This window comes from Rhinopithecus roxellana, chromosome 13, assembly GCF_007565055.1.
Source record: "Rhinopithecus roxellana isolate Shanxi Qingling chromosome 13, ASM756505v1, whole genome shotgun sequence".
Taxonomy (NCBI): domain Eukaryota; kingdom Metazoa; phylum Chordata; class Mammalia; order Primates; family Cercopithecidae; genus Rhinopithecus; species Rhinopithecus roxellana.
Window position 1 is genome coordinate 75,017,144 of NC_044561.1, and position 143,648 is coordinate 75,160,791.

Genomic DNA, 143,648 nt, shown 5'->3' on the forward strand with positions numbered 1-143,648 from the left:
GTAGGTGCTTTTTAAATATTCTGGATATAAGTTCTTTGTCAGACGTACATATTGCAAATATTTTCTCCCAATCTGTGGTTTGCCTCTTCATATTCTTAATGTTGACTTTTGATAAGCAGAAGTTTTTTATTTTGATGAGGCCAATTTGTTAGTATTTCTTTTTGTGATCAGTAATTTTGGGGTCCTCTCTAAGAAATCTTTGCCTACCTCACGTCCATGAAGATATTTTCCCATGTATTCTGTAAGGAGTTTTATAGTTCTAGCTCTTATGTTAGGTCTATGATCCATCCACCTCAAATTAATTTTTATTTTTCATGTGAAGTAGGAGTCAAGACTCTTTCTCCTCTCTATATATTCCTAGTTTTTCTAGCCCATTTGCTGAAAAGATGCTTTTTTCCCTCACTTGGCATGATACCTTTTTAAAAAATCAGTTAACTGAGTATGTCTAAGTCTATGTCTATTTTCTATTGTGATCCATTGATCTGTCTATGATTCCATCAGTACCACGCCATCTTGATTACTGTAGCTTCTGATATATTTTGAAACCAGTAAGTTCAAGTTCTCCAACTTGGTTGTTTATTTTAAAGATTGGGTTTTTTTCTTTTTAACTGTTCTAAGCCTTTCGCATTTCCATTTAAATCTTAGAAACAATTTGTCAATTTTATTTAAAAATTCTATTCATATTTGGATTCGAATTGTGTTGAAGTTAGAAAAATCTGTTCAGTCTGGGAAGAATTTGCATCTAAACAATACTGAGTCTGTAAGGTACACATGTGGTTTTTATCCATTTATTTAAATTTTTAATTTCTCTGAGAAATGTGTTCTACTTTTCTACATGTAAGGCTTGTACATATTTAAAGTTATTCCTAGAAAAATAAAGTTATTGTATGGGCCTTGATGCTACTATAAGTGGAATTGTTTTAAAATTTCATTTCTAATTACCTGTTGCTAAAATTAAAAATGTAATTAATTTTATATATGTGGTTTGTATTCTGTTACCTTGCCTAATGTGCTTATTAGTTCTAATGGTTATTGTGGTATATTCTTTAAATTTATTTTTCATGTAGACAGTCATGGCATTTTTAAGTATAGGGAGGATTATTCTTTTATCCCAGTCTATATGCTTTCTATTTTTCTTGCCTTATTGCACTAGCTAGACTTTCAGTGCATTGGTGAAGAGAAATGGTGAGTTCAGGCATCCTTACTGTGTTCCCAATCTTAGGAGAAAAGCCTTTAATGTTTCAGCAATAAATGTGATGTTTACTAGAATTTTCATAGATGTCCCTTATCATTTTGCAAAAGTTATCTTCTTGTCCTAGTTTGCTGAGAATTTGTGTCATAAGTGGGCACTGAATTTTGTCACTTTTTCTGTATTTTTTGAAATGGACATATTGTTTTGCCAGCTTATTTTGTTAATATGGTGAGTTGCATTGGTTGATTTTTAAATGTTCCTTGGAAAAAAACACTTAATAATGATGTATTATTATTTTGTATATCACTGAATTAAATTTCCTAATGTTATCTTAGGGATTTTTTTGTATCTGCTTCACGAGGCACGTTGGTCTATAATTTTCTTATAATGTCTTTTTCAGATTTTGGTATCTAGATTATACTAACTTTCTAAGATGATTTGATGACTATTTTCTTCTCCATTTTCTGAAAGAGTTTATGTAAAAGTTGTATTATTTTTTCTTTGAGTGTTTAATAGTATTTACCAGTAAATACTCTGGGCTGAAATTTCTCTGTGGAAAGGATTTAAAAACAAATTCAACTTTGATAGATATTGGAACAATCTGAGTATCTTTTTCAAGTTGTGCCAGTGTGGGTAAATTGTGTTTTCTAGGAATTTTCCCACTTCATATAAGTAGTTGAATTTATTGGCATAGAATCTCTCATAATATTTTCTTATGATCCCTTTGATGTCTGTAGGATCTATAAGGATACCCCTCCTTTATTTCTGATACAGGCAATTTGTGGGTTTTCCCCTTTTTTCCTGATCAATCCTTCTAGGAATTTTAAAAGAGATTTATCAAGATATACTTGGCATACAATAAACTGCACATGTGTAAAGTATATAATTTGATAAATGCTGACATACTGTGAATGCTGACATCTGTGAAACCATCACCATAATCAAGATAATGAATATTTTCATCACACATAAAAGTTGATTCATGTCTTACTGTAATTCCTTTCTCTCTCCACCCCCGTCCCCATGCAGCCATTTTCTCTCTGTAACTATAGATTCATTTGCATTTTCTAGAAATTTATATAGACAAATTTACATAGTCTGCACTGTATTATTTAATCTGGCTTCTTAAATACCAAAATTTTAGGTCATATTGCTTCATGAAAAAAATATATCAAAATTTGTTTTTTTATCACATGGTGATGGACATTGGCATTTCCAGTTTTTGTCCATGAAAATTAAAACTGATGTAAACGTTCAGGTGTAAGCCTTTGTATGGATAAGGCTTTCATTTCTCTTGCATAAATACCTAGAAGTAGAATGACTGGATTTTATGATAGGTCTTGGTTAACTTAAAAAAAAAAAAAAAAAGATTCAACTGTTTTCCAAAGCAGTTGTATAATTTTATATTCTTACAACAGTGTAGAAGAGTCCCGATTGCTCTACATCTTCTCCAGTATTTAATGGCCAGTTTAAAAATTTGTAGCTATTCTAATGGGTGTGAAATAGTATTAAGTTATAGTTTTAATTTGCAATTACCTACTGACAAATGATGCTGAGCATCTTTTTATGTGCTCATTTTGCCATCTACATATGTTTTTAGTGAAATGTCTTCTAAAATCTTTAGGACATTTTAAAGTTGGTTGTCTGTTTTCTTATTAATGAATTGTAAGAGGTCTTTATTATGAATAAAAGTGTTTGTCAATTATGTTTTGCAAATATTTTCTCCCAAATTGTGGACTGCCTTTGCCTTTTCTTAACAGTACTTTTTGGCGGGGAACAGGGTGCTATTCTTTCTCTTCTCTCTCTCTGTCTCTTTTTTTTTTTTTTTGAGACAGGGTCTTGTTCTGTTGCCCAGGCTGGAGTGCAGTGGCACAATCATGGCCCACTTCAGCCTTGACCTCCTAGCTACCCAAGGTGCTGTGATTACAGGTGTGAGCCACCATGCCCAGCCTTTGGTCTTTTTAAAAGAATTTAATTTAATTTTTAATTGACAAATAATAATTATATATATTTATAGGGTGAAATGTGATGTTTTGATACATCTATACATTGTGGAATGATTAAATCAGACTGATTAACATATCCAACAACTCCCATATTTACTACTTTGTGGTGAGAACATTTAAAATTTACTCTTTCAGTAATTTTGAAATATATCATAAATTATTAACTATAGTCACTGTGCTGTGCAATAGATCACTAGAACTTATTCCTCCCAAATGAAACTTTGTACGCTTTGACTAACATCTCTCCCTTCCCCAATGACGTCCTCTGCTCTGCTCTCTTGTATCCACCATTCTACTCTCTACTCGTATGAGTTCAACTTGTTTTGATTCCACATAAAAGTAAGTCCACGTGATATTTGTCTTTCTCTTAACAGTTTCTTCTGAAGAACAAAACTCTTTAATTTTGATGAAATCCACTCAGCATAATTATCTTGTGATCCATACGAGTTGTTGCATAAATCAGGGCTTCATTCCTTTTCATTGTTGAGAAGTATTCCATGTTATGGATGCACCACAGCTTGTCCAACCATTTACCCACTGAAGTTCATCTGGGTTGTTTCTTTTTTGGTTGTTACAAATAAAGCTGCTATGAACATTTGTGTACAGGTTTTTCCATGAACATACGTTTCCATTTGTGTTCAGCTGCTGGGTCATGTTGCGTGTTTAATCTCACAGGAAACCACCAAACTGTTTTCCAGATTGGCTGTGCCATTTGATAGTTCCACTATCAATACAGAGCGATCTATTTTCTCTGTAAATAGTGATAACAGTGTTATTGTTATTTTTTATTTTAGTCATTCTGCTAGTGATATCTCATTGTGGTTTGATTTGCATTTCCTTAATGGCTAATGATGTTATACAACTTTCCACGTGTTTATTTGTTTTCTGTATATCCTCTTCAGTGAAATCTCTATTCATGTCTTTGGCCCATATTTCTAATTGGGTTGTTCGCTTTTTACTGTTTAGTTTTGAGAATTCTTTATGTATTCCAGATACTAGTTTATTTTTTGTTGAACATATGGCTTGCAAATATTTTCTTACAATCCGTAGCTTATCTTTTCATCCTCTTAGCATGGTCTTTGGTAAAACAAATATTTTAAATTTTGATGAGGTTCAATTTATCCGTTTTTCTTTTTATGGACCACGCTTTTGGTATTAAGTCTAAGAATTCTTTGTCTAGCCCTAAATCCTGAAGATTCTCTCCATGTCTTTTCCTAAAAGTTTATAGTTCCATAGTAACTCCATAATCAATTTGAGTTAATTTTGCATAAAGTGTGGAATTTAGGTAGATGTTCATTTTCTTGCTTATGGATATCCAATTACTCCAATACCATTTGTTGAAAAGATTATCCTTCCTCTGTTGAATAGCCTTTGTGCCTTCGTTAAATATCAGTTTGGAGCATATTTGTGTGGGTCTCTTTCTGGGTTCTCTATTCTATTCCATTCATTGATGTGGTTCCCCTCTACCAGTACCATACTGTCTTGATTACTGTAGCCAAAGTGTAAACCTTAAATATCAGAGTGTGTCCTCTCATTTTTATTCTTCTTTGTTGTTTTAGCTATCCTAGGGTGGTGTCTTTCCATATATATTTTATTTTATTTTATTTATTTATTTATTTATTTATTTATTTATTTATTTATTTATTTTGAGATGGAGTCTTCCTCTGTTGCCCAGGCTGGAGTGCACTGTCATGATCTTAACTCACTGCAACCTCTGCCTCCCGGGTTCAAGTGATTCTTCTGCCTCAGCCTCCTGAGTAGCTGGGATTATAGGTGCCCACCACCATGCCTGGCTAATTATTTTGTATTTTTAGCAGATATGGGGTTTCCCCATGTTGGCCAGGCTGGTTTTGAACTCCTCACCTCCAGTGATCCACCCGCCTCAGTCTCCCAAAGTGCCATATAAATTTTAGAATAAGCTTGTCTATGTGTATTTTAAAACTTGGAATTTTGATAGAAATTATATTAAACCTAAAGACCTATTTGAGGTGAATTTGCATCTTTATTATATTGAATTTTCCAATCCATGAATATGGTATGTCTCTCCATTTAGTTAGCTCTTTTATTTCCTCAGCCTTTTATAATTTTCAGCATAGAGCTCATGCACATATTTTGTTAAGCTGATAATTATAGCATAGGCCTGTTTTTTGTTTGTTTTCTGGTGTTTTTTTTTTGTTTTTTGTTTTTTGTTTTTTGCTTTATTACAGTAGCTGGGACTTCTTGGACTCTGTTGAATAAGATGGTGAGAGTGTACATCTTTGCCTTGCTCTTAATCTTAAGAAAAAAGCATTCCATAATTTACCATAAACCATAATATTAGCTGAAGATTTTTGTAGTTGCTCATTATTGGGTTAAGGAAGTTTCTTTCTATTCCTAGTTTGCCAAGAATTTAAAAAATTGTGAATGAATGTTAAATTTTGTCAAAGGACTTTTTCACACATGTTGATGTGATTGTGTGTCATTGATATATGCATTTCACTGATTTTCCAACATTAAACCAGCCCTTTTGAATTCCCAGGATAAGCTTCACCTGGTCATGAGGTATCTCATGTATATATGTCTTTTATATATATACACACACATTACACATACATATTTCAATACACATATATATTTAATGTATATATAAATATATATTTATAAATATGTCTATATTATTTTTGTTTTTACAATTTGTAAGTATGTTGATAATTTTTGCACCTATATTTATGAGGGATATTGTTCTGTAGTTTTCTATTCTTGTGATGTGTATGTCTCAGAGCAATGCTAGCTTTATAAAATGAGTTTGAAAGTGGAACTTCCTCTTCTGTTTTCTGGAAGAATTAGCATGGAATTGATACTATCTCTTAAATATTTGGTAGAATTCACCAGCAAAGTCATCTGGGCCCGGGGTTGTCTCTGTGAGAAGGTTTTAAAGTACAAATCAGCTTCAATTCCTTCAAATTCAAATTTAAATTCAATTTATTTAGTAGTTATATTGTTATTCAGGTTATATATTTCATCCTGAGTGAGTTTTTATTCTTTGTGTCTTTTAAGATATTTGTTCATCTGACCTGTTGCTAAATTTATTGACAAAAATTGTTCATAATATTCACTTATTATCCTTTTCATTCCTATATGATCTGTAGTAATCATCTCTCTTTAATTCTATTATTGCTAATTTATATCTTTCTTGTTTCCTCCCTGATGAATCTGGTCAGAGGCTTGTCAATTTTATTGATATTCTCAAAAAACAAGCTTTTGCAGCCAGGCATGGTGGCCCATGCCTATAATCCCAGCAGTTTGGGAGGCCGAGGCGGGCAGATCACTTTGAGGTCAGGAGTTCAAAACCAGTCTGGCCAACATGGTGAAACCCCATCTCTACTAAAAATACAAAAACTAGCCAGGCGTGGTGGCAGGTGCCTGTAATCCCAGCTACACAGGAGGCTGAGACATGAGAATCACTTGAATCCAGGGGGCAGGGTTTGCAGTGAGCTGAGATCATGCCACTGCACTCTAGCTTGGGCAATACAGTGAGACTCTGTCTTAAAAAATAAAATAAGTTTTGTTTTGGTTGATTTCTCTGTATAATTTCTCTATTTTCTCTTGTACTTTGGGTTTGATTTATCCTTTTTTTCTAGTTTATTAAGGTAGAAATTTAGATCTTTGATTTGGGTTCTTGCTACTTTTCTAATGTAAGCATCTAATGTTTGACATTTTCTTCTAAGCTTTAGCTGCATCCCACTAATTTAAGTCCTGCTTTAATTTTTATTTAGTACAAATATTTTATACTTATTCTTGTAATTTCTTCCTTAACCCATGGCATTTTTTTTAAAAGAATGCTCTCTCATTTCTACACATTTAGGGAGTTTCCAGATATTGTTGCTATTAATTTTTAATTTCATTTCATTATGGTCAGAGAATATTATTTGTACAATTTCAGTTCTTTTAAATTTATTGAGAGGCTGGACATGGTGGCTCACACCTGTAATCCCAGCACTTGGGGAGGCTGAGGTGGGAGGATTAATTGAGGCCAGGAGTTTCAGACAAGCCTGGGCAACAGAGCAACACATCTCTACAAATAAAAGCAAACAAACAAATAAATAAATTTATTGAGAGTTGCTTTATGGTTCTGAATATGGTCTATCTTAATGAATGTTTTATGTGCCCTTGAAAATAATGTGTATGCTGCTGTCATTGTTCATGGCATTATTCAAGTCTTCCATATATTTACTGTCTACCTGTTTTATTGAAAGGTTTTGAGAACTCCAACTAACTATGAATTTGTCTGTTTCTCTTTTGAAATCTGCCAGTTTTTGCTTCGTGTATTTTGAAGCTCTATTATTTGGTGTATAAATATTTAGGATGATTTGGTCTTCTTCAGGAATTGTCCTTTTTATGATTCTAAAATGATCCTCCTTTTCCTTGTAATATTTCCTGCCCTTAAATTCACATTATCTTTATACTAACACAGCAACTCCAGATTTCTTTGGATACGTGTTAGTATATACCTTTTTCCATCCTTTTACTGTTTCTTACTTTCAGCTTTTGAAGTGGATTTCTAGTAAACAGCTTAGAGTTGGGTATTGTTTTTATATCCAAGCTTATTGTCTCTTATTTTTAACAGGTGTGTTTAGACTATTTACATTTATTGTAATATGGTTAAATTTAAATTCATTATCTTGTTGTATGTTTTTATATGTTTCATTTGCTTCTCATTTCCTTTTTCCTCTTTTTGTGCCTGAAAAGATTTTCTAGGCCACAGCACAGGGAGTGGGTATGCAAAGTTCAGTGGACTCTATGAGTTGAACAAGAGTCTAGAGTTTAGAGAAGCCAGGGTAGTGATAATTTGTGAATAAGAGTATTTGATACTGTACTTCATCTAATATATATAAACATTACAACAATATAGATCCACTTATCCACTCTCACATGATCCTTTGTTCTTTGTTGCTATATGCTTTACATATACACGTCATACACCTTGCCATATGATGCCATAATTTTTGGTTAAGCAGTCAGTTGTCTTCTAAGAAAATTCAAAAAAGAAAAAATTATTTGAAATAATCCATGTTTTTACCATTTTAGTTGCTTTTTATTTCTTCCTTTAGATCTGAATTCTATCTGCTGTCATTTACCTTCAGTCAGAACATCCTTTGGAATGAGCTTGTCCAACCCATGGCCCATGGACTGCATGCAGCCCAGGATGGCTTAGAGTGAGGCTCAACACAAAATCATAAACTTTCTTAAAACGTTATGAGTTTTTTTGTGATTTTTTTTTTATTTTTTATTTTTTTTAGCTCATCAGCTATCATTAATGTGAGTATATTTCATGCGTGGCCCAAGACAATTCTTCCATTGTGGCCCAGGGAAGCCAAAAGGTTGGACCGTCTGCTTTAGAAGATCTTGTGGGGCAAGTCTACTAGTAATAAATTCTCTGTTTTTTGTTGTTCCTATTGTTACTGTTTTCAACATTTGAAAATGTCACTATTGGCTGGGCATGGTGGCTTATGCCTGTAATCCCAGCACTTTGGGAGGCCAAGACAGGCAGATCACGAGGTCAGGAGATCAAGACCATCATGGCCAACATGGTGAAAACCCGTCTCTACCAAAAAAAATACAAAAATTAGCAGGGTGTGGTGGCACATGCCTATAGTCCCAGCTACTTGGGAGGCTGAGGCAGGAGAATTGCTTGAACCCGGGAGGCAGAGGTTGCAGTGAGCTGAGGTCACGCCACTGCACTCCAGCCTAGGTGACAGAGTGAGACTCCGTCTCAAAAAAAGAAAAAAAGAAAATGTGATGTGCGACTGTGATCCCAGCTACTCGGGAAGCCGAGGCAGGAGAATTGCTTGAACCTGGGAGGCAGAAGTTGCAGTGAGCCAAGATTACGCCACTGCACTCCAACCTGGGTGACAGAGCAAGACTCCATCTCAAAAAAAAGAAAAAAATAAAAGCAATGTCAATTTCATCCTCATTTTTAAAGATGTATTTTTTTGTTTGTTTGTTTCTTTGAGACAGAGTTTCACTCTTGTTGTCCAGGCTGGAGTGCAATGGTATGATCTTGACTCAAAGCAACCTTTGCCTCCTGGGTCCAAGTGATTCTCCTGCCTCAGCCTCCTGAGTAGCTGGGATTACAGGTGGCCACCACCATGCCCGGCTAATTTTGTATTTTTAGTAGAGATGGGGTTTCACCATGTTGGCCAGACTGGTCTTGAACTCCTGACCTCAGGTGATCCACCCGCCTCAACCTCCCAAAGTGCTGGAATTATGGGCATGAGCCACTGCGCCCAGCCAAGATATGTTTGCTGTCTATAGAATGCTGAGTTGAGAGGTTTGGAAATTTTTTTCCTAATGCAGAAATTTGAAGATGTTGTTCTCTTATCTCCTAATCTTCATTATTCCTGAGAAAAGTCGGTGTCAACTGTACTGCCACCCTTGATTGTAACATCTTTTATCTCTGACTGCTTTTGAAATTTTTTTTATCTTGGGTTTTCAGCAACATGATTATGACCTTCTTTTCATGATTTTCTTTACATTTATCTTGCTTGTGTTTTTGCTGGTCATTCTGGATCTTAGTTGATTTTTTTCCTACCAAATTTGGGGAATTTTTGGCTATTTTTCTTCAAATATTCTTTCAGTTCCATCTTTTCCCCCAAAATAAATAAATAAATAAATAAATAGCTGATTGATATTGTCTGAAAGGTCACTGGAACTTGATTCATTCTCCTTCACCTTTCTTTTCGGTGTTATGCTATTTACCTGTCTTTAAGTCTACTGATCCTCTCTTTTGCTGTCTCTGCTATGTTGTTAAGTACATTTAGTAAATTTTTCATGTGAGATATTGCAATTTTTTAGCTCTAGAGTTCCCATTTAAACCTGACTTTTAAAATTTTTCAAAATGATGGTAAAATGAACATACAAAATGTATCTTAATCATTTTTAACTGTACAGTTCAGTGGTAGTAAGTACATTCATATGGTGTGCTGCCATCACCACCATCCAACCACAGAACTCTTTTCTATGATGTAAAACTAAAACTGTCCTTGTTAAACATGAACTCTTTAGTGTCCCTTCCCCTAACCCTTGGAAATCCCATTCTGCTTTCCGTCTCTATGAATCTGACTAGGGAACTCATATACGTGGAATAATAATCGTATTTGTCCTTTTGTGACCATCTTATTTTACTTACGCATAATGTCTTCAAGGTTCATCCAAGTTGAACCATGAGTCAGAATTTCCTTCCTCTTTAATGCTGAATATACATACATTGTATGCATGTATCACATTTTATTTCTCCATTCATCCATTGATGGAGACGGGTTGCTTCTACCTTTTGGCTATTGAAAATAATGCTGCTATGAACATGGGTATGATGCTGATTTTTAAAATTCATATTTGAAATATTCATTGTTAATATATAGAAATACAACTGATTTTTGATATTGGCCTTGTATCCTCTAGCCTTACTAAAGTCACTAGTATTCTAGAGACTTTTCAGTAGAATCCAGTAGATTATAGCATTTTCTACCCAGATAGTCATGTTATCTGTCTTTATTTCCTCCTTGTCAGTTCTTTTTTTTTTTTTTTTACTTTTCATGCATTATTACACATTCTAGGGTTTTCAGTATGATGGTGAATAGATATCCTTGCCTTGGGAGAACTTTGAGTCTTTTGCCATTAAGTGTAATGTTAGGTGTAGTTCTTTTGTAGATACCCTTTACCAGGTTGAACACCTTTGTGTTCATAGTTTGCTGAGAGGTTTTTTTTTTTTTTTTTTGAGACAGAGTCATGCTCTGTTGCTCAGGCTGGAGCACAGTGGCATGATCTTGACTCACTGCAACCTCTGCCTCCCAGGTTCAAGCAATTATTCTGCCTCAGCCTCCCAAGTAGCTGGGATTACAGGTGCCTCCCACCATGCCCAGCTAATTTTTTATATTTTTGGTAGAGATGGGGTTTCACCATATTGGCCAAGCTGGTCTTGAACTCCAGGCTTCAAGTGATCTGCCTGCCTCGGCCTCCCAAAGTGCTGGGATTACAGGTGTGAGCTGCTGCACCCAGCCTGCTGAGAAGTTTTTAAAATCATAAATGGATGTTGAATTTTCTCAAGTACTGTTCCCTCATTTATTGAAATGATCACATGATTTTCCTTCTTTAGCATGCTAACATGATGAATTACATTAATTTAGTTTCCAGTGCTGAACCAGCTTTTCTTTCCCAGGATAAACCTCATTTGGTCATAATACATTGTCTTTTTGTATATTGCTGGGTTTAACTTACTACTACTTTGTTGAGGATTTCTGTACAGATATGAATGAGTTGTCAATCTTTAGTTTTCTTCTAATGTCTTTGTTTTTTGTATCAGGATAATGTTGGCCTCATTAAATAAGTTAGAAAGTGCTCTCTTATTTTCTGAAAGAGCTTGGATAATTGGCATTATTGCATCATTAAATTTTTTTTTTTTTTTTTTTTTTTTTTTTTTTTTTTTTTTTTTGAGACAGAGTCTCGCTCTTTCGCCCAGGCTGGAGTGCAGTGGCCGGATCTCAGCTCACTCACTGCAAGCTCCGCCTCCTGGGTTGATGCCATTCTCCTGCCTCAGCCTCCCTAGTAGCTGGGACTACAGGCGCCCACCACCTAGCCTGGCTAGTTTTTTGTGTTTTTTTAGTAGAGACGGGGTTTCACCGTGTTAGCCAGGATGGTCTCGATCTCCTGACCTTGTGATCCGCCCGTCTTGGCCTCCAAAGTGCTGGGATTACAGGCTTGAGCCACCGCGCCCGGCCTGCATCATTAAATATTTAGTAGGATTTGCCTATGAAATCATCTCAGTCTGGAGTTTTGTGAATTGGAAGGTCTTAAAATAAGAATGTAGTTTCTTTAGTAGAAAAGGCATATCAGGTTATCACTTTCTTCTTGGGTGAATGTTGGTGCTTTGTGTCTTTCAATGAATTAGATTGTTAATTTATGGGTAGAGTTCTTCATAGTATCACCTTGTTATTCTTTTAATATCTGTAGTGTCTGTAGTGGTATCTCCTTTTTTATTTCTGATATTTATAATTTGTGTTTTCTCTCTTTTTAGTGCAGTCAGTCTCCCTAGAGAGTTATCAAGTGGATTAAATATTTTCAAAAACCTAACATTGGGTTTCATTTATTTTTCTATTTTTCTGTTTTCAGTTATACTAATTTCTGCCCTTATTTCTTTTATTCTATTTTCTTTGGGTTTAATTTGTTCTTTTCCTAGTTTCTTAAAGTATAATCTTAGATCATTTGGCACTTTCTCTTTGACATACATATTATTTAGAGGTATGCTGTGTAATTTCCAAATGTTTGTGAATTTTCTAGATATCCTTCTGTTGTCAATTTCTAGTTTAAGTCCCTGATGGTCAGAGACTATACATCATATAATTTTTAATTCTTTTAAGGTTGTTAAGCTTTTAAGGGCCCAGAATATGATCTATTTAGGTGAATGTTCCATTTGTACTTGAAAAGAATACATGTTGCATTACTGTTGGCTGCAGTGACTGATAGACATCAATTAGGTCAAGCTGGTACTGTTATTCAGGCCTTCTATACATGTGTTGAATTTCCATCTATGAGAAATTTCCATCTATACTGAGAAAGAAGTGATGAAGTCTCCAAACATAACTGTGGATTTCTTCTTTTAGTTCTATCAGTTTTTGTCTTATATAGTTTGAAGCTCTGTCATTGGGGAATCTACTCTTTAGGACTGTTATGTCTTCTTGGTGAATTGGTTATTTTATTATTATGTAACACCCCTATTTGTACCTGGTAATTTTTGGTTGTTCTGAAGTCTTATTTATCTGACAGTAATATAGCCACTTCTACTTTGTTTTGATGAGTATTTGCTTGGTATATCATTTTTACCCTTTTACTTTTAATCTGTCAATTGAGGGGCCAGCAAACTTTTTTCTGCAAAGGGCCAGTTATTAATAGTAAATATTTTAGGTGGCAAGGCACAGTGGCTCACGCCTGTAATCCCAGCACTTTGGGAGGCTGAGGCAGGCTGATCATGAGGTCGAGAGATTGAGACCACGGTGAAACCCTGTCTCTACTAAACATACAAAAAAATTAGCTGGGTGCAGTGGCGGGCGCCTGTAGTCCCAGTTACTCAGGAGGATGAGGCAGGAGAATGGCATGAACCGAGGAGGTGGAGCTTGCAGTGAGCCGAGATTGTGCCACTGCACTCCAGCCTGGGTGTCAGAGTGAGACTCTTGTCTCAAAAAAAAAAAAACAAATTGTGTGTGTGTGTATATATATATATATATATATATATATATATATATATATATATTTATATTGTAGGTTTTGTGGCCACATATGGTTTCTATTACCTCTTTCTTCCCCTCCTTTTCTTCTTCACGACCCTTAAGAAATGTAAAAACCATTCTTAAAAACAGGCCGTGGGCTGTATTTGGCCTCTGAGCCATAGTTTACTAATTTCCAGTCTATACAATTGTATTTAAAGTGTATTTCTTATATATAGTATATTAGTCTGTTTTCATGCGGCTGATAAAGACATATCTGAGACTGGGCAATTTACAAAAGAAAGAAGTTTAATTGGACTTACAGTTCCATGTGGCTGGGAAAGCCTCACAGTCATAGCGCAAGGCAAAGAGAAGCAAATCATGTCTTACATGGATGGCAGCAGGCAAAGAGAGGGCTTGTGTAGGGAGACTCCTGTTTTTCAAAACCATCAGATCTCATGAGACTAATTCATTATCATGAGAATAGCACTGGAAAGGCCTTCCCCCATGATTCAATTACGTCCCACTTGGTCCCTCCCATAACATGTGGGAATTCAAGATGAGATTCTGGTGGGGACACAGCCAAACCATATCATTTAACATATGATTGGATTCTGGTTTTTTTTTTTTTTTCAATCCAATGTGACAATTTTTTTCATTGCTATATTTAAACTGTTTCAATTTAATGTCATTATTGATATAGTTAGATTTAGGTCTACCATTTTATTATTTTTCTATTTTCTCATTTTTTTCTATGTTCCTTTTTCTGTCTTCTTTTGAATTATGTGAATATTTTTAGCATTCTATTTATTTTATTTATTGGTTTTTGTTGTTATATCTCTTTGTGTTATTTTTTAGTTGCTGCTTTAGGGATTATATACATATTTAACCTTTCATAATCTATTTAGAGTTAGTATTTTATCATAACATGTAAAATATAGAAGGCTTATAACCACGTGGTTATCTTTACCTTCTCTGTGTCATACTTTACCCTCTTTATGTTATACTTTTAACTTCTCTGTTATAATTGTCATATGTATTAAATCTACATACATTGAATCCCCTTGATAATGTTATAATATTTGCTTTTTATGGCTTATATACATTTTAGGTACTTTGGAGAAGAAAAGTAGCCCATTATATTTACCAGATATTTACCTTCTCTGTTGTTCTTCCTTCATTCCTGAAGTTCCAAGTCTTATACTGGTGTAATTCCTTTGTCTGAAGAACATCCTTTCTTTTAGAGTAGGTCTACTGGTGTTGGATTCTTTAATTCTTTTCTTCTTCTTCCTCAGAGTGTGTCTTTTTTTTTTCTTTCATTCTTGACAATTTTTGCTCTATGTAGAATTCTGAGTTGACAGTTCTTTTGCTTCATGCTTTTAAAGATATGTTTCTGTGTCTTCTGGCAACCATTTTTTCTGGTTAATCTTCAGTCATTATTTATCACTCTGGTAGGCGTGCTTTTTCTCTGGCTGCTTTTTAGATATTTATCTTTGGTTTTCAGTAATCTGATTATGATGAGTTAGGGTGTGCATTTTTTTGAATTTATCCTGTTTGGAGTCCTCTAAACTTCTTGAACCTGTAAATTTATGGCTTTTCCCATATTTGGAAAGGTTCTGCTATCATTCTTTCAAAAAATATTTATCTGCACCAATCTGTCTTCTCTTAGGGATTTCAATTAAGAGTATTAGATGTTTTGATATTGTCTTTCTCTCCGTGCCACTCTCTTCTTCCGAGTTCTCTGTCCAGCAAACTCCAGCTGCCTTGGCCCTCCTGGATATTCAGCTCTGCTGCTCGAGCTCATGGAGGCCCCCTGCCTGGGCTTGGCTTGGTTTCTCCTCCCTGGGCCACACCTGGAAACTCTCCCCAGGCAGGGAGCTGGGCTGGTTGGAGGCTCATGCCACTTGTTCCATTTCTCGCAGGCATCATTCTGGTGCTGCATGTTTCTTGTGTCTGAAACACGGCTTTCTATATATTTGTCTGGCTTTCTAACTCATCTAAAGCAGTAGGTAAATGCAGCCCCTGCAGCTCTACCATGGCCAGAAACAGGAGTCAGACCAAGTTTCAAGGGGCTCTGCCTCTTGCCTTGCAGGACGTCCTCACTTCCCCCCATCCCTGGGACTTTCCTGGGCTCTGACAGCCCAAATTCCACTCCCTCACTCTGAAGTCGGTAAGACTGTGGCTTTCTGTGTGAATTCCAGTCACCCCGTGCTGAGGACTGGGGCATCCTCAGGGAAATGGTCATATTCACACGGCACTCTCTCATGACCTGCAAGGCCTGTGTCCACCTCTCCCACCCCATCTCACTTCCCCATCCCCGTGTCCCCCTCTCCTTTTCAGGAGCAGTGGCCTCCTTTGCGTTTCTGTAACTTGTCATGGCCCACTCCAGCCCTGGGCCTTGCACATGCTGCATCCTGTGCTGGAACTGATTTACCCCATCTTCTGCACCTTTGAGTACTCACATCCTTGCGCTCTCAGTTCAGATATCTATACCTCCAGGGAGGCGTTCCCTACCTGGTCCCCTCCCCAAGCAATGACAGGCCTCCCTTTAAAATGTCCTCATCGGGGCCGGGCGCGATGGCTCAAGCCTGTAATCCCAGCACTTTGGGAGGCCGAGACGGGCGGATCACGAGGTCAGGAGATCGAGACCATCCTGGCTAATACGGTGAAACCCTGTCTCTACTTAAAAAGACAAAAAACTAGCCGGGCGATGAGGCGGGCGCCTGTAGTCCCAGCTACTCGGGAGGCTGAGGCAGGAGAATGCCGTAAACCCGGGAGGCGGAGCTTGCAGTGAGCTGAGATCCGGCCACTGCACTCCAGCCTGGGTGGCAGAGCAAGACTCCGTCTCAAACAAAAAAATAAATAAATAAATAAATAAATAAAATGTCCTCATCATGCTACCTGCCTATACTTCACAGCAGTCATCCCAGTTTGTGGTGGATTTCTTTGGGCGATAATGTGATGAGCACCTGTCTCCCTGGTGGCTGTGAACCCTGGGAGGGCAGGGGCCATCTCTCCTCAACTTCGTCTGTCAGTACCTGACACAGAGCAGGAGCACAATGAATGTTGATTGAATGAATGAGTGGATGCAAAACTACACGCAGGGGGGGGGTGGGGGCCTGCAGTGTTCCCTGACACCATCCCCTCTGCCTAGAACTGCTGTCTGTGAGTCGTTTATTTATAGCATGGGGAGGAAATGGGACTGCGCCATCTCCCAGCCATAGGAAGATACCATGTCTTCCTTCAGGGGCCCACGAGTTTGCACAGGAGTGGGCAGGAGCCACGTCTGTCTACTCTGTTTGGAATTTTCAGGGCCAAGTGAGGACTGGATGGAGGAAGCAGAGCTGAGAGGGCAGAGGGTGCGGGGCGCACACTGGACGGGGAAGGAAGCTGGACCCGATCACCTGGGGCTACCTTTGTTTCTCCAGATCTGCACTTGGCTTTTCCTTCCCCAGTTCAGGAATTAGTCTCTGGCCATGAATGTGGAAGTGGCCAGCAAGCACGTGGTGTGCTACACGGATAAGGAAACTCGAGACCCACTGGCTGGCACGCTCCTGCACGCCCAAGAGCCTGTAGGAGCCCCTCCTTGCTCCAGCAGTGCCCTGGCACGGAGGGTTTTCTGCTGAGCACAACTGTTGCAGGGTGCGGTTTAGGACGTGACCAAAGGAGTCGTCTTTTGCCCATTTACATGGCACTTTCATGGACATATGTCCCCCTTGCATAGGTAAAGAATCTGGCTGACAGACGCCAGGTCTCAAAGCTACAAAAGTGGCAGAGTCAGGATTTGAGCCCAGTTCCGCTGACCTGGGCATGGCACATGGAGCCATCCTGCCTCCCGGGGCACAGGTGGCCAGAGGAGTCCAGGGCCCATCTATATTTTTTAAATGTATTATCTTTTTATTGTGGTAAAATACACATACCATAAAATCTGCCGTCTTGCCCATTTTTGAACGTACAGTCAAGTGGCATTAAGTGCATTCATAATGTACAACCCGCACCGCCATCATCTCCACAACCCCTTTCATCTCATAAAATGGAAACTCTGTGCCCGTTCAACACTAACTCCTCATTCTCTCCTCCCTTCAGCTCCTGGCAACCACCCTCCTACTTCCTGTCTCTATGATTTTGACTGCTCTAACTTACCTCGTAAAAGTGGAATCCAGTATTTGTCTTTTTTGACTGCCTTATTTGACTTAGCATAATTCCTCAAGGTTCATCCATGGTGTAGACTGTGTCGAAACTTCCTTTTTAAGGCTGAACATCCACACCTTGTATTTGTGACATTTGATTATTACTCGTTCATCCACTGATGAATATTTGGGTTGCATCTACATTTGAATGATTGTGAATAATGCTTCTGTGAACCTGAGTGTGCAAATATCTCTTTGAGGCCTTGCTTTCAATTCTTTGGGGTGTATACCCCGAAGTGGAGTTGCTGCATCATGTGGTCATTCTATTTGTAATCTTTTGAGGAACCACCACACTGTTTTTCACAGCACCTGCCCCATTTTCCATTCCCACTGAGCGTGCGCCAGGGTTGTGATTCCCCTACATTTTTACCAACACCTGTTATTTTGTTTTTGTGATAGTGGCCCTCCTAATGAATGCAAGGTGGTTTCTCACCGGGGTTTTAATTTCGATTTTTCGAATGACGGTGATGCTGAGCATCTTTTCCTGTGCTTATCTGCCATTTGTGTACTTTCTTATCTATGGAAGTCCTTTGAGTGTTTTTGGATCAGATTCTTTTATTGTTGTTGTTGCACTTTTGGAGTTTATATATTCTGAATATCAATTCCTTATCAGGTATATGATTTGCAAATTTTTTCCCATTGTGCGGGCTGCCTTTTTACTCTATGAATACTGTCTTTTGATGTGAAAAATCTCTTACTTTGCATGAAGTCCAATTTGTCTATTTTTTCTTTTGTTGCCTGTGCCTTTGGTGTCATAGCCAAGAAATCACTGACAAATCCCAAGTCATGAAGATGTTTGTTTTGCAAGGCCCTTCCATTTTACAGACGAGGAAACCGAGGCCCAGAGTCTGGGGTATTCAACAGTAACAAGTCCTCTTGGCCTGGCTGTATGTCTCTGTCCGGCCATCTATTTATTCACTTCCCTCCCTCCCTCCCACCTTCATCAGCCAGCACACGCGAATCTGCTGGGCCATCTGGATTTGGATGCCCCCTTCCCTTTCACAAACGACCTGTGCGACCTGGGGCTCCTGCACCTGCTGGAATCGGGGAGAAGATAACAGCACCTCCCAGGGGCTGCCTTGCATGTGGCAAATTGCTTATGATGCATTAGCTCTTCTGGTAATGGCTAATGACATCCCGATGGGGGGTAGTCCTCAGTCACCCCCGCCCCTGTGGGTGCCAGGGGCACAGCCCTCCTCCAGCCTCCTGCAGGACCATGCCGGCTCCTTCTTCCGGAAGCCGTTCCACTTGCAGGCTGGGAAGACACACCTGCAGGAGGGATTCGTTTTTCTGGGATTGCATGCCAGTAGTGCTTAACAAATATTATTGGACAAGGAAGTTGGCTCTGGGCTTTCACGCACTGGAACAAGCTGGATGATGGATGCCACAGAAACTTATCCAACTCGTTAGGAGAAAAGGGGTCTCAGGCTCAAAAGTACTTATGGTTGTGAAGTTGGGGTAACTGCCCTCATTACTGCTAAATTTATTTAAGGGAGGTGAAGGGGTCCATGACATCACTGAGGTTCTTACGCAGCCAATGGGAACAGATCGTTCAGATAGAGGCTGCCGTGGGTTCTAACTGCGCTATCAGTGAATGTAAACCAGGCTTCTAAGCTTTTTAATTGTGGGTTTTGGTTTTCAATGTTGTTTTCCTGACTGCAGAATCCTCCCTGGACTGATCCCCAAAGCCCCCAGGATTCCAGCGGGCACTGAAAGCAAAAATGGCCCATTGGCTGGATGTCAGGAAGGACTGTCACCTCCCTGAGGGTGTGTTAGCATCTCATCTGCTGCATCCCTGTCCCCTCAGCCCTGTGCAAGGCAAGAAAGCAAGCCCAGGCCGTGGGGAGGGGCACAGGTCTGGGCTTTGGGGACCAGCCTAGCAGCAGGGTTGCACGATGGCAGCCCCTTCCCTCCTGAGCCCTATCTGTGAGGCCGTGGGGAAGGACCCCCGCCTGGGCCATGTTCCCCAGGAGCTGAGCCTCATGTGGGTGGGATGGGAACTTTGTGCACTGCCGGGTTTGCCTCCGAGAGCTGCACGATGACAATGCCGTCCATGTGCGCGGGGCCTGGGCTGGACACGTGTGCAGGGCCTGGTACTTTTCCAAGGGCTTTTAAATGCATTATCTTGTTGAAGGCTCATTTGAGGCAAGGACTTGAAGCAGACGGGAAAACAACCAATTTACTGAATCCTGAATGGAGAGGAAGCTGAATGCAGTGTGTGTTTTTGCTGAATCTCAAACCAAAACAACCTTTTGTTAAAGAACAAACAAATAAACAAAAATGCTGAACACTAATTCGCCAGGGAACACGGTCTGAACCGAGGCTCCGGGCAGAGAATCAGGGCAGCGAATTCAACAGCCACTTGGGTTGTGGTGGGGGCTGTGGATGGCAGGCAAGCTCATGAACAAGAGCTTCTGGGGACCTGGCAGCGGGAGTGAGGCAGGAGATGCTGGTGGGAGTGGGTATTTCAGGTGGGGGACCTGGGCCTTGAGCGAGGCAGGAATGAGGAGCCTGTCGGGGCCTCGGGTCCTGGTGTGCCAGAGTGGAGGCCCCATGTTGGGAACAGCCTGGGACAGCTTCAGAGGTTTCCTGGGGAGTCACCAGCCCGACTGGAGTTGCACTTAGAGTAATTAATCTGCATTGGGAGGTGGGGTAGGATTTTCTGAGATGATTGAACATCCGAGCATTCCCCAACAGAAACAGTTTCATTCCATTTGAGTTGCCTCTTTTAAGTGTCTCTCTTCCATTTTTGCTGGCACAGAAGGGGAGGGCACAGATGGGTGTCTGTGTGGCACAGGGAGGGCCTGAATAGGAGGCGAGGTGGAAGACCCTCTACCTCACGTGGGTCCTAGTGGGACTCACGCGCCACAGGCCACAGACCAGTGCGCACGCACGCACGCACACGCACGCACGCACACACGCACGCACGTACACACGCACGCACGCAGACACGCACGCACGCACGCACGCACTGCCACGGTGATGCATGATCAGAGACGTGCACTTGGCCTGGAGTTCCTGCTGGAGACGAACGTCCCGGAACCCACCTCACAGGAGTCTGCTCCCTCAAGTAGCAGGGGCCAGAGGATGGGTGGTGAGAAATCCTCTTCCTCACCACCAGCCAGAGGCCGAGTCCACAGGGACCAACACCCAGTCCCTTCTGAATGGGCCTCAGTGGCCTCTCCTGCACTCCTGAGAGTCAGGTGACCATCGATCCCTTCCTTAAACATCCGTCACAGCCTGTCAGAGGCAGCTCCCCGATGTGGTCGCCCTGAGTGGCCCTGGGTCTTCTGAGGTCATTTCAAATGTCTCTGGGGCCTGGTGCCGCCACTCCCCTGGTTTCCCACCTTTGCTGACAAAGACCTGACCTCTGGGGAGAGACTTTTCCCTCAGTTCTGGGGACCTGCATCAGGGTCCCCTCCCAGGTTGGGGACTGTACCCCTCTCACCCAGCGCACCCTCGCAGGCTGCAGGATATGGACTGGCCTGCCTTCTTGCGCAACATCAGGGTCTGGCCGCAGCAACCGAGGCCGGCCAATGCCCTGAAGACGGCCTGGTGGCTAAGTGGTGGGTGGCGCAGGAGGATTGGTGGCCTGGCTGTGACCAGAACCGGGGCTGTGGCCACGACCTGGAAATGGTCATCTACAATGACACAGCCCCCAGAGCCCAGGCTTCCTGGCGGATGCCGGTAAAACGCTCTTCAGCCTGGAAGTACAGCCTTCAGCTGGGCTTTCCACAGCCCTCTGGCCCTGCTCACCTGTTCTCACAGTGGCCTTGAGTGTGTATGTGCCCTCAGCCCCAGGTGTGCACAAGCTGCTGGTGGCAGCCAGATCCAGGGCTCCCTTCTCTAACATGGAGGGAGGAGGGGGCCTCCCGTTCCTCTCACCTGCTCTGTTCATCACCTCCAGTTCCTGCAGCCTTTTTCCCAGAGCCATTTCCATCCTCTCATCTCCTGTCCCTGTCTTTGGGATAACATCACCCAGGTGGGCCAGGAGATTCCAGGGAGGGGGTGTGGGTGGGGTCCTAGCCCCGCCTGCTTTCCCCAGCATCACTGGGCTCCTCGTGGCCCTGGTGATGCTCTCGGCCAAGTTCATCTGGGAGCACTTCCTTGGAGCTTTGCGCTAGCCTGCCTGTGGGGTGTCTGCACCAAGCTCATCTTCCTGCACTGCTCCCCAGAAACCATGATCAAGTGGACCCAGAGCACCCACCTGCCCCCCAGCATCGCCGGCCGCCCCATGACCCTGTTGCCAGGGCTCTGGCGGGGCCTGGGGAAGCAGCCGTTGCCTCCTAGAGCCCTTTGGCCCCAGGGAAAGCCAGGCCTCTGGCTCACCCCCATGGGCCCCCTGACGCCGGCAGGCAGGCCAGGCCAGCCAGCAGCTGGTGCCCAGCTGGGTCCCTGGTCCTGAGGCCGCCTTTGTGCCTGCACAAGGGAGACTCAGTTCCTCCCCTGCTCCCTGACCCTGCATCCTGTGTCCACACGGGCGCACCCCTGGTAGGGGGAGCAGACGGTGCCAGCTGCCCCGGAGAAGGAGCCAGGCCACCTCGTGACCTCTGCCTCCTCTGAGTGTCTCAGGGGAGGCCGGCGAGCGGGGCCTATTGCAGCACCATTAAGCAAGCTAATGACCCGTGAAGGCTCCCAGCCCGGCTGCAGCCACCCCTGCTTGGAAGCTCCGGCTCCGTCTGCCCGGCTGCTGCCCACAATGGCTGTCATTGTGTTGGGTGGCAGTTTCCTCAGACAGGGCCAGGACCTTGGAGCCAGTTCTTGCCGTTTCAGGCCCAGCCAGGGCTGTGTACACAGCAGGCAGTTAATAAATATTTGCTTGGGATCAGGCCCAGAAAGAGTCACCTTGATTTCCAGGGCTGTGGGGGCACTTGGAGTCTGGGGACCCTTGGGGTGAGGTGGCCAGGGGCTCAGGACGCAGCCTGGGGCCACGTGTCCCGCAGAGCTGCAGCCAGGTCCTCACCCTTGGCCCCAGCTGAAGAGAGGTGAGCACTGTCCCCCTCCCTGTGGGGCCTCAGACCCTATCCCTTCCTGGGGGTCCCCAGGCAGCTCTGCTACAACTGAGGGCAAAGGGGATGCATGGCAGGGACGAGGTCCTGGCCTGCACTGTCACCCAAGCCAGTGGAAGGCGGGCTCCTGGGTGCCATGGACCCACTTCACCTGCTTTTCCTGGAGCCCAGGTTCAGGGGTTCCCTGAATCCTGGCGGGCTCCTGGGAAATCCGAATTGGCTTCGGGGCCCTGCCCTTTATCACCGGGACAGTGTGGCCAGGGGCGCGGAAGCACAGTCAGCCTCGCACAGCACAGGCTCCAGGACCCTCGAGAGACAGAACAGCCTCCGTGCAGGCTGCCGGGCTGTGGAGACTTCGAGAGCCCACAGCGCTTCCGCCTGGAGTCTGTGCTGTGCGCACCCAGAAAATCAGAATGATCAGGAGGGCCAGGCCGAGGCCCAGTGGCTCACTGTCCTCCTCACCGGGCTCCTGTCATCAACACTGGGTTGACCAGCTGGGGCTCAAAGCCAGAGCTGGTCTGGGAGAAGCAGGAGGCAGCCCTGCACTTCAGTCCCCAGACGTGCTCCAGGACCCGTTTCAAAAATGGAGGGTGGAGGGAAGAAGGAGGCCAGGTGAAGGGGTGGTGTGACCGTATTTAATTGAACCTCAAGTGAATTCTGAGAGGCCAGAGTGTGACTTCTCTTGCCCTATAAAATCGGGTCCCCTGCAGCAAGTCAGTTCCATCTTTCACAGGGCTGGGCTGGCTGGATGCCCTGGCAGCCCCGGCTGGAGTAAGAGCCTGGCTGTCAGCCACGCGCGTGCCCTGCACAGGACCTGGGGCTGGGACAGGGCACCAGGCAGGCAGGAGGCCTCACCCCGGGGTGCAGAAGGCCCCAAGGGTAGCAATTTACAGAAGCTGTCTCAGTCCCGTATGTCACTAACAGAAACAAGCCCCAGCGCTTGCTGGTCCCCTCACCGTGGCCTGCACCAAACCCTAAGCTGTCTCCTAAAACTTCAGCTGTTTCCACCACTATGGTGACGACCAGAAAGAAAAACCAAAACCCATCTGAAGGGTAATCTTTCAATTGCTTAAAATTAATCAGTGCAAAGTGAGGTAAAAGATCCCCGTTTGTCAGGGCCGAAGCAGGAGGCTCACACAAGCCTGCGTCTCTTGGAGTCCCTCCCCACGTCCCCCTCCTCGACATCCACCTCGCAGCCCAGCGGGGACACCAGGTTCAGCAGAGGGTCCTCAGAGGCACGGCCGAAGAGCGCCAGCAGGAGGGCCACACCAAAGCCCGTGGCTCGCTCACCCTGCAAGCAAAGGGCAGGACAGAGACTCTGGGCGTGGGGCTGCAGCACGGGAGGCGCTCCTGGGGACCCCTCACCTCCTGGGTCCCCTCCACGTGCCCCACAGTCCCCTTCTCAGGAAGGAGATCCTGAGCACCAGCTGGAGCCCAGGGCCTTCCATGCTGCTGGCTGGACACACTGACGGCCAGCAGGCCAGATACAGGCGGTAGGCAAGGCCCTGTGTGCTCTGCCTCAACCCCGGTAGCTCCTCAGGGTGGGGATGGGTGATACAGGAGGCCCAGGGCCCCCTGTGGAGGACAGGCTGGCTGGGGAAGGGTCACACACAGCAGCCACTCTGTTCCCAGGGAGGATGAGACCTGGGCAGAACAGCAGACTGGAAGCTGGGTCACGGACACAGCAGTTTCTGATGAGCTCGGCCAGCAGCTCCAGAGCCAGAGGGGGACTCTGTTTGGACAAGGGGGCAGGAGCAGCCCAGGCTGGTAGAGAGTGGGGACACTCACGGCATGCACCGGTGCAGCGATGTCCAGGTGGACCCAGACTCCGGGCCAGTCAAAGCCGATGTGGGAGGCAATGAAGAGGCCAGCACAGGAGCTGGGACTGTTGTCTCGGTCCTAGGGAGGCCAGGAGGACACAGTGCCTGTGGGTTGCTCTGGCCAGGCCCTCTCCACCCTGCCCCATCATCTCTCACTGTTGCCATCTGCAAGGAGCCCGGGGTGGCTGGGAGGGAGTCAGTGTGGGGAGGCAGCTGAAGCTGGGCTGGGAGGGCCTTGACCATGAGCCAAGGAGTCTGCCCCCACCATAGGCCAACGGGGAAGCCAGCAAGGGCCTGACGGGGCAACTGAGTCAGACCCAAGACTGGGGGAGAAACCCCTGGCTGTGTGGCAGGGAAGCCAGTGAGTAGCCCATGCTGTCTGGGATGGCTCCTGTGCCCTGACACCTGCCTCTCAGGCCCTCATCTGCTCTGTGGCTGCTTCTGGGGGCCTCTAGCTCCCTGGGTGCACCAGCACCCTGAAGGCAGGGCTCTGCCTGCCCGGCTCCACCCAAGTGGCAGGCTCTAGGCTCCAGGTTCTAAACCTACCGCTACCGAGTTCTTCATGTCAGCCACGGCCGAGGTGAACTCGCTGAAGTGCAGTTCGGGGCAGTAGACCAGCGGGTGCACCAGGTCCCCGCACTTCCTGCCCGCCTTCACGCAGGCGGCCTCCCACTCAGCGCTGTTGGTGAGCACCGCGGCGTGGTGCTTCCCTGTGGCGATGCCCTGGGTGGGCAGGAACCCGGGAAGCATGGGGACGGGACGGCAGGAGAGAAACACCCAAAAGAGGGATCGAGAGGCAGACAGAGAAATAAGGGAGCCAGAAGAGAGATGGTTGAGAAGAAAAGAAAAAACCACAGGCAGAAAGGACTGTGGCCATGAAGCACAGAGAAGCTGGTTCCCGGCTCTGCGTCCAGCCTGGGCCTCGGCGCTGCCCACACCAAGCTCAACAGGCAGCTCCTCCTCCCTCCTCGTGCCCAGTTCTGAAAACTTCCTGACGGTAGCCCCCCACCCGCTGCCTTCCCCACCTCAAGGTCAAGAGAGGGGTGGGGTTCCCTGGTGCCACAGCTGAGGGGCAGATCCAGGCAGCACTCACCTGAGCCCCCGTCAGGGTGGCCATGTCCAGGATGATGTCAGCCCCCAGGTCCTTGCAAGCATAGGACACGCCATCTGCCAGCACCAGCCTGCCCTCGGCGTCCGTGTTGTTGATTTCCACCGTCCTGGGGCATAGCAGAGATCCCCGCTCAGGGACGGCATTCCCTGGGACATTGGCGTGAGCCCCTTTGGAACTGGGAAGACCCCATTTGGAGCTGCCCATCCCTGTGGCTCCCGAACCCCGACACATTCCCCCACTGGGGAGGCTGGGATGGCCCCAGTCCCTACAGCAATGCAGTGCCTGGAGCAAAGGGCTTCCATGACATCCCTGCCCTGTTGCTCTTGAGTCGAGAGCCAGGGACCAGCCATTTGGCTCCCCCATGCCTCAGTTTCTTCATCTGTAAAGTGGGTGGCATGAACCAGCTGGGCTGGCCTTCAGCACACTATGCCTGGCACCCAGCAGATGAGGAGGAAGAGCAGGAGATGCGGGGAGGCGCCCACTCAGGCACCAGCTCATGGGGTTGGGGACGGCTCTTCTCTTCTGAATTCTAGAGCCACTTGCTCCTCAGCGGCCAGCTCAGCTTTGACTTTCCAGAGTTAATCTCAAGGGGGAAACACAGGGGGTGCCCCTGAGCAGGAAATCTGGGGGTCAGAGCTTCACACACCCAAATAATTCAGGCCTAAATTTTGGAAAGGCCTGTCCTGGTAATGCAGGGTAGACCATGAGCTCCTGGGCCAGGCACTGCAAGGCAGCCTAGCACCTCATCCAGGCGTCATGGGCCCCTCAATGTGAGGTGGCCCTGCTACCAAAGCTCCCCAGCACTCCGGGAAGCAAGGAGCCTGCTGCGGGGCGCCCTCCCAGTGTGCCTGGAGTGAAGTGGCATTGCAGGCCGGGGAGGGGTCATGAGTTCCAACAGTGGGCAGGAAGGAGCGGGAGGGTCAGACGTACTTCCCTGAGTACAACAGGTGGATGTCATCTGGCCTTGTCGCGTTGGGTCCCACCGAGTTCTCAGCCAAGCAGAACACAGCGTGAAGGTTGTCTTTGAAACCCTGGAGGGAGAAGTGGGCAGAGGCTCCAGTTGTAGGTCATAGGTTTGGGGAGGAGGGGAGGACGAGTTGGGGGTTCTCAGACTCACAGACAGCAGAAGAGAGACAGACAGATGGCTCCAAGTTGCAGGGACCAGAGCTCGCCCTCCCTGCCATCCTGGGCACAGTCCTGGCAGATCCCAAGACCAAGGTTCACCGCTGGGGTCTCCTAGCCTCCCCTGGCAGAGCCCACCCACCACAGTGGATGAGCCTGGGCACGGGCTGGGCTGTGGGACTCTTGGGCTGCATGGGCTGGGCAGTCATGAAGCCTCACCAACCTGTGCCAACGGAAGGTGGCCAGCAGCTGCGTCCCCTCAATACACACACACACACACACACACACACACACACACACGGGCAGGAAGAGCTCAGCCTCGTGGAAGTTTAGGTGTGAAGCTATAGTTTTCTGATGCCAAAATGAAAGTCATTTGTTCGCTGAGAAACGTATGGCCAGCAGGTGGTAGCGGTTCCTACCCTGCACAGGCTCTAAGGGTGCCTCCCGACCCTAAGCGGGCCATGCCCGGGCGGCAATGTCAAACGGAGTGGCGCTCTCAGACCCCTGTCCCTGCCCTTCCTCTGCTCCCGGAGCCGAATCTTTAACCAGGATACATCCTCCTAGCACGGAGCAGGCCTCGACGGTGCTCACACACAGTTCTACAGGATCCACCTCTTGGAACAGCCGACTCTTCCACCACGGGCGCAGAGCCCTCACCAAAGGCAAACGCTTGGGACGGTGGGCAGGGGCAGCCAGCAGTGCAAAGAGTGGCCAGTGGCAGGTGCTGCAGCAGTGGTGCTGGGCAGGCGGCAGCTGTGAGTCCCTGAGGCCTCCCTGGGCCCCTGCTCAGTCCTTGAGCCTCACAGATGGCCCCGCACCCCCACGCAGCACAGGGGAAAGAACTCCACCAGCCTCAGGGTGATGATCTAGGGGCCACCTGTCAGCTCCACAAGGGCTCTGAGTCCCCGGCTCCCACTCTCGCAGCCCAACTTGTGTCAGGGACATGGGGCAGGGGCTTCAGGACCCTCAGCCTCCTCCTGTCAGAGCTCCTCCCCAGATACCCCAGCACTGACATTCCATCTGTGTGTACAGTGAGCACAGCTTGTCCCTGTGCTGAGACCTCCTGCAGTCATTCCAGGGGGCAGTGGGGGTGTTTGGGAACAAATGAATAAATGACAGCATGACCCTGAGGTCACAGGATGAAGCCATGGGGCTCCAAGCCACAGACACCACAGAGATGAGCTCCACCAACAAAGGAGGGGAGCCCTGAAGTCCTCCCAGAAAGCAGGGTTCTGGATCTGTGGCCTGCCAGGGAAGACAGGTTTCCCAGAGCAAGTAGAGGCAGCACCTCCTGGGCAGGCACGTGGGACATGAGGAGAAGGAGGAGGGATTCGCAAATGGATGCTTTCCGCCTCCCAGGAAGGGCTGCTACCCACTGAAGGCTGGGCCCTGCCCCTAATTTCTGATCCAGCAGGTCTGGGGCAGAGCTGAGAACCCACATTACTAACAACATGGGGACCCCACTTGAGAAGTGCTGGCTTAGAGGACGAGCGAGCTGCAGCCCCGGTGCAAACAGTGCTGAGGTCTCCACGGCTAGATGATGTGACACAGAGACAGCACAGGCACGGCCCTGCCCTCGCGGCCCTCACAGCCAGTCTGGGGGGGTCTCCAATCACCAGGGGCGACGGAAAAAATCCAGGACTCAGCAGAGCTGGAGGTGAGCCCTGGAGCTGTCAATGTTCACACACTCCCTGGGTGTTCCCTGGTACAGTCAGGACTTGCTGGTCTAACAGAAGAGGGTGGCCAAAGATGGGCTGCACAGTGAGTGCTTTAGGGACAGCGTGGGAAGGCTCTCCAGTGCCACGCCGGGGCTTGGGCCTGGTCCCCCAGGGCAGCCAAGGGTTTGGGGTAGGTAAGTGGGGCAGGGGCTTGCTTTTTTTGGTGCCAGGGTTGGAGGGTCGCTGACACCCCCAGAGCCCAGGGCCACCGCGCTCCTGGCGTACCCGTCCATCTTTGACCGCTAGGGTAGGGAGGTAAAACCGTGGCTGATGAGTCCGTGCACACTCTCCATTGGCCTGTTTCTTTAGACAGGGTCTTGCTCTGTCTCCCAGGCTGCAGTGCAGCAGTGGGATCTTAGCTCACTGCAGCCTCAACCTCCCAGGCTCAATCAATCCTCCCCCACCTCAGCCTCCCAAGTAGCTGAGACTACAGGTGTGTGCCACCACGCCTGGCTAGTTTTTAAATTTTTTTTTGTAGAAACGGGGTCTCGCAAGGTTACTATGGGTAGTCTTGAATTTCTGGCCTTCAAGTCATCCTCCTGCCTCTGCCTCCCAAAGTACTGGGATTACAAGCATGAGTTGGCCGCTTCATTTGTTTAATAAGCACTTTTCATGACCCCAGGGACATCTGGGCTCCATGGGAAGGTCACTCAGGCAAGAGAGGAAGGGGGCCCGGCCAGGTTCAGGGGTGGTGACTTGGCAAGACCAGTCACCAGAGGCAGCTCTGCTGCAAAGAAGGGTTGTGGGAAAGGTACATAGAACAATACACGCCCCTGCCATGAGCTTCTGCCTGCCACATGCCACGCGGGTCTAGGTCAGGATTCCTCACTGAGCCAACCGCTCATGGGGCTCTGGAGCCAAGGCAGGCCCTGAGCAGAGAACATGGCTGGACCTTGTCCTCGGGGCCTCCCAGAGCAGCCCTGACGAAGGCAGGAAGCTCTGGGGGCCCAAGAGGAGCCTGAGGGCAGAGTGGGGACAGGCACCCACGGGGAGACTCGGGTAGGAACATGGTGGTGCCTGTGGCGGGGCAGACAAGGGAGAGCGGAGCACCCATGGGGCACACCCAGGACACCCCTGCAGAGGGTGGGCAGGGCCCCACTCACCTGCTTGATTGCAGCTCTGAAGGCCCCCAGGACGGCCGCGGCACCCCCGCAGTCTCGCTTCATCCCTGGCATGGTTGTCTGCAGGTGGTACAAAGAGACCCGGACAAAGGTGAGCCGTGAGGTCGAGGCCTGGCAGCAGCAGCCCCCCACCCCCACCCAGCCCCACGCTAGGCGCCCCCTTCCCCGGCTCCCAGGCCTGGGCAGCCCCCACACCAGGCCTCCTGGGCATCCACAGAATTCAATGAACCTCCTATTGGCCAAGCGGGGTGTTCTCCAGAAGCAACAGGGAGTCTTTGCTATAGATGGTGGGGCTCCCTTTTGTTTTGACAGAACTTTGGGGCTATCAAACAGTAACTGCATGGAAGGGGAACCCGAGGAGATGCCCGGAGTTGCAGAATTCACCGTGGCCGGGCTCTGACATAGCCACAGAGACCCCGTGCTTTAAGGCCGGGCACCCTGACCTCAGTCCTGGGCTGCCACACCACCTGGGGGTCTGTCTGCAGGGACCCTCTCTCTCCACTCCTCTGCACAGTGTGAGAAGGAAGCTGAGGTCCAGGGAGCCTCTGGGGCTTGCTTGAGGTCCCTGGCCAGCACCTCGGGGACCTGGGTGGGCTTGCTTGCTTCCTGCACTCATTGCAGATTCCTTTTGTGCTTATGGTGGGGAGGAAGCCTGAGGGGCTGCTGCCGCAATGCAAACCTGCCCTGGCCACCTGTCACCCCCAGAACAAGGCCTAGCTTCCTCTCCCTGGCATTTAGAGGCCTTTACCACCTAACGAGACTTAGGCTCAGCATTCTCTGCCCTTCATCACAACTTTGAACGATGGTGAGGGTTGATGTTCGCCAAAATCAGTCACATCCACCCCCACTGACACCCATCCACCCCCACTGACACCCATCCACCCCCACTGACACCACCAGCAGCGAGGACACTTGTCGCTCCCTCATGTCACTGCCAGGTCTACCGCCAGAAGAAGGGACCACCTTTCTACTGAAAATAAGTCATCTCTTCCTAGCTAATCTGCGAGAAAGTACAGGATTGTTTAAATGGAAAAACAGGGCCTCCGATCTGGAATCAAACCATGTGCAAAATGGGTCACACAGAAATGCCTGGAAACGGCTGCTCACTGTACACCATGTCTCCCCCATCACAGCTGCCAGCTCCTTCCCAACTGCAGGCAGAGCCAGGACCGGGCTTGCAAATACAGCTCAACTGATTGTGCAAAGTTTCACCAGCCCTCATACATTGTTTCTGTTTTTATAGAAGAAACCATTTTCGCCGTGATTTAAGATGGTCTCTGCCTTTCTCACTGGGCTGACACAGCCCCTGCGCTGGAGTATTAGGCCACAGTCCCAAAGAGGTCGGGGAGCCCCTGTATTCGTTTCCATGCCCTCTGGGAAAATGAACCAATGCCAATTTCACGTTAGAATTTCCTTGCTGAAGCAGTAAAATTAATTTTTAAAACTCTCAACCCTTGGGTACAATACATTTTCCATATTCTGTGTGACTCCTAATGCACTCCTGCTCTTGCTGATGGGCGGTGGTCGCTCAGAGCAGAAGCTCAGCTGTGATTGCTGGGGGCAGTTCTGAGCTCCATGAGCCACTTTGGCCACGACACCATTTTTACTTGAAAGAAAAACTGACAGACAAATGGCACTTAATTGGATTTAGGTATCTGGCAGATATTTCCCAGAAAAGGAACAAACTCAGCCTCTTACTTCCAGAAACAGCTGACATTATTTATTGCCAGTGGTATACATTTGAGCTTTAAAGCAAAAATCAGAATTTTGAAAAACTTTCTCCTGTCACCATGACAACTTCCTCATACTCAACCTGACTTTTCTGATGAGATGGATGGTGATATTAAGTGATTTTTTGATACTATATAACGTAATGTGTCAAAAATTTGGATTTCTGCAGAACTCTTGAACCAATATTATTCAAGTGAACATGCGTATTACAAAAACCACATGTTCAAAGTGAGACCGACAGTGGATTGAACTGCCACGGAGCGCCAAAGTCTACTCGTGAGGCTCTAGATTCCATGTTATAACCAGCCTTTAAGAAGCTACCACTTGTTGAGTTTTGGTGTAATAGCAAAGAATGTTCAGAGTGAGCTGAAAAAGGTACTAAAATCCTTTTCCCTGTTTCAACTATAGAATGTGAGAGGCCAGATTTTCTTGATAAAGTTGAACTGAAACAACACGTTTCCACAGACTAAATCGGAAGCAGATGCCAGGTCCCTAGCTGTCTTCTATTAAGTCACTGACAGGATTTGTGAAAATGTACAACAACGCTACTCTCTCAGTAAATTATCTTTTCATTTTGGAAAATGCTTATCTTCATAAAATTATATCATTTATGATAACATGCAATGGATTTATATGCTATTTTTAATGAATTATACATGTTATAAATTTCTCACTTTTAATTTCCAGTAAAGTAAATATCAATAGACAACATTCTTATACACAAAGCCTCTTTGGGGTTGGTACTTGTTAAGAGAGTAAAGGGGTCTCCAGTAATGCATTTGAGGCCTGCTAGTCCAGGCTGATCTTGATCTGCCCTTGAAATCTTTGAAAAGGGAGCTGTGATTTTTCTTGCAAAACTGGGAGCTGAGCTGGCTCCACCCAGCTTGCTTTTTGAGGAGTGACCATTTCTCCACCATTTGCTCTAGACGCAGCCACTGGGGAGAATGCCTGCTGCGTTCACGTTTCACACCAGGCCCTTGGGATGAGATTGTGAGTGCCTTCAGGTCAGGATTGGGGTCTCTCCTTCAATGGCTGGAGCCTCAGTGCCCACTCCACATAGTAACAGCTCAGGAAAGGCCTGCTGGTTGATCCCAAATCCACGTAGAACAGTTCCAAGTGCAGCGGCGAAGATGTGCTGGTTTAAAATAAAAAACCAGGTATTGTTTCACTGGTGCCAAAACACCCAGCTCTTCCTTGTATTATGGTGTCTGCAGACCAGTTGGACCCTGGGAATAGGCAGGGGCTATAGTCTCATTTTCAGAAGGTGATCTGCAGCCATGGAAAATGCCCTACTCTCTGGCAGTTCTACCAGCCACCCTCAGACCACAGCTTCCCCGGAGGCTGTGCGGCTGTGGCCTCTAGGAAAGGCCTATGTGGTCAGGTTTTCCCTTTGTGTTAATTTCGAAGCCAGGAGCTGACTTACTGCACAGGTGCAGCCACAGCCTCATGAGATGAAGGCAGGTGCAGTATTTTCCCTAAGTGACTAGAGTTAGCGCCACAAGCAAACAAATGAATTCCCAGGAAGCTCATCTTCTCACACTGGTCCACAACAAACCGACATCAAAAACAAGCATCTGATCCACAGAGAAGAGGGTCCACAACTCTACCAGCCAGAATGTAGCGGCTTCCAGGGTGACTGACCGCAGGTATTGAGGGTGCGAGGGTGGGGGCAGCCAGTACCAGGTGCAGGCAGTAAGGGGTGCACTATCTGTGGCGAATTTAGGAATCATAATAAACCAACTAAAAGTCAGTTTGCTTATTACCACCATGTGCTGGTATCTCTGAACAGTGTCAGCGATAACATATTCCTCCTCCAAAAATCTGTTGTTGGTTGAAGTTTAAAAAATTGCTGTGGCTACAGTTGCATTTTAATCTTACAAATAAAAGCTTCAAATTCTCCTATCTTTGTTACTTATCCTGAAAGTAACATTACATGGATGTTAACAGTGACCTGACACACAACTGGCCCTGACACTCGCGGAGTCTACTACCCACATTCCTTCTGAGAATTGCTCTGACAGTCAGATCCTGTGGCCTGGCTCTGGGCACAGTCGGGGCCTCCAGGGCCCATGATTTCCTACCTCCTGGTGTCGAAACAGAGGACCCAAAATAAAACCCAAGAGCACGGGATGGTCAAAACGAAGACGCGGAACCTGAGTTCCTTCAGTTCCCTCATTCCATGTGAACACTTGGAGTTACTGTGTCCAAAATGTTTTTGTTCCACAGACATCTGAAAGCCACAAGATTCCACCCTGAAGAACTGAACACATGGTGGGTGTTGTGATTGCTGGAATTTACTGTGAAATGGGATTTTTAGGAATCTCTGCCAAATGATACCGTATTAAAGACTTTTCCTAAGTATCTGTGTATCTGCTGCCTCACGTGATTGGAGCTCTTCAAAATCAAAATTAACAGAGAGTATTCTTGGACCAACTGTGAATGAAGATAGCTGACAAAGCTGATTCCTCCACCTACTGAACACACATTAGTAAAGAAGATCAATTTAAATGAAATCATTGTCAAATGTGTAGATGCTAAGACCCAAAGCCAGAAACATTCATTCCACCATCTATTACTCCAAGAAACCCATAGGGAGGCATGTTTTTTTCTATTAAAAAAAAAATACATGAATGCTACTTAAGTGTTAATCCATTTCTGTTGTCTTTGTAGTACAATATTTATTTTCTTTTTAATTTTTTTTTACTGGCACGATAATAGGTATGGAACTTAATAATAGAAAATGTTTTTTTTTTTTTTTAAAGAAAAAACCTTTTTATGATTAATTTCCTGCCTTGTTCTAAACAGTTTTGTGGTTTAGAGGAGGGATGGGAACTACTCATCCATTCCAGGTATGAAATAAACTAGGCATGCTGGAAAGCAGAGCACAGCGAGCTGCACCAGCGCCACCCTGAACAGCAGCTGACACCAGGGCTCAGTGTCAGCAAGGCAGCAGCAAGTGGTGGGGCCTGCCACGAACCAAACTGGAGAATGGGCAACACCAGGGGCAGGCCCGCTGGCTGCAGGGGAATGCTGCCAGGTGGGAAGAGAATGCCAGCACTGGCAGACCTGAATTCACAAAAGGCCGGAAATCCAGGCTTCGATGAGAGTCCTTCCTGGTTTCAAATATGGGTAGCTAATTCAAATTTTAAAAACGCCAGGCCTCTGTGAGCCTTGCGGGCTGCTAGTTTGCAGTGTCTGTTCCAGATGTACTCCCTGCTCCTTCCAGACCTCCTGAGGCACACACTTCCCAGTCTCCTCCCTCCCCGTCCTTCCCAGCCCAAGACCGAGCACAGCTGCTCACACGGTGTGTTCACACAGTGTGTGGGATGAATGGATGGAGATGGTGCGGAGGAGGGAAGGTCTTGCTGCGGCAGGCCGACTAGGCCACGACCGGGGCTCCACAAGCACCTGTCCTCCTGGGATGGCAGGACAGAAAGCCACACCACGGGACGGGCGTCTAGGGACACCTCACAGGGATGCTCCTGGGTGACTCGCTTCTGTGCTGCATCCAGATTCCCCTCGCTCTTGGGGGTCACGTGCCTTCAGAGGGTCTTGTGTGGCCACCCTGAGCGTTTTCTCAGTGGGGACCATGGCAGACTCAGAGACAGAGGCGTCCCCTCGCCCTTCCCTCCCTCGGACAACGCCCCGCAACTGCAAGCCCTGCCTCCCTGGCCCTGCGTGCCGTTCCTTCGGTCATTTCCGGGGCTGCTCTCGGGCCCTGGCCAGACTTTTGTTTCCAGACCCTTCTGAAGGGTGGGCGTGGAACCCAGGGGGCCACGTGAAGTTGTCGCCTCAGCATGGGAACCGGCCCTGTGGGCTCTCCCTGAACCCACCCCAACCCAGAACTCCCAGAAACTTTGCTGTCCCCCACCCCATGACACCTCTGAGAGGGCTGGCTGGAGCCAAACTGGGCCCCTCCCCACCCCCAGAGCCCTCTGGAGAGCTGGCCCTGCACCTCACCTTCCCTTTGATGCTGAGGCCCCCAGTGTCATAGACGATGCCTTTGCCCACCCAGGCGATGGTCTGCGTGGCTCCGTCTGGGGTGTGGCTGAGGACAGCCAGGGCTGGGGGATGCAGAGCAGCTTTGCCGACCCCATAGATTCCTATGGAAAGCGTGGGGAGAAGTGGGTTAGGCTCGGGCTGAGCTGAGTGGGGAACTCCCAGAGGTCCCTGGACACCCCCACTCTGGCCGCTGGTGTTTCTCCTGGAAAGCCGCCTGCCTGAGCCTGGGGCTCCCTGCCCCTTCTCCTGCTCCTGGCCAGTGTGGGATTGAGGAATGCAAATTACCTCCAATGCCTGAGACTGCAAACAAATTCTATGCAATGTATTGTTAGGCAAGAAAACCCACTGAGGGAAAAAATATTGTATCCTTTCCAGAAAGAAAAGAACAGGATTGCAGAATGAAATGACTTTTGGATAATGCCTCAAGGCTGCCCCAGCCCATGCTCGTCCCCACTTCCTGAATCCTTTGAGCACTCAGGGACTGCACCGCCCTTTCACAGTCGCTCCCACAGTCTCCGCACCACTGCCTCTTTGGTTTACATGACACATCTTATCAAGAAAGCTGTGGCCCGTGTGTGTGCAGTCTATGGCTCAAAGTCCTGCAATAATTGAGTCAAATAATCATAGCAACAATGGTGAGAGCTAATCATGGCCGCCCAACAAACTCCAACTCATCCTGTAAGATCCACAGCAAATGCCACCTCCTCTGTGGAGCTTTTCCTGACACAAGTGGCCTCTCCCTCCACTTGTAAATGGCTTCTGTCTAGGTAGACCCCACCAGGATGGCCCCTGTGACCCCCATGTCTGGGTATTCATGTCCTTGTGTAGTCCCTCCCCCTCATGTGGGCAGGTCCTAATGTCCCACCTCTAACCAAAAGAAAAAGGTAGAAGTGATGAGATACCACTCCTGGGATTAGGTTACAGAAAAAGATGGGAGTTTCCATCTTGTTTGCTCACTTTTCATCCCTATCTCTCACTCAAGAGACCTCGTTCGGAGGGCAGCTTATACCGCGAGGAACTGCTGTCTCCAGCTAATGGCCTGTGAGGCCCTAAGACCTGCAGCCTGTTGTGAGCCTGCCTGGAAGCACATCGCAGGCCCCAGGCAAGCCTTCAGATGACTGCAGCCCCAGCCACCAACCTGACAACAGCAGGCAGAGACCCTGCACCAGGGGAGGATTCCCCAACCCACAGCATGGTGAGGGGATAAGTGTTGTTGCTTTCAGCTGCTATCTTCTGAGTAATTTGTTTTGTAGCCTACGTAACAGAGACAGCCACCTTCCCCTCGCCAGTCTACAAGCACCATGGGGCAGCTGAGTCATACTTATCTGCCCCTCTGGCTCCTGGGCAATGGGGAAAGGTGGGTCTGGGGACTTGTGGAAGGCCTCTCTGAGGAAGGGGCATCTGAACTGAGATGCATTGGTTGAGATGACCTCCACCAAAAATATATCTTGGGGGAAAGTATTCCAGATGGGGAGAGCCATCCACACACAGGCCCTGCCTGCCATGATGTGAACTTGTGTATTCAAGGAACAGAAAGGCCCTGCTGAGCCAGTCCCAAGAGTAAGGGTGTGCAGCACGCGAGGACGCTGGAGAGGCTGCAGGCAGGGAAGGACTTGGATCTAGCAGCTTCCAGAATCCACATCAGAATTTGGATTGCCCCCACTTCTCCCCCAGGGATGGCTGCTTCCCAGGGTCTGGCACTGGGCTTGGACACAGGCTGATTCCTTTCAGGTCACAAGCAGGATGAAGTTTGGGACAATGTGCCATGTGGCCTGCCGACCCCCCTGTCACCCAAGTGCTCCTGGTCACTGCCTGAGGCCAAGACCTGCAGGGATGCAGCCCCCACCCACCTCCAAATCCTCTCGTCTTCAGTTCTTCATCCCGGATGATGGTTGGGATGATCCCCAGCTCCTTTCCAACTTTGTTAATCTCCTGGACGTGTTCATGGAAAAAACAACAACACAACGACACATGAAGATGGCTGGAAACAGGAGAGGCCGAGGCTGGGGCCAGGGATGAACTGCTGCCTGTGTGGAGTCGGGGAGCTGGGCTTGGGAGCCAGCTTCGCGTGTGATGAAACCCAGGAGAGGGGGCTCACCCTCCACACTCTCTCATTTCCTGCAGCTCTGGCTGCAGTCCTGCCAAGGGGCCTTGAAGAGGAGGCTCTGTCCTCCCCACACACACTTTCCTGAGGCTTCCTAGAGCTGGGCGGACAGCAGCACTCCATCGAGGGCAGCCCTGAGGCCACATCAGGGTGGGGACAGCCCCTGGTTTCCTCTGGCTCTCCTGGGGGTCTATGACACCCACCGCAGCCTGGTCCCGCCCCCGGCATGATGACCCACAAACCTCGAGGAAGGTGTCGGTGTTCATCTCATTGCAGGGTGTGTCCACGATGCGGGCTGCTAGCCGCACGCCGTCTGTGGCATTTGTTAAGCACTAGGAAAAAAAAGGCCATCACTGGGGTCCTGGGACCAGGTGGGAGGCAGATGTTCTCCACTTGTCCATCCCCCAGGAACACAAAGGCATCAGAGGCAAATGCCACCCACAAGGCCATTGACAGGGCAGCAAGGGGAGAGGAGAGAGAGAGCATGGCTCTCGCTGCCTGCCTCACCCCCAGCAACCCAGGCCACCTGTAGAAAGAACCTTCAGCACAGCCACCACCTTGTGCCTCCACAAGTATATAGGAGTCTCCAGCCTGGGGTCCTGCCCTTCCGTATCTGGATCCTTTCCAAGCCCTGTGTCCTGTTTCTCCCTTCATCCTAGCTACAGCTGAAGGTAGGTGGCCCGAGTATGCCCTGAGCTTCCCACCCCTCACCTCTGCAGATCCCATAACCCTTTCCCTCCCACCAAGATCCCCAGTCATCCTTCGAGGCACTTCTCATAGGCCATATCCACCAGCAGCTTTTCCAGATCCTCCCCACCAAGCGGAAGCACTCTACACCCTGAGCGCTTGAACCCGCTGGCCCTCCCGGACGCCCTCCCTCTGGGCCACTGCTTTCCTCATGAGTCCCACGCAAGTCCCTCATGAACCCTGCAAGACAGATGGGGGTCTGGCTGCCCTAGTGCTGTCACTTGACACAGCATGGTTCTGGGCATGAAGGGGAGGGACACAGAGGGAGGTCTCGCCTCATGGAACTGACGTGTCCACCCAGGAGCTGAAAACATGGGCCCTGCTTGCCTGGCAGGACTTCAGAGCCCACACTCGAAGGCAGGGCAGAGAGGGGCATGTGCACCAAAGCACACGTCACGTGGGTCCCAGAAATGTGTCCTTCAGCCCTGGCTTGGGCCATTCTTTGCCTTCTCATGTGTCTCACGTCTGCTCTGGGAGCCTCACTCTCAGCTGAATCTGTGGGCATCCTTGCCCCACCCTGTCCCCTACCGTGCACCCCCAGGCACAGAAGCTTCAGACAGCTGGCTGCTTGCGTGGCCTCCCTCGCTCACCAGAAAGACAATTATTAAGAGAAAAGCAGCGCCGTTTTGCGGGGGTGCAGGACAGCATCGAGTTTATCATCCCTGCCTCTAGTCTCATAATGTCAGAGCAGCAAGCGCCGGGTCGATACCGCAGCCCGGCCACCTCCCCCGCCCTGCCGAGGTAATTAAACCCCAAAGCCTCAAAGGTAGAGACCTGGAACTTGACAGCTCCGATATGAATGTGCCTGTGCCGTCCCTGCCGCCTGTCAGCGGGTTTTGTCTGTGAGGGCATGTGGGGACCAGACAAGGACTGTCTGAGAAGTGCGTCAATGCTGTGTGACTGGCCTCCAAGGAGGCCAAGTGTCACCTGGAAGACCCCAGGCCACGGCAAGCTCGGGGCTCTGACGCAAGAGCACGTCTGCGGGAGGCAGGGCAGGGCTGTGGGTCCCTCCACCAACACACAGCCATGCTGCCCTGGGGAGGGGTGTCTCTTCCCACAAGGGGAGGGCCACGCATTCTGTCCACGTGTGCCAAGCACCATGCAAGACTCTGATAATTCAGAGACGTCCAAGGGAGTCAAGCTCAGCAGAGACTCACAATGCACAGTCCCAGTCTCTGCTACAGAAGAGGATGAGGCCACAGGACGCAGAAGGGACAGGGTCCTGGGTGGGGACTGGAAGGTTCCCGCAGGGAAGAAAAGGGAGAAGCTGAGTACAGGCCACATGAGTGTCAGATGCTGGTGTGCTCAGGACCCAAGAGGGCTGAGTGGTGGCAGCTGGAGCTGAACACCTGGCTCTGCCCTTTGCTGGCATGGTCCCGGTGAGTCACTCAATGTCAGCAAGCAGTTTGCTCAGCCCTAACCTGGGGACAACAGGACGTATCTCACAGGACTGTAGAGTATACCAGCATGTGCTGTGTGCACACTCCTGCCTTGAGTGTAGGGTGTGACAGCTGACAGCACTCACAAGATGCCACCTTGCACACACTCAGATGCACCTTTGGAAGGTGAGCGAAGCAGGAGCTGGAAGGAGGCCATCTGTGGCAGGGTGACCAGGAGACTGCTGCCACAGCCCAGGAGAGCACCTCAAGGCATGGCACTGGGCAGAGCAAAGACAAGAAACAGGACACACTGGCTAGCTGGGACCAATGGGGTTGGGGGCCATGGGGACTCACTGCCCCACTGCTTCCATCACCAGATGTTTATTGGGCCTTTGTCATGTGTGGGGTCGCGTGCTGGGATCATTGTGCACAAGACCAGGTCCCTGCCCTCTGGGGACTCCCAACTTAGTGGGGGAGCACAGGAGATCAACAAAGATGTGACATGTCTTATAGTAATAGTTTAGCTGACAAATGCGAGGGTGGTGTTAGCCAAGAGGGCCAGGCCTCCCTGGGGAGGGAATGTGGGCAGAGGCCAGATGGAGACCATGCTGGGCTGGACAGGAAAGGACCCCCACGCAGGAGCATGAGCAGGAGTGGGTGTGGCCAGTCTAAGAGACAGCAGGAAGTCCACAGAAGGGGAAGGGACCGAGGGCAACAGAGGTCAGGGTGCCCTGCTATCCTTGGAAATAAGGGTGATGCTTGAGCCCCCAACCGGGCTCTGTGGGCACCCCTGCCCACCTGGATAGCAGGCCTGGAACTCAGAAGGAAATTCCTAAAGACAGAAGAAGCAGATGCTGGTGTCTGACCCTGAGAGGACTGAGCAGGTCAGAACACTGGAAAGGCCATGAAGAGGATGCCGAGAGGTGGCGACAGTCTGGGGAGCAGCAGGAGAGAGGGAGACCTCTGGATGGGGCAGATGCATTTCAAGGAGGGATGGCAATGCCCCATCCAGCAGTCCTTAGAAAACAATGTCAGGATGGGGGCAAAAACTATGTTTCCATGGGTTAAGAGGAAAAAGAGGATTAAGAAAGGCAAACCAGTTAGACTTTTTAAAAAATTCAGAGATGAAGGAAAAAAAGGGGAGCTATCTCATGCTGGTGAAGATGGAAAAATTGGGGTTGAGGGGCAGTGGTTGCAGGCCTCAGAGAGGACACAGTAAAAGAAATGAAGGCCGGGCGCGGTGGCTCAAGCCTGTAATCCCAGCACTTTGGGAGGCCGAGACGGGCGGATCACAAGGTCAGGAGATCAAGACCATCCTGGCTAACACGGTGAAACCCCGTCTCTACTAAAAAATACAAAAAACTAGCCGGGCGAGGTGGCAGGCGCCTGTAGTCCCAGCTACTCGGAGGCTGAGGCAGGAGAATGGCATAAACCCAAAAGGCGGAGCTTGCAGTGAGCCGAGATCCGGCCACTGCACTCCAGTTTGGGCGACAAAGCGAGACTCCGTCTCTAAAAAAAAAATTAAATAAAAAATAAAAAATAAAAAAAAGAAATGAGGTGTGGCCCAAGCGCCGTTGTGGGAGAGCTCGCCGCCTAGGGTGAAGGTGACAGCCTTCCAGAGCCAGAAGTGAAGAATGAGCTCTGACACATGAGAAAAGACAACCTGGGTGGCGCTGTGGGCTCGGGGACTGGAGGTGGCAGGCGCAGAGGCTGGGACCGCTGCCGTGAGGAAGGGAGCCTGATGTCACGCCCATCCAAGGATCTGGAGCTGGGAAATCACTTCCGGCCTTGCAGCCTCAAAAAGATCATTCTCAGCATCGAGTGAAATAACACATGTAGAAGTACTCCCTGTAAAGGGTGCAGCAACACACATGCACACACACCACACACACCACTCATGCACACACCAGCACTCACACACACAGCAACACACGCCCCATACACACCAGCACTCATACACAGCAACACACGCCACTCATGCACACACCACTACTCACACACACACAACACAGGCCACACACACACCACACACACATCACTCATGCACACACCAGCACTCACACAGTAACACATACCATAGACACACCACACACCACTCATGCACACACCAGCACTCATACACACACAGCAACACATGCCACACATGCACACACCAGTACTCAAACATAGCAACATACACACCACATACACCACACGCACACCACTCATGCACACATCAGCATTTATACACACACAGCAACACACACCACTCATGCACACACCAGCACTCAAACATAGCAACATACACACCACACACATCACTCATGCACACACCAGCACTCATATATACACACAGCAACACACACCACACACACCACTAATGCAAACACAAGTACTCAAAGACACACAGCAACACACACCACACACACCACTAATGCAAACACAAGTACTCAAAGACACACAGCAACACACACCACACATGCCACTCATGCACACAACAGCATTCATACCCACACAGCAACACACACCACACATAACACTACACACACACCACTCATGCACACACCAGCACTCAAACACAAACAGCAACACACACCACACATGCACACACACCCCACACATACAACACATGCACATACATACACACACAGCAACACACACCTGCATACATCACACATACACACACAGCTCACACAAGCGGGCAGCATTATTTGGAAAACAGCATGGACGTTCCTGGCACTGATTACGTGCTCAACAAACACTGCTTGTATACAACAGAATCCTGAAGTCACAGATCACGCTGAGGCAGAGGGAGGAGGCCTGGGTTTGGAAAAGCCTCTGCAGCTTTCCAGGAACCAAAGCAGCCAGCCCCGCTCCTGCCCCCGCAACAAGCTTTTCCCTCTCCCGACCTCCCTCCCACCTCCCCGATCTTGCCTGGGCCCAGGGGCAGGGTCTGCCCTTCCAGACACCCACCTGCAATGTGGACACCTCCACCGGCCCGTTGTCTTGTCCTACCAGGAAAAACTCCACGGTGACCGTCTTCTTCTCCAAGCGCCGAGAAGCACCTGAGCGGTGGGTGAACAGCGGGAAGGCCCGGGCCAGGGCACAGGCGGAAGCAAACACCTCCGGCTGCTCGCAGACCATCTGCCGCACAGGAGGAGACGGGATAAGGGGTGCAAGGGCCGCCACCAGGAAGTGCAGGGAGCTGCTCTTTGAACGCCTCCGGAACATCAGTTCCTTTGCAGATGACATCTAGACAGAGATGTCCCACAGCAGCCGCCACCCCATCCCTCAGGTCACCCCAGGAACCATGGAACCACCATTGGTCATGCTCCAAGAGAAATAACACATTGGCCACCAGATGTCAACAGCCTGACCAGCCAGGAAAATGAGGGACAGAGGGACAGACACTAGGTGGGCCTCAGGAAATCCAGGCTTGAGTCTCTGATTTGCCACCAAAATTAATCTGGGGCAAATCCCCGCGTCTCTCTGGACCTGTTTCCCCGTCTACAGGGCAGGGATTATAATGTCCACAGCCCTCCGGCGGCATGCGCTGCAGTCTGTGCAGGGCTGTGAGCTCCCCAGGCCCGAGTTCACCGCCGCCCGATTAGGAGCACCGCGGCTGCCTCCTCTCGAAGCACTCACCACAATGCAGCGATGTGCTCCGGGCGGCAGGCAGGTCCGCACCAGCCGCGTGATGAAGTGGGCGGCTGAGGGGCTGTTGTGCCGGCTCACCCTGCAGGGCAGGGCAGCCACAGTGGCGTAGTTCAGGTAGAGGGGACAGCTGTCCGTGGGGTTGGGGTTGAGCGTGCTCAGGGCAGCCTGCCAGAGCTAGATCAGAAGGGAGAGACAAGAGACGGAGGCTTCAAACAGCGGCCCACGTGCCAGGAGGCCCTGCCCTGCGGCCACGACCACGCCTGCAGTCCTGGAAGGGCACTGCGCTGCTCCCCGCCACCGTTTGTCCCATCCTTAGGGAGATGTGTCGCCTCTCTGCAGAGCTAACTGTCTCTAGGCTGGCTCGCATACCCCTGGTGGGATGAAGCCACCAAGACTGGAAGGGCCAGGCTGGGGGCTGCTTTGCTTCCAACACTCGGATAGGGCTTAGGCGGCTTCCACCAGAGAGGGGGCAGGGCCAGATGTCCCCAAGTAAAGGCAGCTGGGGACACTGCCATGGGAACTTCTGGAAGCCAGGGCCTGTGGCCAGGCAGGGCCGACGCGCGGCCCTGGAAGCGGCCGCGTCTCCCCGCCCAGTCCGCAGGTGTCGCGGCCTCGGGGGGCGCAGGGCTGGGCTGACAGGAGGACCACCGCGCCGCACCGGCGACGGGGCCTAGGGCTGGGCCTCCGCGGGCGAGGACTGGCCTGGCGGCTGAGCCCGTCAGGGAGGCGGCCCAGCCTCGTTGGGCCCGGCCCGGCGGCGGCGGGGGTGCGGCGGGCGAGGCGGGGCCTCCGCGGGCCGCCCGGGCCTGGGCTTCCGCGGCGCGGGGCGCATGGCGGCCGGCGGCCCGCTCACCTCCTCGGTGACCCGGGGCTGCAGCTTCCCGCGGACGTGGCTCCAGGGCACGCGGTGCAGGTGGTGCAGCTGCCCGAGCAGCAGCAGGGGCCGGCTCTGCGGGTCCGAGTCCCCCGCGCTCGCCTGGAACTGCAGCCCCACGTTCGCCATCTTCCCGCCGACCCGCGCCCCGGCCCTGCCCGGCCTGGCCCGGCCCGCCGCTCGGCCCCGTTCGCCCCGCTCCGGCCCGGGATCGGCGCCGCCCCGGCCCTGCCCGGCAGCCCGCGGGCCCCGCCTCCCCCGCCGCTCCGGGCTGCTCGCGAGACGTGCAGGGCCCGCCCGGGGCGCGAGGGGGCGCCGGCCAGGCCGGGCGGGAGGGTGCGGGCAGGCCCGGGCGGGCAGGCCCAAAGTCGGCCCCGAGCAGGCCCCGCCGAGCAGGGCGCTCGCGCCCGGCCTCCAGCGGCACCGCCCCTCGGCCCAGCAGGCCGGGCAGCCCTGCCCAACACGCGAGGCGACGTGGCCCGCCAGGCAGCGCCTCCCGGACAGGCCCGGCCTCCAGTGGGGCCTGGGCAGACGTAGGCCCAAGCCCACCCTACGCAGTTCCGGCCCGATCAGGCCTCAGGCCGGCCCCAAACAGGTCCCCCAAGGTCCCAGAGCAGCCGCTTTTGATCCCCGGGGACCCCGCACCCTGGCCACCCATCAGGCCGGAGGGGCCCAGTGACTCTTGGACTTGAGTCAGGTCCTTTTGTCCCACTGCCTGGCATGGTGGGCACAGCGTGGACCGTCACTTCCTCCTTACTTAATCGGAGGTTCCCTGGCGTTTATCAGACCCCGCTCTGCCAGGCACTGCCCTGGATGTGAGAGTGTGACAGGGACGTGGCTTTCCATCCAGGGCACTGCTGCTGGGATGGCCAGTTACAAATCCAGGCACTGCCTGGCCGCGTGGGGGGCCTTCCCGCCCACCCCTTTGCAAGAAGGGTCATCTGGCACAGTCTAAGCAGGAAAGAAGGGAAGAGATGAGACGAGGAAGGAGCAGGGTGACCTGAGTCACCTCAGTCGCCTTGCAGGGGAGGAAAGGCCATCAGAGGGTGTGGGGCAGGAGCCGGGTGGTGGAGGAGCCAGGGGTGAGTGGTGAGTGGATGGTGGAGGCAGAGGGTCCCACCCACAGGGTCAGATGCAAGGGTCAGGGAATGATGATGCATTGGGGAAGCTCCACGCAGGAGTCATTTAAAAGCAAAAATCTGTTACCCAAGATCCTGATTGCTCAAGGGCCTTTGGTTGGTACCTTTCTCTGTTTCCTCCATGTAGTTCCATAAGCCACTCCTCTTATTTTGGGTTTCTTCTTCATTACCAGCCTAAAAATGGAAAAAAAAAAAAAAAAAAAAAAAAGCAGTGTCAACTCCCTGGCGTGGTGTGGGAGGTTTTCCACCACTGACCTCCCAGCTGGCCCCCTAGCTCCCTAACTTATAGCCCAGCCACAAGCCATGCTTTCACCTTCCTTGTCCGTGGACTCCAGGTCTCCCTGCTCAGCTCTGAGCTGTGGTCCCTGGCCCCAGGGCAGGCCCTCGGAAACACCACATAGACTAGAGCATCAGCATCCTGAAGGCAGGTCTTTTTGCCTGTTTTCTGTTTTTTTGTTTTTTTCCTCCAGTGCCTGGCACAGAGCAGGCATTCCAAAAAAAAAAAAAAAAAAAAAAAAGCTGTTGAATGACTGAAAGGAATTCCTTTGAAACCCTCAGCTTTCCTGACATAAAAGTCAACGCTAATTGGATCTTATTTTCTTCAAAAGATTTTACAGCAGCTGAATGTTTTCACACGTTGGTAAAGGGTACTAAGAGTGTGTATAAAGATCTCTCACTCTTTTTTCTGTTTGCAAATATGTTGCAGACAGGCACACAGCACTCCAGAGGACTGAGACAGCTGGAGGATCTTCCTAGAGGGTGAGAGACTAAGGCCATGCCCTGACAGATGTAATAGGACTTCCACAGGCAAAGAGGTTGAGAAAGAAGGCATTCCACGTGGGAGAAATCCTGGGAGGAAACACAGACGCAGAATATGTCCAGCAGGCTCTGAAACCTGTGTGGTTAGAACAGAAGGTTCCTGGAAAATAGAAGAGTGGGTGAGGAGATCGACTGGGGAGCCTGGTTCACTCTATAGAATTTTACAAACTGAAGAGGGATCCAAGAAGCATTTCAGAAAGCCAGATCCAGCAGGTTTGTGTACAAGGAGTTGGAAATGAGATAAACTGTTGGTGGAGAGGTCATTTTAGAGATGTTTTTCTTTTAGAATTCTTTCATATTTAAGAATAGACTGAATAACCCTGACAGCCCCCAGAAAGGATGAACAAAATGATTCAGTTCAACCAACATTTTGTACACAAAGCAAGAGAAAACATTAGATGCTTGTTAAAAGCAAATATTGGTGATTCTGGTTTTAAGCCACGCCTGTATTGAAGAAATCCAAACTAAACAGAACGCTAAGGAATTATTCCACTTCAAATGCCTGCCAATTTCCTCAAGATGCAGCTTGTGGACAGATACAAATACATTCCAGGAAAGTACTTTCCCCTTTTCACTGCTGACTTTACAGACTTTAACATAAATAAGACAGGCAGCACTTTGTTTAGATAAATTTTGATGAAGGTATTAATCCATGGCTTAGTATATATTTCACTGTCAATGAAAAATTCACCTCTATTTAATTTTCCTTAAAAACTGAAAGTTTAAAACAAATTACCAGATCTTTAATGCAACCCAAAAATCAATTTATGTTTTTGATGACTTGAAAGCTATTCCACATTCAATTGGATGTTCAGACTTTGCTCAAAAGTTGAAGAAAAGATTAAAAACTTCTGGAACAAATCAGGATAAAGTTCCTAGAACTTATTAGGATGTTTTTTGGTCCAGTTCACATCCTAGGACACATTTCTGAAATCCTATCATGTAAGATGGCTCTAGGTGTTTGAAATGTGCATTTATATGTTAATTTCATGTCAGGCTTCACCCGTATAAAACCTAATGCCTGCTTAGACTCAGCTGATCCCCACGAGGCTCTCAGATTCCATTACATCCGATACTTCAAAGAAACACTCATTTCCTTGGTGCATCTGCTTGATGTTTTCTGGTGCTTTCATTCATTCATTCATTTGACGTACATTTGTTGAACATCAGTTCTGAAAAGCTCCAGGACCCGTCAGGCTTTGGGGATGCAGTAGCATGTGTGTGTGTGTGTGTGTGTGTGTGTGTGTGTGTGTGTGCATATGTGTGTGTGGCCAGGAAGAGGAAGGGGGAGCAAATAGAACAGTAAAATCCAGAGATCCAGTCACTGGGAGAAGACTGAGTTAGGGAAGGCCCCTTGGACTACAATGAGACTTTTGAGTTGGGTCTTGAGGGATGGGTTAAAGTCTGTCAGGCAGTCTGATCCCCGACCAAGAAATTGTTCATGCAAAGGCCTGAAGTAGTAAAGGACATTGTTCATTCTGGCACTGTCAAAAGCTCATGTGGAACCAGGCCCCGTGACTCAGGCCTGTAATCCCAACATTTTGGGAGGCTGAGGCAGGTGGATCACTTGAGGCCAGGAGTTTGAGACCAGCCTGGCCAACATGGTGAAACCCCATCTCTACTAAAAATACAAAAATTAGCTGGACATGGTGGTGCTGCCTGTAATCCCAGCTACTCGGGAGGCTGAGGCACGAGAATCACTTGAACCTGGGAAGCGGAGGTTGCAGTTAGCCGCGATCGTGCCACTGCACTCCAATCTGCACTACAGACGCTCTGTCTCAAAAAAAAAAAAAAAAAAAAAAAAAGAAAGAAAAAAAAGGAAAAGCTCGTGTAGCCAGACATAAAGTGTGCATAAAATATACACTGACCTTGCAGGTTGTACTTGACCTTGCAAGTAACTGGAAACCAGTGGAAGTGCCTCAGGCAGGCCTAAAGTGAAATCAAGAAAGGGCTCCTTCCTGCTTCAGAATGACCTGCTCATGAGCCCAGACAAAGCAGAAGCAGGTTCAGCTCCAAGGACCTCCCTCCACCACATGGTCCTGGAGCAGCTGGCTGAGAAGTGAGCCCACAACCAGTGAAAACTGTGACAGCCACACGACCGCCTCAAATACTGCCCTGCGTTGTGGATGTTTGTGCTGTCCCTCACCACAACCTGAGTGCCTGCACAGCAGGGAGGGCCTCCGTTCCCTTTTGCAACTGGCACCAGACACGCCACCTAGATTTGCACTAAATGTTCCCTGAAGGGAGGAAAAAGAACTTGTTGCCATGAAAACACATTTCTCTAGAAACTTTTTTGAAAAGTTGATTAACTTTTGGGAAAGATGAAAAACTAGTATAATGAACACTTGTATACCCTTCACCTAGATTCATATATATATATATATACAGATATATATACACACACACACAAATATACAAACACACACACACACACACACACACATGCACACAGATACATACAGGTACACCTTGGAGATATTCTGGGTTCAGTTCTGGACCACCACAATAAAGTGAGGTATGCCCGTATATATACAAACATGCATATATGTGTATGTGTGTTTATGTATATGTATGTATATGTGTATATGTATATGTATGTATGTGCACATATTTTTCCCTGTACCATTTAAGTTGTATACACCCCTACCTCACTGCGTATGTCTTAAGAACAAGGACACCAGCTGGGTGCGGTGGCCCATGCCTGTAATCCTAGCACTTTGGGAGGCCAAGACGGGCAGATCTCCTGAGGTCAGGAGTTCAAGACCAGCCCGGCCAACATGGCGAAAACCTGTCTCTGCTAAAAATACAAAAATCAGCCAGGTATGGTGGCAAGCGCCTGTAATCCCAGCTACTCGGGAGGCTGAGACAAGAGAATCGCTCAAACCTGGGAGGCGCAGTTTGCAGTGAGCCGAGATTGCGCCATTGCAATCCAGTCTGGGCAACAAGAGCAAGACTCTGTCTCAGGAAAAAAGAAAAAAAAGAACAAGGACACGAGCCCACATAATCATGATCATGTGCTGATGATACCCATGGAATTTAACATTAAAACAATACTATTATCCACTATACAGTTTGCAATGAAACTTCAATTGTCCCCTTGTCCTTCATGGCTTTTTCTTTTTAAATCCAGAATCCAAATAAGTCATTGCGTTTGGTTGCAAAGACTCTCTGGCCTCCTTTAATCCAGAACAGTCCTTACCGTTCTTTCATGCACTGGTATGTCCTACAGAAGCTCTCACCATCTGGGTTCGTTTGTTTCATTAGATTTGGGTTGAACGTTTTTGGCAAAAATACAGGTTATGGTTCCCATCGAACCTCATCAGGAGGCACATAATCTAAGTGTCCCCCATCATTGGGCAAGTGGGGTCTGCCAGATCTCTTCATGGTAAAAGTGTATTTCCCCCTTTTATAATTAATTGAATTAAAATAATTTCCTCTTTATAATCCATGGAGTGACACTTTGAGATTAAGAACTTTCTGGGTCCCAACCACCTTTTCCTGAATGTCTTTAGTATCCAGTGATGATTTCTGCCTGAATCAAGTATTGGTTGAGTGACTTTCCAGCTCTATCCTCCCTTCTACACTTATTACCTGGCGTTCTTCAGCAAAGACCTTCCCCCTCTCCCCAGGGCTGGCAGCGTGATTTGTGGAGTCCAGTGCAAAACGAAAATGCAGAGCCTCTCTTTCAAAAAACAATTTCAAGATGGCAACAGCTGAGCACTAAACCAGGCACAGGGCCCATGTGGCCATGGTGGCTGCACACCCATGAAGCCAGCCCTGCCACAGCCCATACGTGTGTGCATCTCACTGCTCCCAAGTGGGGACCCACTTAGGCCAATGAGAGCTGCATCAGGCAGGCTCCTTTCTGATGTGTTCTTATCCGTTTTCAAGGGCTTTGTCCTTTCTGGAACAGTAAGATGCTCACAGGCCAGGCGCAGTGGCTCACACCTGTGATCCCAGCACTTTGGGAGGCCGAGGCGGGTGGATCACGAGGTCAGGAGATCGAGACCATCCTGGCTAATGAAACCCCGTCTCTACTAAAAATACAAAACATTAGCAGGGCGTGGTGGCGGGCGCCTGTAGTCCCAGCTACTCCTGAGGCTGAGGCAGGAGAATGGCGGGAACCTGGAAGGCGGAGCTTGCAGTGAGCCAAGATGGTGCCACTGCACTCCAGCCTGGGCGACCGGTGAGACTCCGTCTCAAAAAAAAGAAAAAAAAAGATGATCACAGGCTCACTTTGTTCTTTCCTTGACCCAAATCCAGAGTCAGTCATTCCTCCAAGAAACCCTGGCTCCATTCAGTGAGGGGAAAGGTTGGTTAGAGCCAAGAGCTTCAGAGTTAGAGACCAAGCCCTTGTGCTGGGCATGCTTCCTGCCACTTGGGCATCAGTGCTCCTGGTCCTCTTGGATGTGGAAAGATCAGGTTTTCTTTAACATCATGAGTTGATACTGATTCCTCCCATTCAAATCCACATGACAGGGCTTTTCCTCACCTGCCCGTCTTCCATAATTGCATCTCCCTCTGCCACAGTGAGAACCCTGGTTCCCAGTCCCTCCTGGGATTTCTCACTCTCTGTTTCCCACAACACTCACCAATAGCCTCTGCTCCCGACAACAAACTCACAACACAGAGTTCAAGATGTTTTAACTTTTTGTTCCTAAGAGTATATCCCAGCGATATATTCCACATTTACTTGATTTTTGTGCAGCTTACTGATTTGATGTACATTTAGTTTCATAAACCTGTACTTCACAGAAGGGTTCACCATTTTCCTTTTTTCTACATTTTCTTTTTTGACTACGTATAACATTTTGTATCATTCAAATCACACCTGTAAAAAGGAAATGTTCAAAAGAGTCTCCCCATCCCTGCCCTTCCCCCCTTTTCTCAGTCATCCTTCATAGGTAGTATTTTTACCCCCACAGGTAACCTTTTTCACCCCCACAGGTAACCATTTTTATTAGCTTTTATCTTTCCTGATTCTCTCTGGAAAAAAAAAAAAAAAAGATTATTCATGGATCTTGAAAGGTAGCATACTACATGCCATCTTTTGCACTTTGCTTGAAAAGCACATTTGGTAGCCTCATTGCATGTACTGTGTCTTTACTTCCTGGTGTCAGTGGGATGAGAGAATGTGTTAATAAAAACGTACCAGCAGAATCATTTATTAACAACAAAAAACATCTCTTCTAGCATCAGTTTTTAGGACCTCTCGATAAGATGAGGGGGGCTGGGGCCACGCACGGTGGCTCACGCCTGTAATCCCAGCACTTTGGGAGGCTGAGGTGGGCAGATCACCTGAGGTCAGGAGTTCAAAACCAGCCTGACCAACACGGAGAAACCCTGTCTCTACTACAAATACAAAAAGCCAGGCATGGTGGCACATGCCTGTAGTCCCAGGTACTCCAGAGGTTGAGGCAAGAGAATCGCTTGAACCTGGGGGACGGAGGTTGCAGTGAGCTGAGATCACGCCATTTCACTCCAGCCTGGGCGACAGAGCAAGAATCCATTTCAAAAAAAAAAAAAAAAAAATGAGTGGGCTGAACTAGCTGCTCTCTCAGGTCCCTTGCCAATCTAGCAGCCTAAATTATCCTCCCAGGAAGGACACAATGTAAGACAGCAATAACCTTCATGTCTCAGGAACTAAACTCTATTTACTTCTGAACACCAGCAAAATTATGTTTGTAGTTGCAAAAGTTTTCAAGGGCATGTTGAAGACCTGGAGCCTTTGGACAGGGAGGCTGTGAGAAGGAAAAGAGAAATAATTAACAGACCAAATGTGGTTCCACGTTCCTTTAAGCAAACTCAATATAAGAAAATGGAGACTTATAGAAAAGCAAAATTAGGGGCTAAATGTTTTTTTTGATGGAATATTTTCTTTAGGAAAACCTTCACTTACAGGATCCTTTTAAACAGTATGTTTCTCTAGAGCATTGAAAATGATTCAATCTTCAAAACCTGAGTCACCTTTTTTTCCAGAAACACCCTGTGTTTATTATACATCTATCTGTAGTATCTGAATATACATCTTTTAAAAAGTAAAAAGAATTGACTGGGCATGGTAGCTCATGCCTATAATCCCAGCACTTTGGGAGGCCAAGGCAGGCGGGTCACCTGAGGTCAGGAGTTCGAAATCAGCCTGACCAACAGGGTGAAACCCCATCTCTACTGAAAATACAAAAATCAGCCAGGCGTGTATTTTTAGTAGAGACGGGGTTTCATCACGTTGGGCAGACTGGTCTCGAACTCCTGACCTCAGGTGATCTGCCCATCTCGGCCTCCCAAAGTGCTGGGATTGCAGACGTGAGCCACCATGCCCGGCCGAAGTCTTTTTCTTGACGCACTAGGAATACACAGTAAATACACACTATAAAGTACTGTTTTTAAAACACGATTTATTCGTTACATTATAAACTCGGCAGCACACGAAACCAAGTAGTGAATACATCTTTTTCCCCCCCTTTTGAATGAGAGGCAACTTTTCGTCTCCCAGTGCTCTTGGGACCACAGAAAAGGGGGCCAGGTAGATGGAAGGACTCAGCACTCTTGGGTGAGGGGTGCTTCGGGGATCTAAGTGGAAGAGGTGATAGGGTCGGTGGTCAGCTCAGGGACTGCCCCTGTTGGGGTCCAGGGCCTGCTGGTGTATCTGTACCACTGCTGGGACTTTGGTAGCTCAGTGTTGTGCAGATACAAAATGTATGCCTCCGTGAGGCACACGATGTAAGTGCTGAAGTTCTGTGTACATTTATTAGCACGAAGTGAAGGTACTGTCATTGTTTAACTCATCCGACCTTTTAAATGGATAACCAACCTTGAGGCTTAATTGGATTTAAAAAAAAAAAAATCAATTTCTAGCCATTGCATAGTGTTGAAATGAGGTGCTGCATTCTCAGGCAATTGTAAAATCAGTTTTGCTCAGGACTATTTTTTATTATTTACAACTTTAACATGACATTATCCATCTTGATAAGCGTTTTATGTACATACACATACCTTTCATAAACAACCACAAACATACACGTACATACACCGAGTCACGTCACAAAAGAATCATTATTTTCCGTTGAGCAGCAGGCTGATTCATCAGCAGCAATCTCTTCACACCAATTACACAAAAAACTGAGCTGAGGATAATGACATACCAGTGTTTGCAAATCTCTCTCAGCCTTAGCCGGTCTCATCTTTGTAATAAGAAAAAAATCCTTGAGGAAGCTTTTTACCAAATCGCATCTTGACCATTAAATCTTTCTTGAAGAAGGTCATTTAATTTTATGGAAAGAAATGAAAAATTAAAATGGCATAAGCAGAAATAGTCCTGGTCTGGAAATCAGAAAGCTGATGATTCTAGTTCTAGTCCTGTGGCCTTGGCAAGAGGGAATCCTGGGTCTCAGTTTCCCCCTCTGGAAAAGGGGGATGTTGGGATGGGGGGAGTTGTTCTCATTCCCCCACAGTTGACGAAAATGGAGGTCTATTATGGTGTCCTGGGTCAGAACACCAAGTTACACACACACACACACACACACACACACACACACACACACACACACACTTTAATCCCTCAGCACTTCCTCTGAGAAAGAGACCAAATGATGCATACGAGGATCTTCTGCCTCCACTACATGTAATCATTTGGATGATTAGCTAAAAGCAATTATAGAATTGTAGTTGACAAACAGAAAATGCTAAGCCCAGTGGTCTCTTGTCACTGAGCCTCATTTAAATGTGCATTGTGTTGAATGGAGCCTCATTTAAATGGTCCATCTTAGCCAGATTACGGAACTGAAGTGGAGAACCACACAGTTACCCTGAGCATTCAGGACAGTCCAGAGAGCTAATTTGGACAATTGGACAAATGATTATTTTCTTTTGCCTCAATTGACCAGATAATTGTACACAAATCTCTGCCATTTGACTCCATAGAATGTCCCTTGTGTAGTAAGAAAGCCTGGCCATAGACTGGTACCATGACGTCTGTCCGAGGGTGGCATGGAGCTGGGGACAAGACACGCAGTTGACACCCACCATCTAACTCTGAGTCCTAAATCAGAAGCACTTTCACACGTGCTAAAAGTCTCTGCTTGCACCCAGAGCTCTCATTAGTTCCTTCTAATACCCCTCACTTGGGAGGAGGTTGTTTTCAAAACAGAATTAAACAAAACCATCAGGCAACAATGTTAGAAGTGGAATCTGGGTGGCCAAGAAAATTAGGTTTTTTGTTTGCTTTCTGTTTTTGAGATGGAGTCTCACTCTGTCGCCCAGGCTGGAGTGCAGTGGCGAGATCTCGGCTCACTGCAAGCTCCGCCTCCCGGGTTCACCTCATTCTCCTGTCTCAGCCTGCCAAGTAACTGGGACTACAGGTGCCCACCACCATGCCCGGCTAATTTTTTGTATTTTTAGTAGAGATGGGGTTTCACCGTGTTAGCCAGGATGGTCTCAATCTCCTGACGTCATGATCCACCCGCCTCAGCCTCCCAAAGTGCTGGGATTACAATCATGAGCCCCTGTGCCCTGCTTTTTTCTTTTTTTTTTAAAGATGGAGTCTCGCTCTGTTGCCCAGGCTGGAGTGCAGTGGCACAATCTCAGCTCACCGCAACCTCTGCCTTCTGGGGTCAAGCAGTTCTCCTGCCTCAGCCTCCCTGGTAGCTGGGTTTACAGGCGCCTGCCACCACACCCAGCTTAGTTTTGTATTTTAGTAGAGACAGGATTTCACTATGTTGGCCAGGCTGGTCTTGAGCTCTTGACCTCAAGCGATCCACCTGCCTTGGCCTCCCAAAGCACTGGGATTATAGGTGTGAGCCTCTGCGCCCGGCCAAGAAAATTAGTTTTTGAGAGCTAATATACACCAAGATATACAATTCTAGGCATGCATTCATGTGCATGTACAGTGCTAAGTTCTGAAATGTAGCTCATGCTGGATGAACCATGTCTGCCTACCTAAATCTTAGAATGGAAACTTACCATAACCAATTGATGAATTAGAACCACAGAGAAGCAGGAAGTCTTTGTGATGAGCTGTCTTCCCTACACCCAACTAGGGATATCCCTTCTGTGAAAAGATCTCTCCACATGGTCCCATATGGCTTAACTAGAGTAAGGGATGCCGATGATCAAAATTAAGGCCGCACATAGAATGACATGCTATCCTATTAGATTTAGATAGAAATGGTGCTAGGAAAATAGGCTAGGTAAATTTTGTTGTGGCTACAGAACTATGGCAGACAGACCGGGAAGGATTCTAGATTGCTCAAACATTGGATCAGGATCACACTTCTTATAGGATGGTCGCTAAATTTCACAGAGGAAATCTATACTTAGCCTGTTTATCTGCTGTCAAAGTGAGCATTCAAAGGGGCACCCCAATGGTCCCTCACTTCCAGGCCTCCTGGCAAGTCATGCCTCCAAGTCATTGGTGGCATCTTGCAGCTCTCCACTGACAGCAATGCTTCTTCGGATTGTGTCTGCATACTCTTGTAGCGCTGGTTCAAGACTGGGCCACCAAAGACTTAGCTGAGAACGTAACCCAAGAGGTCACCAATTACATGGGTGTTGTACCTTTATGTGGTCCTCTTCGGGATGGAGGATTTCTTTAATGTTATTAAATATCATTGCCGCTCAGAATATTCTTGAACCCTATGGCAAATGTCTCTCCTTTGAGAGTGGATTTGATTCTTGGACAGAGCCAGTGGCCAACATGCGAGTTGGGGAAATGTAATTTCTAAACAAAAAACAAGGTGAGAGCGCAAGAGGAGGTTGTTTCTTTTGTGTGGTTTGTCAACAGGCTCTGAAGGGAACTGCTGTTGAGTCACCGCAGCACCTCAAAACCAAACGCCAAGTGCGCCAAGGAGACCTGGCATGACAGCTGCTATTTTTTGTATGCATAAGTTCTGGTGATGAAACCACATACCCCTACCATCACTCAGGTCCACATCTCCCAGCAGCAAAACATATGCATCAAAGTCAAGTTTCAGGACAAAGGTCCTCCTTGGAGGACCCCAGGACAGGCACAATCAAGGGGAAACATAGTCTTGGCTTTGAGTTCAACTGGCAGACACTGTCTCTGAAGTTTTTGGTGTAACAGAGTAGGAAACAATGTCATTTAGAAAGTTAAGTCTCCTAGAGCCTGTGTGTAAGAACTGCTTCTCAATAAGGCACATCACAGTTTTATTTGAAGATTTCCAAATGCTTCTTGGTATGTATATAGAGCATATATTTTCATAAGAAAAATAATGATCTGCCTTTTAGGCAGTTGTTCTTTTTGTATATTGGATAGCAAATAGATTGTCCCTTTGAAAGCATCCATTAGATAGATCAACTTTCAGACACTGAGGCAAAGGCCTCAGGCACAAAACAGAGTCAGGGGCCCAGAGGATCACAAAACTGGCGAGGCCCTCTCCTAACACAAATGCATTGGAAGAAACCATGAACCCATTGTTAAATTAATACTAGGATTACAGGATGTTCTTTAATCTGCATGATTGCTTTATTGTACAAAAAGTTTCCAGTAACAGTAAATTGGTTTTAAAAAAGGACAAAAAAGTCATTTTGGATAGAAGCGCTTCACTAATTGCTTTATTTAAGCATACAAGAAAAAAAGTCTTATCTGACCAATTAGGTTGGAAGGGTTTTATTACCTTTAAGAAGCTATTAGCTAGGATAAAACACTGAAAGCACTTGTGTCAAAACAAATAAATAATGTAAATAACGCTCTCTCAATTAGCAGAGAAAGCAGTGAATCCGTTAAATCAGAGACACACACCACTTCACAAGCATGGCTCAGCCAGCACCACACCCCCAAAAACCAACAAAACAAGAGACAGCAGTTTTCAGTTACAATCTTGGGAAAGATCAGGAGCTTTGGAAAATGGATGGTAAACATGTCTGTTTCTCCTTCTACCTCCACTCAACCTGAGCTACCCCTGGACACTTTAAAGGAGGCATGTGTCCAGAGGATGCGTCCAGCAATGCCCAAAGGGAGCCTGCCCTGCTAGGCCTCCTCTCAGAGGGTGCATCCCAGGCAGAGGAGACTGGCCTGGGTGATCATTACCTCCATGGCCCAACAGAGTGTGGAAAAGCAGGAGGTGCTCACAGACAACGGCTGTCAGCCAGTAAAGGGAAAGCAACCCTGGGGTACCATGATTCTTTTCCTCAAATGCTACTGATCTCTCCCCAAGTATAGGCTCAACAGAGAAATACAGTGGATCCCAAGAAGTCAGCACACAGGCCCGGGGCCAGCTGCAGGCTGGGTCTGTCTCTCTCCCACCTGGGGAAACCAGTTATAGCACCAGTGCCCTGGCTTCAGGTGGAGAGGGGCAGCTCTCCCACCCAGACGGGATCCTTAAAATAATTTTTTTTTTTTTTTTTTAGACGGAGTCTCACTCTGTCACCCAGGCTGGAGTGCAGTGGTATGATCTCGGCTCACCACAACCTCTGCCTCCCGCTTCAAGCGATTCTCCTGCCTCAGCCTCCCGCATAGCTGGGATTACAGGCGTGTCCCACCACGCCCAGCTAATTTTTGTATTTTTAGTAGAAATGGGGTTTCACCATGTTGGCTAGGCTGGTCTTGAACTCCTGACCTCATGATCCGCCTGCCTTGGTCTCCCAAAGGCTGGGATTACAGGCGTGAGCCACCGCGCCCAGCCCCTCCTTAAAACAATTTCTAATCAGATCCATTATTTTACCCAAATGGGTTGAGGGGACAAAAACCAACCCTCATCCCCCTATTTGGTGAAAATAAATATAAATAAATGATGATCCTCTCTTAAAGGGTCATTTTCCTTCACGGGTTTGTGAGACTCAGCACTTTAAAAAGCTTGAACAGGAATCCGGTGTTGCCACTGTGGGCTGTTTTTGAGGCAGGTTCCCTAATTTGGACAGCCCCACTCCTAAGAGCAGCAGATCTAATTTGGAACGTCTCAACCATGGGTTAAAATCAGCCGGGATGAAAGGACACCTGCAGTGACTTTGCAGGGCCGACTGATGAGGCGCTGGCTTCTTTTTCTCCAGCCCTCTTTCCTAAACAATGCTTGTCATGGAATACCAGGTCTGCTTCCTGAAATGCCAGGGTCCCTCTAGGTCCTTACCATTCCACAGCCACATCAGTAATAAGAAAACCAGTGGCTACCTGGAGGTGGCACCAACTTGGAAAGGGAAGGCTGGGCAGGGGTTTGGATGTTAAGCCCATGAACTGTTTGGACAACTTCAGTCTCTGGAATTGAGTTTAAATTTCTGTAAACAACTTCAAAGTCAATTCCAGAGAGACATTTTATGTGACTGGTCCAAATAAAACACATTTAATGAGGTCATATTCTTCTTAAACTTTTTAAGAGAAGCAAAAACAATGGAAAAGCCATTAAAACTCTACTGGTGTCAATTAAAACAAGGCCAATAAAACATTAACACCTTCAAAGTTACCATCACTTTCCACACTGTTCTACAGTTACAGGAATATATTCAAGCACCATATTGATAATAGGTAGGTAAACGACAAAGTCCTACTTTGGCGATCTAACCCACGCTCACACAAACGAGGAGCTTCCTAGATAAGATGCGCCCAGTCCTTGGCAATGTGCCTGCTTCCTGGGCATTGCTCAGCGGCAATGGAACAGCCGATAAATCAAATCGCTGGTGGAATATTTTACTTTGAAATGGAGTGATGTTTGGTTAATAATCTGAGATCCACTAATCCTAAATGGGGTGACCCATTTAAAATGGCCTCTGTGTAAATTCACAGTTCATTAAACAGAGTCTGGTTTGCACAGGGCATTATGTAGTTAGTATATAAGCCATGGATTGAGCAAGGATGGCTGGGGATACCCACGGGGACACACTAGCCGAGTCTGGTGGCTTTCATAACACTGTCAAGCTTTCTTTTAATGTGAGATTCATTTAAATCACTAACTTAAATGTAGGTGGTTTTGCTTAGTAACCCCTTTTGGTTTACAGTAGAAAATGCAGTGCAAACATTTTAAATGAGGAATATTCCATTTACAATTAATTTAAACTTATGAAGCTGTTTCAACTGGCCTATCTAAATGTGTTAATTAACATCAATGATGGTTTCTTATTTTTCACACTTTGTTACTCTGATCATTAACAGTGATGGAAAAGCTAAATTAAGTTAATGGGGAACGGATTATAAATTCTTAAAGGACTTCTTAGTTTGTTTTCAACTGGAAAATATATAGAGAAAGATGAAGAGACATCTTTGCCTCTACTCATCAATTTTTGGTAACAAATTTCTTAAAAACCAGATGGTTTAAAGAAAATTTTTCCAAAAATTATTTTAACATTCTGCTCAGACATGGCTGCTAAAAAAATAGCATATACACATATAATACTGAACAGCTTCTGCAGTGCCTGTAAACTCTCAGCTCATTTTCTCTTTCTAAAAAAAAATATATATTATAACTGATCACAGAACTCAATCTCTATTGTGCAGCAGTACCAAAGGTCCTTAAATTCTCAACAATGAAGGAAAAACAAAAACCCATTCCCCGGACCGCCTGAGCAGGACTAGGGGAGGAGGAGTCCGTGGATGGTAAGGTTCGCTGCCCGGACGCCCTCGGATTCCTCGAGGCTGCACCTCTGTGGGCAGCTGGCGGGGCGCAGGCCAAGCCCCTCACACCCGGGAGATCCACACGTGCGGCACACACGAAAACCCAATGCCACTTATCGAGACTTCACGCCAACGAGGACAACAATGAGTACAATGATGATGACAAATAATATTAAAATCACAAGCATCTTCCGATTCTTCTTTTGATACTGTTCTGCCTACAAAAAGAGGAGGGAAAAAAGGCCGTCATTTTCCCCAAAATCCCAGATCAGGTCCCACTTGTTTCCAGAATGAGGCTTCCAGATCTCTCTGCACAGTGACTGAGGTCTCTGCTACAGGCTACATGATTGTAATCCCTCCATCAATCCCAGGGAATTCAATCACCAGGAGTGGAAGAGCCCCATGATCCTGGAGCTGCTTATTTACCCTGGACGTGGAAATGGACTTGTTGGAAACCTACTACGAAGACAAAGGCTGACAGGGAAGTGAAAGCTCATGCTTCCAGGTACAGCTGGGCGTGCTTCTCCCTGCCTCTCCTCTTACAGGTCGTGGCAAGCGCCCCTGCAGCAAGGGCCGCCTGTTCCTGCTCCGTGTTCTTGAAGCGAAGGCACAGTTCCTTCACCGCGGAAGGAAACAACGGGCTGGAGGACCGTACCTGGCAGGTAGGCAACAGATGCCCCAAAGAGGCCCCATTTCAACCTCCCCTGAATTTGGAAACAAGAACTCATCGTTTGAAATAAAAACACACGTGTGCCCCATGGATGTCATATGCATAAAGATCCCTCTGAGGCGCATCCTCCCAGTGCCGCTAACAATACAGCGAAGGAGCTCTTCAAACTCCATCTGGGGACCAGGCCTCACCCTGCACATCTCTTCACCCGAACACCGCATCCTGGAAGCTCGGCAGGAGGGCGGGAACTCCACCATGCCCGGTGGAGAAATGCCAAAGGGCCCTGCCTGGCTGGCGAAAGACACACAGCACTGAGAAAGGAGAGCCAGAGGACAGCAGAGTTCAGAGGGCGCCGGGAGGCACGTCCAGAGAGAGCATGCGCTGCGTCTTCCAGACCTTGCTATGGCACAGGAGGGAGGAGGAGACAGTGGGAAGGCAGCCCTGGCGAGAATGGCAATCTCTCCTGCTCCCTCCCCTGTGGTGGGCTTGTTCCCTGAGCCTGCCCGCCCACCTGGAGGAGCCCCTCATCCACCAGGAGGAAACATCACGCAGGGAAGAGGACCGGAGAGTCCGGTCATGGGGAGCAGCTCCCGACGCTCAATCACCCTCAGACTAGCCAACTGCCGAGCACGCGGCCAGTCGCGCGTGCCTACAGCCTTGTGGCTGGAGGGAAGATGGAGCACGCTGACTTTTCTAATAAGTAACCCAGAACACCAGGGAAGCCAGTACTAAATAATATACTGTAAAACCTCTCAAAATGATTTATAAAGTAGAATCTAAAACAAAATTTTTAGTTCCCACTAGATTTGCTCACTCCCGCAGAGAAAGCTTTTCCTTTTATCTGTGTTATATTACAAAACATATTTCACTAGTTTTTATTTAAGAAACTTCAAAACCAATGCATAATTCAGCAGCACATCAGAACCTGGGTATTACAGAGTGAGAAACTAAAGTTAGTTTTCACTTTTAATAGACAGGGCTTGACAATCAAATTAATCTAAATGCTTAAAAAACCCCTGCATAGACGAGGTCAGACTTCTCTTCCCCACCATAGGCTAGAGTCTCATATCCACCCACACGTGGCAACAAGGCCCCTGATAAGACAGCTCAGGGCTTCTGGTTAGACTGGTAAAAGGGCTGACTTTTTGTAAACCCAATACTGCTGTTAGACGGGGTGATCTCTGGTATAGGAAGTGACTGATTTTAGAAAAATGGTAGCGTAGTCCAATAGTGAAATGGCAAAACACTCATTATATGGCTAGAAACTCCACTGAGTCCCAAAGATACAAGGAAACGGATATTACTTAATTTGTGAAGTATTGTTATATTCCTTTTAAAGAAAATATGTAACCAATTATATATGGGAGTCTCCAGCAGTTTATGCATGTTTCTCATAACTGATAAGATTCCTAAGATGCTTTCCATCTATTTTTTTAAAAGAAAGAATATCATAAAAAACATCCCTGAGGCCGGGCACGGTGGCTCACGCCAGTAATCCCAGCACTTTGGGAGGCTGAGGTGGGCGGACCATAAGGTCAAGAGATCGAGACCATCTTGGCTAACATGGTGAAACTCCATCTCTACTAAAAATACAAAAAACTAGCTGGGCGATGAGGCGGGTGCCTGTAGTCCCAGCTACTCGGGAGGCTGAGGCAGGAGAATGGCATGAACCCGGGAGGCGGAGCTTGCAGTGAGCCGAGATCGCGCCACTGCACTCCAGCCTGAGCGACAGAGCGAGACTCGTTCTCAAAAAAAAAAAAAAAAAAAAAAAAAAACACACACAAAAACATCCCTGGAACAGCTGCCTTATTAGCACATAATGAAAGAATTACTACTCTACTCTCACTTCAACAAACTTCTCTTTTCTCAAGGTAATATACAGATATGCTGTGATAATTAAAGAGAAAATTAGATTTTTATCTTCTCCAGAATGATTCTCCACGAGCAATTCATCTGAAATGTGTCACAACAAGAGAGGCCCAAGTCAGCGGCAACAAGCAGACAGATTTTCAACACATATTTTAGCAAATGCCCAACTGATTTCCTAAAACGAGAAGCATCAAAAAAGAATGAACTATTTTCTAAAAGGAAGAACTCCAATTCCTTTAGAATGTACTGTCACAAAAAGGAGTTCTTGGCAATTTGGATTTAAGTGTGAGATGCACCTGGAATCATTACCTACAATAAAACGGCAACAGACCCCACAACTGGCTTTAAATGCAATGGCGAATCCCTTTTTCCACGACTGTATTGAGAGTGAACAACACAAACAAGAATGCTGAAGATGGTTATGGCGGAAGAGAACCTTCTTACCAAGTCTTGATTCTTTGAAAATAGTTCCTACAAGTCCCAACTTTTGAAAGACATGTTATTACCTTGTGAAGCTGTTTTAAGCCATGTTCCGTTTTGATACAGGACTGTTCAACGTTATAGTCAATTCTATCAAGGACCGTGCCCTGGGTAATAAATAACAGTTACAGACAATCAACAATGGCAACTGTGAAGACTGAACGTCAAAAATAAGATATGCAAATGACAGACGTCAGCATCCATAAGATGCTATTTTCTTTCCCTGTGTGCTGCAGGTACACACGGAGGGCTCTGGAGTTCACCCTCAAGCAGTGTCAGGAGCTTGATGGCAGAGTGCTGGTTACTGCCATCACGTCTAGTTCACGAGAAAGAAGTACTGACAGACTGAGGTTTCCTTATTAGTTTCAGCTACCATAGAATATGCCATACTCAGACTTGCTGGGGCCTTAAAAAATACACGGTTCAGTGGACAGACACAGAAGCTCTGTGCCCCTTTGCTGTCTACATACTTGGATTCAAGCAAGCAGAGAACACCAGGTAAGCTCGACCATGTTATGAGTAGACCTGCAAATTGACTATCATGTCTATAAACGTGGATACATATCTCTATGGGTCAGAGCAGAAAATGGTAAACTCCAGTCTACCACCTAAAATTAAAAATTTGGACTCAAGGGGAAGATGTTTAATTGTTTAATCTTTTAATACAAATTAGAAGAAGTGGACACTGGGCTATGAGGAAGAACAGAGCTTTTATTGGAAACATGCTGGATTAGAAGAGATAGCAGTTCACTGGGAACCGCTGGAGTAATTAATGTAACTGGATCTTCCAGAGCCTGAACACTCCATTCTGCAGTTGGTTTCAGGGGGATCAGGACCCAAATCCCTGCTGGCAAGATAATAAAATTCCCTAATCAGATTTTAACAGTGAACAACAATTTAATTCTACTTGAAAGCTAGTGGTTCCAATCGCCATTACACAATAACCTGCCAAAATTAGAAGGGAAATCTTCTATATCATCAGAATCATTGCTGAGCTTGGTCAGAGTCAACACGGTCTCTACAGTAGGGTGCTCACATGAGTACCCTCGAGGCATGGGAAGAGAATATTAGAACTTCTATTTATTTTTTATCAAAAAAAGATTTATTAATATTCTTATAGGGAATGACAATAGCCTATGTATATAATTTGTAAATACACACATCTTCAGGCTGAGTATCCCTTATCTGAAACGCTTGAGACCAGAATTATTTTGGATTGGGGATTTTTTTTTAGATTTTGGAATATTTGCATACACATAATGAGATATTCTGGATGGGACCCAAGTCTAAACACAAAATTCATTAATATTTCATATACCTTATATACATGGCTTGAAAGTAATTTTATACTATATATATATGTGTGTGTGTGTGTGTGTGTGTGTGTGTGTGTGTGTATATATATTTTGAGACAGTTTCACTCTTATTGCCCAGGCTGGAGTGCAATGGTGCAATCTCGGCTCACTGCAACCTCCACCTCCCAGGTTCAAGCAATTGTCCTGCCTCAGCCTCCCGAGTAGCTGGGATTACAGGCACCTGCCACCATGCCCAGCTAATTTTTTCGTATTTTTAGCAGAGACAGGGTTTCACAATGTTGACTGGGCTGGTCTCAAACTGCTGACCTCAGGTGATCCACCTGCCTCAGCCTCCCAAAGTGCTGGGATTACAGGTGTGAGCCACCGCACTAGGCCACAATATTTTTACTAGTTTTGTGCATAAAACGAAGTTTTGACTGCAACCTGTCACATGAGGTCTTGTGTAGGAATTTTCCACTTGTGGCATCATATCAACACTCAAAAAGTTTCGAATTCTGGAGCATTCTGAACTTCATATTTTCTGATTAGGGATGCTATGTATATATTCATAAACATATAAAACGACAGGTGCACACACACATGTTGGGGGAATTGGCTCCAATTTTTTTCCCCTGAAAGGAGTACAGGAAAAAGAAGAAACAGATAGTATGGCAGGAAAACCTATTCACGAGGAAGGCCAGCTCACATACCTGTTCTACAATCATTGCTCCTAAGTCCCTGAATATTTCATTCAGGTCAGAAATGGATTGTACAATCTGGCGAATCTCTCGTTCCCGCTCTTCCACCATCAGTGTGTTCTGCTCCACCAGAACTAACTGGTCATCTGTAAAACCCTAGCAAAATAGTGCACAATTTGTTGGATAGATTGTTTTCCCCTCTCAGGAAAGCTATGGTGTACTTGTTTAGATATAATTTAAATATAAAGACAATAAAGAAAATGAATTCTGAAAATATTTCTACAAAGCACATAAATAATAAGCAAGCACTTATTTTTCCCTAACAGGAAAGACTCAAACTCCCTAAGCCAGCAGGATCTAAAGCTCTGAAGCCATAGCAGGGAAGACAGAAGCCCACGTCTGTAAACTCTGCAAGCGCAGATAAACAAAACCCCTGGGATAGCCCTCTACTTCTCTGGGCTCTTCCTAAGAAGGCAGGGTGTTGACCACTTTCCCAAAGGCTCTGGAAAGCAGAATACAAGGTCTCTCTGTGGCCTTTGGAAAGGAAGAAACAGTATGGCTGTTCTTCCACCTGCTGCAAAAACAACTTGATGAATATACAAGTCAATTGTACCAATCCATTGACACTGTGCAGAAGTTCGAGGTCTAGGAGGAGAGAGCAGCAGAATGGGGTGCACAGACACAGCAATCAGCTTTGCAGCCACTCACATACCCGATGGTAAAGAGTATGATCGTCTCCATCATCCATTAGTGGTACTGATGTGTCGAAAAAATGCTGGGATCTTTCCTCTCGATTCTTCATGCCTATCACAGATAGGAATTCATTTTACTTGAATATGTAGACCATCCTGGGTATTGCTCTACCATTAAAAGGGGGAATTCTAGAGTAAACTCCAACAGTCAAAATTGAGATATTCTTAGCCGCTTTAAAGACGCCTAACTCCAATGGGGGTGGAGGGAGAGTAAAGGATTACAAACATACAATAATATGCAGGCATTTGGGATTATTCAAGACAAAGTCACAGTGTAAATGTGCACAATTCACTTGATGCCAAGACAAAAATGACACAACCATCTGAGAATTTCTAAGTGAAACAGAAATATTTAACTGCTGTTACAAAACATTAAAAAAAATCAGTATTTCTCTCTAGAAGCATCTCTAATAAGAATTCCATATGGCCCTAATCAAATTCTGGAAGTAATAAAATTAAAATACAAATGTGCCAGTTGTCAGAGGGAGGGCAAACTGAAGTTTTTTTTTTGGAGTATGTGGGGACTTTATTGATTACAATGGCAATTTTTAAAAAAACCCAGTTTACAGGGTGATAAGAATAAGAAGAGAGCTGAAATCTGGCTTTGCACTATTTGGGAAGGAAAGGTCTGTTGGGTGAAACCCATGGTGCCAGCAGAGGAAGTGTTTCAAGAGCCCTGGGGAGGGTTTCTCAGGTGCTCTCCAACACTTTGGTTGTTATGCAAATATGTGGCTTTTGGTAATAACAACTGCTTTTTACCTATTGAAGAGCAGCTCTCCCAAACCCCAACATCTAGAAAACAACAGGTTTTTAAAATATGCTTGATTTTCAAATTCTTGCAGCTTGACACAAAACAAATTTTGTTTGCTAAGACGCTGAACTATCTTGGTGCCCTCCCCCAGCCTTGGTCAGTACCCCACGCTGTGCCTTCATTCCAAGCCAGGGTTTCACATGAGGAGGAGGCTTCCCTTTATTGCATAAGGCCTGAACGTGTTCAAAAGGTAACAATGAAAGGTGTTGGACTAAATGAAAACTTAGTCGCAAAAAAGAAAACATAAAGTGCTTTTCTTACTCAAAATCCCTTCACTAGGCCCGGGCAGCACTCACGTTTGAGGTAGCCCGACTGTGCGTGCCGGAAGCTGGTGGAGAGTTCCTGCAGGGCCTGCGCCAGCGAGGCCACCACGTTCCCAAGCAGCCGCCCCTCCTGCTCGGAGCAGGCCCGGGCCCGGCTCGGCAGGGCCTGCACGGCGCGCTGGCACCTGTGGAAGAGCTAAGAGAACAAGCCCGAGGCTCAGGATAAGCCTGGGAGAGAAGCCCCTCTGCTAACACCGCCGTCATCACAAGCCAGAGGGAGAGGTGAGAGGCTCTGTTCACTCAGGCTGGTTTAGAGAAAGGTGAACAGATACAAGGAATCTGCGGCTTAATTTATACACACAGAAAGATTTCACTAGATTTCAGCTCCTGCCGTGTAAGGCCTGCTATGTGCCCAGCTGCTCACATATCACGTTAGACAGGCTGAGTATCCGTCATCTGAAATGCTTGGGATCGACAATGTTTAGGATTTCAAATTTTGGGAGATTTTGGAATATTTGCAGAATACCTACTAGTTGAGTACCCCAATCTGAAAATTCAAAATCCAAAATGCTCCAATGAGCATTTCCTTTGAGTGTCATACTGGAACTCAAAAAAAGTTTCAAATTTTGGAGCATTTTGGATTTCAGATTTTCAGATTAGGAATGTTCAACCTGTATTATCATATATCGTATTATTATTGCATTCCTCTCATTTAATCCCTAACAAGCATCCTATGAGGATGGTACTATTATTATTAGTCCCATTTTACAGATGAGAACACTAGAGTCAGAGGGATTAAATGAGAATCATGTAACTGGTAAACTGATAAGAGTCAGGTTTCGAACATTCCAACACCCCAGGGCTTTTCTCAAAGCACCATACTCCTCTGATAATTACCACCCAGGAGACTTAAGTAAAAAACGGAAACACTGAAGTTTAAACACTAGTCCTATTATTTTAAAATTAATCAAATTTAGTATTTTATAAAATTTTTTTCTAGGATACTAAGTTGTTTTTTCAATTATGAGGACTATATTTTAGCATTAAAATTTCTTACCACTAGTATATGGTATTAGCTATACATTTTAAAATCAAAAGATTGAACTCGATAATGTTTGAAATTTCCTATTTACTTGATCAGTCCACAGCAGTATCTGCCAACAATTGAAAAACAGTCCCCACACCTCCAAGGCCTCACAGGTACCTACGCTGACAGTTGGAGGACTTCAGGGCCTATTGAGGTCCCTTTGAGACCTTCGGGTTAGGAAATGAACTCCAGGAGACTGATTCTGAGTAACACTCTAGTTTCTGAGATTGCCATGAGAAGGCTCACTGGTTTCCCCAGGACTCACTTGCACTCCTCACCTGAGTGATCTCTTGGGTAGTTATCTCAATGGCATGTTCCTCTTCACTGCTGTCATCCAGGGTGGGTCTGTTTAAATGCTTGTCATGAAGGCTGGCCAATTCTTTCATCTTCTGCTTAATCCGGCCAACATCATACTGAATCTAAGCAAATGAAGTCACAGAACTCCACTGATGCCAGGCAGGCTACTGGTCTGCCTCCGAGACAATCAGCTACACTCAGCATACAGAATTCGGTCTTCAGCAAACTTGTTGGCTTGCTGATGTGTGAGCAGCTTTAATTCAAATTACCAGAAAATCACATAGCATTCTCCCTTGTTGCATGGTTTTCAATTTATTCCTATAATTCAGGTAGTTACTACCAGTGTTAAAACTAAAGCTAAAATCATTAACACACACACAGACAACTTAACCTAAAGTATTTCTAGAAATATGGATTCAAGTGTGGCCAAATTCGTTTATGTGACAGATATCTTAAAATATGTTGTCATAATTACTTACAAAAACAAGATGGTATGAAACTAACATGCAACTTACTTCATCCACTCCATCCACCCATTTAGGAGGTGACCGTTTTCTCACACCAATTGCTGCTTCTGGATCTAAGCTGATGCCTGACACAAGTGCCATACGGTCATCAGCAAGCTACAGGAAAGTAAAGGGACAGGAAAAAATTATTCCAATCCAATTTAAATACAAATACTCTTACTCTCTCTTAAATGTTGCTCCCTGAAAAGATACAGAAAGGAGTGAATGTTTACTCTCTCTTAAATGTCGCTCCCTGAAAATATATAGAAAGGAGTGAATGCACTTGCCTGTATTATAAACTTGCTTTTGATAACTGCTAGGATTTGGATTGTTCTCCTATCTTTTCATGCACCAGCTGTTAATTTCCTTGGACATACTTGAGAACGTGAATTTGACTTGATCTGGCTATAGAAATGTAATGAAAAAGTCAACAATAGCTCCTTAAAATAAATACCTCTTAGTACTAGTACTGTGATAGAACAGCAAGAACCACAATGATTCGTGTGATCAGTTACAAGTGGAAAAAAAACAAAACTCTGTTAAATGAAACAACTGCAAAATGCTCAATAGTAGCAAGGTTTACTCAAATACGCTTAGCTGATTTTGGAAAGAGGGCTGGTCCAGTTATCTCAGTCACACAGTCATTAACCATGTGTTAAGATGTGTGAAACAACTGCCTAAAACTGCTAGCAAATTATCTACCATTTGGCAAAAGCAGTCCTTAAGATCTCAATGCAATCTTACACTGTCATTTCTTTTCTTCAGTTAAATGTCCACAGGCAACATTTCCCCTTATTTTGAAATGATATCGATGGTTCTTGTTTATTTTAACTATATAAGACACTGCCATAGAAAGCTTTTAAGAATGGGAGGGAAATCGTGTGGATGTGGTGGCTCACGCCTGTAATCCCAGCACTTTGGGAGGCCGAGGCGATCACCTGAGGTCAGCAGTTTAAGAGTAGCCTGGCCAAAATGGTGAAAACCATTCTCTACTAAAAATACAAAAATTAACTGGGCCTGGTGGCTTACACCTGTAATCCCAGCTACTTGGGAGGCCGAGCAGGAGAATTGCTTGAACCCAGGAGGTGAAGGTTGCAGTGAGCCATGATTGTACCATTGTACCATCGCACTCCAGCCTGGGCAACAAGAGCAAAACTGTCTTTAAGAAAAAAAAAAAGAAAAAGAAAAAGAAAAAAACGGGGAGGGAAATCATGGGTTTGGCATGGTTAAGCTGTTTTCTTGCCTGCAGGCAGTGAATCGGTTGAAACGCTCTTGAGATGCCCTCCAGAGCTCAGAATTTTTAAATGCCAATTTCAAAAGATCCAAATGATGATCAAAGTATAATGGAAAATAATCTATAAAAGTCCTTTATAGATAATACTTTGGAAATTTTCTAAATCACACTGTAGAGTTGGGTGAAAAATTCATACTGTTTTTCTTCCCTCTTCCTTGCATTTATCTAAATTTATTTTTTCATTCATTAAATACTTATTTGCTTTTCTAATAATAAAGGAACAAGACAAAATTTTAAAATCCACAGATGAAGGGGGAGAAATGTCATATAAAGAAAAACTTAAGATTAAAAGAACACTTCAAGTAATAGGCCCTAAATCCTAAAGAGTTCACAGTAAAATTCTTAAAAGCAAATTGGTATCTTCACCATCAACCTCCCTGCACACCCCGGGGTGGTTCTGCCACCATCTGCTTCAGGCTTTCTGGGTGCTCTGGGGCATGTGTCCACTCAGGGAGCACATCTTGGGCAATGACCATGCTGGACGGACCAGGCCCCATTCACTAATCCCAGTGCATCCAGGAGCCGTGATTAAGCCCACCAGTGCTCCAGCACGGCAGGGATGCTGCAGGGCCAGTGTCATTTCTTAAACAAATGGTGTGTCATCCAAACCCGCACTGTTTCGGGCTCCCAGGCCGTGAAGTGGTAATTCTTCACCACCACCACGTTGTTTGGTTTTAAGCGTTCACCAATAGGAATTTTACATTCTTGACATTATTTTAATCCTCACAAAAACTAGGTGAGCTAGAAACTATTATTCTAACCTATAAATATGGAAATTGAAACTCAGAAAAGTCGCTTGCCCAAGGTCACAGAGTTATTATGTGACTGAATGAAACCTGGGTCGGCTGACTCCAGAAACCCCTTCCACCCTCAAAGGTGCCAATCACTCCACAGGCCCATGAACTATAACTGCAATTTGCTAAGAAAATGAATCAAGACAAGCCATCAGATTAAAACAACAAAACACAGTAGTTTGATTCATTTCCCACCTGCTACACCAGGGACTATAGGATAGGCCCCCAGTGAGTGACGTTAAGTGTCAGTAAAGATCACCCTCTCTTCCTGACCATCCGTGGACAGAGAGGTGCAGACCTCACCCTCTACAGCGCAGGCACAGAGGAGGCCAGTGTCAAGCAATCAGAGGAAGACTTGTTTATTCCTCAACAACTCCTGCTCCAAAGTCACCAAGAGGTACACAACTCTGTGGAAGACACACTGACTAAAAAACAGGGGGACAAACCAGGCCCAGCTCCTAGCACCTGCCAGCCATACATCAGGTGCTGTCTACAGTACTGCTGGACTGGAACAGAACTTGAATTCCAGCTGTTTATACAAAGTAAAATCTAAAATTGCTAAAGTACCTCTTCATGGGTCCTAGGTTCTACCACACCAGTTTATTATCAAATCCACTATATTTTATTATTACCCATTTCAATACAGTAATTATTTACAGTGATTTTATAGTTTTCAAACTCATGATCTTACTTTGTACTGTTTTTACTGTTTACAAATACACATTACACTAAAGAAGACAGAGAGATGGTATCTATCTAAATTTACCTGCATTGGGATTAGCATCATTTTATCCAAAACAACAAATTATAAACCACATTATGAAAAGTCAGTTGAAGTGAATACAACTCTTTGAAGTAGTACTTGATTTTATGCATGTGTTCCCCCCAAATTAGATGTAAATCAAAAGTGGGGAGAACACACTCTTTGTTAAAGGTCCTAAGGAAGCTTGCTAATTAAGAGATCCCTACATGAAGGGCACGGATGCCAGCCCGCTCAGCTGGTACTAGCTTTCCCACACACTGTATCAGGGTTTTGCCAGTAAGATAGAACAGCTGATTCTTTGGGAGTGAAAACTTTAAATAGCGAATAATTTGTCTCTTTTATCACACAGTCTATAGCTATAGTTCATTATGATAAAGAAACACCGCCCTACTGAGAAGAAGTGTGTCATTTCGTTTATCAGTATGGATTTATAATGTGTATCACAGTATGTACTATTAAAAAACAAGACAGTATGTTTTAGGAAGGGAAAACAATTGTTGAAGATAAGCGTCAACTATTTGAAATGGGAACAAATATGGACATAAAAATTTTTATGTGCAAAATAAGCACCCTTTTAATTTCAGAAACCTTACTTCCCATTTAAAAACATGTCTTCTTATTTGTTGAAGATCTAGCACATATATCAATTTTCAAGCTATCATCCTATTTCATACAGATCTTAAAAAATGGCCAGATTTCTAATTCTCTTTACTTACCCCTGCTGAATTTCAACATGGTGGCCCCTCTAAATATATGATGTTGGTTACTAAAGCTTTTTTAAAAATAAATTTGTGCGGCCAGGCGTGGTGGCTCACGCCGGTAATCCCAGCACTTTGGGAGGCAGAGGCAGGCAGATCACCTGAGGTTGGGAGTTCGAGACCAGCCTGGCCAGCATGGTGAAACCCTGTCTCTATTGAAAATGCAAAAATTAGCCAGGCATGGTGACATGCACCTGTAATCCCAGCTACTCAGGAAGCTGAGGCAGGAGAATCACTTGAACCCGGAAGGCAGAGGTTGCAGTGAGCCGAGATCGCGGCAATGCACTGCAGCCTGGGTGACAGAGACTCTGTCTCAAAAAATAATTAATTAATTAATTAATTTGTGCTTCTGAAGTAAAAAAAACCTTTCCATATTTTTTAAATAAAAATTGTACTTAAGAGAATTAAGAATTCTTGTCTCTTTGATATGTAGTTCCTCTCTCCAAGAACTACTGGGGTCTGCTACCCTAACCTAGAGCCATCCTTCCTGAGAGACATGCAGAAAAAATCCAACAGATGTTCAAAACAGCACACCCAATGGCTTTCCTGCTAATCTCACCAAAGGTATCTTTTGCCTTTGATCCACTTTAGACGTTGACATTTGTCCCTTTAAAGAGTACCAGCCAGTGTGGACAAGTTGTCCATCTATGGAAGGAACATACACACACTCTCTTATAAATCTTGCTGTTCCAGATCTACAGCCCTCCTACTCTTGAAACCCCGCCTTTCCCTGAAGACTGATTTAGTGTAGCCTAAGATTACAGAAATAGCAAAGCCTCTGTGGAGATTGGAAAAGTCAGCTACACCTCTTCCCCATCTAAAAAAATCAACTAAGCTTAGCCATAACGCATTGGTAATGAGAACAATACTGATAATTCTGGACTGTCTATGGCAATGAACACTTAACAAGTCCAGAAAGGACACTGAAAATCAACAGACTGGCAACTCGTGCTTCCACATGAAACTCTGGGCGCCTGTATGATGAAGTCAGACCACTTTGCTAATAGACAATTAGGCTTAAGAAATCCGAGTTGTTGGAGAAGGGAATAAGCATGTAGATAAAAGTGATGTCAGCACTACATTTTTCTAAACCTGTGATAATTTTAAAATAATGCTTATCTTTTCTGATTATGAAATTAATAAATGGTCAAAATAAACACTTTTAAAATGGTATAGGATGGTGCAGTGGCTCACACCTATAATCCTAGCACTTGGGAGGCCGAGGCGGGTGGATGACTTGAGTTCAGGAGTTCGAGACCAGCCTGGGCAACATGGCAAAACTCCGTCTCTACTAAAAAATACAAAAAAAAAAAAAAAACCACAAAACCGAAAATAGCCAGGCATGGTGGCACGCACCTGTAGTCCCAGCTACTCAGGAGGCTGAGGCAGAAGAATCACTTAAAACGGGGAGGCAGAGGTTGCAGTGAGCCGAGATTGCGCCACTGCACTCTAGCCTGGGTGACAGAGTGAGACTCTGTCTCAAAAAAATAGATAAACAAAAATAAATAAAATGAGACAAAAAATATTGAGATAACACTTGAGAATCACATCATCCTGATACTGTTGTCAGTTTCACTGATTTTCCTTTTTTCTCAACTAACATACACACTCTGGGCGGGGAGAAAAAGGAAGAGAGCAATCCGTCCCTCTCTGCCTTCTGTGAGCACTGTCCTGAGCACTGCTACTGACCTGGCCCACGCCGGTCCCAACAACAATCTTTCAGAGGGGCGCCGCTCCCTATTTCACCAACATGGACACTGGGGCCCGGCCCAGGCACTCTCAGATGTGCACCAATCACCCATCCTCCAGGCAGTGTGGTTTGGGGGCTCGATATTTGTATCTTGTGACTTTTAAAATAATTCTTATCTTGAATTTAAAAACTCCCAAACTTGGGAGATTTCTTTGTCATAAGATGGGAAGTAGATTAAAGATAGAGAACAAAGGAGAGGGCCAGACACTTCCCTGGGTGAGAGAAGCAATGGTGGGCTCGGCTTCCTCCTCAGGAACACCTTACTTAGTGTTTTCTGAGAAGGAAAAGTGACATCTCCAGGGGACTCAGGCTAGAGGAGGAGAATGACAATCAAACATGAACAGACCGCAGGAAGCCCCTGAAGTGGGGCCGTCGATGCCTTCACCCTGGGAGATGCAGGTGATATGCACTCAGGGACATTTGTTCAGGCCTCACCTATAAGGGGTGGCTACCACCTAATCCACTCAGGAGCTGGGCGTTTACTATTTCCAGAGACGCCAATGTGAGGCCTTGCTTCAGCTTCAAAGAAGCCTCTGGACACTGTCCCCAACCACACCCCCAGCTCCTAGGCCAGTACCTGGCACTTCAGAGTCCTGAACGCACAATCACAGCCAGCTGAGTGAGCCGACCAGAAACGAGTGGAATAAATGAACGAGGTAAATAAAATGTACGTCACGGACAATTGTGGAAGACAATTGTGGAAGCCGCACTTCATGACAAAGATAATGGTGCTGGACAAAAGAGCAAAAGGGGCAAGTGAAACGCACAAGGAAATGAGGCGGCTGTGGGCACCCGCGATGAGGCAGCAACCTGCATTTCTAACAGCACTGGGGTGCACATGGAGGAGACGGTGCTCTCTACGCAGGGCCTCTGATCACGGGGCATGAAGACTCCCTTTTAAGCCCTTAGAGGTGAAGCATAAGGAAAGCAAAAGGGCCTGCCAAGTTCATGCAGTGAGTCGCCAGTTTCTGGAACTTGCTGCCTGAAAAAGGAAGCAGGAAAGACTGGAAATCGGTTCAGACAGCAGACCCCGAAGTAATTATGACCACTTAGGTGCCCCTCCTTGGAACATTATTCAAATGGTTCTTCAACCTAAGTGGTTCTATAATTTGTTACCCTCCCCTGCACCCTATACACTTCCTTTTGAGGTCAGAAGCTCCATATCTTCAAACTGCTCAGCCAATAGCAACATCTATTTTAACTCAGAATGCCTGCTCTCCAAGCCCCCAAGCCTTCACATGTTTAAAGATTGATCAGCAAATCCACCCACGTCCACTGTGCTCCAGAGAACCCTACCTTCATGTGTGTGAGCTGGGCCCTCTCCAGGGCCCAGTGCCCAAGCGGGGAGCTGGCGGTGAGGTTCCTGAATGGGAAAGGAAACCCCCACGCAGGTATGACCATGACACCTGGCTCAGTCAGCTACCAGTTAAGTGGGTTTTTTTTTTTTAACTAATTGTTTTTAGTGGCAAAGTATACATGCACATGGTTTAAAAATATATATGCACCCTAAGAAAAGGGTTTGTAATACAAAGGAAGTTTTTCTTCTATCTCAGATGTTTCTTGGGGTGTATCCACTGTTTCTTGTGTATCTTTTCAGGAATTTTTTAAGCACACATAAGCATAAATATGAGCTATTTTTCCTGAAAAAACAAAACAAAACAAAAAGGAGCAGGAATCACATTATCCATGCTACTCCGCATCTGGGTCTTTCCACTCCGCCATGTGTCTGGGGCTCATTCCACTGCAGTTCTCATGGATGGGCCTCACCATTTGCCTGGTACAGAGGGTCAGAGATGCTACACGATTTATTTAGCCAGCTCCCAACGACAGCTATTTAGGCTGTGCTCAGTCTGTTGTCATTATCAACTAGTTAAAGTTTTTAGAATATATAGGTAAATCTGAATCTACTAGTTAGGACCCCACTGGTTTTAAGGAGAGTGATCCTAATCCTACACTGTTGATACTTCTAAATGAAAACAAACAAGAACAACCCTCACTTCTCCATCATTCTATACTCAGGAAAAATATTCTTACCCCTTCAATGCTGAAACAGACAATAGACACAAACATTAACAACAGTTTTCATCTCATTTTTTCTGAACCCTTTTACTAGGGCTACTAAAATAAAGTGCTTTGAATATATACTCTCTCCACCTTCTGGGCAAGATGCTACTAGCTAATAAAAAGGCCAAAGGCATCCCCAGCTAGGAGATGCAGAACTGGGCCCAGGTGACAATAGCTTCAGGTGCATCCACTGGGTGTCAACTCATTCCAGACAGGAGTGACAAGGAAGACCCTCCCACAGTTGCTGTGGCTACAGTCCTCCTCACTTAGGGCCTTCACAGACACGCTGGTCTTCTATACTGTCTACCTGAGCAAATGCACCACTCACCTCTCAGAAATCAGGAAGTTACAGACATTAATTCCCAGAACATTCCGGCTTCCTTGAAGAAAGTGTTCAACCTTTCTATTGCTTCCAAAGTTGAGACACTTTCCCAAGAGTAGTCAACAATCTTCCCAAAGCCTTTTTCAAATCATCAGTTCACATGGTGTGAAAATATATTAAATTCTACATATTAAACTGTTAAAAAAATTAGTAATCAAAACAAATGCTAAATATTTATAAGCTGTTAGCATTTTATATATGAGCAAAGACTTCAGGAAAAGCAGATATTTTATAATCTCAAATTACCCAACATATAAAAATATTCAAAACACGATACCTCGTCCAGCTCCTGAAGAGACATGTTGTTCCCATCAGTCCCATCCAGTTAGGGAAAGCAAAAAGAAAGCAGCATGGGACAGACAGACAAGGCATGGTCAGTTGAGAAAACACTGAGATTTTAAGCTAACTAAATATAAAGATCCACTAAGCAAGGTATTTTAAAATCTCCTTTTGAGTCTTCTTTTTTTAAAATAAGCTACATCAATATATGCTTTTATTTTTATTTACTGCGGTTGTTTTGAAAATGAGCTAGGAAACAAGCAAAACATGATTGTAAATATTAAAATACACTGGAAACAGATAAAACACACTTGCTTTGGTTTCAATAAAATATGCTGTTAATCTGTTTCATAAACACCAAATATCCATACAATACCACATTCTAATTTCCCTTAGGAAAATATAATAAGAGAGCAGAGCTGCAATGTAATTTTATCATGTTAAATAAATGTATATTTTCACATGTAAATCAGACCTGCAAATGCAACAAAATTAAAAAATGAACGACCCACAGAAACTGTCTGTAGCCGTATTCAGATAACATGTGAGTGACCACATATGCAAGGTCTCTGCAAATTACATCCTGCAGACACGGCTTCATCCCTGGTAGTAAGAGAGCTGAGAAACCACTCTTTCCCGGAGAGAGACACAGGTGGCAAAATAAAAGAAAAACTCTTACCATCTCTTGGTATGTATTATCATTAGCTAGAAAGCGTACAGTTATTCATAAAGCTCTTATAAAAGCAAGCAAACGAGACAAAACAAAAGGTAAGAATACATTTTTTCTTTTAAGGGGAGTGGGGAGGGAGAAGCATGACACCAGAGGGTTAAGTTTCAATTGAAAACTGAAGGTTCTTTTTTAGATCAACATGGAACTCTATCTTCTGGACAGACATTTACTAATGACAGATAATCTAAACAACTAGGTCTTTTTTTGTACAGTATTGATCACTGAAATAATTTGTGGTGAAATTCAATAATCAATTGTGTTTTTTTATGTTTAGCAGTAAATTTAGAAAATAAAAAAACAACTTTCTTATTTAAAAATAGTGCAAATGAAGCTGCTGTATCAGGGCCAAAATATTATTAAACAATGATAGCAATAAAAATGTAATCAAACTTTACTCCATGTAAAAATTCAATTAGATGACATGGAAAGCTGCAAATCCTCTTCATTCCTTCCACAATTTTCTATGAGAGCAAGAGAGAACTCTAGACACACCCTGCCATAATAGTAGCACTAGACGATATTAATAAAGATAGTATCAAATGGAAATCTGATTTAATTATCTTTTACTTCACAAAGAAAAATGTTTTTATTTTTTAAAAGCTTAACATTAAGAGAACATTAAAATCTTTTATTAATAAAACATGATGCAAGACAAAACCCCTAACTTGAGTATCTCAGTCTTCTTCCTATTCTGCAGCGGCTCCCTGGCATTTAATCTTTGAACGATGTACTATTGCAAACCTCGGTTAAAATCTCTGCTGCACATGTGCCTATGCTCTCGGATTATTAACCGAGCACACACACCCTGATCTTCTGATTGCTACAATTATTAGCTGATAAGAGGTGAAATCTGAATCATGGGATTCTAGGGCTGGAATAACTCTTTTCTTACAAATAAGAAAACTAAGCTTCAAAATGTATAAATGCATTGCTCGAAGCCACAGACCTTGTTAATGGTCAGACCGGGGACAGACCCAGGTGTTCAGGTCTCTTTTCACCCCACCCTCCAGCCTCTCTAATTTTATTAACAATTCAGGGAATTACTTGTAATAGGCAGCTACCACCACATCAGGAATATTAAATTAAGGTCACCTTTTCAAAGACCCTCCCCACCATTCTGCTACTTAAAAATAGAAGGCTTTCGAAGCTCTGCCTGCCACCAAATTACCAGGAAATTTAGTCAAGACCTGAATTAAAACATTTAGAATTACCATCAGGAAAGACCAAAATAAAGCCAAATGAAAACACATTACTACACATCATCACCTTCTAAATCTTTATGTCTAAATCTAGGTTTTTGACCTGCCAATGGCATGCAATCAAGCAAATACTGAAAACTCCAAGTAGCATGTGGAATTTATAGTCTAAAGAACTTTCTACATAAAACTGAAAAATCAGTGGAAACCCATCTGTGTTTACTCAGGAAGTCTGGAAAAGTTGAGCAAAATGAGTTGGAAACACAGGTCTATACTATAGTGATATTTACTTTATTTCCGTTACTGCCAAAATAAAAGTTTGCTTCACTTTTATCCAACAAAGTACCCTTATTCTCAAAGTAAGCCTCACTGCTCCCATGGAATCTTTAAAAGCAGAAAAGCAAGTAGATCTAAAGAGAAATATATAATGATTTCATACTTGGATTCTAAAGACAGAGAACTAATTTTCCAACAGACTCAGCTTGTACTAAAACTTAGAACCTTCAATGTGCAAGTTAAAATTGACTGTGTAAGGTTTGTAAAAGTGATACAAAGAAAGATGCTAGCCTCTTGCAAGAAAAAAAAAAATTGTTTTTAAACAATAGGTCCTTCCATTTTCCAGGATCTGCAACACAAGTTCTGAAAATGCAGCCAACACCAGAGTGGCCCAGGAGGTGAGCACGGGGCTCTCAAGCCAGGTTTGCCAGAGTTCCAGTCACAGCCCCCAACCCATCAGGTGGGTGATGCTAGGCCAGTTTCCTACCTCCTCTAAAATCTGTTTCCTTATCTGTATCTGAGAAAAACAATAGTACTTATTTGATAGAGCACTGTGAAGATGAGCCGAGCTTACACATGGAAAGGGCTTAGCCCAGAGTCAGGCACAAAGTAAACTCTCCATAAATCTTAGCTAATACTGTAGTCAAGCCTGAATAAGAACCTCAGGTTTCTTATAGCCATAGTTAATCCTTAATTTCTTTTTTTTCCTAAAGCACACATTTTATTAAAAATAATGTGCTTAAGTTTCAAACTAATGTAAGACCAATTAACTCTAGCTTCCAATTATAGATTATGCATTATTTTAAAGCAGAGTATAGATTAGGCAGTAAACACTAAGAAAGTAGCTCCAACCCCTATATTAGATCCATTCCCAGGGATCGAAGGAAACCACACAAATCCATACAGAATTTCATCAGATCAGAAGAGCATCTCAATATCTACCTTTCATTCGTTTCTTTATGACTTTACAATTTTTTTTGAATGATTGTTTAGCTTCATAAATCCACTTCAGTTTCCTAAGGCCAAGCTGCTTGAATGAGTTGCTACCTTAAAACCTGCACTTGGCTGGCATAATAATGTGAAAGTTACTTTTGCACAGTACTGGTAGGCTACTTCTAAGGATTTCACCTTGGACTGACAGCCACAAAGCTGTTGACTATGAATTCCTCCTTTTCAAATTAAAGCTGAAGTCAGGAGAAACAATGTATTAAAACAGAACTTGAGAAAATACTGTTGAAGCCATAGGGCTGGAAATCACCTAACTCAAACCCCTCAGTTTACAAATGAGGCAAAAGATATCCAAAAAGATTAAAAGCTTGCCTAAGGACACACTCTGAGCCTGCAGCAGAACAGGATTTAGGCCTCAATTCTCAGATTCAATTCTCAGTGCTCTTTCCTTTATTTCATGCTGCCCTGAGGCATGAACGTGATGGGGCACTCAAAACTGAGGCCAGAGCAAAATGCATGGGAAATACAACTGCATTTTGTTAGGAGTGTATAAAGTCAAACCCATCTGTTTTTAACAATCAGTTTTACTAACATTAATACAACTAAGAACACAAAAAAAGTAGAATTTTGTTCAGTTCTGGGTGCTGAACTTTAAAAAGGATACAGAAAAACTAAACATCATTTACAGGAAAGAAACGTAACCACTCTGAGCCAGGACTGCTAAGCCTGGAAAGAACTCTGGGTAACAAGGCTGCAGGGTTACCAGACAGAAGGAAGACCCGAAGGAACAGAACTAAAAGCAGGACCCCAGGACACAAACAGTTGGGATTAACAGGCAAAGACTTTTTAGTGGTAAAATTCGTGGAGCTGCTGGCATTTTCCATCATAATCACAGAACATGGCCAAACAAGACAGGCATAAGGAGTTATCACAAACGGGTACACTAGGCCAAATGACCTTTAGGTCCCTTCTGGCTCTTAAGGCTTTGTGTTTATCTGGTCACTGCATCTCCTCCTTAAATTCCTGTTTATTTGGCGTATTTGCCTGAATGCTGCAAAACCCTGTATGCACGCACAGGTACATACAACAACCCCACGACAACAACCAAATTCTAGTTTTTTCCCTCCAACTAGGATGCAAAAAAATGCAAGTTTAAATCTTTTGAATGACACGGCTAAAGCCATGACATGGCTAAAGGTGTGCTTTGCTTTGAGGTGTAAGAGACATACTACTCTGCAATTAATTTCTGCAGCTTTTTCCTGAAATAAAGATGTCAAAATTCAGGATTATAATTTTTTTTTAAAAGTCTGTTATTTTAGGTGTATTTTTAGTTGGTATCAAATGCATCAAGATCAAAGTCTACAGCTTTTTCTTCTAATTAGAAACTTAAAATTCCAGGTTATTATTTTTTAAATTAAGTTAAACTCAGGTTTAATTTCTTCCTTTCAAATTGCCTGAGTGTTAGATATATATTTACAAATTGTCTCTTTTTAACTGTTTTACTTTACTATAACAAATATACTTATTGTAAGTTTCTATTTAAAAATTTTCAAACATGTAGAAAAGCCTACAAAATGGTAAAATGTCCCCCACATACTCATCACTAGACTCAACAATTTGGCTTATTTGCTTCCTCTGTTTTTGGAGGGGTTTAAGGATTTAGGTAAGACGCCTGGACATTTCACCACTAAACACTTTAGTAGGCGTCTCTAGTAAAATTATCAAATGTAATGTATTATAATTAATTAATTCCTTAATGTCACCTAATACCTAGTCCATATTCAAAATCTGACAGATATGGTATTGTTTGGTTTGCTACATGGCTTTGAAATTTACAAATCAGAAACAAGGCTTTAAATTTTTTATGAGCTAGATATGCAATGAAAAGCATTGCTAAGAGTTACTCAATACAGTTTTACAAATTGTGTTAGACATGCTTTCGCTTCAGAACGTTTATAGAGCTTTTCCAACTTCCAGAAAAGTTGAAAAAATCATAACCTCTAAGTAGTCTTGTTAGCATTTCGCCGTATTGTGTGCAGAAACAGATTTTGTAAGAATCACCTGTAAGCAAAGTGAAGATGTAACACTTCAACCCTAAATACTTCAGAAATTTATGATTTTTTTAAACACAATTAAAATATATAAATCTGTGTTTTCTTTTTAAATTTTAATTCAGGAAAACTATGTTTGTTAGACTGCAAAACCTATTTTTTAGACAGTATGAATTGACTATAAGGGTATTTTAAATGATATGGCTGCTTTCAATGATCTGAGAAAGATTTTAAATGGTCAGACTAATACAAATATTAACATTTTCAATGGCATGACATTTAGAAAACATTTTTTAACGTTCTGACTTAGAAATATATTTTTAGTTGGGTTTAGAAATCATTTTCAAAAAACTGTGAGTTGGCTAAATGTATCTGTATATACCCTGACGTATCTATTTTTCCAAACTGGATACTTTAGCTATCCATTTTTAATTATTTTGCTTAGCTTAAATATTTTTTTAAATTGCCTAACTTAGAAAATAATTTTCTAAAGTGGTCTGATTCAGAGAAGGACTTTTAAAAAGCTTCCTGTCTCAGATACTAGGTTTTTAAACCGTCTGACTAAATGAGGGGGGAAAAAAAAACCCTCATGTTACCCAAAGGTTCAGGGTATTTTGAACCTTAATGATTAAAAATTGAAAAATAAACAATATGTTTTTCAATCGATTAAAACTGATACCTTAGAAATCTTAATATCAGTTTCAGTTGTTTTTGAGGCAGCACAAAAATCAAGTCATTTAAGGTACATGTAGTTCTTATTTAACATTACTGAAGTTCCATTAAGGAACTGTATTCATCCAATTGCTACTCGATTTCTTATTTCTTCTTCAAAATTAGCGCTAGAATTAGCCCGTTTCTATGCTACCAGACATCTTTACATTTATTTCAATATAATGTCATTCCTTTCAATTTATAAATGTAAAACCCTTCAACTTCTTAATTGAAATCTCACACACACTCTGTCCCTGTTTCTAGGCTTTTTGACCTGAGTTTACATGCTTTTATTCCTGAAACCGCTCATATGGCTTAATATCACTTTTCTATCAGTTATATGGCCAAACACATTCTCCACTTGTGACTTACAAAAAGGAGAAACTGTCTTTGTAGACATGATAATCATGACATATGGCAAAATTTTCCTGAAGCATTTAGATAAAATCACAAAGAAAAAATGAACTGGCAATACAGTCCCTAAGAGGTGAAATAAATGCGGGGTTTCCAAAATTGCCTATCAAATATAATCCCCAAGAATGTGGTCCTGGGATGGCTATTCCCCGCCTGTTCCAACGCTGCTTCTATTCCAACCTAGCCTGCCTACAGCAGGTAGCCTGAACTACAGCCAGTTTCATAACTTCACTTTTCAATTGAAGACATTACCGAGCTAACGATCACTGTCTGGTATAGATCATCCAGACTCGCCCCTTATTTAACAAAGCAGTAAACTATGGCTCAGAAAGGGAAAAGTAGCCCCCATTAAAAACAAACCAGAAACAGTAATTTTTCCAGGACCACCCTTAAAAAACGCTCCTACTAGGCTAACTAAAGGTTCTGGCTAATTAAAAAAAAAAAAAAAATGCTACTTTAGAGGGTTAATTTTCACATATACCTCCTCAGGCTTTTTTAAGAAGTTCGAATGGAGAGGAAAGCGTAATTTCCCGTCTGGGAAATGGAAAATGAAGAGGCTAGCACCTTGAGTCTCACAAACCCAAGCCCCCAGGAAGAACAGTGACACAATTATTCATAGGGAACAAGGCCACACAGAGGGCTGCGGGACCGTTAAAACGGGCGGAAAAACAAAACAAAACAAAACAACAACACAACTGCTTCCTCTTTGGGGGAGGGAGTCGTTCATCTGCAAGGATTTGGGTCCACGGTCCCGCGATCCAGCCATCAGGACCGAACTGAGGCTCCCTATTGGGGGGAGGGGAGCTTCAAACAAAACGAAACAAAAAGCCTTCAGAAAGGCCCAATGCTTCCCAATGTTAGCGTTAAAACATATGTAAATTGCAGGCGGCCTGTAGCGCAGTGACGCCAAGGCGGGGGATGCGGGGGGGGTGCTGCGGAAGTGAGAAGAAGACAAGGCAGAGGTGGAGCTGCGGCCCCACAGCACCGCTTTTTCCCCATCCAGGGTTACAGATGCCCCCTGACTCTAGCCAAGAGATCTTATTATTCTTAGTCTTATTATTCTTATCTTCTTTTTTTAAACAGAGAGACAGACAGAGACAGACAAACAGGCAGAGCCGCAGTGCACACGGTCCGTGTGTCGGAGAGGCCGCCGGGAGACTCACCGCAGCAATGCTACGTGAATGCAGAGGGCTGGAGGTGGTGTGACTACTCACTTGCTCGGCTAACAGCTGCCGGTTTTGGATGGAATTATTCCGCAACAACAAGAAAGCGTCGGTTAAACGCCTGGTGGCCATGTCTCACCCTTTGTGACCCCCCTCTCAGGGGCCCCCCGCCCACTTATATTCCTGATTTATTCACTTTCTTTCTCTTGGCCCGGCCAGCCCACCCTTTCACTGAAGCTTCTCGACAAGGCCTCAGGCCTCAAGCCAAAAAGGCGCAGCTGTGCCCTTCGCCAAAGCGTAGAGACCCCTCCCCAAATAACTACCTAGGCTTTCCAATTGTCTGACTCCCCCTACCCAGGACCGACTTCGATCTCTAAGCACTTGAATCCCCCCAATCCTTGCGTAGCGATCCAACGTCCAGAGACCCCACCCCAATCCAACCTTGGATCTACAAGCGTCTAACTCGCCAATCCAGCTCTAGACTAGGAGGCCCTGAAGCCCCCTACTCCCTGAGACCCCCAAAGGTCTTTGCTCTCTACCCCTAACTTGGCTCGTAAGCGTCTAGGCCGTGCCCTGAGGTCTGGCTGTGACTCAGTTTCCCCACCAGAGGCCTGGCCTAGGCCCTCTTTGGACAACCAGAGCCAGGCCTGGGGCCTGGACTCCAGGGCGCCTGCAGCTCCCTTCTGGGGCCTTGTCTGAGCCTGCTGAGGCCCTGCCCGACCTCCTGACCCCTTCCTTTCCTGGGCGGCCTGGTCCTCCACTGCCAGCAGGCTGCCGGCCTGCAGGAGGACAGCAGGGCCTGCCTCCCCGGCCTTCTCACTCCTCTTCTCCGGCTCCCTCCATCCCCGGATCTGACTGCAGCTCAGCCCCGGGCCGTTTCCGTGCTGTGGTCCCGGGTTCTGGCGTCCCCCCTGGCCCTCTTCCTGTCCGTCCCTCGCGAGTGCCCCCCTGCGAATCTCGCAAGCCTTGCTTGCAACGTTCCGGGAGCGGGAGCTCCCTGCACTCCTGCCCCGGGGCACGAGAGTGCTCCGCCCTCTCCCGGGGCGCTCCTGGGGCGCCCCGTTTCGTCTTCCCCAACTGGGTCTAGGCACTAGGAGCAGGCCAGCGAGCAGGCCCGAGCCTGGGGAGCGTGACCCCCAGGCTGCAAACCGCTGCCAGGGCCCTTGGTCCCTGCATTAGAGTGGAAGTTGCGCGGCAGGCAAATTTGGGCTCCCCGAGAGCCGAAGTTTTGGGAGCGGGGAGTTGGAGCGGGAGAGGAAAAGTTGGAGACGACTGCCTCTGCAGGCCGAGCACGCTCTACTGCAGGCGCCGGCGCTCGCTTTTTTTTTTTTTTTTTTTTCACTCTGAAAAAAGATGTACCCGACAAACAACCAGGAGTAAAAAAAAAGGGGAAAAAAAAAAAAAAAAAAGCGAGAGCTCCAGGCAGCCTGGCCGCGCAGCCGCTGGCAGTCGGGGGTCGTTGGGGGCGCCCGCCCTCCCCAGCTGCCGCTTTCTGTAGGTGGCACTGCAGGGTCGTGGAATCTCAAGTGGAAAAGTTCCCCGAAAACTTTGACACCTCCTGCCCCCCCTCCCCGCGAAAAATATCTCTGTTCCCCGCCTGGGCCCTGGCCCGGAGCCCCCCGCGCCCCTGGCGTCCCGGGCCCGGTTTCTCGCCGCTGGCCGGGCCCGGGGCGTCCTAAGCACCCCGGCTTGCCGCCCCGGGCCGGGTCGGCGGGGTTCGTGCAGGGGCTCCTCGGGGCCGCGTCGGGCAGGAGCCGCCCGGGCCCGAGCACGGCGCCCAGAAACAGGCGGGCGCCCAGTGACGGAGACCCTGGTCCGGCCCGGAGCCGCCCGGGAGGCCTGAGGCCAAGGGCCTGGCCCAGCGCTCGGCGAGAGCGGGTCGAGGGCGCAGAGCTGTGTTGCTGCGCCTTCCGGGCCCCCGGCCTGTTTAGGGCCGGCTTCCCAGTGCAGGGCCGGCTTCCCCTTGCCGGGCGAGGCTGCGGGCCGGACTCCGGAGTGGGGTTCCAACAGAACACCTAGGCCCCAGAAGCGGCCCCCACGCGTCCTTTGTTTCTGCGTGCAACAAACTTTACACACGTGTGTGTTTTCCGAGGGTTTCCCGTGTGCTGAGCGCTTGCAAAGCGGAGTCGCGCCCCAGGAGACGCGAAGCCGGTGCCCGCGGCTCACCCAGGGACCCCGGCCGGACAGCGGCACCCGCGGGGCGCGTGCGGGACCCCCAGACGACCGGGGGAAACGCCGGTAACCGCCCCCCGCCGTGCTTTTTCTCTCACGGAGAATGTTCCCGCGCGTTCGTTGTGCAACTAAAAATTAATGTCAAACATATCCATTGAGGCAAATAACAAAATGCATACAACGAAACCCACATAAAATCGAGAGCACCGCGAGCGGGGCTGGGCGAGTTCACTGTAAGGACCCGCCAGCTTCCGCTCTGCGCGGAGAGCAGGGCACTCGCCCGGGGACGCTTCGCAGCGGTGGAAGATTCCGGCGACAGGGGACCGGGTCGCCTCGTGGGCCGGGCTGGGGGCTGCAGGGGCGCGCTGACAGGCCATCCAAAGACAGAGGCCCTGGGGAGGGAAATTCGGGGAGCCTGTGTGCTTAGCGCGGTGCCCCGGGAAATATTTGCCCAATAAGAGAGAGTTCTGTCCTCACACCGCGGCAGATCCCCCCCGCGAGCTCTGACCCCAGTAGCACGGCCAAGCCTCCCCCCTCGCCCCTTTAGGGGACAGTTATTTGTAAATAACTGAGCTGGTCGTCGGTAGGAGAATCAGATTAGAAACACGGTCCCCACTCCTTTCCTATCTCCCCAGCACTCATCACCTCGCAAAGCAGGGGGTCTTGTTTACTTTTCCTGGCGTTCTCCCCCAGGCTAGAACGTGATCTTCTTCCTACGTAGGGACTGTGTTTTATTCATCTTTGTACCCACTGCCGTCTCATCTGGCTTGGAACAGGCTCCGGATAAATATTTTTTAGATATGTGCATGAATGAATGAGAGACCTGAGATTTAGTCCCCAAACTCTCTGACCTCCCTTGAGTGACTTTAAGCCTTTAGAGCCCTTATCTGTTAAGAAAGAAAGAAAAAAATGTGGGTTTTTCGTAATCCGTGCCCTGTCTACTTCTCTGGGGTTATTGTGAGGATCAAATAAGATAAGTGAAAACTCTTTGTAAACTACCAGGTGCTGAGCAAATATTGTATAGGATGGTTATTCATTCATTCCTTCCGTTCAGGAAGCTTAACAGAATAATTCCTGGTCTTGTGTTTAAGCAGATGGTGGTCGCCTTTCCTGGTCAGTCTTATTTATTACAGGACAATCTTATTCTTATATTTAGGAAATCAATCAAGCTTCCATTTCTTTGAGCGAAATGAACACTGCTTGCACACATAAATAACGGAAGAAAAACCCTCGTATTCCCAAAACAGCCACCCCAAGCAACTCAAGAGCCCAACAGCAGGGAGGTCATGAAAATCCAAGAAATTGGCATAACAGCCCAAAGGTAGCACCGTGCAGCTCTAACCAGGCTGTGTTGAGGTATGGGATTGTGTGCCTGAAATAGTGTTAATGAAGAGGAAACCCAGAGAGGGCCTGCACTCCTGGCTCCAGTCACGTCCATGGTCCATGTTCGCACACTGGAAGGGAGTTGGGGAAGGATGTAAATCATTATGTTTGAATGTTCGTTGGCGGTTTTATTTTCCTGTCAAGTAACTTAAGCTTGATTTTTTTTTTTTTTTTTTTAAAGCGTTCCCCGATGGCCAAGTATGTGTTTCCTTGGAATTGAAATCTAGGTTGATGGTTTTACATTTTAAAAGCTTTCATTGTGACTCATTCTTGGCCTGGGTTCGGATTCCGTAATACTCCTTGGGCTTGGTGAGGCTCAGCGTCCTGTTTCTTGGGCTTCATACCCACTTTCTAACATTCTGCCAGCGAATCCAATAAGTCAGTTTTGGGGACAAGTATTTCATTGTTGTCATCTCATTCAGTACGGGAGGGAACCCCAGTGAAGCCAGGCCATGACTTGGGCAGGAGCAGGTTTTCAAGTACTGAGAGGGGATGGTTAGCACAACAGGTCAGCAGTGGGACACACACCTTTGGTGAAAACAATTTAAGTGAGAGGATTTGTGAAGCCCTTATACAACCTCAGCATAGAGTAAGTGCTCCACAAATGGGCAATGTGACTTATTACAACAGTAGTCTTGCTGCTGGAAAGCTCACGTGGGCTCTGCTCTCCCTGGAAGGCATCATAAACTCCAAAGAGAATGGCATGATACTGAGAACTGAACACTTGGAAATCTAAGCACATTTCTGAGCTTCTTGTTCTGGACCTTGGGAATCCAGATGTGTCTGCGGTTCACTCTCATGGGGAAGAGGGGGCTAAACAGTCTCAAAGATGCCTTTTAACATTGGCCTTTCTCCCACCTATAGAAAGACAGATGGTTGTTCGTTTATCAAGCAGCAAAAGCCCCCAAGCCTAACACATGTCTTGTCTGCACAGATCTAACAGACAGATATGGGCTAGGTTCAGGTAACAGGAGTTGTGTGTTCTACGTCTCCAAATAGTTCCTCAAAACCTTAAGTATTTCCAACAACAGAAAACTCCCTACCTAGGTCTGTCTTCAGCTATGATGCCTCTCCCAAGAAGGGGGACTCTGGAGAGAGGCAACAGTTTTGTTTTGTCTGGAGTCCCGTAGCTTTTAGTACCAGACAATTCAATACAGTAGGCATTTCTAAAAATCTACCAGTGGCTGTGCCTATCTCTTGCCGGGCACTGCTAAAATAATGAAACAGAGCAAAACTTTTGCTTTCAGGGAATTTGCATCTCCACTGTCTCTGCCCAAATTCTGGCTCTCATCATGTACATTTTTCCAGCAGCCTGCTAGCAGCCACCCGTCTCTTCCCTCCTCATCCTGCAGCCACAGTGACCTTTCCAAAGCACAAATCTGATCATGTCACTGCCTGATTGAGGCCCTGAAACAGCTCCCTCTGGCCTATGCCAGTCAATCCAAATGACACTCAGCAGAAAACAGGTGCTCTCTAAGTTGAACCAAGCTGGGCATCACTAATATTAACTAATGATGGTCTTTACTTGGTTGTCAGAAAAAAAAAAAGCAGCAGCAGCAGCAGCTAATTAATAGAATAGTCTCCATCTTAAGTGTTTCTCTTCTCACTTTCTCTTACACCTTCAGTTCCTGCTACCACTTGGCTGTATTAGAATATAGTATAAGACTAGATCTGACTTATTCCAGAATCATGGATTTCATTACAATTTTTTTTCCCCATATATCAGTATTTTCTGGAGTTCTGCATTTAGGTTTTGTATGCTCTCCACATGGTGGAGTGCCCCTGGGTATTCAAAGCCCTGCCCAACAGGCCTCACCCAAATGGTGAGCTTTTTTCTTTCCAGGACTTGGCTCCCAGACCTTTCTCTGCCTGGTGGGGGTAGTGGCGGGGGATGTGTCTTGCTGCTTGTGCTTGGTAAACCCTTCCTTCAAGACTTAGCGCCCCCATCACTGTCAGGTGTGATAAATGTTTTCGGAATGGATGAATGGATGGCTTGATGCACAAAAGGTGAGATTAAATATATTAAGTGCTAGAGAATACCAGACGGTCAAGACTCAAAATGGGTGGAGAGATTAGGGCAGTTCCCTGTCCCCCTCACTCACCCCTTTTCAGCCACACTAGCCTTCTCACTATTCCTCACTCCTCCTTAGCACCTGCTCTGCTCTCCTTACAGGCTTCTTCAAATAACTGGCTCCTTCCCACCACTCTTGTCTCAGACCACTCAATAGAAAGTAATCCTCCTACCCTGTCCACGGTGTGGGGAGAGGACTCTCCTCTCCCAGGGCCCCTGTGTCACCATCACACCAGGTGCCTGCCCACGCTTGGTCAAGTTCAAGACTGAAACAATGTCTAACATCATGGCTTTTGGTCTTTGAGGCCAAGAAGAGGCCTCTTGGGTCACAACACATGCCAGCAAAGCATATCTGCATTTTACTTCTTTTTTGTCCAGGATGATGTTGACACATGTGTACTCAAATAAATCAACCCTCCCATCTTAACCATCTCCCTTGGCAGGAACAATAAGTTAATGTGCCAAACCAGGACTGACCTGGATGACTCAACTCCTGAAAAACATAAAGGAAATCATTGTGTTTTTCCGCTAGCAGGTATTGAAACATAGCCAGCTCACTCGTTTCTAGTTTTTTTCCCATGGCCATGGCCACTGACCTGCTCATGGTCATCTGTGTGAGGTGCAAGTGCAGGGCTCGATTCCAGCCTTCCCCAGATGCTGCCTGTGCAACCAGCAGCTTCTTAGTAGCTACGTGGCCATACATGGCTCAAGACTCCTTTGGTCGCAAGGGATAGAACCCAAATCAACTGGACTTAAGCTTCAAAGCAAATGTGTTGGCCCAAACATCTATGCGTGGCTGGATCCAGAGGGGGAAAAATATCAACGAGGAGTTTCTATCTCTCAGCTCTTCCTTTGCTTGTGCTGGTTTCATTCTCAAGCCAGTGAACCCCAGGAGGTGGCAAATTGCTCTCTGGAAGCTCTGCCCTGTTATCTCACAGGATGGCAACCCAATAGATTGAGCATTTCTCTTTTCCAGTGGTTTCAAAAGTCCTAGAATTGACTCTCATTGGCCTGTCATGAGTTACATCCTTATCCCTGAATTTTTTTTTTTTTTTTTTTTTTTTTTTTTGAGCCAGGGTCTTACTCTGTCTCCCAAGCTAGAATGTAGTGACACAATCACAGCTCGCTGAAGCCTCAACCTCCCAGGCTCAGGTGATTCTCCCACCTTAGCCTCCCAAGTAGTTGGGACTACAGGCATGTACCACCATACCTGGCTAATTCTTATACTTTTTTTTTTTGAGACAGAGTCTCACTCTGCCACCCAGGCTAGAGTACTGTGGCACGATCATAGCTCACTGCAACCTCAAATGATTCTCCCACTTCAGCCTCCCAAGTAGCTGAGACCATGGACATGTGCCACTACACCCTGCTAAGTTTTATATTTTTAGTAGTGATGGGGTCCTGGCTGTTCTCAAATTCCTGGGCTCAAACAATCCACCCACCTCGGCCTCCCAAAGTGCTGGGATTACAGGTGTGAGCTACCACACCCAGCCATAATTTTTTAGACTTTTTGTAGAGATGGAGTTTCACCATGTTGCCCAGGCTGGTCTTGAACTCCTGGGCTCAAACTATTCATCTGCCTTGGGCCTTCCAAAGTGCTGGAATTGCAGGTGTGAGCTGGTATCCCGAAATTCTAAACTTAGCCAGAAAGTAGTGATCATCAGAGGGGTCAGACCAGGATCACGTGACCACTTCTGAACTCAGGGAGGGTGGCAGGGTCTGATCCACCCAAACACAATGGGCTACAAACTTGCCTCTTCTGAAATCAGTGTGTTGGAATGAAGGAAAGCGATGTTGGGTGCTCGCATGCAACAGATTTCTGCCTCAGGTCTGTTTTCAATCCACTTTGTGCCCTTTGCCCACTGCCATATGCCTCTCCTTCAAACCCACTCCTCTGGCTTCGGGAACTTTGGTCATGCCTGGTTCTTCTCCTTCGTAATCCCTCTGAGGCCCAGCCCCTAAATTTTGATTTTCCCATGTTAAGTCCTTGCTTTTCTGTTCCTTTCACCTAACCACAGTGGCAGGTCCCGCCTACCTATGGGCCTCCTGCACACACTCTGCCACTCATTCGGAGCATCCATGTGGATTTTCCATTGCACGGAGCTGCCTGGGTGTCTTACATGCTCAACAGTGAACCATTGGCTGCCCATCTGAGCATGCTCTTCCTTCTCCTCTATTCCTTATCTTTCAGTGGCACCCCTAAATAGAGCCTTTAGTATCATTCACCATCCTTGCTCCCACGTGCCCCCACCACCTGCCAATATACCACCCAGGACCACAGTGTGACAGATTCTGCGTCCTAAATATCAACAGTCTGCTCTCCTCTCCATCTTCACTGCTCTTATCACCTTTTTTGCCTGGAAAGTCACAACAGACTATCTAGCTGGCTGTCACACCTCCAGTGCTGGTCCCTGGTGTGGAATGCTCTCCAAACCATCACCTTTCTAAAAATATCAATCTGTTCATGTTCCTTTCCTGATTACAGGCGTGAGCCACTGTGCCCGGCCTTCATGTCTTTTTGATGGAAATCAAGGCTGATTGAGTCGGACCTGTGTCACATTATCTCTGGAAATATGACTGGACAGGGGGGTCTGGGTGAGTCTCATTTGATTCTCTCTGGGTGCTCCATTTCTCCTGAGGAGCTAGCTATTTCAGAATCTGGGGACCCAAGATATGTGTTATCTGTGTCTTCCAAAGGAGAGACTTCCATAGGATAGATATTTTTGGGGTCCATAAAGACGCTAGAGTGATAAAACGTGGTGTAACTGAGAGGTTCGTTCTTGCAGAAGTGCCAGTGTAGGTAGGGTGCAGTAGGAGGATAAGAGGAGCTGCACTCCAGTGGACTCCCCCATCTAAGCGTGCTTCCTACTGTGACAGTTACCAGCACGATGATTTCTGGTACCTCCGTGGTGCCCCAGGGACAAGGTTGTTAACAGTCGGTACCAGGATCTGACTCAATCCATGAAAGAACCAGTTGACTGACCAACACAGAAGTATGGAGTAGCTACCATGAGCCCAGCCTTGTGGGAGACGCAAGAGTTATATAAAGAAGTTCTGCTCTCAAAGAACTCACAGTCTAGCTGGGGACACAAAACCAACAGACGGGAAACAATTAGTGAGCAATGGAGCTTGAAAAAATATGCCAAAGTGACTGTAAAGGCAGCAGCAGTTCAGAAAGGGGAGAGATGATATTTCAATGAGAGCATCCTTCATGGAGGAGGTAGGGGAAGACCTGTGCCTTGAAGGATGGAAAGGGGCTTCAGAAAGGGAAGGGTGTTCCAGACAAGAGCAAACAGTAGGAGCACAGCTGAAGAAGCAGGGCTAAGAATAAGGTGGGCGAGAGAGCCTGGCTGATCTGTGCAAGCCTGGGCAAGGTGTGGACACATAAATTATAATGGAGCAGCCAGGCATGGTGGCTCATGCCCATAATCCCAGCACTTTGGGAGGCCGAGGCAGGCAGATCACCTGAGGTCAGAAGTTCGAGACCAGCCTGGCCAACATGGTGAAACCCTGTCTCTACTAAAAATACAAAAATTAGCCTGGTGTGGTGATGGGTGCCTGATATCCCAGCTACCCAGGAGGCTGAAGCAGGAGAATGGCTGGAACCCAGGAGGCAGAGTTTGTGGTGAGCTGAGATCGCACCACTGCACTCCAGCCTAGGGGACAGAACAAGACTCTGTCTAAAAAAAAAGAGCAAGATTTGGAGGCCCCAAAAGTCAGGGGTTTAAATTTGATGTGCATTGAATTCACAAACATTTATGGAGTATCTACTGTGTATCAGGTACTGTGAAACTGTGCAGGACATTAACAGATGAACAAGTCACAGGGTAAGTCAGACACATCAATATCTCATGGTAAGTGCTGCAGTGAAAGTAGCTGCCTAGCAGGCCAAGTGGGGCAACCAGCCAACCCAATTTAGGAAAGATTTAGGTGGGCTTCACGGAGGAGGTGATATTTATGTTAATCCTAGAGAGCACTGGAAGTAGAAGGGGCAGGAGCATGATCTAGGCACATGTAAGGATGTTCATTGTAGTGTTGTTTATCCTGGTGAAAAATGAGAAACAATTTAAACATCCAGCAAAAAGCAACAAGTTAAACAAATTTGGTCCACCCACATGAAACCCCAGGCAGCCTTTAAAAATAATAAAGAATTTCTGTATATTTTGATTTGGAAAGATCTTGGAGATACACTGTTAAGAGAAACAAATCACAAGATCCAGAAAAAATATATTGTGTGCTGTCTTACATGTGAGAAAAAAAGAAATATACATTTTGTGCGTAAATGACTAGGCCATCTCTGGAAAGAGACATGAGACGTGGATAATAGTTGTTTCCAGATAGGAGAATGAAGAGGGGAATACAGCTGAGGCTTTGACACAATCTTGATGTGAAATGACTCCAAAAGGAGGTACTGCTTAAAGCTTGAGTCTTAGAAGGTGCTGAGGGTTACCCAGGCAGATGGGCGAGGAATAGGGTTCTGGACATAGGGGACAGTCCAAATGAGCCCGGCTATTTAGAGACCCTAACAGGGCTTGGAGAGAAGGTAGACTTTGGATAGGTGGCTGATAGGCAGGCAGAGGCTGGACCCTGAGATTGGTGTGCCACATAAGGGGTTCACACTTCAGTCTAAAACCACGCCCTCTCTCCATCCATCAGCATTAATGTGGACCTGTGATGGATTCAGAGACTGTTAACTTGGCCAGGCTCAACTGCATTTCCTGGAACTATCTTTCCTGCATGTTTGCAGTTAAGATGGACCACAAAGAATATTCTTGGAAGATTCTTGCAAGCTACAGAAGGCAAGAGAGGCTGCAGCCATGTTTTGCAGTTGACATACCTTGCTGCTGATCTGCTGACTCACCTCACTGGAGTGAAGCAGCCTGCCACAACACCCGCAACCTTCTCCCACATCTTCTTGCTGCTTTTTGACTTCCGGCCATGTGTATGTGTTCAGCTCTGTGATGAAGGGCTAGGCTTCTGCAGGACAGCCTCATCACTGTGGTTAGAGGCAACAAGAACAGCCATGGGCTTCAGGCTGCAATCCTGGGACTCTAGCTTGTGCTCGTGGGTTCCCGCCCTCCCTACTTGACATCTGCCTTTCCTCTCGACTGCCTATTCTGTGGACCTAACACCAGCATCAGACTTGAGACGCAGCCTTGCAAAGACTGTTTACCTGGTTCCCACAAATGCATAAGCCAATTCTCTGTAACAAATCCCCTAAAATAATTTATATGTATATATGTCCTATTTCCACTTTTGCAGTTGAACTCTGGCAGATTCACCCATCCTGTGCTAGGCGCTGTTGTGGACTCTGAGGATACAATGATGAACAAAACCAGTGTAATTCCTGCCTTCCTCTCCCCCATGCCCTCCCCACCATTCACTTTCTAGGAGGAGGAATCAGAAAATAACAAATAAATAATGCAATCCCAGACAGTGATAAATGCCAGGAGAAAACCAAAAAGAGTGACCTACTTGGACCAGGGGTAGTTCAGGGATGCTTCTCAGAACAAATGGTATTTGAGCTGAGCCCTGAAGGGAAGGAGGGGACAGCTGTGCAGGAGCACTCTGGACAACAGGCACTTTGGGGCAATACTCCGAGGTGGCATGAGCCTGGAGTCTTTGAGGAACAGAAAGGAGACAGGCAGACCAAAGGGCTTGAGGAGAGAGCTCAGGGTAAGCTGGAACCCAAGGCTGGCTCCAACCTTGTTGGGCTTGGAAGACAAAGCAGGGAGTTTGGATTTTATTTTAAGAGCATCCTGGAGTTAAAGGATCTTTCAAAGTTGGCCGAGTGAATGCCCACACACAGCTTTGCCTTTGAAAAGCGGGGATAAAATGTGGTCTTGTTCTGTGTGTGTGGGTGGGGGGAGGTGATTTGTGTCTTGGTTTTTGCCTCGGCGTGGCTTACAGACCTTTCCATCCTACACCGGTGCCAGGAGAACCCAGCTCCCTGCTGCTCTCACCAGAATTCCATCTTCCCAAGGAAATCAGGTTTCCTCCTGCTAAGGAGTTCTGTCCAGGCCTCTGATAAAAGCATTATGTGAAGCTGAGTAACTCGTGTGATTTTACGCTTCATTTCCTTGGGATGCCACTAGGAACATCAAGCACTTCTGTCTTTATTCGACACAATTTCCTACCCTGTTCTACCTTGGAACAGAAGAAAAATGGAAAGAGGGAAATGGTATTGGGAAGTTGGGTTGGGAGTGGTAGGGCAGCCATTTGAGAGCAGGGCTTTTGGAGCCCACCAGAGGGAGAGGCTCTGGAAACAGGACCGATGGCAGCCACCTTCCCAAGGAGTCACTGGTCAGCCTCACGTTCTCTGGCTCCTGTTCTAAGCCTCAGCATTTCTGTCTAATTGATTTTAAAATGATGTATTTATTGGACAGATGCCTGGAGATCAGGTAGCCCAGAGAAGGGAAGCTATTTGCCCAAGGTCACGCAGCAGCTCTGTAGCATAGTTTGGCCTTGGAGATAGCTCTTTCGACTGCCAGAGCAGCCCTGAGCACCCCTCAGAGAAGAGTTCGTTTCTTCTCCAAGTCTCCTACAAAGACCAGTACCTCCTGTATTTGGTTCTCTGGGACAATTGGTGTCTTTTCTCACCGTGGAGATATGATCACTTAGATCTTGATTTAGTTCACAAGCAGGAGTGGAGCAGGGTGGGGTGCACAGGCTGGAGGCAACCAACACAGGAAGCATATGGCAGGGTAAAAACGCAGCCCACCCGGCATGCAGTGCCGTGTGCCGTCACTGCATTGGATGAATGGGTCAGTAGGTGGATGGTGGTCACACGTGAGTGCTGGCTTCACTCTCTTCTCTCTCATAATTTAAAGACCTGAAGTTCCACCTCCAGGAAGCCTTCCTGTACTAGTGGAAGATCAGTCTTTGGCCTGAACCAGTTACCTAGGCAACTTCTACTGTTTCTGGACTCATGAGTCCTTCTGGTAAGGGTCCCAGGACTGAGTCTCAATGGCCTGAAGCGGGTCACATGCCCATACCTGTGACCACTTAGTGGCTATCACCAGGGGTGTGAGGCTCATCTGGTCCAGCCTGGTCACCTGCTCACGACAGAGCTAGAGCTGGACCAGGCCCTCCCGATGTGTGGACTGAAGCACCGGGGTGCTGTCCTGAGGAAAATCAGGGTGCTGTTAACAGAACACCCTGGCAAGCAAGAAAGAACAGCGAGCCCTACAGATGGCAAACAAGGATTTCCTTATCTCCTGGTCGGAACCACTAAGAACCGTGGAACCACGTGTACTTAATTCATGTCTGCACTATCCTCACGCAGAGTGAGGGCTTTGTAAATATTTGCTAAGTGAATGAATAAATGAATAGTAAATGAATGAATGAACCTCCCGAGTGATAGAGGCAGTCTTTACAGTGGGCACGAGGCAGGGACTACTGTGTGCAGGGAGCGGCTGCGGGCTCCACACTCGGTGTGATTGGCCAGTGAGACAATCTCTGGTGCCCAGGCTGTTTGGACAGTGTGGAGGGCCACAGCAGGCAGGATAGCGTCCCTGCCAAGGGCACTTGGGCTTGGAGTTAGAGCAGGGAGGCTGGCATGCTGGTGGCAGGGTTGAGGCTCAGGGTGCATGCAGCTCAGTGTGAAATGAGGGCTGCTCTTTTCAGACATGTCAGCCTTGGCCAGCGGCCCTCGTCCTAGAGAAACTTTGGAGGCAACAGATGGATCTGGAGTGATAGGCATGCTAATTTCTCTCACTCCATGGAGGCTGAGCTGTCGCAGATCAGAATGGAGAATGGATAGGCATTTCTGCTGAGATGGGGTGGTTGTAGAAGGCCCATAGAACATCCGGGAGCAAGGATGGGACAGCATCTCTATCTACCCTGGAGGCGGACCTCAGCCTGGCTGGTGTCCCCTTGCTGTCCTTAGTCCAGCCCTCCGGGTCCCAACCAGCAGAGCTGAGCCAATGACAATGTCAATGGAACTGAAGATTTTTGTTTTCAATGCAGGAAGTTCCAAAAGGCAATCTTCAGCCTTGGGAAGGGGTGGGCAGAAGGGGCCACCCATGTCCGAAGGCAAAACAAGGCTGCTTTGGGATGTGTCTCATGCAAGTCCTGTAATTGAGTTTCCCATGCGCAGGGAGCAGCTTTTTCACAGATTTTTGATCTTTTAAAATGAGAGGCACATGGAGGGTGGAAGAATTTGGTGGTCCCCAAGGACCTGCTGGGGAAGAAGCATCCCCAGGCTCTTGGCGCAGGCTGATGAAGCATCCAGGTTTTCAAGACCTCGCCTAACTGGGCTTCCCCTAGTGGGAAGGCAGGATGCCACAGTTTCTTCTGTGCTCAGCACCGAAAATGGTCTGTCTCACTGAGCTCTCTTTTACAGACAAAGAAGCCATTTCAGAGAGCTCGGGTGACCTGAGGTCATGGAGAGGCAGAGTCAAGATAGAACTCAGGTATGTCTGGCTCCAGTTCCCACCTCCTGACCACTCAATCATGTTGATTTGGGGGAAACCTACCAGCATCACCCATGATAATCTTAGTTAAGGCCACTCAGCTGAGAGCACCTTGTAACCAAGTCCTTGGGGACCTCACAGAGCCGCCAGGAATAGGAGCTGGACTCAACCACAGCCAGATATTGACAGAGCAGCTACTATGTGCCAGGCAAGGATCTGGCTGCTGGGGATGCCACTGGCAGCCAGACACAAGCTCCCTGCCCTCTGACAGACAGGAGACACACAAAAAGGATGGTCAGGGAAGGCTTTCAGGAGGAGGTGACATTGATTCAGAGACCAGTAGTAAGCCACGAAGCTGTCGCAGGGAAGAGTATCACAGGGAGTGGGAAAAGCAGGGAGCGAAGGGGAAGCTGTGAGGCTGGAGGAGCATGGCAGGGGCCAGAGGTGAAGAGCCTGCCAGGCCGTGAGGACTTCGGGTTTGTTGAGTGTAGTCAGGTATTGCTGTTTCCTGGAACATCTACATGTGGGCATCTCAGGGGCTACCTCTTCCGCTCTGAAAAGCTTCAGGCCCTTGAAGGGCTACAGTTCCTGAGGGGAGCAGTTCCTCCAGGCCAGACACAGCCATTCAGGCCTTCCCAGCTACTGCTCTGGAGAAGGTTTGGGGTGGCCTTTCCTTTTAATGTTGGTCTGGTGAGCTCCCACCAACTGGGCAGTCTCATCCCCACATCCTGATGGTCACCTGCGCTTGATATCACTTGGGATGAAAGGATTCCAAAGCCCTTCTCCTGAAATTTCTACAGAACATCTCTACATGACACGTGCACAGAGGGCAGTCAGGGAGATTTACCGGTGAGAACCAACCCTCCCTTCCTTCCTTCCTTCCTTTCTTGCTTCCTTCTTCCCTCCCTCTCTCCATGCTCCCTCTCTCCCTCCCTCCTCCCTCCCTCCTTCCTTCCTCCATTTCTTCTTCCCTCCCCCCTTCCCTCCTTCCTTGCTCCCTCCCCTCCCTCCCTGCTTTCCTTCCTTCCCTCCCTCCTTTCCTTCCTTCCTCCTGCCCTTCCTTCCGCCCTCCCTCTCGTTCTTTCATTCTTTCTTTCTCCTTCTTTCCTTCCTTTTCTCCCTCTCTTCTTCCCCTCCCTCCATCCTTTCTTTCTTCCTCTTTGATCTTTTTTGTCTCTCAGCAACAACGAACCTCCAGCTGGCCCTGCTTTTCTTCCAGGAATGTTTATGGCACTCTTTCCCACTTGTTTTTATTTCCAAACATGTGACAGGCCACCTATCAAAGGATGGAATAGGGAGGAAAGTGAGAAGAGAGAGGTCGAGGGAGCAGCCGTGGGGTAGCTGCTTCTGGCCTTTGAGTAAGTCCTTTGCCCACTCGATTTGTCAGTTTATTTGGCTCTCGATGGGGAGGCATCCATCCTTGACCCTCGGAGAGTCCTGAGAGACAGGAGGAGAGGGGTTCTCCATGGCAGTGAGGAGTTCCCCAGCAGGGAGCCTGGAGAGAAACGGCTCCAGACCAGGCTTTCCTGGCTCGATGAGGCTGACAGTGGGGCTGGTCTGCTGTGGGCTGTCCTGTGCATTGGAGGATGTCTAGTAGCACCTCAACCTTAAATTCTGACAACCAAAAATGAACCCAGACATTGCCAGGTGTTCCCTGGACACAAAATCACCATCGGCTGAGAACCACAGGTCTCCGTGTCCAGAGGACCTGCAGGGTGCCCCATGGCCAGTGGCCGTCTGGACTTGGTGACCCACAAGAGGCTCTTGGTGACGCAGGGCTGCAGCACATCACACGACATGGAGCAAATCTGCCAGCAAGGCCTCGATCCAGGAGAGACTCTGCCCCACAGCAGCAGGTGTGAGGCAGCCCCCTACTCCCAGGCCACAAGCGTCATTGCCCAGGAGGCCAGTCTGGGTGTCCTGGAGTGGGTGTGGCCTCCTCTGATTACTCAGAAAGGCAGCAGAGGTGCAGAGAAGCCTCCAGAAGCCTCTGGGGCCTGCTGCTCTGTGTCCTGTGGCAGTACCAGCCCCTGCGGTGGAGGGAGAGATGCCGGGACAGGCAGGAGTGTGAGTGTTTCCAGCCATCAGGTTCCGTAGGGGAGCACGCCGTCCCAGGGGAGGCCCAGATGGGGCCCAGCAGACTGTTAAGAAAGCTCTCCTCTTTGGCTCCCCGAACTGTGGTGGGTATGGCCTGACCTTGACTTCCCGTACATTTTCATTTTTCTTTTTTTTTCCCCTGGTTCTTGGCTCCGGAAAAAGTAGGGAAACATATACAGTGACCATACTGTTGACGTCTCAGTCAGAGAAGAGGAACGATTTCACAGTAGCTGGGGGAAAGCGCCGGATACCGTGTGCACTCATAAATCACGCCCACGTTTATGCATCTGCGGGTGTGGGGCCGCAGATATTTTCCCTTTCTCAAGAAAAGAATTTAAACTCTAGAAACTCTGACAAGGCCCCAGTAAATGGAGCTTTTCTCCTGCCTGCTAAGGGTGGCTTTCAGAAGAGCATTTGTCAAATGGAAACTGAGTCACCTTTTCCTGCTCTGCTGGATGGGCAGGAGCCGGGCACACCAGGGCAGGGGTCTCCCCTCTGAAGACCTGACCCCTGGGGAAGGCAAGCAAGATTTTCTTGCAGAAAGTTCATGGAATTAGAGACAAGGAAGGTGTCTTCCTGGTGGCGTTCATGGCACCCTGGTGTCAAGGGCAGTGGCAGGCACAGCAGAGGGACTTAACAGGCATTGAACGAGTGACTTCTTGTTCCCAAATTGGCAGGAGGGTTGACTTCTGTGTGCAGAACATTTCCCATTGCCCATCTGGCAGCCGCGTGCTTCTACCCCGTCACTGTCACTCCCTCTCTGAGTCGAGTTCACAGTCACTAGGCTGCGAAATGACTGCTGAATGCACTATCGATCAAACAGCACATGTTTTGAACATCTATCATGTATATGCCACTAGGTTAAGACCTAGAAAGTATATGGGGCTTTGGGGAGGGGAAGGAGGTTCTGTTAGGAAGGAGGGCAAATGCATGGCACACCTAACCCCACCCTCCCCTCCCACACTCCCAGCAGACACTGCTAAACCATCACCACATTGGAGCTTCAGAATGCTGGTTGACAGAGAGCTCTGGGCTGCTGCTTCTTGGGAAGGGCTTTCCGTGCATGGCTGTGGGAGGTAAGGGGCCACCCACTTGACCAGCCGGAGATGTGCCACACGAATCCTGGTGATCAGTGGTGTAACAGACATCACAGACCAATCACCCGCACGTCACCCTATGCTGAGTATTAGATACCTTTAGGAGGTCATTCCAGCAGTGGCGGTGGGAGAATTAGAGGCCTTTGGGAAGACACCCAACCCTCATAATACAAAGAATCTTAAGAGACAAAGTCACAGATGATGATGGCCAGTTGAGACCATGACAGTAGGCCCAAGCTTTCTGTGATATTGCGGCTCACCTCCACAAAGGCAACCCTGAAAGACTTCCTGGAGGTAGTGATGTGCCATTGTGTTAGCAGTTTCACCTCTCCTAGGTGAGATGGTGCCAAACTCCTCCTCCTTATCGGAGCCTTCCAGACCTTACTGTTTTCTAGCCAAAGTGGCCTTGGGCACATGCCTAGAACGGGCCAAGCCCTTCCCCACCTCAAGGACTCTGTTCTCTGGCTGCCTCGGCCAGGAATGGTCTTGCCCTAGCTCATTTGATGGCTGACTCCTTCCTGTCCTTCAGGTCCCCAAGTCCCTTCCTCGGAGAAGCCTTCCAGACACACTCTCTCCTGTAAGTCTCTGTCCTGGTTCCTTGTTCATTTCCTTCATGTGTCTCTCCTACTAGGATGTGAGCCGGCCTGGCCTGCTCACCACGGTGGGCCTAACGCCTAGTGCGAGGCGTATTTAGCTCCCCCATAAGTATTTGTCCAAAGAATGAAGAACAAATGCACCTGCAGTGGTCTCCCTGGGAAGTACTGGCCACAAGGCCAGGGCTGTCAGGTTGCTATAGAGCAGTACTTTGCATTAAGTATTTCACCGAATCCTGGTTGCTACTCTGAAGTTGTCCATAACTCTGCCCCTGTGGAAAGCCGCAGAGCAACTTATGTCCCTTGCATGAGCTCATTGGTCCTCTGCGAAGTTACTTCTGCATCTCTCCCGACCCGATCAGTGGGGGCTCTGCTTTCCCTAGGTAAGCACAGGAGGCAACGACTGGTGTGGTCAACCCACTGGCTGGTGGATAGAAAATCATCCATAAATCATGTAACCTTGACATGGAAAAACATAAACATCAATGTATTCACTTGGCCAAGGTCCGGTTCCAGAAACCAGAAGTCTGAAATCAAGGTGTGACCACGCTCCCTCCAAAGGCTCTAGCTGAGGATCCTTCTGGCCTTTTCTGGATTCTGCTGATTCTTGGTATTCCTCCGTTTGTGGCCGCATCACTCCTGTCGCTGCTGTGTCCTCACATGGCCCCTCTTCCCTATGTGTCTTGTGTCCTCCTCTGTTCTCAGAGGGACACCATCATTGCATTTAGGGCCCACCCTAAAACCAGGATGATTGCGCCTCAAGATCCTTTACTAATGACATTGGCAAAGAACTTATTTCCAAATAAGCTCACTCTGAGGTTCCAGTGGACATGGAATTTGTAGGGATTCCCAGGGTCATCAGGGTGTTGGCTGGCTATGGGCAGATGTCCCTGGGTACCCAGGACTTCCCACAGGCCCAAAGGACCCCAGAAGAGAGGCCAACATGGGCAGCCAGACTGCTGCTGTTCACGTCCTCCTGGTGATCCTCACACCTCCAGCCCTGCTCCTCTTTGGCATGGAGCTCCTTCTCAGTAGGGTCTGCTTCTGCCCCCTCACTTTCCGGAGTCGTTTTAGAGATGCCACACATCGCATTTCTTTTCTTTTGGGGCCTGGTGAAGGTAAGTTCACCTTGGATTCTATCATCTTCATCAGCATCATCAATTTTCACTTTGTGTTTTGTTGGGTATGTGTATTTTAAAAATTTGTTTTGTTTCTTAAAAGGCTCACTAGGGCCAGAGAGTGTTTTTAGGGCCTTGTAACATTTGCTGCAGGCTGACAGAGGATCCACTGTCCACGGGGCTGGGGTACTCTGGGAAGATGTAGGTCTCCTTCCTCCTGGGGCCTGGGGCTGGTCTCAGCTGCCCTCAAAGCAGGCTTTGCTGGGAAGTGGCCTGCAGAGTGGACTCACAGAGAGTCATAAACCCCAGGCGGGAGTGCGGCATGGGTCAGAATGCTTGGGTTAGAATGAAACAATTGACAGCCTGGGAGATCAGACTTCTCCTCTCATTCCAGGCCTGGCCGTTACAGGCTGCAGATGCAGGGACTGTGAGGAGCTCAGCCGGGAGGGTGCGCAAGACTGGGCCTCCTTTTCTTCCTGCTGGGGTCAGTGAGCAGGGACAAGTAAACCAGGGCTCTGCCCTCATGGAACCCCCCATCCGTGAGGCCAAACATGCAAACAAGAAGCCCTGATACAGGGCAAGGAGGGCTGGGGACAAGGGGATTGGAGGAAGTGGAGGGACCCTGAGCTGGGGTCCAGGTGGCCAGGAGGAAGGCTTCAGAAGGTCCTGGCTTTTCTCGCTCTCCTTTGCCCTGCCCACCCCCACCTCCCTGGTCTAATCCAGGTCATCTGGGCCACTGTGAAAGTCCCCCATGGGACTCCTGGGTTCCCTCCTGTACCCCTAAACATTCTCCACACAGGAACCAGAGGGAGCTTTTATAAAGAAGGTGGAGGCTGGCGTGGATGAAGTTACATCAGATGGTCTGACTTGACGTGGCTACAGCAAAGTTTCCAACTCTGTATCTTCCTAAATCTACCCAGCTCTCCAACTTCAACCTTTTGTACTGTCTCACCTTATTCCTTGGCCAGTGAGAGGAGTAGCTGGGACACAAGTGAGTTCCAGCCACGGTGGGCATGGTTTGTTCCGAGCTCCCCCAGCCCAGCCCACCCCTCTTTGGAGAGCTCCTTCTCTTCTGGCATTTCTCTGACTTCTTTGGGGGAGAGGTTGACAAGGATCTCCACCTACAAATCCTCTGTTCTGTGACAGTCACACACCACTCTGGAGACCAAAACAACCAAGTTCACCTAGATCTGCAGGGTCCTTGACGTTGACCAAGGGCCTTTGAGGAAAGACTTCTCACTGAGGGGTACGTGTCTCCCTTCAGTAGGAAACAGCTAGAGTTTTCACCTGGATTCCAGACGGCTTTAGGGAAATTCACGGGTACCATTTTCGAGTGGCTTCAGCAGCACCAGGCATGGAGGGTGCTCAGTAGCTATTCTTGTAAACCAGATAATAATATGAATAACAAGGTAAACACGAGGGTTTCTTTCTTGGGCCCTTGTGAGATGCCAGTGTCTGTGCTAAGCATTTTGCATGCTAAACACTTTACCTGTAATGGCAGGACACAGTCCTACCCTCTGATGGTGATGACCAGATGTGTTTGGACCATGGGCACAGGAGACAGACATGGGTGGACATTTGCACAGCCCTCTGGAAGCTCACATCGAGTTAGAAAGACAAGATATAGAAAACTGCACTGCTGATAAGGGTTAAACAGCCGTTTGATACAACAATAGAAGAGATATTCAAGGCAGGGCTTGATTAATTACCTGGCAAATCGTAGGGATGATAAATGTTTTAGGAACTCAGAGGAGGAAGCTGTTTCTCCAAGCAGGGCAGAACAGACAGACACCAGGGGGTAACTGTGCCTTTTCAAAGGGGGGCCATGAGGCTGCTCCCTGAGGAGGTCATTGTCACACAGTGGCGGTTGGAAGGGTGCCCTTTGACCTTTTTTTTCTTTTCAAGGACTAGGTCAGTATTCGGTCGCCCACTTGCCACAGTCTAGCTGCGCTGGAGTCTTTAGGAAATCAGCTAGTTCAGGGAATTGGAGAAAAAGTGAGAGCATGCTTTTTATTCCCTTTCCCACCATTTCAACTTCTCCAGGACAAGCCGTCCATCTGCAGTCTCCCCTCTAGAAAGTGGTACTGGAATTTGGTGTTCACATTATGTGAGAAAAGGCTGAAGGTGCTGGCTTGGAGCCCCCAAAGCATCTGGGGCATCTCTCCCTTGGCAGGTGGGTCCCACATAATTTTACAAAAACATATCATTTTCATGGTAGTGGTAAGACTGGTAAGTGTTCGGATTTTGCCCAAAATTTCAAGAGGCTAGAGCTGAGAAGTTCCTTTGAAGCTCTCAGAGCCCTGAACTGTGTTCCGTTTGGGTATCTATTAAGAAAACAGCCATTTCATCATGGCTCGTAACATAAATTGGTTCATGGATGCCCAAGGCTTTATCTCATTAAATCCTGTCGCTCTCTGTAAATGGTGTTCAGGCTGTTTCTCTGCGAGCAAGGTTATCTGACTGTTTAGAAACTCCAACCCTGGATAGTGAGATGCTGCTCTCTGCAGATTTAGGAGAGACAACCGGCATTTCCCAAAATGCCTACAATCTCAAAAAGCTCACAGGTCTGGAAGGGCGGCAGTGAGGCAGGGGGCAATTGCTGCCCAGACCAGTGGGCCTGCTCTGGGCTCTGGCTGTCCCCAGCAGTGAGAAAGCAGGTGGCTGATGATAAATCACAGGGCTGTCATCTGCAGAGGCTGGCTGGTGACATCACAGCTGGGGAGGGGGCTTCAGGAGCCAGAAGAGGCCCACAGAGAAATGTGTTGGTACCTGAATTAGACATAATGGCTCTACACACATTCTCTCTCTTTTCCTCTTTCCCCCTCAAATCTGATTCGAATTTCTCATGAACAAACCAACATCTGCAAGAGCACATCCTTGTAGCCAATGTTAAGAGCAAGTAAGTGGTCCTAGGGCCCCTCCCCGAGCTGTGATGCCGTCTTAGAAGGTGGCCACCATGGAACCCTAGCCAGTGCAGTTCTAGGGGGCAGTCAAGGGCCAGGCTTTGGGGTCAGAATTCAGGTCAAGTCCTGCCTATACCACTGGACTTTGAATGAGTTACTCAGCCCCTTTGTCTCAGTTTCTCCACCTGTAAAATGGGTGTGTGAGGAGGACAAAATCAATCAGTGCACCTCAGGAGTTAGAAAGCGCAGGGTCTGGGCAGGAGCAGCCATGAGCGGAGTGTTGTCTGTAGGAGGAGACCCTCACGCTCAGGGAGGCGTCAGCCTTGCTGGGACAGTAGGTACAGTTTGACTGAACCCATCTAATTTTTGTCCAATCCATCTAAAGATTTGGGTCATGGTGCTCTTTCCCGTAGCCCTGCCAAGGACAGGCAGAGGGCGGCTGCTAGAGAAGGGAGTGCATGGGTCAGCTTGCCTAGAAGTCAGAGGGATGCAGGGGGCAGAGATGGGGAAGGCTGAGGTGCTTATGGGCTTCCTTGGTCTGGCCAGGGCCTTGGCTTGGTCCCTGAAGATAGCCCAGCAAGAACTTCCAGGCTGGACAAGATGGCAAAGCCAAGAGGTAGCAACAGCCTGGTGTTCACCACATAGCCAGGAGCAGCGGCAGGAGGCAGGGGAGGGACGGGAAAGGAGATGGGGAGTCTGTTGTTCTTTTAAAATTAGAAATAAGTTCCACATGGGGATGGTCCCCACGGAAAGCAGCCTCGGCACTGAAGGCCCTGGCAGCCATGTGAAGGCAGGCTCTCCAGGGGACAGGTCTTAGGCAGAACAAGGCACCAAGTATTTCATCAGTTGTCTGAGTTGTTAGAGGAAAACAATATTCCGTGAGCCCCCTGGCACACAACACCATCAGGACATGAAGCTGGAAGGAAGTAAGAAGACAGCCTTCCAGAAACCCTAGACAGGATGCTCCCCAGTGATGAGTCTGGGGAGAGAGAGAGAAGCTCCTAGAAACAGGAGCAATAGTGGCTGCTCCACAGCCCCCAAGGCCCTTTGCCCCACTGGCCACCAGTAATAAGACTGGGCCTGGTCTGCACAGACACTTTCAGAGGCTGCCACCCCTTCTCCCCTCCTGCCAGGATAGAGCCCAAACCCCTCATCTGGCCCCCGAAGCCCTTCAATAGGGGGGCAAGAACGACGGTGAGAGGAGCATGGCTCCAGAGCTGACATGCCCAGGAGGACGCCGGCTTCAGGAGCTGCTGGGCAGCCGCGTCCCCTCCAGGGGACCCACTTTTTCAGCCATGTGGGCATCGTGGTGGTGAATCCTTCCCATTGAGTCCTTGTCATGAGCACTGAGTGGCAGGACACACACAGCTTGCAGAATGCTGCCTGGCACATATAAGTGCTCATTAGCACACAGTGAGTGCTCATTAGCAAGGGCTTCTAGGATTACCTTTCTAGGCTTTTCCGCACGCCCAGCAATGTCGCATGCACAGCTTGCCTCTGTTGTCAAGTTCATCAAGATATCACGAGCCACATTCTGAGGATATGCCAGGCAGGGGGCAAACACACAACAAACGTCATCTTGTGTCATTCCTTTGCAAGGTAGGCCCCCTTTCACGTGTCAGAAAAGAGGATCCAGAAGTGGAAGCGGTTTCAGCAAGGTCACATGGCCAGAAAGCTGTGAAACCAAGATCTGAACCCAAGACTAAATCTTCTTATCCACTTCCCTTTTTTACCTCCTCCTGAAATGCCTTTCTCTGCCCCCTCACCACTGCCATACCCATGAGCACCTCCCCACTCAATTGTCCTGGCCCGCTCCAAGGCCAACCCCACCTGGCACCATCTTGGTTCACTCAGTGGGGCCTGCATGTCATTCCTCAGCTCCTCCACTGGCCTTGCCCTCCTCCGTCTTGCACTGTGGTCTCCTGGGGCTGCGTCTGGCTTCCTTCCAAGAAAGGGATCCCCTGGCAGGTAGCAGGCATCCAACCCGTAGTGTTTAGTGGAATTAGGAATCACATGAGCCTCATGGTCTCAATGGGCCTCACTCTGCTGTTGTCCATGGGTGCCATGGACTCTTCCAGAAGAGCCACTTCCACAGATGCAATAGGCCTTTTGAAGGAACCTAGTTCTCAGCAGGAGCCCAGGTGGTCAAGGTGAGAAACCCTACGAACCCACACCTCTCATTTCAATAGAATTCCTTGGACTCTGTGAAGAGGAAGGAAAGGAAGAAAAAGAGAGGCAAGGAGGAGAAGAAAGAGCAAAAGAAAGAGAAAGAAGATGAGGGAGGGCAGACACAAGGGCAAAGACATAGCAGGAGGGAGTGAGAACAAGAGAGTCAAGAGGAAAAGAGACAGCAAGAGAGACAAAGCAGCCTCCGACTGCGGGAGCGCCATCAGCTCACGGCACCCCCAAGAAACCCAGACCTAACACCAAGCTTTGGTTAGGCTTGAGTTGGAAGCTTGGGGGCCCTGGCCTGGCTACCAAGGAGAAAATCACCCCAAGTTCTCAGTCAAGAGGGTTATCAAGCCAAGGGGTGTGTGCATGGCAGGGAGGCTCAAGCCAACATGTGACCTCCTCACACAGCACTGTGAGGATGCATGAAGCATTGATTCCCAGCACGGCATTCCTGATCAGAAATAGCCAATAACCAAACCTCTTAAAGCTCCTGCGTCTAATAGCAGCATTTCCTCCACTGTCGTCAGTGGTAACACACTGATCTATAAAAGGTTTTAAAAGTGCTACAAAGAGCTCCTCCGGTCCCCTAAAGTCAAGCTCACTGGGGGAAATGGCTGACTTGATTGCTCCCTGCACAGTTGGGTATCTGGACGCGATGAACAGAGTGAGCTCACCTCAGGACTTTTAGGGCAGCCTAGATACTTCCGGAGTGGGATGGAGAGCCCCCTGGGCTAGGGGCTGTCTGGCCACTGTCCCTCTGCCCTTCACCTCCTTTCTCTCTGGGATGGGACAAGGGCGAGGCAAGCAAGGCATTATACTTAAGGTGGTACTCACTCACAAGGGGTGCAAGTACAGGATTGGACTCTGAAGGTGAGCGCCCCCTTAAATTAGTACCCTGGGCATCTCACTTGAGTGGGAGAGAAGGAACACAGGGTTCTGCCACGTGGCCTCACTTTCCTCATCCATAAAATGGGATCACCTATCCCCGTCTTGGCAGCTATTTATTGACCTCGTACATTGCACCAGACACTGTTCCAGGTGCTGGGTTTCCAGAAACAGGAAGTACATCTGCACTCAGAGCTCACAGCCTGGTGGAGTAGGCAGGGGGAGGGAGGGACCCTAGCCAAGCACCACTGTGTTGCGTGTGAACTCCAGTTTAATAGGTCCAATGACTGCCAGGTGGCCAGGGATACAGGCTGGTGCCAGCATCTGCAAAGCATGTGGCAAGGGTGGGGAAACTGTGTCCCAGCAGTGATAGAAAAATGCAGGGACACGGGCTGAGGGGAAGCCAGTGAAGCCAGCTGCAGAGCGGAAGGGCAGGGCAGGTCACGCCACCCAGGAAGGTTGGCCTGCCTTGGGTCACACTGAGACATGCAATTTAGGGGCCCCTCTCCGCTGTCACCCTTAAGGCTCACAGCCACTAGGCCACTTCCCAAACTCTCTGTGATCTGGACAATTCTGAGCTGTGTCTCATCCAAACCTACCTCTCCCATGTCACTGGGTGCCTAGTCTCTTGCTAAGTGTCAGCAACACATTTTTACCTACACTAAAGAGTCATTATGCTGCTACTATTTATTCTAGAAAACATAGGTCCATTTTCAACAGGGCAGGCTTTCTGCCTGCTCTCTCGTCTCCAAAGGAGGCCCCTAATGATGGAGATGTGAGTCTGGTCTGGGCTCAGCCAAGAGCAGAGGGCTCATGTTTACCATGCTCTTTCCAGTTCCCTGGCCCTCACGGATGTTTCCAAATTTGCTCTTCTTTTCTGAGCCGGCCTCTGTCCTGCTGGTGGGCATGTTAACACCAGCTGACAGATAACAGGCATGCATGTGGAATCACACCTTCCTGCTTTCTGAGGAGGGACAAGAGTCTGGAGCTGGTGCTCCATGACATCTTCCTCTAGAAGCTTCTGGGCTGCATCTAGAAGAACAACCCATCAGGAGGAGAGAATCAAGATCCACCCTCCTGATCACAGCCCACAGGTTCATCTCTGCAAGCGCACCTCTCGCCGCCTCCCCCTGCTCTCCAGCCCTGCTGACCTCCCTGGAATATGGAAGCATGCTCCTGCCCCAGGGCCTCGGCACGAGCTGCTCCCTCTGCTCAGACACCCTCTTTTAGCAGCTCTCCCAGTTGCTCTTTCTTGCATCATTGCACCTACTTTTCTGCCTTGCTGTTCACACGAGCCTTCACTTAGCATGCATCTGCTGAGCGCCTACTGTATGCAAGCCCTGTACTCAACACAAAGATGCACCAAGATCAGCATGGCTCCGACCATATGGGGTTTGGATTCAGTACACAAACAAGTGTGGATTCCAGGCAGTCCTAGTAGCTCTGAAAACACATGGAGCACGGCCCCTTGATATTGGCTCTGTTTCTTATTATTTATCTGTTTCTGTTTGCTGTCTGCCCTCCCCCTGGACTGTCAGCTTCATGAGGTTGGGGGTTGGTGCTGACATTTTCTCTCTAGAAGCTTCTGGACCATACTCAGAAGAGGAACCCATTGTGGAGGGGGTTTGCCCCTGGTGGGGATGGGGGCAACTCTTCCCATGAAGAGCCTCCCAGAGGCTCAGGCCTCAAGCAAGACTCGAGAGGCCCCACTGCCCGCATCTGGGGGACACCCCAGAGACATGGGCTGGAAATGGCTGGAGCCTGGCCCTCAGCTCATGGAGCTTCTGAGAAGAGCAGTGCTGGGAGCACATCTCTCTGCCCTCAGACCTCCAGGTTCCAGCTGGGAACAGCGTCCACGGGCTCTTCAATCCCTTTCCCATCCTCCGCAAGGAAAGGAGAGTTTAATTCCACAACGGCCCTAAGCATAGGTGTGGGTGACTCAGAGCAGGCGGATGAGAACAGGAGGCCAGCAGGGATTCCGGCTGAGTGCGGCCCCCGCAGCCTGCAGCTCAGCCAGTGACTCACTCCAGACGCTGCGTGAGTCAGCGGCTCTGCGGCTCTGGCCAGCTCTGACGCCCTCAGCACACTAATGAGACCCCAGCAGGACAGAGCACATGGAGGATGGGGTGCTCAGGCAGAGGGCACAGGAGGGCACATACACCCCCTCCGATGGACACACGTGTGTGCACACAGGTCACACACACTGTCACAAGCACTTGTACACAGGTGCACACACACACCTTCCAATGCACACATGCATGTGCACACGGTATACACACACATCACACACTATCACCACACTCGTGCACTGCACACACCCTCCAATGCACACACTCATGCACATGGTTCACACACAATTCACACACCATCACACTCACTTGTACACAGGTGCACACACACACCCTCCAATGCACACACTCATGCACACAGTTCACACACACTTCACACACCATCACACACTTGTACATTCACACATGCACACACACCCTCCAATACACACACACACATGCACACGGTATACACACATCACACACTATCTCACACACTCATACACATGTGCACACACCCCCTCCAATGCACACACATTGAACACGGTTCACACACACATCACACACACGCCCACCCATATACACACATCACACACCCTCATACACACGTTCACATCCACATTCACACACACACCCTTGAATGCACACACTCGTATGCACAGGGTTCACACCCACCTCCACACACCCTCATACACACTCATGTTCACATCCACATTCACACACACGTGCATACACACCCACATCCACATCCACACTTACTATACACACATTCTCATATGCCTACACAGCCCCCTCCCTCTTTCCTTCCTTCCGTACTTCCTTCCTTCTTTTCTTCTCTCCCTTTCCCCATGCCTTCCTCCTTTCCTTCCTGGTTAAGCACATGGGCTTTGGGACCAAGGTCATCCTACCCCAGCCCCGCCAACCAGTGGTGTGACCATGGATGCATGGCTGTGCAGATCTGTCCACCTTGACTCCTCATCTGTGAGATGTGGAGACTATGAATGTCACTTCCTAGGATGAGCCTCCATGTAAAGTGCTGATCGCAGCTGGACACACCACAGCACACAGTGTTGGCTCCGGCCCCTGTGGTCAGGATCAGTCACTGAGCTGTGCATCTGACGAGCATCTGCTGGATGTGCAGTCTGAGCTGCATATCCTCCTCTTCGTAGACCCGGAGTCTGGGAATAGAGACCACAGGTACACATATGAGTTATCCTCCAGACAGCAAGTGAGCCACCGAGCTGGCACCAAGTGGGGTAGGTGTAGGAGGCACAGAAGGCTTGGGTTTTGGGGAAGAAAACCATAGGGGTAATGTGGAGGGAGGGTTGACGATGATAAACAGCCGTTCAGCTTTCTAGTTACTGCTGCCAACAGTTCAGGAAGGGTGGTCAGCAGGAATCTGAGAGCTGGGGAGTGGCCTTCAGCCAGAGGTGACCAGCGCTGAGCAGGAAGAACCACTCAGAGGTTTTTTGTTAACCTCTAGGTGGAGGAGAAGGATGTCTTCTTGTATTGACAATGCTCTTTTGGTTGTCAAGAGCAGAAACCCACTTCAGTGTAGCCCCAGGAAAAACTGGGACTTTATTGGCTCATGAAAGTGCATATCTGGTGATAGGGTGGATTTCAGGCATGGTGAGACCCAGGAACATCTGAGCTGCCACCAGGAATCTAGGTCTTGCTCTACTCTGAGATTTGGACTTCACATTGGCTTCATTCCTAGGCAGGCTACCCCTATATGGGGGCTCATGATGGGTCCCAACTTGCAGCCACCCAGTCAGCCTTCCCACAGAAAAAGCTTGTTTCCCTATAGTCCTTCCCAAAACCATGATCTCATCTTCTTAACTCGCTGGCTCATGTGTCCATCTCTAAGTCAGCCCTAGTGGCCAGAGGATAGAATGCTCTAATCAGCTCTGGGTCATGGGCTTCACACAGACATCATGGGTTGAAAGCTGGGGAAGGGTGGTCCCTAAAGAAAAACCAGTGCACTGCCACCGGAAGGGGAAATCGAGGCAGAGCTGTTGGAACAACACAGTCCATCTTCTTTAGCATCAGGGCCTGGGAGGCCTGCTTGCTAAGAGACAGAGAGATGGTGACTGATGGATTGGGGGAAGATAGGCTGAATTTGTGAGTGGAGAGCAATGGGGAGATGGGGACAGGCTACGTCCCCATTTAGAGACTAGAATTCATCCTGACAGATTTCAAGATGTGGGTATGAAGCATTGAGGTCTGCAGTTGGTGGATGGAGCTCCTTGGGGTGGGGGTACTAGACTCCATAAGGAGAGTGTGCTAATTTTCTAGGATTACCACACCAAATTGTTACAAATTGGGTAATTTCAAACCACAGAAATTTACTGAAGTCCAAAATGAAGGTGCCGTCCAGACCATACTGCCTCTGAAGGCGGTGTGGAAGGACCTGTCCCTCCAGCTCTCTCCCAGCGTCTGGTGGCTGCGGGGATCCTGGCATTCCTTGGCTTGTAGACATATCACCCCCAGTCTCTGCCTCAGTCTTCACACGGCCTTCTCCTCATGTCTCCTCCTTTTCAGCTTCTCAAAAGGACACTGACCATTGGATTGAGGGCCGTCCTCAGTGCAGGATGATGTCATTTCCAGATCCTTACCTTAATGACATCTGCAATAACGCTTATTCCAAATTAGGTCACAATCCAGGTAGACCTATCTTTTGGGGAGAAACAATTCAGTGCACTCCAGGGGGGCTTGATTTTTTGAGGTGCATCTACAAAATGCTGTTAGCAAGAGATGAGAGTTCCCATGGTGAGGACAAATGAACACACCCCCTTATTTACTGATTGATTCTAAATGTTTATTAAGCATCTACCAAGTGCCAAATGTTCAGTTTTGTGACACTTTCCTGCCCTCACACTGCTTACTGTCCAGCTAAGACATCAATGACACAGAAACTGGCAACGACATGGCTGAGTGGACGCCATACACAGATGACACCTCCTCCAGTGAGGTGGGAGGTTGGTACAGAGGCCAGTGAAGAGTTCCTGGAGGAGGAGATGTGGACCATGGCCGCATGGTGAGGGACTGGATGGGAAGGGATGAAGAGGAGAGCATTTGGGGAAGCCAAGCCCAGGGGTTAAGGTCAGGCTGCACCCACCAGATGCAAGCAGCAGCTGCCTGTGCGGCTCCCCAAGGACCGCAGCTCTTATTTGATCACGGCTGTAAAGCACACACTGATACCTGCACGGCCATCCCTTTCCACCACCGAGGGATGCCTGCGTGTGTGTGCTCATGTGCACGTGTATCTCTGTGTATGCGTGTATGTGTACGTGTGTGCGTGTGCATGTATATGTGTGGGCACGTGTGTGCATGTGTGCGCGCATGTGTGTGCGTGCATGTGTGTGCTTTGTGCACGCACATGTGTGTGTGTGAATGTGTGCGCACGTGTGTGCGTGTGTATGTGTGTGTATATATGTGTGTGTGCATGTGTGTGTGTGTATGCAATGCTCTGGCTCAGGGGCAGGGTTTCTGTGTGGGTTGGGGTTCCTGGGGCTTCTGGCCCAGACTCCAGGATTTAGGCATTCCCATTTGCTTGCTGACATATTTCATTGTCCCCAACCAAAGGAACACATGCACAGAGGCCTTGTCATTCCATTGCTATCCAAATGGTTTGGGAGCACAGTTGTCCTCAGTGGCCCCTGTGAATGTCTTGGCTTCAATAAGGACCCTGAAGGATGTTGGGGCGGCCAGCTCTGCCAGCTAGACCAGGCTCTGTGCCACTGTCCTCAAGGCAGGAGTCCTGGGCCCTCAATGGGGACTTGCTTGGGAAGCTCGGCTTCTTCCACCCCAGCCTCATCCTGGGCAGCTTGGAGGGCACACACAGGACTGCAGAAGGCCCCTTTGCAGGGTCCCACCAGCTGGGGCTTGAGGGGCCCTGAGGGTTGGTTTCTGTCCCTGGAGGAGGCTTGACATCTCTGTGCCTTCATTTCCCCAGCTGCAAAGCATCATGCAGGGCATGGCCCCTGCTTCAGAAAATGCTTAATGCTACTCTCACCACTAGCTCGGCTCTCCCAACCAGACTTAAGACCTTGGGCAAGTCCCTGAGCCGCTCTGTGCCTCAGTTTCCTCATCTGTAAAATGGAGATAATGACAACAGTTACTCATACAGTTCTTCTCAGCATTAAATAAGCCAGTCCATACAAAGTCAATGTATATTAAGTGCTTACCACGCCATCAATGAAACGCTCAAAAAATTACTATGATGATGATGATGATGATGATGATTTTTACTGTTGCCCATACTTTAGGTCTTGGCAAAAATGTGGCTGTCTCCAACCACTTTGTCTAAAATAAGTGGACTTTGTGATTACCTCCCATCATGTTCTTTTTTTTCCTTCATGGCTCTTGGCACATTTGTAATGAGATATTTACATGTGCAATTCTTTTATTTCTTGTGCTTCCTCCACCAGACTGTGAGCCTGGAGGGGGTGGGGGCTAAAATGTGCTCCTCACGGCAAGCTCAGGGCCCTGTACAGCCCCAGTGAGCGGCAGGAATCAATAAATATCGAATGAAAATAGTCCTTGGATGATCGAATGGCTTTTGATCTGGTTTGATCAGGCAACTGTGCCTTGCTGCACCGTGGCTGCGCCTGGCCCCTGTAGTGCTCCGCTAGCTCCTCCTTGGCTAAGGAATGGGGGCTGTTGGAGGAGCGGAGAGCTACAGGAAGGCCCTTGCTGAGAGGCTGAGAGGCTCTGGCCCACCACTGACCACACATGCTTCTGGCCTGCAGGAGCGGGGACAGACTCTGACCCCAGAAAGCAGTTGCTACTCCATCTTCCTGTCTGAGCTTCACGGGGAAAGTCGGCAATTTAAGCCTGTCTGTCAGCAAGGGGTTGGGTCAGGCGAGTCCAAAGCTGCTTCTTCCCTGGGGGTCTGCTGGGACACACCCCAGTCCCTTGTCCTGGGACTCGACACCCTTCAGGGCTTCCCACCCCAGTTCCTTCTGCCCCTGCCTCTTTCTCAGTGATGCCTCCGAGCCTGGGCAGAGTGGCCCTGGGCTGCTCTTGCTGTTGGCTCCAGCCCTGGCAGGGGCTACTCTTGAAGAAGCTTGTGTGAAGTCCAGGGTAGGCACCCCAGGTACAGTCCATAGAGAGCAAATTGCCCAGCAACCAAGGGCCGGGGCAGCACGTGGCTCAGCACGGGAACACCAACCGCCAATCGTCTCAGTGACGCAGTCCACGTTGTGACAAGCCGGGATAGATCTTGAAATATGAGTGAGGCAGGCCTGCCGCGTTTCTCCTCCCAGTGCCTCTGGAGCCAGCTCTGCAGCTGAAGACCTCCTGCAACGGCCTTCATTCTCATACATCCCAAAGGGCAGAACTGTTTTTCTTTGCTGACTTGTTCAAGGCACCATTTTCTAAAACATCTAGATTAAAAAAAAAAAAAAACCTCTTCACATCCCCAACACAAAACCAACAAACTCACTGTTTTCTCAAGAGTCCGAACAGAAACAAGTATGTAAGTATCCAGAAAGACAGAAAGCAGATGACAGGGTAGGGGGCAAGGGAGGAGGGGAGATACTTGTGTGGCTATTACAGTGACACTTTATGTAAAGCTGGGCACTTGGCAGGAACCCAAATGGTGACCATGGATGAGGGCATATGCTTTGACCAAACCCCTGCGTCTCCCAGGGGCAGGAGTTGTGCTTCAAAGGAGAGCTTAAGACATTGAACAAAATAATTGCCACATACAAGAGTGTTTGTTGTAAAGAATCTAGAAGCCCCACTGAACAAAAATCTAATCATGAGGGTGGGGGTAGGGGGGCGGGCAGTCATCTACATGGAACCGTTCTCTCAACAGTGGAGAAGCTTCTGTTACCAAGATGGAAAATATCAAGATCTTAACACATGACAGAGCCTGGTGCTGTTTGGACAGACCTGACTGAGCCCCGAAGGGGATTTTCCACACAAATGAGACGCAGGAGCAGTTAGAAGCCCACTGCATGGTCCACAAAGGTGCTGCTGACTGCTTCTGTGAGTCCAGTCAGTGGCAGATATCAGCTGTTCTCATCTCCATGATTTGTATGGAATTGTTGCAGACACAAGCTGTCCTGCAATTTAGGGGCTGCTCACACAGCTAGAGGGACCCCATCAAAATAGAAAATAAGATTACCTTCACCAAGTCCCACCTACCTAAAGGGAGGACAGAGAGTGCATACAATCCCACCTCTGGGCCTCCTGCTGATGGGCGTGGTGCCTAGCACACAATCGGTGACCAACACACACTTATGAAGTGAAGGAAGGAAAACTTGCTGAGCCTCTTATCCTTCCCTGTCTTTCTACACAATTCTTTTTGTCCTTCAGAGCCCTCCTAAAAGGACACTGACTCCATGGTGTGTTTCCACCTCTTCCAGTACGTGCCCTGTGTCAGTGTTGGCTTCTGTGTGTTCGGTGAGGGTGAGGGCCTCTCCTGGCTCTCACCTTCAACCCTCACCTCCCGAGGAAGGAACAGATACTCCGTAGGTACTTATGAGTGTAAGTGTTGAGTGACTGTTGACAAGAAAAGAGGGTATACGATCTGATACACTTAAACTTCAAATCCAAACCTTGAAAGTCCCACCCAGTGGGGGACTCTTGCCACCTTGAGAGAAACACAGCTGATGTAGGGAAAGCAATATGATAAAAGTAACAGATAAATACAAACCAAAACCACAAGAGACCACGTCATACCCACTAGGATGGCTGAAATAAAAAAGACAGACTATAACAAGTGTTGACAAGGAGACAGAGCAATTGGAACCTTTATTCACTGCTGATGGCAACATAAAAGGTACAGCTGCTTTGGAAAACGATCCGGCAGCTCCTCAAGAAGTTAAACACAGAGCTACCACATGACACACTATTCCACTTCTAGGTGCATTCCCAGGAGAAATGGAAACATAGGTTCACACAGAAACTTGCACACGAATGTCCATAGCAGCAGTATTCGTCATAGCCGAAATGTGGAAACAGTCCAAGTGTGTGTCAACTGATAATGCATCGCATCAGCTAACATGGTTCATCTAGACAGCAGGGTATCATTCAGCCACAAAAAGGAGGGAAGCGCTGATCCAGGCCACAGCTTGGAGGAACCCCAGAAATGTTACACTAAGTGAAAGAAGCCAGACACAAAGGAGCACATATTGTATAAATCCATTTCCATGAAATGTCCAGAATAGGGAAGTCCATAGGGACAGAAAACAGATTTGTGTTGGCTTCAAGCTGGAGAGGAGGGCTGAGGCAGATTGGGCTGACTGCTAATGCAGTGGGCTTTCTTTTGGGGGTGAATGCTCTAAAATATAGTCTGGTTATGGCTACACAGCTCTGTAAATGTACCAAAAGCCATCAAAATGGGTGAATTGCATGGTCTATGAATTAGATCTCAATGCAGCTGTTAGAAACAAGGGCTGTGGGTTCAGGTTTGGACTCAGCCACTTTCTTGTCTCATGACCTCAATGCTCCTCTCTGAGCCCTGAGTCCGTCATGGCACAGCCACGAGATCTGTCTCGAGGTGGTCGTGAGAGATGAAATGAGATACTGTACAGAAAGGACTTGGCTCCCAGCTGGGCAGAGAGTGAACCCTCGGTCCACTTACACGGCACCTATTCAGGGAGTGCTTCCTGACATGCCCGGGGACTGGAGGGGGACGAGATAGGGTCTTCCCTGTCACACTGATCTGCACGGCTGGCCCACGCCTCTCAGTTCCTCAAACCTTTCCAAAGAACACCAGCAACGAGAGAGGCCGGGTTACTCCATCACTGTTGGCCAAATGACCTCAGGAGAGGAGAAGCAAAGCAGGGTTTGGGGAGCAGACTCCCACATCTGACAGTATACCAGCTCAGAGTATGGCAAAAATTCCAGCACAAGGCACAGACATTTTTTTGCCCATGGCTGTGGTGACCCTGCTGTGTGCCAGCCTCGGTCCTACAAAAACACCTGAGCATGTTCCTGGTCCCAGCTCACCCAGGATCTCCAAGGAAGCCATCACCTGCACCATTTGATGGGTTAGGGCCCCTGAACCCAAACACAGCCCCTTGATCTGCCTCCACCCCACTTTCCTTGCCAGGTCTCTAAGAGCCAGCATTCCATGGGCCCCTGCCCTGCCTCTGCGGCCCCAGAAGTGCCAACCATGCTGCTGCCATGCTGCCTCCAGCTCTGAGCTGGGGTATCCTATACTCAGCCAGCGGCTTCTGCCTCTCCCTAGTCCTTCCCTCTTTCTCCCTCCAGCTCTGAGCTGAGGTGTACTATACTCAGCCAGCGGCTTCTGCCTCTTCCCTCATCCTTCCCTCTTTCTCCCTCCCTTTTGCATGGAAAGCATTTCACACCCATTCCTCTAAAAACAGCATCACGGTTGGGCCCAGGCACCAACCTGAGTTCTCCTTGCCCACCTGCCTCTCTGCTCTTGTTCAGAGGAAATGCATTAAGGAGAGGAAGAGTGTGTGGACAGCTGTCTTGGCTACTCTTTCCTGTACTTCCCTCGAAGCAGCCCAGCGCTGGCCTGTGGGGCACAGGAACTGTTTGCACCCTGCAGACAGAGGGGATCCCAGGGGTAGGTTCGTGCTGCCTGCGTTCTCAGAGTCCACAGGCCCAGTGGAAACACACACAGTGTCCATGATGACCAGGAAAGCACACCATGGTCCACTGTGGGGCTATGGGTGGTGATAGTGGGGAGGGAGGTACACTCTGGGATCAGCTTGACTGTGGGACCCTTGCACAAAGGCCGTGAGATGCTGGGTAAATGGCTGGGCCACTAAAACCTGTTTCTTCATTGGTGAAATGAGGATGGCTGTTGTGAGGTCACAGTGAACAAAGGCAAGCAAAATGGCTTCGCCTTGCACCCAGAGGACGCTCCCGTGATTGGCAGCACATTGTTGATTGACACATATATTGCTGAGGTGGCCTACACAACCACATGGTCTGTGTCTCTCATTTCTAAACAAACATGAGCTCACGCAAGGACCTGGTGCCAGGCAACTTGGATCTAGGCACACAGTGAAGAGGATCCTGGGGCCAGAGGGGAAATGCGAGGACGAGGTAGGGGCTCACCTGCGCCAAGCACAGTTATGAATGCCTTACGTATACCAATCACCCCTTACTCCCCACTGCGACTCTACAGGGGAGGCACTGCCATTAGCCTTATTTGACAGACAAGCATGGTGAGGCTCAGAGAGCTGAAGTCATCTGCCCCAAGGCACACAGTGAGCTAGTGGCAGAGACTCAGGGAAGTTGTCCTCCAACAGAAGTCCCAAACAACATGGGCTCAGGTCCCAGGTGTATTGCTTAGGAGCTTGGTGGTTTTGGGGGTGCCCCTTGCTCTCCTGTGCCTCAGCTTCCTCACCTTGGGAGTGACGTGTATGTGCCCACTTCTGATGGAGCCTCCAGGGAGGAGGAGGATGAAGAGCTGCAGGGCTGCATGTTGCATATGACCCCAGAGTGACAGAGCATCCCTACTGCCTTCGGTGCCATTGGAGCACCCAGGGACGCACGGGTGAGGCAGTGAGCCGCCTGTGTAGCCTCATCTGCTAGAGGTGGAGCACATGAAGGCCCTGGTGTGGCCCTGAGCAGTCGGGTGGGTCACTCTCTGAAGAAAGGGCAAGCAGCCTTGCTGGTGACCCTGGGTCCCGGGGAGGCTCCGTGCACAGGCTGCCAGGGCTACTGCTGCTGCTGGAGCCCCTCTCCCAGGCCAGGCCCCTGCCTGCTCCAGTGCGGATGTATAGGCAGATGTGCGTGGGTTGGGCTGCTGAAGTCAGATCTCTCTGAGACCCTTGTCATGTCGGGGCGGCACCCGAGCAGCCTGTTCTCCGCTGCCAGCAGCATCTCCCACTCTGAGACTGCAGCTCCCTCCTCTCATCCCCCTAAGGAGACAGGCACCCTCCAATCCTGTTCTTTGCCTGCGCTAAAGCACCGCACCCTTATTTTTGCCTAGCTCACTCCTGCTTATCTTTCTTCTAGCCCCAGAAGGGCCCTGTTGACCCCCAGCCCTGTTCTTTGCTCCCAAGACACTCTGTCCTTTCTTCCCTAGCTCGGGGCTGCTGGGAGAGCCTGATTCCTCGTCTGCCTACCCACTAGACTGCAAGCTCTGAGGGACTTGTTGTCAGGGTCTCTGGGCCCCCAGCATCCAGTGCTCCAGGAAGAATTGTGGAAGGACAGGAGGCAGTGGGGAAGGAAGGTTTCCTCTCATACCAGTCAAAGCCAGAAGGGCCCAGTGAGTGTTAATCAAAGAGTCCTCCCTGGAGGAGGTGGCTGATGGGGCCTGAGAGGTCTGGGCCCAGCCTCAGGACCCATTGCCTGCTGCTGTTGCCTGGCTTCAAGTCTGATCCCCATGCAAAGTCTCCTGCCATCGACCTCTCCTGGGGCGGGGGCTTGCACAGCCTTGGGCCACTGTGTCCCAGGAGAACAGGGCTGGTGTCAGGACTTTCCACCGGCCTCATCAGGGCATTTTTGGAAAAACAAATTCCTGGTGTTGCAGGTCTATGGGCTCCTGGCAGCCTGCTTCCTGGTTTGCCCAATACTAAAGCAGGCCCAGGGGCCTGGCATCTAATCTGGGGACCCTGATGGTGGTGGCCAGCCATGTAATTGGCATGAGGTGGCAGCGGCAGCCGCTGTGCCAGGGACAAGTCCATCAGGATCCTGAGTACCTGAAGTCCGGGCCTTATTTAATTTTATCCTTTTCAATTAAAATCACCCCTCTCTCCCTTCTGCAGAAACAGACAGGCTGAGACTAACATGGAGTGAATTTCATTCCAAGATGGTTCCCCCACCACCTTTTTTTCCTTTTCTTTTTTTTTTTTTTTGGCAGGATGTTGATCTGTAGCCCAGGCTGGAATGCAGTGGCACAGTCTCAGCTAGCTGCAGCCTCAACCTCCTGGGCTCAAGCAATCTTTTCGCCTTAGCCTCCCAAGTAGCTAGGACCACAGGCATCTGCCACCACACCTGGAGAATTTTCGTATTTTTTGTACAGACAGGGTCTCACTATGTTGCCCAGGCTGGTCTCAAACTCCTGGGCTCAAGTGATCCTCCCACCTTGGCCTCCCAAAGTGCTGGGATTACAGGCATGAGCCACCACACCTGGCCTTTTTCCCATTTTCTTTCCTGACTACGTATCTCTAACCTTTCTCCCTGGAACATTAATCAGGGTCTGTGCTCCGGGAAGCTCCCACCTCTTCTTCCCTCTGTCCCTCTCCTCCTTTTTCCTTTTTAGTTTTTTCTAGGGAATGGCCAGTGGCTGTGTCCTCAGAGGGTGGGGAGGGAGAAGCAAGCACCACACGCGGTGAATACAACTTCAAATATCTGCAGCTTCGGGAAGCCAATGCCATCCAAATGGTGTCTTATGTTAAAGCAATAGAGGAAAAGTGAGAAAACTTTTCTACCTCCACCTCCCACCCAGTCCCCTCCTTAAAAGGAAAAAGAAAAAAAGGTTTCTGTACACTCAAGTTCCCACAGTGATATAATGTAAGTTTTTAAAACAACACAAACATTGACCTTGGCAGATGGCCCCGTGGAAAGAACAGGCATTATCGACACAACAGAATGGCTTAAAAAGACAAGGTGCCTCCCCAAGGAAGCAGAGAACGTGGCGGCTTTGCAAGAGTCTATTCACAGGACGCCAGAGTCAACAGGCCCTGGCCCCTGCGGGCCTGAGGGGGCCCCAGACAGCTCCTCCCGCAGCCGCCTCCTGGACCTGTCTGTCCTTGGGTCCTCAGGCTGCCTTCACTTGTTGATTGTGATCTTACAGATTTGAGAACCCAGCCGGGGTGTGCTTTCCGCCAGGCACAGGGGGGCCACAGTGGCACCCTCTGCCCCTCAACCTGGCAGGGGACACAGGAACACTTGGTGGCTGAGACTTCTGTCCCATTTAGGATTGAGGAGCAGACCCTGGGGAGCTAGCCAAAAACTGTTAGCTGATCAGTGAAAGCTCTAGTCACTAGAAAAGAGACAGGGAGGGAAAGGGAGAAAGAGAGAGGGAGGGAAAGGGAGAAAGAGAGAGGGAGGGAAAGGGAGAAAGAGAGAGGGAGGGAAAGGGAGAAAGAGAGAGGGAGGGAAAGGGAGAAAGAGAGAGGGAGGGAGGAAAGAGGGGAAAGGAGGAAGAGAGAGAGGGAGGGAGGGAGAGAAGCTTCCTCTCAAGCCAGCATGGGTCTGAAATCCAGCTCTGCCCTTTCTAACCACGACACCTTGTAGGTGTTCCCCAAACCACATTTGCGACGCGAGAGCCAGTGACAGTTCCTGGCCTGCAGGTTGTTGGAAGGCAAAAAGGAAGCTACTGCTTTATAAACACACACTTAGGTCAGCGTTTGGCCCAAGGCTGGCACAGTGACTGTTTTACCACGGGGGAATGAAGCCAGGAAGGCATGGCAGGCAGGTGGCTCCAGGTGGGACCTGAGGGAGGCCTGGTGGGGGCTGTTGGCAAGAGTCCTGCTCCAGGCTCCAGCTCTCTGGAAGGGAATGCGTGTTCCCTCCACGCCCTAGGAGACACTAGGCTGGGCCAGAGCCAGTCCTGGCCTCATGGCCTGTCTGCAGCACAGAGCATTTCCTAGGACCTCAGGGCCAGAAGCCCAGGCCTGTACTCATCTCCTCTAGAGAGGGGGAAACTGAGGCTCGGAGAAGTCGTCACCTGCCCAGTTCAAGCTCAGTGTCCCCCACTGGCTGGAGACAGCCAAGAAACCCTGTGCAGCCCCGCCTCCCTCCCTTGGCACCTCCGCCTGGGGGCTCAATGGCAGGGTGCATGCCACATGGTCTCTGGGCCTGTGCCCCATCCAGCCATGTCCCAGCCAGGCAGAATGCTGCTGTGGCCATCCTCTCTGGGGCCCAGGTAGAAGGAAGTTTCTACAGAGGTGCTCTGAGCTCACGGAGCCCGAGGGCCTCCCAGGCCTTGTCTAGTCGTCAGCTCTGATTAGTGCCACCTGTCCTGTTTATCTGGCTCTTGCTGCCTAATCGAATCCTGAGTTCCTTAGTCACCCTGCTTACACATCCAGAGGCAACAGACAAATTTTAGGAAAATGCTCTTGCAGAGAAATATAAGTGCCAGGGCCTGGGCAGCGTTGCATTACTGTGCCCTCTGAAACCTCCCAGGCAGAGTCCTTTCCCTGGGTCCTGGGTGGGGGTTCCAGAAGCTTCCCTGAGATATTGACACAAAAGGAATCTCTGCTGTCAGTGTCTACAGCTATAAAACGGGATGGCAACCGCAGCTAATGACAAGAGCAGCCAAGGTGTCAGTGGGCTTCATCCCCACGACAAGCAGGTACTGAGGGCTGGCGGGGCCCCGGACTGGGAGGTGGTGGGCAGGAAGCAGGCAAGACAAAGCCCCCAGCCCACAGAGCCTGTCATGTTTCACAGGGAGAAGGACAAGAAACACACACACACAGAGAATGGTTGTTCGTGATTAGAGCGACACAAAAATGAAACAGGGATATGATGATGAGAAGACCTGGGGAGGGGAGGGCGTGGGACGTCCACTTCAGCCTGGGTCATCTGGGAAGGCCTGTCAGGGGAGGGGACGGTTGACTGGGGGACGTGGAGGTTGAGAAGGCCCCAGCCATGGGGAGAGAGTTCCAGGCAGTGGAATGGCCTGGGCAAAGGTCTTGAGGTGGATCAGGCTTGCTGTGTTCTGGAACAGCGGGTGGCCAGTGGGCTGACGACGGGGGAGAGGCAGACAGCGTGGACCATATGGGGCCTCATAGGGTCTCCGTGGGATTCCGGGAGAGTGAGTCTGCACTGTGGATCTGGACCAGGAAAGCGAGGGGCTCACCATCTGTCAGGGAAGTCATGGGAAGGGGACAGACTCCTCCCTCTCCACCTCAGCCAGGTCAGGCATGGAGAGGGCAAGGGGGCAGCTGGCCGCAGTGGGCCAGGCTCCCTGCATGTGGAGCTGGGTTATGCATGGAGGACACGTTGCTCTGAAGCCAGTGCTCAGACAGGGGTGTTCCATGGAGACCTGAGCGCCCTGCCACTGTGCAAAGTGCTTCACGTGCTTGGTTGGTGCTCCTGCCCTAGGCTGCCACTCGGCCCCTCCTCTGGAGCCCAGGACAGCCCTTAGTGGTTGAGGCTAGAACCAGACCAGATGTGCAGGAGAAGCAGTTAGGGGTCAACCTTGAACCTTACTATTCCTTACAGTTTCCCCCCACTTAGCATCATTGACCCCCACGGTCCTGTGCGTGTAATAATTAACAATCTTAATCAATAATAATCATAGCTTTTGATAAGCAAGCACTCAAAGCATTTATTGAGTGCTTACTGTGTGCCAGGCATTGAACTACACATCCCACACAAATCAACCCATCTAATCTACACAAAGCTGCACGAGACAGGTGCTCTAATCAGCTCTGCTTCCAGATGAGAGAAACAGAGGCACAGAAAAGTCAAGCAACTTGCCCAAGGTCACACAGCTGGCAAGTGGCAGAGCCAGGAAGGGACCTCCAACAGTATGGCTCCCAAACCCAAGCTCATAACCAATCCTTCCTCTGCGACACCTGCTGTGCGTAATCATAACAGCAAAGCAGCTGAAGTTTGTTGGACACCTGCTATGTTCCAGGAACCATCTTCGTAAGCTTTTGCCATTCTTGACCCCTGCGAGGAGCCTTTTAAGGCATTTTTTCCTAATAGCTCTCTCCGATGAAATTTTAATGCCACAGGTACACTGGGTATCTGTTTAGGTACTGTTCATGTATCCATGCTTTAAACGTAAAGAATAAAATATGTTTTCCCCCTTGGGAAGCAAATTCCGTCCTGTTGGGATTGCACGCTCCGCCCAGATGAGCTCATTCATTCCTCGACAACTCCACAGGTGAGGAGGAGGAGGATGCCTGTTTTGTGACGAGCCTGAGGTTCAGAGAGGTTCAGGGCTTGTCCCGGGTTGCATGGCTCAGCAGTGGTGAAGGGGCCCCCACCGAGTCCACCTGTCCTGGGTAATGCTGAAGTCAGTCCTCCAGCTTAGGCAGGCCACAAACCTACACCAGAATCATGTGATCTGGGGCCTCTGGCCTTTCTGAAACCAAATGCCTCCATGCCCACGTGTGTGCACGCTCCTGGAAGCAGGTGACTTCGGGAGCCCCTGACCCAAAGAGTGGTCTGGAATGGCTGTGACACTCGTACGGGCTTCGGAAAGAGAGCTTGATCCCGGTTGTGGACTGAACCTAGGATGCATGTGCTCTATTACCGGGCTCCATGTGCCAGGCGCGGCACCAGCCCAGGAGTTCCTAATCAGGGTTTTTGGAACAGCGGGGGTCTGCAGGTGGGCTCCCTGAAATGGAAGGGGTTCCTTGGAGGTGGTGGGTGCTTCTGAGAATAGCCCTGGGCTTCTGGGAGGCCCAGTGTGGCCTCTGCAGTTGGAAAACACAGTCACTACCACCCAACCACACCCCCAGACCCCCCGGCTGGCATTGCACAGACACCCTGGCCCCTGTCTTTTGCAGAGAGGCAGTTGAGAGCACGGGGAGAATCAGAGCCAAGTGGGACTGGTTGACTTCCCAGGCTGGGCCCACTGACCTTCCTTCTGAGAAAAACTCTTATGGCGAGTAAATCCAGGCCTTCTTCCAGCACCCAAAATAGCTGGTATCTCTGGCCTGGGCCTCCACGTCCTGATGAACAATGGGGAATTGTGTGGTCCCAGGCCTTCCAGACAGCAAGCTAAGTCCTGCGGAGCCCATCCCGACAGTGACCCCGGGCCCCAGGCCCACACGTGTGACCCGTGTGGGCAGGTGTGGGCTGCCTGGTTTCCTTCAGCTGGGGCAGGAAGCACCAAGCAGCAGTCTCAGCCCATGAGGCAGGGCCTGGGGCAGAAGCTAGGAGGGAGTGAAGAATGAACAGACAGACAGACAGTGAATGAGGCCAGACCCTTAATGGACCCTGGCTGGGACATCCCCCAGGAAGCTTCCCTATGACGATAGGGACAGTACTGTGTCGTAAAGCCTCCGGGTGCTGCCTCTGTGCCAAGGACCACATCTCCCATGGGAGATTTTTAACGTAGCTCAGGCACCTCTCGATCCTCACCCCTATCCTCTCAAGCACCTGCTCTGGGGCCTGTGGACCCTTGTAGTTCCACCAGCTCAAGGTGCAGGTTCATGCCCCAGGACCTCGGCACTCACTGCTCCCATCCCCTGAAATGTTCGTCTTCTGGATGTGTTTCTGCTGTGCTCCAATGTCACCTCCCCAGAGAGGCTTCCCTGACCAGCTCTTCCCTCTCTGCCTTCACTCTACTTTCCTGGCGTGGCAACTGTGTGGATGTGACACGGTGGGGTTTGTTGACCGGGTGATCACCTCCCACGCTCGCACAGTTTGGGAAGGACCCGGCTTTGCTGATTTGCTCCTTGTCTATCCCGGTGCCTGCACAGAGGAGGTGCTCAGCTGGCATTTTCTGAGCCAATGGCTTAGGCTACTGGTGCAGTTTGTACAGTTGTCCCTGTCATCCCACTTGAAAGGTGAGCCAGTCCATGCCCTTGCAGAGAAACTCAAAAGAAATCCAGCATGGCCTGAGTGGAGCACGCATCGGGCAAGGAGGGGGACCCTGTGAGCCAGGGTCTGAGCCACGCTTTTCCCTCAGGCCCTCAGAGGCCCTCAGGAGACTTTTAAGCAGTGGGTGTCTTCGCTGCAGAGTGGAGAAGCAACCAGAGGAACCAAGACCAGCCAGGAAGCTGTTGAGACACAACAGGCAAGAGACAAAGGTGACCTGGCTGGGGAAGCAGCAGGGCCACAGAGTGACGTGGACAGATGTGGTCCAGTGTGACCCAGGGCCTCCCTGGAGCCCTCCGGGTGAAAATGATGATTCCTGTATTTGTTGCTGTGTGACCTTGAGTGAGATGTTCAACCTCTCTGAAACTCACAGGGACGATGACAACAATAATGCCAATGATACTACTAGGGGCCTGCCTGTGTGATCAGAGCCCTAGAAATGGTAGTTGTTATTGGCTGAACCATAGGAAACTGCTGTTTTATGTAGATCGAACAAGTCCAGTAGTGACAATTTCCTAGGGCTCAACCTAATAGTATTAACTGTTCAAGACATTTGCTATAGTTGCAAGCAAGGTAGGCTTCTATACAAAAATGTCAACAGAGTACACAGAAGGACATGCAGAATCATGTATGAAAGTCATTAGCAAACTCTTAGCATGATGCAAATGTTATTTACAAAGATACATGCAGAATTTTCTTTGAAATAAAGCCAAAAGCTTGGTGCCTAAAGTCAAGAGGGGTGAGAGTTTGGCCACCCAAAGAAAGCCCTCAAAGGAGGACCACATCTTTTCAGGTGTAAAAAAATAAGGTCTTACAGGTGCTCCAGAATTTACTGGTCTTTTTTGGGGAGATGGACTCACATCAACCAAATTCACAAGAAACTGATGTATAACACCCTCCATGCCTGCTTAACTGTTTGAAAGGGCAAATGTGACTCTCCATCAGATTGGAATCTTTGGTTCTGCTCCCCATGACTTGTACTTGTAGCTGTGAAGGACTCCAGGGTTGTACTTGTAGTTGTGAAGGACTCTGGGGTGTCAATAGGCCTTCAAAAGGCTGAAATGAGAGCAGGAGTCAGAGAACTACCACCCAGGAGATGGAAACATTAAGTGACAATCTACCAGGCCCTAAAGGAGTCTGACAAAAGAACTGATTCACAACAGAACCCACCAGAATCATGGCCTGAGACTTAGCACCTCTCTTTCAGATGGTGTTGGCTAAGTGTCCACAAATCCTTGTCCCCTGACCCCCTCCTCCTCTTCTGGGCTCTTCATGAACCCTTCCCCTATCCTCCTGGTAAGGACCCTCTCCCCGCTGCACGGGAGCTCCCATAGCCCATGGCAGGAGGGGTGATCATAGACCAGGCCAGAGTGAAGGGAGACAGGACAGAACGGAGGGCTCAGAATTCGCAGGTGGTGCCCACAATGCTCTGTCTCCTGCTCCTTCCACAGTGGCCCATGTCCCCGCTCAGACCCATTTATTTTCATGTGACATGAGCACGCCAAACCTGCTGCCAGCTAGTTGAGGGTTGTCCTTTAACATCCTTGAAAGCCCTTGTTTGGCTCAAATGTGGGGCGGGGATGGAGAGATGTGGGAGGTGAAGGGTGGAGAGTGTGGGTGTCCGCTGCAGGCTTGGGATCTTGTTTTCCCTTTGGCCTTTGTTCTGCCACCTGGTGATATCCCTGTGTCCTCTGGGCCTGGGATATGAGCCCGGAAGCAGGATGTGGCAGAGAGGTGGGTGGTGGGATAGGGAAACCCCTCTCTTCCCTGCCACTGATCAGGTTTCATCCCAGGTCTGCAGGGTGCCTTGGGTCAGGCCCACATGCTCAGCCCATCCTGGTAAGCAGGCAGCTTTTGTCGGCAAGAATGCTGTCATTGCCGTGTGGCCTGAGCACCCCATGCTAGGGGCCGAGGGAAGCCAGAGTGAGCCTGGTCAGGATGAGGACTCCAAGCATAGGCAAGCAGAGAGCTCACTGAGCGAATGCAGTGTTTGTGACAGCGCCAGACACAGGGATGCTCCACGTGTCGCAGCAAGGGCTGCTGTTGTCACTGTCTTTCCAGGGTTCATCATGATTACGGAAGCGCTGTGCTCAGCACTCCCCAGCTGTGGCCTCTATCCAGCCTTGTGGCAGCCTGGGAAATGCTCCTGTTTCCATCTCTCTACAGGAAACTGAAGGTCAGAGAGGCTCAGGGACTTGCTCAAATCTGAGTAGAGAAGATGGGATGTGAATCCAGGACTGCCTGACTCTGTGCCCCAGGGCTTTAAATCGTGTCTCTGAGCAGCCCCACTGTGCCACCCATCCTGGCCCTGACAGGGAGGGCGGGCAACGTGTTGTGTTAACTGGGGAGACGAAGGGAAACCCTACTTCTCCATTCATCCTCAACTCCTGAGCTTGGCCCCAAGGAGACACTGATGTGTCTGCAAGTGTAGATGAATGACCCTGGGCATCAGGATGTCCAGGAAACAAGATAAAAATGCACATTCCTGGGCCTCATCTCACCTCCACTGACCCTGAATCTCTGGGTGGCTGATACCTTCCCCAGGTAGGGAGTTAGCAAATGAAAACACAGGACATCCAGTGAAATTTGAATTCTGAGTGAACAACGAATAACTTTTTAGCATTAGTATGTTCCAAATATTTCCTGGGATATACTTACATTAGGGGATTACTCATTATTTACCTGCAATTAGAATTTAACTGGGTGTCCTGTATTTATTCTGGCCACTCTTTTTCCAGGTAGCACAGATGCCTGAAGAACAAGAGCTCTCCCATGGACTCATGCCCTTTAGGAGCCCAAATTGAGCAGGTCCTTGTGAGTCCACTGCACACTGACCCTATTCCAAGTTCATGGCTCCAGCATGAGAAACACAGGTGAGGCCCCTCCCCTCAGGAAACTCACATTCCAGCTGCACCTCCCAGGGTCCCTGCCGGCTTTCACAGGTGGGAAGACTGAGGCCCAGAGAGGGCAGGCTGGTGGAGGAGGCCCACAGGCAGGTTGGACCCCCGGGGGGAGCCCCTGCCCCAGGCAGGCCTTCCTGGTAGACCAGGGCCATCTGGGTTCAGACTCCAACACCTGGCATCTGCCGAGCGGGAAGTGGCTCACTCTGCTCCACTGGGACCGCTTCCCGCCCGCGTTGGCCAGATGGCTGGGCAGAGCTGGGGAGTAGGGGGACTGGGGGCTGCACCGGAGCCAGTCCGGATGCCTTCGCAGAGCATGGAGCAGCAGTCAGCTCTGTTTTCATTCCAGCCTTGGAGAGCAGCGTTTCTGGGCAGGGGAATACATAAAAAGGCATAACGCTCACAGCCCTGGGGCTGTTTCATTTCAAAGAAACCTAAGGTTTGGAAAGAATCGAATTAAGCGTCTCCTCTGCAGTTTAATCTTGCATGAAATGTAATTGCTTGTGAAACTTGGCTCATCCCGACCTGGAGCCAAGGGGTCAGTGGCTCTGCCGGGACTTGTGTGCATGTGGGTGGAGGAGGCCATGGGGGTCCCGAGGGGCTTTTCCGGAGCAATGCCAGAGCTCATGAGCTGATCCTCTCTCCTCTTCAATCCAGCACCCACCCCACCTCATCCAAAACCCTCTCACTGGTGCTTAGGAATTGTAGGAGTTGACTTTCTTCCCCCAGGTTCTAGAGGCAGACAGTGCAGAGTCCCAGTCCCTGGACTAATTCTATGACCCTGGTACATCACTTCATCTTTCTGGACATTTGTAAAATCCATAAAAAGGAGCTGATCATTGCTTCACTGTAGGATTGTCATAGGATTACATGAAACCCAGTGCTCCACGGATGCTGTCCGAGCTATGGTGCTGCTTTGATCAACTCTCATTTTTGTGTTGGCCCAGTGCCATTGTCCTCACAAGAAGCCCCATGAAGGCAGGAATTTTCTTTTGTCTGCTATGGAATCACCAGCATTTAGCATCTGGAATAGCTCAGGCTCCAGGAGTGTTTTCAGTAAATGAATTCATGAGAAAATGGATGTCTTAGAGTCTGGGAGAAGCTGGAGTATAGTTTCAAGGAGCTGATGACAACCTGGAAGGAGAAGGGGGATGAGGGAGTGTGTGGTCCACAAAGTGCTTTGAAAAATATTCCTGCCTGAAGATGGGATCATCATCCCTATTTCAAGGTAAGGAAACTGAGGCTGAGAAGGGAGAATCAAATTCACTCAGGAGCCTCTCTGAAAAACACTGTTGAAAAAATGAAAATACAAACACGGTTTCCAGTTACCAAGAGGGTCTCCAAATATTCTCACATCTTGTTGTTCATCCATACTCTTGTGCAATGTCCTCCTAGATCGAATAGGGCTAACCTGTGTTAACCTAAACAGGTTTTTCTAGAAATGACCATGTGAGACTTCTGAGGCTAGGTCATGGCTAGGCCTGGCTTTCTCTGAGGTGCTCACTCAGGGGGAAGCCAGTAGCCATGTTGTAAGGACGCTCAAGCAGCGCTCTGGAGAGGCCCGTGTGGAAAGGAGCAGAAGCCTCCTGCCAGTGACCAGCACCACATGAATGAGCCACTTTGAAGGCAGATCCTCTGGACCTAGTCAAGCCCTCAGAGGACGGCAGCCCTGGCTGGTACCTTAACTGCAAACTCATGAGAGACCCCAAGCCAGGACCACCCAGCTGAGCTGCTTCTGAATTCATGGTCCGCAGAAACTGTGTGAGATAAATAAATGTATATCATTTTAATTACCCAAGTTTGGGAGCAATTTGTTATGAAGTAGTAGATACCTTATAAACAATGCACAATTGGAAAAAAATGATTGCCAGACACACATCTAATAACACATATATTCAGAATATATGAGGAGCTCTCTCAGCACAGGAATCAGAAAAACAGCTTAAGAAAATGGGCAAAAGATTGGAACCAGCATTTCACAAAAGATATATGAATCGACAATAGACACATGCTAAACATCATTACTCATTTAAGAAACTTAACTTAAAACCATACAGAGATACATCTACACACTTATTAGAATAGAAAAAATAATTTAAATCTGACAATAGCTAGTGCTGACGAGGATATAGAGCAACCAGGCCTCCCATTTATTACTGGTACAAATGTGAAATGGTGCAGCTGCTTTGGAAAGCAGTTTGGCAGCTTCCTATAAAGTTAACCATATATTGATTTTATGACCTGGCAATCCCACTTACAGGTACTCACACAAGAAAAATGAAAATTCACATTTACAAAAACTTGCACGTGAATGTTTATAATGGTTTTATTTGTAATTGTCCAGTCTGGAAACAACTAAATGTCCCTCAGCAAATTGTGATATATCCTTGCAATGAACACCACTCATTATTAACACTACTGATACAGGCACCATGCAGATGGATATCGGGTGCATTCCGCTGAGTGAGAGAAGCCAGACACAAAAGGCTAAGTACTGTGTGATTCCAGCCCCATATGATCCAACACATGCGAGGCTGGAAAAGGCAAAACTATGAGGAGAGAAAACAGACCAGTGGTTTCTGGGGGCCAAGAGCTAAGGGATTTGGGGGGCAGCTTGACTCCAAAGAGGCAGAGGACGCTTTCTGGAGTAATGCCACTGTTCTATACCTTGACTGTGGCAGTGGTCACAAGATTGTAAGTGTTTGTCACAATTCCTGGAACTATGCACCTAAAAAGGGTGAACTTTAATCTAGATAAATTATACCTCCATAAACTTGACCTTTAAAAACATCTGTCATTTGACAAGAGTGTCAAGACCATCCAGTGGGGGAAAAGAATTGTCTCTTCAGCAAATGGTAATGGAACGACTGGACATCCACGTGCAGAAGAATGAAGTAGAAACTCCTACCTCATGCCATACAGGAAGTAGATTCAAAATAGATCAAAGAGCTAAATGTAGGAGCTACAACTATAAATCTCTTAGGAGAAAACACAGGCAGAATTCTTCATAACCTAGGTTTGGCAAAGGATTCTTAGAGACTACATCAAAAGCATGAGCAATAAAATAAAAAATAGATAAACTGGACTTCTTCAAAACTAAAAGTTTGGCCGGACACGGTGACTCAAGCCGGTAATCCCAGCACTTTGGGAGGCCGAGATGGGCAGATCACGAGGTCAGGAGATCGAGACCATCCTGGCTAACCCGGTGAAACCCCGTCTCTACTAAAAATACAAAAAAAAAAAACTAGCCAGGCGAGGTGGTGGGCGCCTGTAGTCCCAGTTACTCGGGAGGCTGAGGCAGGAGAATGGCGTGAATCCAGGAGGCGGAGCTTGCAGTGAGCTGAGATCCGGCCACTGCACTCCAGCCTGGGCAACAGAGCGAGACTCTGTCTCAAAAAAAAAAAAAAAGCTAAAAGTTTTTGTGCTTCAAAGGACCCTATCAAGAAATTGAAAAGGCAACACAGTGAATGGGAGGAACTATTTGCAAATGATATGTTTGATAAAAGAGTTATAATGAACTCGTATAACCCAATAAGAAAAAAGGCAATCCAATTTTAAAAGAAGAGGATCTGAATAGACATATCTCCAAGGAAGATCTATAAATGGTCAATAAGCACAGGAAAAGATGCTCACCATTGTTTAGGGAAATGCAAACCAAAACTAAGATGAGACACCGTGTCACACCCGCTAGGATGGCTAGAATCAGAAAGTCCAATGGCAACAGGCGCCAGCTCTCAGAGGATACGGATGAATTACAGCCCTCATGCACTGCTGGTAGGAACTGAAAATGGTGCAGCTGCTTTGGAAAACAGTCTAGCAGTTTCTCAAATGATTAAACATAGAGCTACCACATGACCTAGAAATTCCAATCTTAGGTATATACCCAAGAGAAAGGAAAACATAAGTCCAAGCAGAAACTTATACATGAGCGTTTATAGCATCATTACTTATCATAGCTGAAAACAACCCAAATTTCCATCCATGGATGGATGGTTACACAAAACGTAGTATAGCAGACAATGGAATATTAATTATTCAGCCATAAAAAGGAATAATGTACTGATACCTGCTACAACATGAACTTCAAAAATACTCTGCTAAATAAAAGAAGCCAATCACAAAAGGCAAATGTTGCATGATTCCATGTATGTCAAAGTCCAGAACATGGACATCTATAGAGACAAAAGGTAGATTAGTGGCTGTTTAGGGCTGGGTGTGGGGCATGAAGATAGAGGTGTGATAGTTAAATGTTACATGGTTTCCTTTTGAAGTGAAAGTCTGTTAAAATTGACTGTGATGACAGGTGCATAGATCTGTAAATATATTAAAAACCATTGAGCTATACACTTAAGTGGGTACATTGTATAATTTATGAATTATATCTCAGTGAAGCTTTTTTTTTTTTTTAAAAAGAAAGAATTAGAAATAAAAAAGATACCCAGGCCCTGTTGGGCTGAAGATTGAATCACTAAACAAAGGCCCAGGCAAGGCTGCTGCACTCAGAGAGGTCCCTAATGGGCCACATATCTTCCTGGCTAAAAATCTGTCTCAATGGTGTTATTTTCAAGGTATTCTCTTCCTGTATTTTTCTCCTCTGTGGAACATGTGCCCCCAAAACCAGAAATTTTATTTTGGGGGGTAGACTTGGACCAGCCTTTGGTCTCTGTAACAAACCTCAGGTGTGGCCTCCAAGGTACAACCTGAGAGAATCCAGGAAGACTCTACCTCCACGCCCAGCAGTGGGCTGTCCACCAGGTGCTGGCTGCGACTTCACCCTGCAGTTCTGCCAGACAGCTGTTAACTGCCGTGACCCCCAGGGAGGGTGGGAGAGACCAAGCCTTTGGGTGAAGAATTAGGTCATCTGATTATTTTGTCTCCTTGGAAAAGAAGAACCAGGGACACCCAGAGATGCATGGGGCTTACCTGCTCTTTGCGGGGGAAATTAAATCTGATCACGACTCAGGTCCTCTGATGGCTGACTGGAAAACCAGGTGATCTAAAGCAGGGGTGCTCAAAAGGTGGTCTCCTAGCAGCAGTAGCAGTTCCTCCTGGAAATCCTTTAGCAATACATGTTCTCAGGCCTAACCCCAGACCTGCTGGGTCAGAATCTCAGTGGGGAGGTCCACACAGCAATATGTGTTTTTATTTTTATTTTTAATTTATTATTATTATTTTTTAGAGATGGAGTCTCACTATGTTGCCCAGGCTGACCTCAAACTCCCAGGCTCAAGTGATCCTCCTGCCTCGGCCTTCCAAAGTGCTGGGGTTGGAGGTGTGATCCATCAGGTCTGGCCCTAATCTGTGGTTTTAGAAGCCCTCCAGGATATTCTGAGGCAAGCTGAGAACCACCGAACTAATGGATGGGTTCATTCAACGGATGCTTACGGGGTACTCCCAGGTGTAGTTTGAATTGTGGGAGGCCCGAGAGTTAAACACAGTGGAGAGGAAGTACAGTGGATTGAATGGTGGCCCCCAGAAGACATGTCTCAGAAACTGCTGAATAGGACCTTATTTGGAAAAAGGGTTTTTGAGACGTAATTAAGGAGACTGATATGAAATCATCCTGGATTACCCAGCGATAAGTGTCCTTAAAAGAGTCAGAGAAGGGGAAGACACACAGAAGTCCAGGTGAAGATGAAGACAGGGATTGGAGCAATGCAGCCACAAGCTGAGACACACAGAAGGCCAGATAAATAGGCAGATAAGTAGGTAGGTAGATGGATGGATGGATGGACGGACGGACGGACAGACGGACGGACGGACAGACAGACAGAAGGCCAGATAAATAGGCAGATAAGTAGGTAGGTAGATGGATGGATGGATGGACGGACGGACAGACGGACGGACGCACAGACAGACAGATAGCTAGATAAGCAGGCAGATAGGCAGGTAGATAGGCAGATAGATAGATATTAACAGATAAATAGGCAGGCCGATAGATGGACAGACACCTAGATAGGCAGATAGATAGATAGATATTAATAGATAAATAGGCAGGCAGATAGATATTGATAGATAAATAGGCAGGCAGATAGATGGATAGGTAGCTAGATAGGCAGATAGATAGATAGATAGATAGAGAGATAGATAGAATGATAGAGAAGCAGGCCGATAGATAAGTAGATGATAGAGAGGCAGACAGATAGATAGACATTAATAGGCAGGCATATAGATATGCAGGCAGATAGATAGGCAGACAGATAGATAGATGATACATAGATAGATGAATATATATTAATAGATAAGTAGGCAGGCATATAGATAGGCAGATAGATAGGCAGACAGATAGATGATATAGATAGATAAGCAGGCCGATAGATGATAGATTGATAGAAGATATGCAGATAGATAGATATGGAGATACACAAAGAGATGGAGAGATGGGAATAAAGGAAGAGAGAGAGAAAGAAAGAGAGAGATGGATAGAGAGATGGATCGCCCCTAGGAGCTGTTGGACTGAGGGCCTCAGGGCCTCGCTGGCTGGTGGCCAGAGATAGCGGCTCCTTGCCACATGGGCCTCTCTGGCTTCGTCAGAGTGAGTACATGAGAAGAGCCAGAGAAGGGGCAAAATGCAAGTCAGAGTTTGCTGCAACCTAATCTCAGGACTGGCCTCCCATCACTTTTGCCATCTCCTACTGGTGTGGGAGGAAGTCAATAGGCCCAGCCCATGCCGGAGGGGTGGGGACTGCAAAAGGATGTGACTACCAGCATGGCTGGGAGCCGGTTTAGATGCTGCCTACCACACTGGGAGAAAACCAAAAGTTTTGTTTAGGGTATCGTAAGTTTTCGATGCGTCTGAATGATCTATTAAGATTGCAGCATGGGTGAGGGTAGATAGGTTGTTGAAGGTTGAATGAATAAGTGAATGCAGAAAAGAATGGAAAGATGAGTAGGTGGGCTGATAGATCGATGGAACGATAGTCCACGGCTAAAGGCTGGTTCTGACAAAATCACTTAGAAGATCCCTGCCCTGGGTTCCCCAAAGCTACGTTCTTTCCGAAGTAGAGGTGTTCATACCATTTGCCCTGTGACAGATGCTCTCGCCTCCCTCCCCGATCCCCTTCCTGCATGGATTGAGCTCTTGGGAAGATGAGCTCAGAGGTGGTTTTCTGCCCAGACAAATGGAAACATGGGCTTCCATCCTGAGAAAGAAACATGTCAGTGTGCTGGGCTCCGCAGAGGGAACCACTGGCGGCCTTAGAGAGCCGCTGATAGATCCTGGAATTCCATCTGCCAAGCCGTCAACTCCAGGCCAACGAGCTTGAATTATGGCAGAGGGATTAGGAGCCGGTGGAAACTTGGAGGTCAGTCGTGAAGACATCTGAACATTTGTTTTCTAGCTCCAGCCTCGTTTTTCAGCTGCGTGGTACACTTAATCCAGCATGAAGTATTGCATATTAAATGTTCTCCCTGATTATAGATCTTCTCGTTCTCAAATGATCCTCGGCACCCAGTGGGTCCTTTCTTTGATTGCTCTTGGTGCATGTGGTTGTACGTGGCTCAAGCCAAGCCTTTTGCATTTTGCACTTTGTTTTCTCTCAGGAATCTGTGCTGAGATGCTGGCTGGAATGAGAGCTGGGGAGCCTGAAGTATCCCCCGTGCCTGTCAGTTAAACAGCGAGGCAGCTCCTCTGAGACGGGTCCCCGAGTGCAGGAGAGCAGGACTGACAAGATAATTGGTGTGGGAAGGGCAAGACAGACACTTTTCCAGATTAGCTGGGCTACTAGGGGTGAAGATGCTGAGCTTCAAAAGAAGCCTCCCAAACTTAAGGCTATTAAGTGATTATGGCTGATTACATTCAGAGGGGCCTCGGCTGGCAGGCCTCTAATTGGCAGCACTCCTGTGATTTTCATGGAAACCGGGCTGGGATGGGGAAGGCTGAGATCACTGAGAAAAGCAGCCCCGCCCAGCAGAGGCCAGATGAACCAGGGACATGAATTATTATTCTGACACCGTGGCAGGCCCATCTGCAATCCCTTACAGCCTTTTGTTCCCAGCGGCCCTCGGCACAGCTGACCCTGGGCTCTTCGCAGGCTGCCCCCATCCACCAGTGGGGGAGGCCAAGTCAAAGGTCAGGGGGTTGCTGAGGATTGGGAGTCTCCATCGGCTTTGCTGGCCGCACATACCCCCGTTTCCCTCCAATTCTTCCTCCATCCAGAAATGTATATTGAAGACTCAGCGGCGGTGAGGGAGCCAGCAACTGGTGAGATGGAGAAGGGCTCCTCGTCAGAAAAGGCTGTCCGCATACTGGGCTGAGAAAACAGAGACTAGCAATGGAGCCCCAGAACTTCCCGGAGGGAGAGGCTGCGGAGCTTTACTTGCATAGCAACCCTACTGTTTTCGTTTCGGTTGTATGTTTATGTGGAGTGCCTTGGGGGTGTCTCATTTTAGAGGTTTGGCTGCCACAATGGAGTGTCCTAAAATAATTATGGCTGAAACAACACAGAAATCCATTTCCCTCTCTCCCATAAAGGTCCAAGTTCACAGTCCAGAGCCGGTGGGGCAGCTCTGCCGTCATCAGAGACCCAGGTCCCTTCTACCTCATTCCTCAGTTTCTCATGCACACAGCTTCCGATACAAGATACAAAATGGCTGCTCCAGTCCTGAGCAGTACATCTGCATTCCAGCAAGTGGGAAAGAATAAAGGGGCAAGGAGTGGGCTTGCCTCATCCCTTTCAACAGCATGATTTGGAAATGGCTTATATCACTTCCATTCATATGACGTTGGCCCAAATCTACACGTGAGCACATCTAGCTGCAAGGCTGGTTGGGAAGTGTGCTCTTTATTTCTGGTGATCATGTGTCCAGATACATTCTATAAAATAGAAGAAGGGAAAAAGAGCAGTCAATTCCACACACAAATTTGACGGAAGCAGGGTGAAAACAACAGCCTCCATTTGAGTCTCTCTTGGGTGTGCCCTTGGGCTGTAGGGGTGACACTCTTCCTTTCTGTTGGCATTCAAGGCAGTATGCAAAATCCTCCTTGTCCAGGCAGACTTCTAGGACGAATTACTCAGGTCGTTGGCCAACTGGTCAACCTTGTCTCTCCTTGTAACCACCCCCTCAGGCCCCCAACCCCCGCAACCCTCTCCAGGTGCTTGGCTATTTTGGATCCCAGGCATTTCTGTCGAGTCTGTACCAGCATCCGCAGCAGACTCTGTTTCCTGAGCCAGAGATCCCATTGACTCTTTAGTGTGTACCAAATCCACACCGCCAGCCCCACACCTACATTCCCAAGCAGTAGACACCTGGGACTGAGTGTCTGATCATTTGTAGGAGAAAGCACACCCTACCATCTCAGTATTCAGAGCTCTGCGAGGGCGGGGACCTCATCTCGTTTATCGTTTTATTCCCAGAGCTCAGCACAGGCCTGGCAGGCACAGGCACTCAGTAAGTATTTGCTAAATGAACAAAGACCTTCTTGGATAATGATAGTAATAATAATCATCATTACACCTGATGTTTACTAAGGACTCCCATGAGCTAAGTAAGCATTATACAATAGTCATCTAAAATGGGAATTGGCAAACTTGTTCTGCAAAGGCCAAATAGTAAATATTTCTGGCTTTGTGGGCCAGAAGGTCTCTGTCGCAACTATCTGTCAGTGTAGCATAAAAGCCAGCATAGGCAATGTGTAAATGAACGGGCATGGCTGGGTGCCAATAAAACTTTATTTACTAAAGTAGGTGCAGGCCAGATTTGGCCAGTGGGCCATAGTTTGCTAACTCCTTATCTGAAACAAAAAAGAATGTCCCAAGCTAGGGGTGAAGAAAATCTAGAGGTAGCTCCAGCTAAGATGTGCATACCTGGTAGATTGGGCAGGGCACTGGGAGACTCACTTTGGGGGTTTGGGGGTCCTGGCCTGACTCAGTCCCCCTGTCTCTGAGGGCCATTTCCTCTTTCCTCTATGGAAGAGTGGTGGCACATAAAATGCTGCCCTCTGACCAAGGTTGATTGCACCAGGGGCAGATGCCCAACTCGAGGTGGCATGTGGAGTTGGTACACAGCCCTTCTTTTTTTTTTTTTTTTTAAGACAAAGTCTTGCTCTGTTGCCTGGACTGGAGTGCAATGGTATCATCTAGGGTCTCTGCAACCTCCGCCTCCCAGGTTCAAGCGATTCTGCTCCCTCAGGCTCCCGAGCAGTTGGGATTGCAGGCATGCTCACCATGCCTGGCTAATTTTCTGTATTTTTAGTAGAGACGGAGTTTTGCCATGTTGTCCAGGCTGGTCTCAAACTCCTGGCCTAAAGTGATCCACCCACTTCGGCCTCTCAAAGTGCTGGGATTACAGGTGTGAGCCACCGCGCCTGACCTGGGACACAGCCGTCTGATCCATTTTGAACTAAGGCCACAGATGTGGGAGTGGGGAGGCAGAGGAGGTTGCAGAGAGGGCCAGCGTGGCTGGCAAACTCCCTGAGACCCCATGGGATTCCCATTCTGCAGGCTGTGACATACCTGGCTGGGGACGGGGGACAGGGCACAGCCCTCCTTTCTCCTCCTGGAGGCTCCCCGTCTTGCTTTCCACAGGCTCATTTTTCCAGAGGAGCTCAGGACTTTACCCAGCTAAACGAAGAATGTGGAATACTTGAAATTTCCACTCACACACTCCTGGAAAAAACACATTAACCTTTAAGAAGGGAATAATGGCTTCGTTTTCAAGTGACCTTATGGATTAACCCTCGACAAGCACTTTCTGGGGAAGAACGATGGCCTATGGCATGGACCCAGTGGGTGCGAAAGATGAAAAAATAAAAGCCGGCAGTGTCCTTTTGTTCTCCCTGAATAAAAGCAGAGAACTGCTGACTGACAACAACAATAACAACACCAGTCCTCGCTCCTGAAAGACACCGAGTGTGTCTGACAAGCAGATTGCCTGTTTCAGGACAAAGTCAAGGCTGTCCTTCCTAGGACCTGCTGCCGACCAGCCTGGGGCCGAGCCAGCAGCCTGGCCTTGGGCAGCACAGCGCTTTGCACCGTTCCCATCGGGCACCCCACTGCCAGGAGAAGGTTCCCTCCTCCTCACAACAACCTCCCCCAGGAAGAGTTTTCCCACCAGCCAGATCCGCCAAACCCATCCTCAAAATATGAACCCCATAATTTATATATTGGACAAAATGACTGAATCGACACTCCTTTGGGAAATTGACAAAGCACGTTAGCATAGTAAAGGCTCTGAGAAGGCCTGTCAGAGCGAAACCTGTTTAACTTCGTTGAACACCATCATTTCCCAAATTATTCCCCAGGAAGCACTGCCCCCCAACCCCAGTCCCTTTTTAGCTTTTCTCAAATAACACCTATGAATGTCTAGCAGAACTGCCAATCCACGGAATATACTTTAGAAAATGCCGACCATGGAACATACCCTCTCCAAGACCATTTGAGCTACAGGAAAGACCAGAGCTCATTCTTCATCTCCCATTCATTCATTCATTCATTTATCACACACATGTTGACTCCTTCATCCATCCATCCATCTATCCATCCATCCATCCCTCCCTTCTTCATCCATCCATCATTCATTCATCAACACAGGTTCTCAAAGCCAAGCACTGCACAGGAGCAGAGGCAAATCTGAGTGCCTCTCTGTTTTTGCCAAGCTTCCTAGGTGGCAGGGAAGATAAGAAATGCCCCCAGATTACAAAGTATAAAAGATGCCTACATGGCGTTCCTGGATATCAAAGACCCAACTTCCAAAGATGCTTTTCGAAAATTATTACAGAGATGACAATTTTGAAAGACTAACAAAAAGTGTCAATATGTAGGCAGTCAAGAACAAGCTTCTCCAGTGTGTGAAGAAGGCTGGAAGGAGGGAGAAGGTTGAAGGGTGGAGGGAGTGGAACCTTAGCTGTCTCTTCATTCCCACACTGTGGTTCGGAGTTGGTTCTCTGCCTGGCACTGCACTAAGACCCACACCTACCCCTGTGCCTCCTTCATTCAGCAAACATCTAGAAGGTGCTTCCCATGAGCCAGGTGCTGGGGACACCATGGTAAACAAGACCTCGCTTGCATCCAGATGACCTGGGAGACAGAATCTCCCCCAGTAACCCTCAAGAAGGGCTCGCAGCTGCCAGAGTGAGGCTGAGAGGCTTGCTCCAAGCCACAAAGCTAGAAGACAGAGCTGAGACTACTATGCAGGTCCCCCTGGCTCCCAAGCCTGTTCTTTGTCTGCTTAACCAGGGAGCAAAGAGACAACTGGTTTGAAGCACCACCAGTCCCACTAGGAAATCAATGACATGCCCAAGAAAGAATGACGTTTGCAGTGGGCAAGCTAAATGCTCGTGGTGGATGCAAAGGTGGAAAAGCAGGTACAGTGAGGGGGACAGAGAAGACTGCAGGGACAGGGGCTCATCTCCTGATGTCCCATCTTCCCTCATCTCACCCCGGGGCCCACTCATTTCATCACGGTGCACCCCTCCTAGCACGCTGACTGCTAATGAGTGCCATCCAGCCAGCAGCCCCCCCGTCCTCCTGGCTCTTCAAAGGGAAGTTTTGAGCAGCTCCAGGCAAGACCCTTGTTCTCCACTGGTTTCTCTGCCTCCTTTTTCACATAGCCACCGTGCCTTTGTCACTCCGGAAGTACACAGGGTGGAAGGTGGCTGCGGGCAGTTTCTGCTGCTAATGGCTGGCCAGTGCCATGAAACCAGCAAACAGGGCTCAAATCAGGACGGTGGCTCCCTCATGGCCCCAGAGATGCCAGCTCAGCCCAGGTAGCCACAGTTTGCATCCTCACACCTACTGCTCCTCCAGCAGCCCTGGAAGCATAGTGGAAAACATGTCCTGTGGTGTCACAGCGTGGCATTAGTTTTGCAAATGGAGTTTGTATTATTTTCCTCTTGCTAATGTAACAAATTTCCACAAACTGAATGGGCTACAGCAGTACAAATTCCTTTTCTGACAGTTCTAGAAGTCAGAAATCCTAAACTAAGATGTCCATAAGGCCACTTTCCTTGGGGAGGCTCTAGGGGAGAATCCATCTCCTTGCCATTCCCAGCTTTCAGAGGTCCCTGCATTCCTCGGCTGCTGGCCCCTTCCTCCACCTTCGGAGTTGGCAGTGTCAACCCTGACAGAATCTACTTCTCTGATTCTGACCTCCTGCCTCCCTCTAACATTGTCATGGCAATGAGCCCACTAGATCATCCAAATGATCCCTGTCTCAACATTCAGATGACATCTGAGAGCTTCTTTTGCCCTGTAAGATGACACATTCGCAGGCTCCGGATGTTACCTGTGGAAGTCACTGGGGTTCCATTACCCAGCCAACTACAGAGTCTCCACTTCAGGCCCCTGGGCCCATCTGGCATCTCTGTCTGACCGCTGTGGACACTAGCAGGGTCTAGGAATCTAGAGGGCTGCAGGCTGACAGTGGGGTGCCTTGGAAAGTGAGAGAGGAAGTTGCACCTTGCCCTCCAGCCCCCGCATAGTACATGGAGAGCCCCTCCTGGCCATGAAGCACTGAATAGGGCCACCTGGTTGTGCTGGCCTTGGACTCAGTTTCTCATGTACAAATGAGGCTCGTAATAGCACCTACCTCGAGCAGCT

At 48.1% G+C, this 143,648-nt stretch overlaps 2 protein-coding genes across 11 annotated transcripts; both read right to left on the reverse strand.

Moving 5' to 3' along the window:
• Positions 1–23,248: 23,248 nt before the first annotated feature.
• On the reverse strand, positions 23,249–44,411 carry NPEPL1 (aminopeptidase like 1). Its single transcript, XM_030914043.1, has 12 exons — positions 43,980–44,411; positions 43,115–43,300; positions 42,443–42,613; positions 37,607–37,696; positions 37,111–37,192; positions 35,219–35,361; positions 29,510–29,587; positions 26,497–26,597; positions 25,549–25,672; positions 25,002–25,178; positions 24,424–24,534; positions 23,249–23,926 (listed from the first exon to the last, which is right to left on the reverse strand). Exons 1-12 carry the CDS (start codon positions 44,127–44,129, stop codon positions 23,768–23,770), a joined length of 1,572 nt encoding a protein of 523 aa, XP_030769903.1. The 5' UTR covers positions 44,130–44,411; the 3' UTR covers positions 23,249–23,767.
• A 12,003-nt stretch (positions 44,412–56,414) lies between these two features.
• STX16 (syntaxin 16) lies at positions 56,415–84,911 on the reverse strand. Of its 10 annotated transcripts, none has more exons than XM_030914045.1 (10): positions 83,866–84,911; positions 76,324–76,335; positions 68,529–68,646; positions 68,251–68,358; positions 67,717–67,857; positions 66,385–66,547; positions 65,238–65,329; positions 64,538–64,681; positions 62,559–62,639; positions 56,415–59,731 (listed from the first exon to the last, which is right to left on the reverse strand). In XM_030914045.1, exons 4-10 carry the CDS (start codon positions 68,341–68,343, stop codon positions 59,627–59,629), a joined length of 819 nt encoding a protein of 272 aa, XP_030769905.1. In that variant the 5' UTR covers positions 68,344–68,358; positions 68,529–68,646; positions 76,324–76,335; positions 83,866–84,911; the 3' UTR covers positions 56,415–59,626. The 10 variants fall into 10 exon arrangements, with proteins under 10 accessions (XP_030769905.1, XP_030769904.1, XP_010363445.1 ...); XM_030914044.1 differs by having other exon boundaries at positions 83,815–83,933; XM_010365143.2 differs by lacking the exon at positions 68,529–68,646.
• Positions 84,912–143,648: the final 58,737 nt, after the last annotated feature.

Excerpts from the sequence above, each read along its gene's own strand:
- NPEPL1 (XM_030914043.1), bottom strand. The coding sequence starts at position 44,129 with ATGGCGAACGTGGGGCTGCAGTTCCAGGCGAGCGCGGGGGACTCGGAC. Across the intron at positions 37,697-42,442 it reads TGGAGGTGTCCACATTGCAG|TGCTTAACAAATGCCACAGA; the intron begins GTGGGTGTCTGG and ends TTTTTTTCCTAG. Across the intron at positions 25,673-26,496 it reads CACCTGTTGTACTCAGGGAA|GACGGTGGAAATCAACAACA; the intron begins GTACGTCTGACC and ends GCTATGCCCCAG.
- STX16 (XM_010365140.2), bottom strand. The coding sequence starts at position 83,946 with ATGGCCACCAGGCGTTTAACCGACGCTTTCTTGTTGTTGCGGAATAAT. Across the intron at positions 66,548-67,716 it reads CTACCCAAGAGATCACTCAG|CTCTTCCACAGGTGCCAGCG; the intron begins GTGAGGAGTGCA and ends TTGTTCTCTTAG. Across the intron at positions 62,640-64,537 it reads GAGCAATGATTGTAGAACAG|GGCACGGTCCTTGATAGAAT; the intron begins GTATGTGAGCTG and ends TTTATTACCCAG.